The sequence below is a fragment of the Arachis hypogaea genome, chromosome 12 (genome assembly GCF_003086295.3).
Source record: "Arachis hypogaea cultivar Tifrunner chromosome 12, arahy.Tifrunner.gnm2.J5K5, whole genome shotgun sequence".
NCBI classification, from domain to species: domain Eukaryota; kingdom Viridiplantae; phylum Streptophyta; class Magnoliopsida; order Fabales; family Fabaceae; genus Arachis; species Arachis hypogaea.
In genome coordinates, this window is record NC_092047.1 from 104,698,796 (window position 1) to 104,802,341 (window position 103,546).

Below are 103,546 nucleotides of genomic sequence, written 5' to 3' on the forward strand. Positions count from 1 at the left end.
GTTTAGTTGTTAGGATATTTATGGTTGTTAGGAGTTGATCTGAAGAACATATATATAAATTAGTGTATAGATTTATTGATAGAAATTTAAAAATAATTTTTTAAATAAATAAGGTGTAAGTGTAGTAGTTTATGATTGTTAGGAGTTGAGCTAAAGAACATATGTATGAATTAGTATATAGATTTATTGATAGAAATTTAAAAATAATTTTTTAAATAAATAAGGTGTAAGTGTAGTAGTTTATGATTGTTAGGAGTTGAGCTGAAGAACATATGTATGAATTAGTATATAGATTTATTGATAGAAATTTAAAAATAAATATTTAAATAAATAAGGTGTGTAGTGGTTATAATTTGGTCAGAGTAGTTTGTAATATAATAAAGTATAAAAAAAATAGTTTTTAAAAAATTTTGGAATAATTTTAAAAGTTATGGTTATTTGTAGAAATTTAGGAATATATGTTTAAATAATACTTAGAATATATATATGTTCAAATGTGGTTAGTTGTTGTTTAGATCCCTTTTTAATCACAGATTAGAAACCAAAAAAATTAATATTAGAAATTTTTGTAAAAAAAAGTGTTAGAAATTATAGTTGTTAACTGTTGCAATTAAATTCAGAAATTTAGAAATATGTATTTAAATAATAGTTAGATAAGTGGGTTTAAATATAATTAATTCTTCTTTATAAATTTTTGTAATAATTTTTGTAATTAGAGTTAAGAAGTTAACTGTAATGTTTAACTTTAAAATTTATGGTTATATGTTTAAATAACGGTTAGCAACATGTGTGTTTAAAAATAAGTAATTGTTCTTTAGACGTTTATCCAATATAATAGAGTAGTATTAAGAATGATATGTTAATAATTTTTTATAATAGTTTTAGATTTAATAATTAATTAGGTAACTGTTATAGTTAATTAGGTAACTGTTATATTTAATTATAGTTTTAGTTGAGTTTTTACTATTATTACATTAGAACATTATTAGAAACATAGAAAATGAAACTATGTATTAGTAATTATTATCTGTAGCAGCTTAGATATAGGCTCTATGTACATTAATTAAAATTTGAGATGAAAATGTTATTACTTAGTAATTCGGATTCAATATAGTTATATTCTTTAATTAGCTTTTTTAAATTATGTATGATAGTTGTGTAATTTGATTCGTGTTTTTGCTATGCTTTTGTAGGCCTCACGGATGATGACATGTGATCATCCTGTCCCTTCGGATTGGTACGATGAGAGAGTGGAGGAGCATCTACGATCAACTGGGTTTTACCACGTTAGTCAGATTAGAGTAGTTCAATGCCAGAAAGCACTAGTAAATGCTTTAGTGGAAAGGTGGCACCCAGAAACGCATACCTTCCATCTTCCAGTTGGTGAATGTGCCGTGTCATTGGAAGACGTGGCTATGATCTTTGGTCTTCCGACTGAAGGCCTTCCAGTGACTGGCATGACTTTGAGTAATTTTGAGGCATTAGAGGCAGAGTGTCTACATCAATTTGGGGTGGCGCCGAGAAAGTCGGATTGTCGAGGAAGTGGCATAAAGCTGACGTGGCTATGGGATTTAAAAGAACGGTCACAGTTGACCGATGAGAACAGCATACAGGTGTACGTTAAGTGCCACATCAGGTTGTTGATCGGTACGATCTTGTTTGGAGACAAGTCTGGGGCATCTGTCCACTGGAAGTATCTGCCTCTGCTGAGTGACTTCGCTAGTATTGGACAGTATAGCTGGGGATCAGCCTACCTAGCACACCTGTACAGGAGTTTATGCAGGGCCTCACATTTTGACTGTAAGGAAATAGATGGTCTGCTGACACTTCTACTATGTTGGGCATGGATGCGCCTACCATATCTAGCACCAGTTCCTAGGGAACCTCGCAGTTTTCCGCTTGCCAACAGGTTAGACTATCTTTCGTTTACCTTGTATCTTCATGTTTAGAAACCAATTGTGTTAATGAGATGCGTTATATTAGGTGGCGAAACTGGGAGCGTGGAGATCGAGTCTATAGATATCATAAGCTTGCTCATTTTCGGAAAGCCTTGGATGAACTCCAGGAAGGCCAGGTGTGTTTGATATTTACATTGCATGTGGTTCCGGTCTAGTGATTTACTTTTTTGGATTTTAATTATTTGCGTGCTTTACTGTTACCAGTTTTGTTGGGTTGCATATTCTGATGAACGTGTTGATCCGGATATAATTCCTGCTGAGATCTACATGCACTCAGTGATTTGGAGTGCAACGGTGCCACTAGTATCTTTTGAGTGTATTGAATGACATGCTACCGACAGGTTTAGACGTCAGTTCGGTTTCATTCAGGGAGTTCCTCATCAGGAACAGAGTCTAGACCGCGCACACGGAGAAGTGTTAACTGGTCCTAAGAATCTGAACTGGGCCACAGCCACGACTCATTCATTTTGGGTGATGCAGTGGACAAACAGGTATAATCACGTTCTTACTGATGAACCCATGATGCCGCAGCAGCCATTAGATACTTATATGTACTGGTACCGTTCAAAGTATGGTGATCACTTGAACTTGTCGGATCTTGTGGTCCAAGAGGATGTTAAGGGTGACCAGGTTATAGATGATGATAATGAAGAGCAGGAGCCACAGTCACCACCGCCTCCAACTCCACCTCCACCTCCACCTCTAGCGGCAGAGGAACAACCTCATTCCACAAACCAGTATGTACCTCAAATACAATTTCTTACGTCGTTCCCGATACATCCACCACATTTTGACTCAGGAGAGGGAGGTTCTTTTAGCAAGTTCCTTGGGTTCATGGCCTCAGATGCCGGCCAAGCACAATATAGCCACCATGCCGACTTCATGGCGGGTAGGTATTCGTTTGACGCGAGGTATCCATTTTATACCTACTCGGGTGCTTCTGGAGGGTTTGTATCTGGTGATTCTAGTAGGAGTGACGGTGGTCGAGGGGTTCTTAATAGTCAAAATCCGAACCATGTTTCAATGACTATGATTGAAGAAAATGCTAAGACTTTTGAGCATGAGACTGCTGAGTACTTAGTGGATGAGCCAGATGATGAGGAAGACGACGAGGATGGGGATGAGGACATGAATGAGGAAGATGATGAGGACATGGACCAGGATGAAGAATCCTGTAATGATGCAGGTACAATTATCATATAAGCTTTTCCCGTCAATTGATATTATCATATTATCGTATGGGGTGTTGTGTAGGGTTGATTAAACTATATAAGTATATAGCCAATTGATTATATTATGGTCATGTATGGTACACTAGTTAAGGTTAATGTTACTATATAACTGGTTGGTCAATAGATGATAGTATGTCTATGTTTGGTATCTCTTTGTTAGGTTGATTAAACTATATACCTGCCTGGCCAATTGATGATAGTATGTTTATGTTTGGTATGTTTTTGTTAGGTTGATTATACGATATGCCTGATGTCTCAATTGATGATATTATGTTCAAATATGGTGTGTTGGTTTATGTTGATTATACTATACAGTTGCTTGGTTTGATGGTTGTTTATACAGGTGACACCTGCACTCCAGGTGAGAGAGGAAAATGCTACAATCTCAGGATTGATCCACCACGTCGTAGCGCTAGTCGATACACTCCATCCGTGATAAAAAAGGCCGCAAAGAAATGCAAGAACATTGTGAACTTTGGAAAGTGGACAATGAGAAAGTAGTTGTGGTGTAGTTAGTTTAGGCTATATATCATGTATGGTACTTAATATTTACTTTAACTATTTATGTATGACTAAAGTATGATAAGTACCAACTAAGTATTGTATTTAAATGTTTCAGTATGATGTTCCTTATGTTCATTAGAATACAATGAAGCAGGTTACGATGGCAGTGTTATGAGAACTGAACCGGACCGAACTGGTTCGATCGGAAAACCTGCAAACCGGACCCTATATCGGTCCGGTCCGACATTTGGACCATGTAAAGATGAAAACCGGTTCGAACCGGTATAACTACTGATAATAAAGTACATTGACATAGGTTACAATGACTCGATCACCATAAAGTACATTCACAAATGTTAAACCGGTTCATACATCATAAAGTTCACTGACACAGGTTACGATGGTTCAATTACCATAAAGTACAATGACACAGGTAACAATGATTCATTAATCATACAAGGCATTGACATAGGATACAATGCTTCAAATATCATATAAACCTAGTGGGCATTATTGTCGGTACCTGGAGGACCTCCCTGACGGCATCTACTACGACTGTGTCCCTCAACTCCACATTGCCTACACCGCCTCGGACGGCGTAGCATACGTGTGTCTATCTCATTCAAAAAGCGCGTCAACCTGGGCTGACCTTTGGAAACGCGTCTCAGGTACGGGTTTGGTACGAATCGGGGACCATTGTAAGAAGGCCACGTAGTAGGATTCCCTAATGGCCTAAACCTAGCCCGATACATGCGCCTGACCTAGTCCATCTTATAAATGTCATGCACATATACCTGCCAATCTAGTCGTTGATTTGCACAACATGCAAACACATGCCGACAAGGAATCCGGTCCACCTGAAACTCACCACAGTCACATCTCTGACCACGGAGATCAACAGCATACTCCACTCCACTCGGCATCTCACACACTTCAAATACCTCATTCTGCCTGTCAAAGCAATTAACCTATATGTTTCCTGATGCAAGTTGATTTGCATGAATTTTGGAGGTCGCATGCTCCGTAAAAACATGGCCTACATTAATCCTCGCCTCTGCTTCTGCTCTTTTCTGTGTGAACAACTCATTAAGTCTGTAGAACGTTGCTTTCACAAGTGCAGTGATGGGGAGATTGCGTGCACCTTTCAAGACTGAGTTGATGCACTCCACTAGATTAGTCGTCATGTGACCCCATCGGTAGCCACCGTCGAATGCCAACGCATACTGTTCACGGGGAATACGGTTTAACCAGTTAGTATATGCCTCGCTCCGCTCTCGTAAACGCTGGTAACATAGTTCATACTCACGAACCGTCTGCGAATACCCTAAAGAATATCAAGTACCAAACAACAAATAAGTTTCAGGACGTATAGATTGTTCACAGTTTCATCAATAACAAGATTTTAAGTCAACAATGTTACCTATATTGACGACAAGCTTTTGCAGATAGGGTGCCTTGAATTTTCTCAGAAAGTTCGATTCTATATGCCTGATGCAAAACATGTGGAAAGCTCTAGGAGGTGACCAAGCTCTGTGACTACGTTCCACAGCTGCATTTATGGACTCATGTCGGTCCGATATCAGCCCCACACCATCCCGAGTCACAACATGTTGACGTAGGTTACTGAAGAAAAAGTGCCAAGCATCAGAGGTCTCTCCCTCGACAATGGCAAATGCAATCGGGACGATATTGTTGTTACCATCCTGCGAAACGGCCACTAACAAGCAACCCTTGTACTTTCCGTACAAGTGAGTCCCGTCCACCTGGACAATTGACTTACAGGGTCTGAATGCTCTAATGCATGGGTAATAGCTCCAAAAGACTCGATGCAATACCCGGATATCAGTTACCAAATCATCCCCTTGATATGTAGGCATAGTCTCAAAATGTACGACAGTTGATGGTTCCTTATGACACATGGCCTCGAACCATATGGGCAACGCTTCGTACGATTCTTCCCAACCTCCAAATATCTTCTCAATGGACTTCTGCTTTGCCAACCATGCTTTTCGATAGCTGACCGTGTAGTTGAACTTCGATTGCACTTCTGAAATAACTGATTTTACCTTTAAAGAGAGGTTAGCCTCAACCAACGGCTTTATGGCTTCGGCAATCGTATTTGAATCCAGCTTGGAATGATCCTGAGAGATGGTTGCTCTGGTACAAGTGTGACTGCCGTTGTACCTCCTAATAACCCAACAGTGCTTTCTGCTGATCATGCTAACTCTGATAAGCCAATCACACCCTGACCCGTACTGTGTACACTTCGCATAAAATGTCAACGGCTCCAACTCATACACACGGTAGTCTACAGATCTTCGGAGGGTATACTCCTTCATCGCCTTAATAACAGCTTCCCTAGAACTGAATTCCATCCTAACGGCGAACTCACCATCTGCGACAAAAGAAACTTCTGCCAAGAAGGCAGCCACATCGTAAGTATTTAATACATGATTGTTTAATGACCAAAATTAAATATTAAATCATCACTCACATCATCAATTATGATATAGCTAATGTTTACATTAAGATATTATCTAAATCTCCATTACATAAAAATACAAACACATTAAAACAAATTATCCTCAATAACTAAATATAAATACCTATACTTCCAGATAACTTCATAAATACTATTATAAACAATCAGTTATAATACCCTAATTAACTAAATAACTACATAAATACAAATTAAACAAATAACTAAAAATAATTATTAAACACCTAAGTAAATACAAAGTAACTAAATAACTAAAATTAAATACTAACTGCCTTCATAACTTCATCAAGACTATAATAAATACTCATTAATAAATAAACTAATAAATAATCCCTAATTAACTAACTAACTAAATAAATATAAATTAAGTAAATAATCTCTAATTATCTTCGTAAATACTCTAAGAAATATTTATTAACGAATCTTAATTAACATATTAACTAAATGAATACTGAACCCTAAATAATAATTCACTTAAAGTATTTTTATTTTGAACTTGTCTAAATAACCTCTTTTGCAAATGCTAAACGAGTACCTGCACTCATATAGTCTAGAAACTCCGGAGGTGCATGGCTTCCAAATCCAAAACTCGCATGAAAGATGGCTCCTCAAATGGCTCTTCATTCGCGAGTGCATTTGCAACGTCTGCCACATTCGGAGCCACACCGTCGTCGGCTGGATCTACATCTCCATCTTCACCGACAACTTCGTAATTGCTTTCGAACTCTTCCTTACTGTTACTATTGTAGTCTTCTCGTAAAATATTTCGGTCGGCCTCAGATTGTTCGAATTCAACGTACAACTCGATGAATAAAATTTGAGCACAACTTTCAATGTACATTGAAAACATCTCTTGTATGCTTGCTTCGTCGGTTACATACTTGGTCTGAAATTGGACGAATCCACCAAATACTGGTACAGGATATCTGTATAAAATACATGATATTTTTCTTGACATCTCTGAATCTATCTTCTCACAAATCACTCCTTTAAGCTCTTCAAATGAAATTGTGAAGGGAATAACAACATCTAATGGATCTTCACAAACAAATTTTACTCCTTCAGGTGTCTGCAACAAAATCTGACCAAAATAATACACCTTCAAAAGAACTCTATCATCCATTCTTCCCACTCACTTAAACAAAAATAGAATTTTTACCATCAACTTTTTTTCCCCAAACCAAGTTACCCCATTATATTGCAGACCAGAGAAAGAAGAAGAGAACTCGTTCAACAAGAAGAAAGTTGGATCTGGTCGGCTGTCTTTGGTTCGCACACTTGAGCACCTATATATATACACACACAATTCAGACGGTCCGAGTGGTGTATACCCTAATTCAAAAAAAATTATAAAATATGAAAAACCCACGGTCCGATTTTTATTAGTGTAAATTAAAAAAAAAATTCTCAACCACAAAACGGAACCAACGATTACTTTAACGAACCAAAAACAAATCACACAAAGAAATCGGACCCACCGTTTTGCTGAGGTCATATCGCACGGTCCGATTTCTCCTTTGTGCTGGTGCAAAAGGACCCTCCGATTTGTTTATAAAATTTCCACAACATAGAAATCGGAAGGTCCAATTACTTCCTTTCCAAATCTGACTAAAACCTGTCCTACATTCCAGTGTAGCACCCCTCAATCCATATCCCAGCACAACACCAACCCCTCCTCCATAACCAAAAAAATGACCCACAGAATACATATGATTTTTTTATATATGTTTACATAAATTTATAAAGAAAACGGACATTATTAAAATAGGAGCAATAATATTCATTTTCTAATTTTTTTTGTATAAAGTGATTAAATATCTATTTATAAAATTTGTTTTTGTCCAAAAGAAATACTTATTTAAAAAATTAGACAATATCAATTAAATTTGTATATTAATAGTCCTATTTAATAAATGACAGACAATAAATAAGAAAAAAAAAGAAGTATAGAATAAGAAAAATTGAAGACGTTCATTTCATATACAATCAATCTAATTTATTTAAAATCAAAATATTTTTAAATCATTTTTATAATTTAATCAGTGTCTCTAAATTTACTGAAAATAACTATGCGTATTTTAAGTTTTATGTTTATCATTATACTGTCAAATATCAGTTCACTCAGAAATTGCTTCTTCAAGGTTTTAAAAAAGATGACATTTATCATTTTATTAATGTTATTGTGTCACAGAACTCTAAATTTGATCCTCTTCCTTAAGCTCTACTTATATCTACTGTTTCTTTTAATTTGTGGCACAAAAAATTTGGCCACACTGTCTTCAACTGTAAAATCTATTCTACACAAATGTAATATTACAGTGCATAATAATAAAGATTATGATTCTGCTTCTTTTGTGTGTGAAAATTGTGCAAGTGTAAAAATACATACTTTACCGTATTCTGATTCTAATACTTAGTATAACAATTAGTATACTCAGATATTTGGGATTAGCACCTTTTATTTCTCACTTAAGCTATAGATATTATGTAGTTTTTCTTGATGTATATTCGAGGTATACATGTATTTTTTTAGTAAATAAATCTCAGCTCTTTACTGCATTTAAGCAATATAAATCATATATGGAGAGATTAACAAATTGCAAATTAAAAGAATTTCAATCTGATAATAGGGGTGAATACATTTTTAAGATTTTTTAAAAATATATGAGATAGGAAGGTATTTAACATAGATTCTTTTTGCCATACATCCCCCAACAAAATGGAATGACAGAAAAGAAGTATAAGCACCTCATTGAAATGAATTTATCTATTCTTTCCACTGCTGTCATGTCAGTCACACATTGAAATGAAGCTGTGATTACAGCCACTTACTTGGTAAACAGATTGCCAATCCTAATTTTAAAGAATAAATCTATTTTTGAATTAATTTTTTATAAAATTTCTCATTATACACTCCCAAGGGTGGTTGGCAGTACATGTTATCCATTACTAAAACTTTAACAGCAAGGGTAAACTAGATTTTACATTCTCTGAGTGTGTGTTTTTTGGTTATAACACGCAACATAAAAGTTATAAGTGTTTAGCATCAAATGGCAAAATTTATGTTTCCCGAAATATTGTGTTTGATGAGAATACTTTCGATATTTTGAAATATTCTCTTCTAATTCAGGAAAATCAAATTCACATACTGAATTACTGATATCACCATCTCTTTTTTAGGATGTTCAAATCTAAACCGATCTAAATTAAACCGTTCATTCAATTCAATCTAAAATGAAAACCGATTAAAACTGTACTAATTCGGATTTGATTGGATTATATTTTTTACAAACCGCCGGATCGGATCGGATTTCAAATCTATTTTTCATAACGGATCCAATCCAATCCAAACCGCATAATGTGCTATAATATTATTATTTTATTATTATATTTACAATTATATTTATAACATGTTCAATTTGTTATATATTTTTATATTATTCATATATTATTATTATTTAATAAATATTTTATGTTCAAAATGTTATTTATTTATTTATTTTAACTAACCTATAATTTTATTTCTATTGTTATGTTACCGTTGGCTTTTTAAGATATTGTTGAGACTTGTTATGTTATTGTTGATTATTTAAAATTTAATGTTGAGACTTATTATATGTGTTTAATTTTTTTAATTTACAAAACCGCGCACAAATTCAATCCAACACAAACTGTTTGAAATTGAATCGGATATCGGATCGGATTTTTTTTAAAAGAATCATCCAATCCAAACCGCACTACAAGTAAAATTAGTATTCGAATCGAATGAATTTTTTACTCAAAATCGATCCAAACTGCACCGCGAACACCCTTAATCTCTTATATTGAATCTCAGCTCCCTATAATCACTCTATTTCTAGCACTGTCGCTAAACTAAATCAAAATGAACACATTAATCCACTGACACTAATACTGACTCTCTAGTTCATCATACTAATGATTTAATTATATGCTTCTGAAACAAGGAATACTACTCATTGATTCAATTGATAAAACTACTGGTGCGACTAATCTTCAAAGTTCATCTCAGTTACAGGAACATGTAGGTGCACAATAATTGATACCAATTTCAAGTATTAAAATTCACCTACCTATACACACAGCATCACAGTCACAGACTGAGGCTATGCAATCTGGTAATATTGTGCCTAAAAACACTCGCAACGTGCGCACTCGTTTCAAAATAGGTGCTGTTACTCCTAAAATCTTGCATACTAGTGTTCAGAAAGAATTTACAGATGAGCAATCCCCTAAAACAACTAGACTAGCTATTCAAGTACTGCATTGGAAAAAGGCTATGTTTGATGAGTATCATGCCTTAATGAAAAACTATACCTGGACTTTGGTTCTTAAACCCCATGATGCTAAGATAATAGGTTGTAAATGGGTTCATATAATAAAAAGACATCCTGATGGTAGTATACAAAAATATAAAGCTAGGCTAGTCACTCAAGGGTTTTATCAAGAAGAGGAGTTTAGCCCCATTATTATTCGACCTACAATAATTAGAGTTGTATTGAGCCTTGCTCTCTTTAGAAACTAGCCTATAAGGCATTTTGATTTTAACAATGCCTTCTTAAATGGTGATTTTTAGCAAATCATTTACATGTCTCAGCCAGTTGGCTTTGAGCAACAACCAGCAACTCATGTTTGTAAATTAAACAAATCTTTTTATGGATTGAAACAAGCCTTAAGAGAGTGGTTTATAAAATTAAGTACAACATTGCATTCTTTTGATTTTTGAAATGCAAAATCAGACACATCTTTATTTATTAGTCATCGTGATAATTCAGTTATATATATACTATGTTATGTGGATGATATTATAATTACTGGTAATAACATGCTAGAAGTAAAGACAGTGATTAAAAGGCTAGAGAGAGTGTTTTCATTCAAGACCAAATTAGGCATGGCTAATGCTAGCCCCATGCCAACACCAATGATTAGTTTACTGCAACTATTATTTACAGGGTCTAAAAGATTCAAAGATCCTAAATTATTTAGGACAGTGGTAGGATCACTGTAATATTTAACGATTTCTAGGTCTGATATCTCTTTTGTAGTGGTTAAAATAAGTCAATTTATGCACTCGCCTTTGCTATTACATTAGAAGACTGTTAAGAGAGTGCTTATGTACTTGAAAGGCACGAAGGATCATGGTTTAATACTATACAAGTGTGATGATCTTAGGCTTTATGGTTTTTCGGATAGTGATTGGGCAGCAGGCTTTGAAGACAGAAAGTCTATTTCAGGTTTTTGTATTTTTCTTGGTACTAATCTTTTTTCTTGGTCTTGCAAAAATAAGCTAAGCCACCATTAGTAGATCTTCGACTGAGGCAGAATTTAAGAGCTTGGCTTCATGTGAAAGTGAACTGGTTTGGCTGTAGAATCTATTTCGTGAGTTAGGAGTGCAGCTGGCAAGACCACCAACAATTTACTATGATAATCTCAGTACGGTTTTATTATCTACAAATCCAGTCATGCATAATAGGATCAAAGAATCAAACATTTTCAATTAGAAGTTTAGCTGATTAGAGAGAAGCTTCAGCAGGGATCCTTGCACATTGTTTATGTTCCTGGGATAGACTAAGTTGCTGATATGTTGACCAAGTCCCTACAGCTTCAACCTCTGAGCGGTTTAAGAGCAAACTTCGAGTGGTTTGGAGACCTCACTGAAGCTTGAGGGGGGTGTGAAGGAAAAAGAAGTAGATGAGACTAAGTCATAGTTTGGTTAATTAGTCCAAAAGACTAATTCATAGTTTGGTTAATTGGGCCAAAACATATTTTTATTTTGTTATATTCTTGGTTTTTAGTTTTCTCTTCTAGTAACTTCTGTGTGCTGCTAGTATAAAAGGGACTGTGTAATTCCCTTCTTGGTACGTTAAAAAGAAAAAAGGGTTAACATTCTATTATTTTTTCGATACATTGCCTCAATCCAAAGCCACACAAGTTCGAATCCTAGCAGTGGTTGGTGGCTAGGTTAGTATGTGTGAGTGTGTAACCTAGGATTGGGGGTTGTCCAATCCATCGACCAAAAAAAAAAAAGCAACTGTTCCACAATCTCTTCAATAAATATATGTTTTATATTATTGTTATTATTGTAATTTTAATCAAAAGATGATTATATCAATAATTTATATATAATTATAATTGAAAATATATTGGTTAAACGAATAAATGGTCAAATTTACCTTTAAAGATCACTCATTTTTTAAATTAATTTTTGAAATATTTTTTTAATCAAGTTCATACTTAAAAAAATTTTAAGTTAGTCATATTATTAGTTATTCTGTTATTTCTGTTGCTGATAACGTCAGAATTTGTTGATATAAAATATTAAATGACATCACAGTGCATACCTGTCAATTCTAATTGGCTGCTAACATGATAAGTTTATGAAATTAGATCAAATTAATCTTAAATTGAGAGATTTTAATGCCTCAAGATCCCTTCAATTTGAGATTGATTTGATCTAATTTTATAAACTTATCGTATTAATAGTTAATTAGGACTATTGGATGTGTGCTGTTGTTAGTATGGTGTCACTTAACGTGTCACATCGGTAAATTTTGATACAAATAGTAATGGAAATAGCAGAAGAATTAATATGACTATTTAAAAATTTTTAAAGTACAAATTTGTTTAAAAAAATATTTTGAGGATCAATTTGGAGAATGAGTAATTTTTGAGGAGTGAATTTGACCATTTATTCTTTATTTTACTATTGTAAAAGAGAGAAGGAGAAGTTTTTGCGTGTTTTGAAAGAAAATGAATACTTTTATTTTAAAATGTATACTTTAATAAAGAAAAATTAGTGTCATTTAATAGTCAGCCTATTTATTATTTGAGTTTGTATAAAATGCCGGCTACGGTGGCAAAAAAAATTAATTTCATTGTAAAAAAGATTCTTTTGGGGGAAGGATGAAGGACGCCCTGGGCTGGCTCTTGTAAAGTGGGAGTTGATACAGATACCAAAAAAACTAGGAAAATTGGGTGTGGGAGATGCGACGATTCGGAATACCGCTTTATTATTTAAGTGGTGGTGGAGAGTTTTTAAGGAAGATTGTCCTTTGTAGAAGAAGGTTGTGTGCTCCTGTAATAATATGAATCCTGGGCAGTTATTATCTAGTCAAACTATACCAGCAAAAGGAGGTCCGTGGAGAGATATTTGTCACTTGCAAATTAAAGAAGAACATGTCAGACAAAAGATGATTGACGGTCTGGCTATGGAAGTAGGTGATGGCAGAGCAACCAGATTTTGGGAAGAGACATGGCTACAGTCGAAAAAGCTGAAAGACTCCTTTCCGAGACTCTACTTAATCTCAAATAACAAAGGATCCGTGATTGGGGACTGTGGGTTTTGGGATGGGATAGAGTGGGTTTGGAACTTTCAGTGGAGGAGGGAACTTCGCCAATGGGAGACTAACTGTTTGAACCAAGTTCTAGATATCTTGCAAGCTGTGAGATTGATAGAAGGCGCACAAGATAGAGTGGTGTGGAAATTTGATAAGGAAAGTGTTTATACCACTAACTCATTTGTGCAGGTGTTACAGGTACAGACTGTGATGGAAGATATTTTCAGATACAAGTTCACAAATAGAATCTGAAAAGGACTTGTGCCCCCTCGAGTAGAATTATTTACTTGGTTTGTGCTGATAGGCCGAGTTAATACAAATGATTGATTGAGTAGATTGGGTATCATTGAACGAACTGATAACATTTGTGTAATGTGTAAAAAGGAAATCGAAAATGTACAACATTTGTTTGTTACGTGCGTGTGAGTATGCATGGCAGGCGTGGTGCGCGTGAATTAGTTATGTGGGTCGTGCATGGAGTATCCCAGGGTCCATAAAAGAGCACTTTGAGAGTTGGAGGTCATTGCCCATGAGGAAAGACACGCGAAAAACATGATTAGTGGGGTTCTTCTCAGTTATATGAAATATCTGGTTGTGTAGGAACGAATTCATTTTTCAGAACAAGTCAATAGATATAATAGATTGTATTACTAGGTCGTTTTATTATTTTAGGAATTGGTACAAAATAATATATGTTGTTGATGGCTATGTTGGAGATGACATAGAAATTGCTTAAGTTTATGTTTTGGCTCTTGTCTCTTTATGTGTTGAGCCTGTTTACTCTTCAAAAAAAAATTTTATCTCTAAAAAAATTTATTTTTTTCGCATCATTTATTTCAATACTAGAATATTACACTTAACTTAATTAGCTTGCACCGTTATCAGGTAATACGTATAATTTGATTACCTGGAATAAGTCTTGACCATGATATCGAAAATCTATAGGCATCTAATCCCATTTTGGTCATGAGCTGCACATCTTCCTGCATGAATATTTGGATCAACAAGTATTGATAATGAATACACTACAAAAAAAAAGGTCTATGGTCACGGTGAAAAACCGTGACCATAGCTAGTGAAAAGGGTGACCATAGGTCTATGGTCACGGTTTTTGACCTATGGTCACGGTTTTTCTGCCGTGGCCTATTCTCTCGTGGCCATAGACCTATGGTCACGGTTTTTTTATCTATGGTCACGGTTTCTATGGCCACGGTTGTAATGTTCAAATTCTGGCACTTTAGGCCACGTTTTTTTACCGTGACCATAGGTTAATCTATGGTCACGCGATAAAACCGTGACCATAGCCCATCTATGGTCACGGTTTTGGCCGTGACCATAGCCTCTATGGTCACCCCTTCCCAAAACCGTGACCATAGATAAGGCTATGGTCACGGTTTTGGCTGTGACCATAGCCTCTATGGTCACTCCACCCAAAACCGTGACCATAGCCATATCTATGGTCACGGTTTTGACCGTGACCATAGCCTCTATGGTCACCCCTTCCCAAAACCGTGACCATAGCCCTATCTATGGTCACGGTTTTGGCCGTGACCATAGCCTCTATGGTCACTCTACCTAAAACCGTGACCATAGCCATATCTATGGTCACGGTTTTGACCGTGACCATAGCCTCTATGGTCACCCCTTCCCAAAACCGTGACCATAGCCCTATCTATGGTCACGGTTTTGGCCGTGACCATAGCCTCTATGGTCACTCTACCTAAAACCGTGACCATAGCCATATCTATGGTCACGGTTTTGACCGTGACCATAGCCTCTATGGTCACCCCTTCCCAAAACCGTGACCATAGCCTTATTTATGGTCACAGTTTTGGCCGTGACCATAGCCTCTATGGTCACCCCACATGAAAACCGTGACCATAGCCTTATCTATGGTCACGGTTTTTTACCGTGACCATAGCGTCTATGGTCACCCCGCATTAAAATAGTGACCATAACCTTATCTATAGTCACTGTTTTCACCGTGGCCATAGCTTATCTATGGTCACCCCTCCTTAAAACGGTGGCCATAACTTATCTATGGTAACCTGTTTTATTTTATAAATTTTTTTAAAGCATAATCACATTCCAAAATGATGATAATCACAAAATAAATCTAAGAATGAGAAATTCAATAAATGTAAATCATAAAAGTTTCATTAAAAAGTAGATATCCATTACAACACTAATCAAAATAGAGTGTAATTTATCCATTACATGTATTATCGAATAAAATCTCTTATCAAAATGTAAAGAAGACATCAAAATAATACATTTAGATAACCAAAATCATTATAAGACCCATCCCATCTTATATTTGTATTGAACATATTTTCTTCACATCATATCCTCCTGCTAGCAAAAGAAATAAAGAAGTTAGAACAGAACAAAAATATTTTTGATGATGCATGCAGTGCAGTTGAGTAATGAATATGGAGCACAAGTTAAGTAAGTCAATCAATATGAAAATTTCAACCACTAAATAACAAGGAGCATTTGCATGTGGTTTTGAGCCATTTGGTAATGTTTATATGTTTTTAATCTATCTTTGAGTGGAACTTCAACTCCCCTGTTGAAGTCGCTTAAAACTGAAAAAAATCCAGCACAAAGAAACAACCGCAACCAAAATAGAAGCTTAAAAAACAAGGTAATACCGAAATACTATTATTAGCTTCCAACTCATCAAACAAATCAAGTAATCAACACCAGCGAAACAGAAAAACCAGATTGAGTGTGAAATCAATAGACAAAGTAAATTTTAAAATAATAATAATACTGATTGCTATATATTACTGAGTACTAATTCAATGCTGATTGCTACCCCTTCACCTTCATGTATTATTATTGCTTTATCTAATTTTCTATACCTTCTGAAGAGAAACAATGGTAGGTTATGCATCTTAGTTCGTAATTAGTTTCTTACCCTTCTATTCAACACGTGCTCATGGAGCCAATTAGCCAATAAAATCAACAATAAAATTAACATCAACAACAATCAGGTACTATTAAGCAATCAGCCACTATTAATTTAACTACTCATTTTGACAGTACTTACTTCCATATCTTTTGACACATGGTTCGATCCCAGTGAAGGAGGAATGCTTCGCCTCGCATCATTTGGTGCACTACTTGCATCAGGCGGAGATTGTTGGGCAGCTTCTATCATTACTTGCACTTGTTCCGCACTCATACCAGGATTAACTTGTTGCAACACCGTTTTGATCAAGCTTGTTAAACCATCCAACTTGGAAGTCAAGTTATTTTGATTTTTTTCCATAGTTGAAACCACTTCAGCATGTTGTTGTTGCATTTGTCGGATTTGCTTATCCTTTTTAAGAGAGGATTTTGTGACTGATCGACCATAGAAACGAACCCTACCATGTCTCTCCTTTCCAAACACCGTTTGAAGCGCTTCATCATCACTGTATCCAGCTTGCTTCAAATTTTGAAGATGTTCCTATTACACAGAAGGAAAATTGTAATAAGTTCATGTGCGCATATGCTGAAAATAAAAAAAAATGATTTACACATTTCTTTTAGTGTACATTTCTACGAAACTAAACAACTCACAATCGTCTCTTGTGTTCCCGAGTCAGTTTCTCCTTTCTTGTTAGTACGAGTTACAACAAACATCTCAGACTGTGATGGATCTTCATTGCCCTCTTTTTTTGCACGCTACAAAGAAACCATCAAGGTTACTCGAAGTCAACACAGATGAAGTCAACATAGACGACATGAAAGATGTAAAGATACTTAAATGCGAAGTACAAATATGATACCAATTCAGCGCGTACTAATTCAAAACTAACTGGTCCCATTCGATGATTCCATTTTTGTTTGGATCTATTTTCACGATTTTTCTCAGAAATAACCTACATATTGTTGTAATACAAAAATACATAAAGTTAGTTAAATACACAATATTGTTGTGACAGCCAAAGAGTTTGCAGAGAAATTTCGGTCATTTCACACTGGTAGAAGGCTTGGTGAAGAACTTGCTACTGAATTTGACAAGTCTAAAAGCCACCCTGCTGCTTTGGCAAAACACAAGTATGGAGTGGCAAAATGGGAACTCTCAAAAGCTTGCTTATCAAGAGAATATTTACTCATGAAACGCAATTCCTTTACCTATATCTTCAAATTTTGCCAAGTATGTCTTAACATTATTATTCGAGTTTTATAATTAAGTTTCAAATCCATTACTAATTAATGAACTGAAATGCACCGAGATTCATGAAATCAGTAGCTCAAGGTGCCAAGAACCATGTGAAATCAGCACAACAGAAGGCTAATAACAACAAGAAGAAGATGCCTCAGCAACAATTTTATTTCATATATGGCTCGTACCTAATGAGATTCGTGGAAGTGATTCGGGGAGCCTTGATTGCAGCACGTAATTCCCCCTTCGCAATCCAAAAAGAAGATTATCAGGAAAATAAATTAACAAAATCTAAAACGGAAAAGGAAAACGGCGTACCAAGCAGCAATGAGAACTGAGACACCGATGGAGACGCCGATGGTGACGGCGGAGAAGGTGTAAGGAGAGATCTTAACGAGCGCAGTACCCCAAGAGCGGGCGCCACGCCACTAACCTTCGACGAACGGAGAAGCCAAGGAAGATAAAGACGATGTCCTTAGAGCTTGGGACGGCGGCGGCGCCAACAAGCTTCCGACTGCGGCGACAATGGGGGCTAGGGTTATGAATTGGGGAAAGAAAGAAGGGGGGGTTTGTTTCAATTTCCTAAAGTTCACGCGGTTCAATTTCCTTCAGTTTCCCACTATAGCATAGGTTAAGAAAATGAGTTTATTTTAATTTTTTAAAATTAAGATAATAAAATTGATATATTATATATAATGAGCCTTATATTTTTATTTTTTACAAATTTATTTTATCTAACATACCAAGAATTAATTTATCATACGCATTTAAATAAACAAATAAAATTAACCACTCAAATAATTTAAATTAATTACGATATGATGAATCTTTTATTTTAATATTCTACAATCATTTTAAAAAGTTTTAAATTATTTTTTAATTTAAAATTATTAATAGTATTCAACCTAATTTTATATTTATAAAATTAGATATAAAATTTTAATATTTAAAGTAAATTATATAAAATTATTATTAGTTTTTAATTATTAAAACTTTTTAATTTTAAAAAGAAAAAATATTTAAAATAATAAAAAAAACTTAAAAATTTTAATTAATTAAAACTCAAATGATTAAAACTATGACTATAGACTCCTTTAAATCACTCCCAAAACCGTGACCATAAACCCTTTTAGGCCACCCTTCCGAAAAACTGTGACTATAGATCCTTTTTGGTCACTGTAAAAAACCGTGACCATAGACACCTTTAGGCTACCCCCCAAAACCGTGACCATAGACCCTTTTAGGCCACCCTTCCGAAAAACCGTGACCATAGACCCTTTTTGGTCACTGTAAATAACCGTGACCATAGACACCTTTAGGCCACCCTCCAAAACTGTGACCATAGACCCTTTTAGGCCACCCTTAAAACCGTGACCATAGACCGTTTTAGGTCACCCCCCAAAACCGTGACCATAGACCCTTTTAGGTCACCCTTTTTGAAAAACCGTGACCATAGACTCTTTTAGGCCACCCCCAAAAACCGTGACCATAGACACTTTTAGGCCACCCACCAAAATCGTGACCATAGACCCTTTTAGGCCACCCTCAAAACCGTGACCATAGACCCCTTTAGGTCACCCCCCAAAACCGTGACCATAGACCCTTTTAGGTCACCCCTTTTTAAAAAACCGTGACCATAGCCCCTTTTTGGTCACTGTAAAAAACCGTGACTATGGACCCCTTTAGGTCACTTCAAAAACCGTGACCATAGACCCTTTTAGGCCACCCCCCAAAACCGTGACCATAGACCCCTTTAGGCCACCCCCGAAAACCGTGACCATAGACCCTTTTAGGTTACCCTTTTTTGAAAAACCGTGACCATAGTCTCTTTTTGGTCACTGTAAAAAACCGTGACCATAGACTCCTTTAGGTCACCCCTCAAAACCGTGACCATAGACCCTTTTAGGCCACCATTTTTTAAAAAACCGTGACCATAGGTACTCTATGGTCACCCTTTCCAAAAAAACCGTGACCATAGCTTTTTTTTTTGGTCACCCTAAAAAACCGTGACCATAGAGGGTCTATGGTCACGGTTTTTTACTGTGACCAAAAAAACCGTGGCCATAGACCCAAAATGTTGTAGTGATAATTAATTATTAAAGATGAAAGATTTCCTTGGGCCGGGTCATGGTTATAAATAATTAAATATATACTAACCTTATATTTGTGATATTGATCGCATCCAGTGTCTCCATTACCCTTGTACGTATTTGCTGTAAAGTTAAATTGAAAAGGGGTTAATTCATATTGGAAAGTAACTAAGGATTTTGTAACATGGGTTCTAGCAACTTTTCTGTTACTTATTAGATTTTAGGATTTGAATTTTTTAAATTTTAAATTTTATTTTAGAAGGTAATAGGTAGAACCAAGAAAAAATATAAAAAAAAAAAGCATTCAATAATAAGAGATTTCATTTTATCTTCTAAAGTAAAAATTTAAAATTTAGAGAATCCAAATTCTAGATTTTACACTAGTCATCACTTATAAATGTACTGAAACTCCCTATAACTTATTTAATTTGTTTGTTCCTGCCATTTCTCTTGAGAGAAGCCTGAGTCATAATTTGGTGAATTGAACACCCAAAAGGATTTGAAATTCAGTTAGCAAACAAAAGAGTATGATAATGCTAAACAATCATACTAAACGTACATAAAAAATCAGCTGAAATTATTGCGAATGACCGGAGAAAGATCTTAGATCAATCCAACCATGAGAGAGCCATGAGTAGATAGAAATAAACTTGATGGTATTATCAAGAGATATGTAATAGAAAAGAAACAAATTTTTTGTTCAACATGAAGCCACACTATAAGAAAAATAATCTATTGTCATGTTTTTAAAATCTGTCGAAAAATAAGGAAAAGCGTAATAACAATTTTTCATAATATTTTTTTGAGCTATTGATATGCTTTTGAAAGCGTGTCAATTATTCTATCACTGTACTTTTATTGATCTATTAGCACGTTAATTTTTTTGTTATGTTTTTTTCTATTACCATATTTAAAAGCGTGATCGTATGTATAATCCTGTAGCCATGTTTTTAAAGCGTGTCAAAAAGTAGACATACTGTCAAATTTTTAGAAACTTGTTTACTGGTTTGGTTTTTGTTACACTTTGAAAGTGTGATCAAATCTCTAATAATCGCTACCTTTATAAAAGTGTAGCCATTGACTCTTTTTAGTCACGTTTTTAAAGCATAAAAGAAAGTGTGGTAACAGAATTTTTTTTTTGTAGTGCCATGACCGAATCATTATTGTTTTGGTATTTTATGATAGTATATTTTTTTTACAACTACTTAAATGAAGATGACAAAAATATCTTATAAAGATATTTTGTTTAAAAGCATGACTTATTTATTTAGTCACACTTTAAACAAAAATAATACTTTTATAAATATTAAAATCTATCTATATAATCCATTGTCGAAAGATAAAAAAAAAATATTTTCATATGAAGACAATTATAAAATTTTTATTGTAATATTTACTATATTTTTTAATTTCTAAATTTATGTTTGTCATGGTGTGTGAACTACTACTCTTCGTTTGAGGTCGAATATTTTGTTACCAACTATTAAATTAAAACAATGTGCGTGCATCAGATAGATTCGGAAAAAAACAAATGTCAAACTCCAAATTAAGCGTAATAACTTTTTCATAGAATAATTTATTTTTAACGGAAAAAATTAATTACATAATCTTTTAGAAAATAAGATAAATTATGCGTAAAATAAATAGATAAATTAGTTTTTTATTTTTAAAAAATTTAAATAATTTAATCTCTCAATCATTTTACTTTTTAAAAATTAAATTAAAGAATAATTTGTCTTGAAAAATATTAGCGATTAACTTATTAATTTTATTAAAAACTAATTTATCTAATCTTCTAAATAAAAACCAAAGACTTTTTTTTATACTTTATTACACTCACAACCCCAAAAAGGGAAGAATCACTAGCTACTACAGAATTTTCAGAAACAACTCAAAACTCTGGATGGACATTTTTGTTTTGCTATCAAAGACTAATTTACCATTTTTTGAAAACACTAATAAATTGTTAATAACGAATCTAATTAAGATATCACTAGAAAAAAATCGGGCTTTTTTATTGAAATAAATAAAAAAAAATATTATTTCTCTAAATATGCACGACTGCAAATAATCTCCAAAATGTGCAGCTCCATCTCAAATTCATTACTCACGAAATAGATATATACAACTCAATTTTAGTATCCACGAAATGGACAAAATTTTTATTTCTTGGATAGCGCCCACAAAATGGGCATTTCATGGCCAGCGACCACGAATTGACCATGACAATGGTGATACACGCAAAATAGAAACAGAAGAATAGTAGCACCTAATTTTTATTTTATAATAATAAAAATGTATGTGCGCATTAATTCCAATGATAATACAAAATTAAACAATATAATATAAGATATTACAATAATGATTAATTAAGATTAATAATTAATTTAATTAATTAAGTTGTTTGAGCAGTAATTTTGACCAATTGATTAAGGTTAATAATAAACATAAGATTATTAAGAGTATTTAAAAATAGTACTCAAAATAAGAGTATTAAATTATATTATTTTATATATTATTTTTAATTTAATAAATAAATGTTAATTTTTACTACAAAAAAATACTTAAAAAATTGTTAATTTTTTTATGTTATTTTTAATTTCATAAATAAATATTAATTTTTATTATAATAGTAAAAAATTATAATATACTAAAATAAAATATTATAAAAAATACTAAAAAATATGAAAAAAATAGATATACTTAAAAAAATAATATTATAATTTAATATGATATTTTTTTAGTAATTAATTAATTATTTATCTATAAGTGATTTTAACTAATATTATTCAAACAATATTTATTTTATCAAAATTAATTTTAATGAAAATTACTAAAATTATCTTGCCTTTTTTTATCTTTGTTCTTATGATGTTATAATTTAGTTATTTTCTGAAAGCACAAAAACACAAACTTTGACCTTAAATATTGACTGTATGAGTATATAGAAATAAAAATTGTATAATATATTTTTTTATTATTAAAATAAATAAATAAAATGCATCCTGTTACGATGGGTAACCGGAGATTAGTGGGCTGGAATTGTTGGGTTGGCCCAATCGTCTAAGGAGGGAAGCCTTCGAGCGGGTTCGCGTCTTTGAGGCCTCCGCCGACTTGTGAGTATAAGTGAATGGGGGTGGTACCTGCAAAGACACTCCGATGCCTAAGTCAGCAAGGTGTAAGCCGGTTTAGAGAATATTGAGACTTAGAGATACCTGAGGGGTGTCAGTGTATTTATAATGGTGAACCAATAACCACCGTTGAAGTAGTTCCACCTTTTAAGGTGGATAACCGTCTCTTTATCCTAGGGAAGTTGCGATATGGCTCCTGGAAGTGGGTTGAGAGATTTTAGGGGCAGTTACTCGTTTGAATGAGTGTTTATCTGCCAACTAATTTTTGTCCCCGACTTCTTTTAGAGCAAGTCGTGGCGGAAACCGACTTCTTCAGGAGAAGGTCGGTGTAAGGTGAGGCTCAATCCTTTGGATTGAGCCTTTCGCTTGGACCTGGGCCTTAGCGTTGGGCCAGGGTATGAACAGTTCCCCTACTCGAGCCCAATTTCTTTCAAGAATTGGGTTCGAGTATTCTACTCGGGGTTGTAGCCGACCTGTAGAGGGACCGACGTGATTTTTCGGAACCGACGTGACTTTCCGTAACCGACGTGACCTTTTGAATTTCCATAGTCGCGTCTAATCAAGCGTCGCGTCCGTTAGGAGTTCGTGTATCCACACGTAGGGATTAATTGCATTGGTAATGGTGCACCCATTAATGACTGCTTCCGTTTTTACCATTATGCCCCTAGCGTGTTTATAAATACTTTCCCTCTCTTTCGTTGTTTCGTTTCTGAAAACTTCATATTTGTTCACTCTTGTTTTGGAGAAAGCTTCGTTCTTGCCTTCGCTCGACTGTTGCTATTCCCGTTGCTTCAGAAGTAAAGGTCAGTCCTTCTCTTTTTACCACAAAAATGCTTTTTACTTGCATGTTTCTGTTTCGAAGGAGTGTTTGACCGTAGTTTTAGCCGTTCTGTTGGTTTTGAAAACTTCTACCTCAGACCCTTAGAGACTTTATTTTGATTTCTTTCCTTTTTTTCTTCGTAGGATTCGTTGCCCCCTTTAGAAAGATGTCTACCTTAGAGTCTCTTTCATTATGGGTTGACGGTATAGTTCTTGGGGAGGAACCTTGGGTGGATACTGACTACATCACCAATCTCCGCATACGTCATAGGCTCTGTACTTCTGATGAGGATGAGCCGAAATATGAACTGATTGTCCCGGGTCTGGAAGATCGGGTCTGTTTTGGGAGGGCTTCTGAGGCAGCCCCTCATTTTTTCTATATGTATGAGAGCATGATTACCCGTTTAGGTATTTTTTTTCCTTTTTCTGACTTTGAGATAGATGTTTTATGTCACTGTCGTGTTGCTCCTACCCAACTTCACCCTAATTCTTGGGGTTTCTTGAAAATTTACCAATTTATCAGCCATGCGTTAGACTTTCCGACTTCTTTGAAGATTTTCTTTTTTCTCTTCCACATGACTAAGCCCTTCAGTGGGCAAAACAACAAACAAAAATGGGTGTCTTTCCGGGCCATACAAGGCCGGAGAGTTTTTACCCTTTTTGATGAATCCTTCCACGACTTCAAAAATTTTTTTTTCAAAGTTTAAGCTGTAAAGGCTCACCATCCCTTTTTCCTGGATGAAAATTCTTCTCCTCGTTTTCTCCTTTACTGGCTAGAGGCCTCTCCTTGTGAAAAATATAGTTTGGAGGACTTGGATGAGGTAGAGGCGGCCATTGTGGGATTCCTCCGAGAAGTATGGGGGAGAGCCCCTTACCTGGATACGAAAAAGTTTCTCTAGGGGTCTGCGATCTTTGTTCAGACTCAACTAGGTAGCTTTTTGTTTATTCATCATATTTTTCGACCTGATGGTCGCCCGACTTGTTTTCTCCGACTTGTTTTACTGATTTTAGCTTCCTAATTGCTTTTTGCAGAGATGGCGAAGAAGAATTCTAGGGAGTCTTACCAGAGAGTTCAGGAGGCCAAGGCGAGGTCCCGCGCCAGAGTCAGCGGCGCCAGGGTAGCTGGTTCTTCCCTTCCTTCCCCTCTCCCCTCTTCTCGTAGTTTGGGGACCCCCACCCAACCTATTGTCATTTCTTCCTCAGCCTCTTCTCTGCCGTCCCCTCCTCCCCGATCTTCCCCTGAGCCAGAAAAGAAGAAGCGCAAGACTTTAGAGTCTAGCTCTTCTTTTGAAGATGACGCCAAGGTGGATGCGCCTCAGTTCGTTCGGAAGCATATCTATCCTCATACTCGTATAGGTATGGATGATGCTTCTGTTCGAAACCACCTTACCATTCTAGCTCAGGAGAGTATCAGGGCGGCAATGGTGTGCACAAAGTTCCTTGATATCTTTGAGAATACTTCCCTTCTCTCTTTGGGTTCATCCTCGAGGGTTGAAGAGTTGGAGGGGAGGCTTCGCTTATATTAAGGGCAGGAGAAGGTGCTGAGGAAGGAGGTCGCCAAATTGAAGGAGGAGAGGAATGGCCTCCAGGAGAGGGAGAGGAAGTTGCAGGCCCAGTGTTCCATGGCGGAAGGCCTGAGAGAGAAGGCGCAGGAGAGTTATTCAAGCTTGTTTGAGGAACTTGTGGAGGTGAAGAAGGATTTGAGGAGAGCTCGGGAGGCCTATACAAAGTTGGAGGACTCCATTGCTGACGGGGCTGAAGAAGCATGGAGAATCTTTAAAGAACAGGTCGGGGTTCTCGCTCCCGACCTGGACCTCTCTCCTTTGGATCCGGATAAAGTAGTGATCGATGGAGCTATCGTTTCTCCTCCCTCTCCCCGATATGTCACCGAGTCTGATCTAAAGACTCGGGGGCAGAGGATAATGGAGTCCCCTCCCCGACCAAAAGATGCCCCAAGTTCTTCAAAGGCTCCTGGAACTTTCACTCCATCTCCTATGGATATTGGCCTTGACAGCGCTCCGACTACTCTCCCTGACTCTGGTGGTGACGTCCTTCCTAACTGAAAAATTTATTGTGGCTATATGGGGCCCGACCTGTGGGCCCTCTTTTTTAAACTATTTATTTTAATGTTTGTGGTGGTATTTTGCTGACATTCTCTTGGCCTTTTATGGCCGTTAACGAAAAATATCCTTTTTTTTTTTGGATAAGGGTTTAAGTTACATTTTCTCTGTTTGTTGTGCGCATACTTTTCTGTTTTAAGTTTCGAAAAAACCTTTTTTATCTTTGTTTTGAAAAACCTTTTTCTTGGCTAATTGTCTCTTCTTCGAAGTTTTTCTTAAAATTTTCTTTGGGACGGCCTTTGCTTTAGTGCTTTCGACAGGTTTTCTGATCTCTTTTCTGGTATTCCTTATACTCAATTTTTTGGATTTATTGAGTTCTTATGACTTAGGTTATTTTTGCGATGCATTTCTTTGTTTCTCGGTTTTTCCGACTTGTAAGTCAGATAATTTCCGAGTTTATCACAATCGACTTTTATAACCTCTTTACGCCGACTTGTACCTCGTCGTTTTATCCTGACGACCATCTAGGTCGGTTCATGGGATTTTCATGCTTTGTCGAGCTTAAGTCGGCGCGTTTCGTAGGAAGAAAAAAAAAGTGGAAAGGAATTTATAAGAGATATTGTAAAAGATCTTTATTTATTTGCGAAGGTACTTTATATGCTGACCCACGTCGATGATTATAAAGTCTATGCTCAGAGTTTTGGATTTTTCCCCCTTTCCGAAGGTCGTGTGGAGGGGTAGAAATCTTAATGGTTTTATTGGCATGTCGCCTAGTCCGTACAAGGTATCGGGGTAGGCTCTTAACTCCTTTTCATCCAACCCTAGTTTGTCGAACGCAAGCTTGAAAAGGATGTCTGCTGAACTCCCTTGGTCTACTAGAGTTCTGTGGAGGTGGGCATTGGCTAGGATCATGGTTATCACCACTGGATCATCGTGTCCTGGGATTACTCCTTGCCCATCCTCCTTTGTAAATGAGATAGTAGGGAGGTCGGGTGATTCGCTCCCGACCTGGTAGACTCGCTTGAGGTTTCTCTTGAGAGATGACTTGGTGAGTCCTCCTTCCGCAAATCCTCCCGAGATCATATGTATGTGTCTCTCGGGGGTTTGTGGTGGTGGGTCTCTTCTGTTCCCGTCATCTCGCTTTCTTTTTCCATGATTGTCCGACCTTTCCATAAGATATCTATCAAGTCGGCCTTCTCTGGCCAGCTTTTCTATCACATTTTTGAGGTCGTAGCAATCATTTGTTGAGTGACCATACATATTATGGTACTCACAGTAATCGCTGTGACTTCCTCCCTTTTTATTTTTAATGGGTCTGGGAGGCGGCAGTCTTTCAGTATTGCAGATTTCTCTGTATACATCCACTATGGAAACTTTTAGAGGAGTATAAGAGTGATATTTCCTCGGTCTGTCGAGACCGAGCTCTTCTTTTTTCTTGGGCTCTCTTTCTTTCTCTTTTATCGAGTGGGGGTGTCCAGGTCGCCAACTCGGCTCTCGTAGTCTGGCATTTTTCTCCATATTGATGTACTTTTCTGCTCTTTCTTGTACATCACTCAAGGAGGTGGGGTGCCTTTTTTATATGGACTGCGAGAAGGGACCTTCTCTAAGTCCATTTACTATCCCGATGATGACTGCCTCAGTGGGCAAGTCTTGAATCTCCAAGCACGCTTTGTTGAACATTTCCATATAGTCCCGTAAAGGTTCTCCGACCTCCTGCTTTATTCCCAGGAGGCTCGGTGCGTGCTTTACTTTATCCTTCTGGATGGAGAACCTCATTAAGAACTTTCTCGAGAGGTCCTCAAAGCTGGTAACCGACCTTGGAGGGAGGTTATCGAACCACTTCATCGCCGCTTTTGATAGGGTGGTCGGGAAAGCTTTGCAGCGAGTTACATCAGAAGCATCAGCCAGATACATTCGACTTTTGAAATTGGTTAAATGATGCTTCGGGTCTGTGGTTCCGTCATAGAGGTTCATATCAGGGCTTTTGAAGTTTCTTGGAACTTTTGCCCTCATTATGTCCTCACTGAATGGATCCTCTCCTCCCAGGGGCGACTCTTCTCGGTCGCCACGGGAGTTTCGACTTCTAAGGGAAGATTCTAGCTTTAAGATTTTTTCTTCTAACTCCTTTCGTCGCTCTATCTCTTCCCTGAGATTTCGCTCTGCCTCTCGTTATTGCTCTAATTCCTGTTCCAGCTGTTCCAAACGACCTTGGTGGCCATGGACCAAACCCATTAGCTTGGCTGCATGGGGTGGCCCTTCCTTTCCTGATTCTCGTCCCTCTGAGAAGTTTACCTTTGGGATTTTTAACCCAGAGGTGCCTTCTCTATGTTGGTCGTTGGCTCCCTGGTGAAGGGTTAGGTCCGCGTCGTTGTTTCCGGTATCTAGGTTTTCTTGTTCGGAATCAGACGCTGTATGACCATCTTCTGGTGAATTGTCCACCATCACTGATTGATCCCTCGGGCCCCCGGCAACGGCGCCAATGTTACGATGGGTAACCGGAGATTAGTGGGCTGGAATTGTTGGGTTGACCCAATTGTCTAAGGAGGGAAGCCTTCGAGCGGGTTCGCGTCTTTGAGACCTCCGCCGACTTGTGAGTATAAGTGAACGGGGGTGGTACCTGCAAAGACACTCCGATGCCTAAGTCAGCAAAGTGTAAGCAGGTTTAGAGAGTATTGGGACTTAGAGATACCTGAGGGGTGTCAGTGTATTTATAATGGTGAACCAATAACCACCGTTGAAGTAGTTCCACCTTTTAAGGTGGATAACCGTCCCTTTATCCTAGGGAAGTTGAGATATGGCTCCTGGAAGTGAGTTGAAATATTTTAGGGACAGTTACTCGTTTGAATGAGTGTTTATTTGCCAGCTAATCTTTGTCCCCGACTTCTTTTAGAGCAAGTCATGGCGGGAACCGACTTCTTCAGGAGAAGGTCGGTGTAAGGTGAGGCTCAATCCTTTGGGTTGAGTCTTTCGCTTAGACCTGGACCTTAGCGTTGGGTCAGGGTATGAACACATCCTTTTTTGCTGATGCTATTACTGAGACATTGCAAGACCTGTCCCATTTATTGAGTTTAGGAAAAATATTAGTATTTAATAATATTTCATTTAAATTGGATTTTTACTTAAATCCGAATAGTAATTATTGAAAATAAATTAGTATGTGTTAAATTTAAAATGCCAACAATGAAGTAGCGCTCATCAAATGATATTATATGCTTTTTTTTTAACAAATAAAAAATGTGTTTTCTTTGTTAGATCCAACTTTACATGTCTTAAACTTTATAATATATATATATATTCCAAAGCTTCGTAGTTTATATATAATTTATATGTATAATTAGATTTTGTCATAAAATAAAAATTATGTGCCAATATTTCTCTAGTTTCATTTCGCATGTACCACTATGGTTATGGTCTAATTCGTGGACGCCGGCCATGAAATGTCTATTTTGTAAACGCTATCCAAAAAATGGAAACTTGGCCTATTTCGTGGGCACTAAAACTGAGTTGGAGTGTATATTCACTTCGTGGATGATGAACCTGAGATAGAGTTGCACATTTTAAAAATTATTTACAGCCATGCTTATTTAAAGAAATAATCTTTATTCTTTATTTATTTCAATAAAAAAGCCAAAAAAATTGTGAGTGCATAGACCAAACTAATTCAGACCAAAAAAGAAAGAAAAAAAAAAGAATACAGTAAGTATTTGAAGAGAGAGTAGTACCATTGCCGGCATGTGCAAAAGTATCCCATATGCTTGGCTTCCTTCCATCTTCATCTGCTGCACCTTCTACCTTTTCTCATCCCATATATCTTATTTATTAATTATCACTCCATTTATCAAAACTATATCATTCATTTGAGAGCAGAAATTAAAGAACCTGATAAGCAGATGTTGAAGCACCAAACACAAATTGAGGCGGGTATTCATCTCTTCTCAATCCATCAACCGCTAACAAAACTGATGAACATACCAACAATAATAATAATAATAATTCAACCACAACAAATCCCTTCTTCCACATCCTTCTCCTTCTTCTTATGCTTTGAGATTGTTAGTTCTTTTGCAATAAAGATAACATGAACTTGAACCATGTATGTATATAATATAATAAATAGTACATATAATGCACGGGTAATGTCAAAAGAAGCATATGATATAATATTAAAATAAACTATTATTTTTATCAGTATAAATATTAGAGAATGAATTTATTTATTACGAATGAACAAAAAAATTTGTATTTATAAAAAATAATTATATCTAATAAAAGTATCAAATATTAAATTTATTTATAAATAAATTTATTAATATTTTAAATTTTTATAACTAAAAATAATAATTTATTTATCTTTTATAAATACAAAATTAATATTATAAAACGTATATTTATACATTTCATGCTAATTAATTTAACGGTTAATTTTTAGAGTTTAAGTCAAAATTATTTGATTCTAATTACAACGATTTAGTTATATTATATTTTAAGAATATATTTTAAGAGAATAATAATAAAATTTTTTATATATTTATTATAATAAAAAAATAAAAAAATATATTTTTAATAAATTTTTATAAAATATTTTTTTATGATAATTTTAAAATACGTGTTAGAAAACCCTAATTACAATTAGTTAGGAAGGTAGAGCACCACCTACCTGCTGGGTGATCATTGATATATACAGAAAGCCCCATTAAAGAGGCACTCTGGTCAACCATTTTTTGAGACCGTTAGATCTTCACACTTTTCAAGATGATGCCATCTTTTGCCAGGCTCACTGAAACTCACTGTTTTTCTTTTCTTTCTTGGTTTTCCGCATGTTTTTCAGGCGGTGTATGAAGAACAAATTCAAAAGAGATTTATGGGCTTTATTGTTTTTTGTCATGGTCACAGTTGGCCCAAATCATGCGTTTATTGCCTTATTGGGTAAGTTATTCAAGTTGGAAAATAAAAATTCCCTTCTCGGTAGAGGAGCCCCAATATTTTCTCAAATGAAATTGTATCATATGTTAGTGAGTTAAGGGTCACTTTGGTATCGGAGATCGGCGAGTTACACTGATTTAGTCTCTGACTTATTAATGGCTACAATTTAATTTTCTAAATTAAAAAAAATATATTAATATAGTCTCTCATATATTTTTCGTCACCAAAATTCAACGCCCGTTAGTTCGAACCCTTTTAAGAGAGGCTAACATGCAAAATACAATTAAATAGAGAACAAAAAATAAAATTAGGGAGGGGCCAAAATTATAAAATTAGAGGACTTTATAAATAAAATTTATTTATTTGGGAGGGGCCATTGCCCCCCTTCGTATATACTAAGCTTCGCCCCTGACACTAGATATATTAAAACGACGTCGTACGTATTTTGACACTAAAAAGGCATTAAATTATGTCGTTTGAGGATTTGAACAATTTTGTCATAACCAAGTTCTTTGTCATAACTCTCAAATGACATTGTTTAATGTCTTTTTTAGCGTTAAAACGCGTAAAACGTCGTTTTAATATGTCCACCATGGTAAGACTTAAGTTACATCACTAATAACGTTAAATTCCAGTGATAAAAATTAAAATATAGGAAGGACTGCATTGTATACTTTTTTAAATCTAAATGACTCCAAATTATAAAAAGTTAAGGACTAAATCAATACAATTCGCTAATTTCAAAAATGTAAGTGAGGCTTAACTCTATGTTAGTGTGCTTCTATTGACATGGACTAATCATGTCCCACTTCATTCTGGTACTAAAACTAGTTTTGTTCCCAAAAAAAGAAAAAGCTAGTTTTATTCCATAAAGTTATTCAAATGAAAATAAGATATATTTTTTATATTTGAAAATAAGATATTTTTATAATAATAATACAAAATTTTAATAAAATTTAAAAGCATTTAAATAATTTTAGTGCTTAATTAATACCAAGTGTTAAAACTACAAATTATTAGGTGTAGACGGATGTATGTCAATATATGTTTTTATATGTTCTCCAACTGTTATAATATCACTTGTTACAAAGTTTAAATTGATAGAAAAAATCACAAAAATTATTATTATATCTCTTCACACAATATTCTCTTTTTAAAGTTGCATAAATTTTTGCACAAATTTTATTTTGAAAAAAACCACACAATATATATATATATATATATATATAAGAGATTCATAGAACTATTATTTTTGTTAGGTATGTATAGACCAGAAAACTTTTAAATTTATACTGGTGGAGTTAAAGTTTGAAGAGAGAAAAGGATGGTGTTAAAGGGTAAAGCTGCCTTGGGACACATCTTAATGCATAAAAGCTGAAATCTTGGTACTAAATTAAACCAAACCAAACCAATCTTGACTGTGGTATATCATGCACATATAAATGTACAAGCTTCAAAACATTCATGATCAATTATTTGCACCATGAATCATGTCACTTTATTATTCTTTGGCATACCATAATACAAACTCATATCACTTAGATTTTAGCTAGTCCTTATTACATTAAATAGCATTGTGTAATAAGGTATTCTTCTCAATTTGCATGGCCACCATTGGGTCCATAGTTCTATTGTTGAGGAAATTAGAGTACCATTGAGAAGAGAGCTTAGGTTGTCTCCTCAAAGTGGGGTCATTCAAATCAATGTAATAAAGCCCATAAGTTGATTCATATCCACCCAATAATTCAAACACATCCATGAAAGACCATACAAAATAGCCTCTTATATCATGCCCATTCCTTACAACATCACAAAAACAATATGATTAGGAATTATCATTGTTGATGAAAAATTGAATTAGCAAAGGTTATATAATTTTTTATGGAAAATGAAAAATGCATGCTAAAAATGAAAATGGAAGTACCTTAGCATATCAAGTATACTACCAATGTATTCTTGTAAGTACTTTATCCTTGGCCAGTCCTCCAGTGATGAATTTCTATCTGTTTGTAGACCTGTAAAGTCCAAAGTTTTATTATAAATTATATCACTCAAGGATATATAGAAAATTATTGCTTTGGTTTTGTTGACGAAAGAATTGGAAGCTTTTGAGATGTTGATGTCATGAAGACACAATAAATAATAGAAATAAGGGCAAATTACTCTTATTGATCTATTAACGTTTGGTGAAATTCAATTTGACTTGTCTTCATTATTTTTAAAAACATAAACTAATCTCATCTTAGATAATAATAATAATAATAATAATAATAATAATAATAATAATAATAATAATAATAATAATAATAATAATAATAATAATATACCTATATCCTTAGGTAGCGTTTGTTTTGAGGTACTGAAACAGTGACTGGGAGACTGAGACTCAATATCATGTTTGTTAATTCAGTGACTGGTACTAAAATTTCTGTCTCTATCTCTAAAATTTCAGTATTTCAGTACTTCCAAAAAGTGAGGACACAGAGGAATAAAATTTTTAGAGAGAGACTGAAACTTTAATAATATTTTATATCTAAAATACCTTCATTTCAATTAATTAATTCTAATTTTACCCTTTGTACAAATTAAATTAGAATTTTATTCTTATTTCAATTTTTGTCTCCCACTTTGCACCAAACAGAATACTAACATTTATTTTAATTTCTATCTCTCAGTCCCAGTCTTTTCATATTTGTTTCTCCACCAAACGCTACCTTATAATTTATAAATTATATACTAAAGATTCTGATAAACATAACACAATATTTTCTTAAGATTAGAGAAGCCAACGTGATTTGATAAATAGAAGAGTGTCACGGTAAATTTCATAAAATGTCAAAATTAAAGAGGTAATGTAAATTGTCCTTAAAAATTAAACATATTAGATAAGAGTAGAAGAGAAAGAGAGATGAACCATTTTCGTGAATATAAATTGGAAAATCTCCATAAATATTCTTCAGTGAGTCAAGCAATCCTTCCAAAGTCCATGGAATAATCAGAGCCTGAACCAAACAACTAGCTAGTTAGTGTACAAGTGTAAAACATTGGTGCCCATGCATAAAACATATATAAGAATCATTGTACTAAGTTCCAACGCTACTATTACCTCATCCTTAGATGTTTCTTCTGAGGTATAAACTACATTCAAAAATAACATAATTAGATGTTGAGTAAATAAATATTTTGTCACCTGAAAAGATTCTTAAAACTTAACTGTTGGTTTTGATGACAAATTAAACTTCTAAATGTCAGTTCTGTTCGACAAAATAGTTTAAATGTCTAAAATGATCGGTTAACTATTAATCCATTTTGTTAAAAATAAGGGTTAAAATCCATTTTGTCAAAATTAAAATCTTTCGAGTGTCAAAATAATTATTTACTCTTAGATGTTTTTTTTTTAATTAAATAAATAGATAATAACTTAAGAATCAAGTAAATAGAATATAGTAGAAACATACCTGTAAGTTCTACAGCCATATCTGCTATATAATCTCTATCATTTATATATAGGCTTTTAGGATTGTCCTTAACAAAATATGAAAAGTAAAAATTCATTCCTAGGAAGTCAATTGAGCCTTTCACCAAATTTGATTCACTTTCTGTGAATATTGGAAGCCTTGAACCAACATTCTTTTTCATGGTTTCAGGGTAATCTCCAAAAATAAATGGACTCAAAAACCTACAATCATAAAATACGGACAAAACAAATTAAATTAGGAAATCTAAAGAGAAAATGCTATGTTTTAGTCTTGGAGGCTTATATGTTTTATCTTTCATGAAAAAATGACAATTGACACATTAGAAACAAATATAATTATAATCAAAAAAAAGTTTAAGAGCCAGTAATTTTAATTTATACAGCCAACACTTTTAGCCAATAGTCCAACACTTTTAGTTCAGCAATCCAGAACTATATTTTTGTCGATACTTTTAAATTTTACTGATTAACTGCGGCTAAAAACAATAAATTATACTAATCCTAAAGGATTTCTCTTATAATTAATATCTTACTTACCACCCAAGAAAGAAGTCTTGAGCCCTCTGAGCAGCAATTATATCTTCAGTAGTATTTGTTAAAGGAATAAAACCATAAGTAAGGAGATTAAACCCAATAAATCCATGTTGCTTGTCCTGCATTAATCATAGGATGTTTGATAGTTAATTTATGTGATGTGAGACTTTCTTGCACATGTATGGAGCTGATTTATTAGCTAGTTTAGTTGTATTTAAGAGTTTATCGCTAACCAATGAGTAGCTATATGCACAAGGCAGGATTTGAACCATCACACTTGCTTAAGCGGACTAGTGAATTAAATAATAAACCAACCTAACTTGGTTTATAGAATAGTAGGACCTAAAAGTAAGGCCTTACTTTTAAAATCTTATAACTTTTTTATATAATGTCTAATTTATTACGTGGTGTCACAAAATCAAATTGAACCGATATAATTCAATCACTAATTAAATTGTTCTTCGACGAGGTTTTCGAATTTGATCTAACCATTGTCACCAAATTTAGAAGGAAGGCCAAGATGAATGAAATAGTAGACATTAATTACCTGGTACTTGTTCCTATACAATGTTGCAGCTGATGCATGAGCTAACAACATATTATGTGTTACCAAATATGGCTCCGTTGAAGAATTTCCCTTAGAGCAATTAAATATAGAGGAAGGTGAACAATGTTGAGGTGGTAAGAATCCTATATCATAGCCACCTTGTGAAAAAACATTTCCTTCATTAATTGTCGTCCAATGTTTGACCCTGTCTCCAAACTCTCTAAAGCACACATTTGCATATGCTGTGAAGTCTCTTCTACAAGAATATGCAAGTGTACAGAACAATGTGTTAGTAATGTACAAATTAATCATGTATTAAATTACACAAAACATAAATAATTTAAGATTTAAATTTTGGTTCTTTCATAAATTAAGATGATCATGCAATTATGAAAATTAATTGGATATTTGAAGTTAGGGAACCATACACAATTTTTTTATCAACCCATCCACCATATTCATCCTCAAGAGTTTGTGGTAAGTCCCAATGATATAATGTAACATGTGCTTGAATTCCTACAAGAACAGAAAAGACAAGAATAAGGCCTAGTATGGGTAAACAGTTAAATTAAGTTCATTTTAAAAAAATAATTTAAACAATAAATGATTATATTAAGAGTAGCTTATAAATAAGTTATTTTGTGTTTGCGTTTTTAGTTCTAAAAGTACTTATTTTATAGAAATGTGATAAAAAGTAGTAGTATTACGAGAGAAGTCATTTTTTTTAACTTCTCTATAAGCTCCTAAATAGTTTCTTAGAAAGCTGCAATTTGATTTTAAAAATTGTACTAGACATTAATACTACTACTTTTCATAAGTCAAAAATAAAAAAAAAAAAGTTACTTTTGAAGCATTGGATCCTAAATAAATAATGGAAGGACTTGCCTTAGTTATTAATTACTAACGTATGTTTAAAAGTCCATGTTATTAACATAATTAATTATAAAACTTTTATAGAAAATATATAAAATATTAAAATTTAAATCTTAAATATAAATATTTAACTATCTTGTGTCATAAAAGAATATTTTAATAGTCTAATAATAATTTTTTTTTAATTTTTTATGTATTTAATGTATTGAAAATATAAAAATCTTTTTAATGTATAATTTTTAATAAAATATATTTTGTTAGGGTGTTTCTAAAGTATATTCTTATGACATATATTAACAAGATCCTTAATATATTTGTTAAAATAAAAAATTTTAAATATATTTTAAATATTAATCATAGCACCTACTTTTAACTAAATATTTGAAATATTAGTATAAACTATAAACTAAAGATAAAGTTTTCCCACTAACCTTGACTTATCAGTTCATTGATAAGATTGTTGTAATATTGTAATCCCTTTTGATTGATCCGGCCTTTCCCATCTGGTGGTAATTGAAATTTAGAACTCAGAGCAAAAATAGCCAATAAATAAACAATAATATGATCTTCATTTTGGTATAAAGTAATTAAGTTCTATTTATAAAATATGTTTTTGTCCAAAATAAATATTTATTTAAAAAATTAGACAATATTAATCAAATTTGTATACTAATAATCTTATTAAATGAATGAGAAACAATAAATAGGAGAAAAGAAAGTAGATATAAAAAAGATAGTAATTTTTATATCATGAATCTAATTTATTTAAAATCAAAATATTTCTAAATCAATTCCATATTTTTGTGCGTGATTAATTTTGCATTTGTTCTAAGCCGGAGGGGAAGTAACATCTTTTTTATGAAGTAGAAAGATTCATTATCCATGACACACCATAAATCAAAACCAAAATATTCGGTAAAAAAAAAAATTAATCGAAATTTATCTTATTTAGTATTTATTAATTATTATAATAATTAATAAATATTATATAAAATAAATTCTGATTTTTTTTTTGTCTTCCTACTAATATTATATAAAATAAGTGAATATCTAATACAAAGAGCACTTAACATAAATCATTTTAGGCATTATATTATTGATTTTTGTTATAAAATTATTTATCTTGAAAATTTAAATCAATAAAAGGGATAATTTGATAACCTGGAATAAGTCTTGACCAAGATATCGAAAATCTGTAGGCATCTAATCCCATTTTGGCCATGAGTTTGACATCTTCCTGTTTAATTTTTATGAGATATACAAGTATTATTGGTCATTAATAATTTATCAATCTAAACCATATTATATATCAAAGATATAATTAATGTTGCCATGGTATAATAATAATAATAATAATAATAATAATAATAACAACAACGTACTCACCTTATATTTGTGATATTGATCACATGCAATGTCTCCATCACCCTTGTACATATTTGCTGTAAATTTAATTTGAAAAGTGGTAATTTATTATTGTAAGGGTACTAAGACTTTTGCAACATGTTGAGTTCTAGCAAAATTATAAAAGCTTATAAGATTTTACATCGATCTATCTCATATGAATGTATATTCAACCATGTATTCTTTCTCAGGCTACATAAACTCCCATAATTTTTTCAAAACGATAACAAGAGACTCTTAACTTGTTTAATTTGTTGGGCTATTTTTATTTTTATTTTATTTTTAAGTATTAATATAAATTACTATATTCAAATATTAAAATTATCATGGATATATATAATATATAATTATGTTGGTTTGTTAGTTGCATTATTTAGTGAAAGAGAGACACATATATATGACACAATAAACGAAAATAATTAATTATAGTTCAATAATATTAAAAAATATTAAAAAATAATATAATCTAAAACTATTAAATATATATCACATTCAATATTTTTTTTAATCGGTTTGTCAAATATAGTCTCTTTATTCAATGTTTTTTTTTAATATTTTTTTTTAATTTATTTAAAAAATATATAATAAAACATTATACTTTACAAAATAATTGAAAAAAAAATGATAATGAGTATACTCTTTTTATACAGTATATTTTTTCTTTTAAAGTCTGAACTGGAATCCTCCATAAATCTCACAATTGAGTGACACCAAAAAAAAGTTCTCACATTTGAATTATTGAATCTGTGGTCCCAAGGTATTAATAGTTTGTAATCAGAAGTGAACTGAAGTGTGTGTTTGATTGTTGACCACAAAGAAAACTAGAAGTATAGATATGTGCGTCACTGAGTACATCACGACATCACGTCAAGAAAACTAGAAGTATATAGCATAGGTTGGATCGAATAAATTAATTTTTGATTAAAAAAACTTGATTAATAATTTTTTTAGAGTATTAGATAAATTGGATTTTAAATTTTTTTGAATTTTAAATATTTTAATCTCTCAATTATATTATTCTTTAAACAAAAATAAAGATAAAATTATCTTTTAAAAAATTTATTAAGAATTAATTTATCATTATATTTTATTAAAATTTAATATGTCTAATATTCTAAAAAGGTAATAACTAAATTTGTTATCTTTTTAAAATAATCTATTTAATACAAAAGAAAAAGAAAAAGAAAAAGAATAATACAGTAAGTAATGAAGAGAGAGTAGTACCATTGCCGGCATGTGCAAAAGTATCCCATATGCTTGGCTTCCTTCCATCTTCATCTGCTGCACCTTCTACCTTCTCTCATACCATATATCTTATTTATTAATTAGCACTCCTTTTATCAAAACTATATCATTAATTTGAGAGGATAAATTAAAGAACCTGATAAGCAGATGTTGAAGCACCAAATACAAACTGAGGCGGGTATTCATCTCTTCTCAAACCATCAGCTACTAGTATAACTGATGAACCTACCAACACTAATAATAATAATTCAACCACAACAAACCCCTTCTTCCACATCCTCCTTCTTCTTCTTATGCTTTGAGATTGTTAGTTCTTTTGGAATAGAATACCTATAACATGTTGAAGCTAAGGTAGCATGTATATAGTAATAAATATATAATGCATGGTTAATGTCAAAAGAAGCATATAGTATATTATTATTATTCTTGTGGACACAGTGTTATTGTGGACACTTGCTAGGAACATAAAGAAACACCTATGCTTTTATTGGTCATCAGCCGGCCCTATGTTGGAATATTTGAATAGCACTTCATTCTCTTTTGATTTTCTTTTTTAGTTTTCTCCAGTTCTTTCTATACGACAATTACATTATTAAAGGAGTCGAGAGGTATCATTCATTTATTTTATTACTATTTTAAGGGCTCCAGAAATGGACGTGTATTAAAGTCTTTGGTAGTTTTTTCCTATTCAAAGAGACAATAATTTTAAAAAAAGTAACTATAGTTCTAGAATTGATTTGAATAAAACTTGTTTTTCTAGGATGATGATGTAAGCATGTTTAGTGAACCTATATAATATTGCTTTATTTCATTTAAAATTATTATGTGTGCATGCATGTATATGAAGTGTATAATATTTTATGAATTCTCTATTTTTTATTGAATAAAATATAAATTTTATTGAAGATTTCAAATTATAGAAAAATTTTCGCATATACCAGCCACTTTATTGGTACAGCAATATAACATGTATGGATCGATGGTCAGTAAAATTTTTGTCCTCTTGCATGGTGTGTATTGACAAAAAAATTCATAAAAGGACAAGAAAAAGACAGCTAAAGATAATAAATCTGTGACTAAATGATGATTTGTATTGGTAATTAAGCCAACCACATTAGAGTAAATTTTAGATGACTTAGAGCTGATGGACTCTGTAAATCAAGTGTGTATGTACATGGAATTATTTATTGCTTTGTAAATGAAAAAATAATTAAATAATAAAATAGGCTGAATTATTTTTTATTAACATTAATGCATGTCCAAAAAAAATAGATAATTTTTTAATTAGTGTTCTAATAATACGTTATAATGACCCAAAAAAAATACATATGTTATATAATTATTTATTTACCTATTATGCAGGAAACAATAAAAAATTCGTTTTCTAAATTTTTTGGTCGAAAAGTTTAATTTTTAATAAATTTTAATTATTAAATCAGTTATTAAATTTATTACACAAATTAATTTTCATGTTAAATTTTGTAAAAAATATACCAATTAACTTTTATTATTATTTAAAAAATATTAGAAAGTCATTAAAATTTATTATTTTTTATTATCATTTAATTATAAGTTCAATTTTTTAGTTTATTTTTTTAGTCTAATAATCTAATAACATAATTTTAGACATTAATAATTAAATGATGATAAAAAATAATAAATTCTGATAATTTTTTAGTATTTTTTATTATTTAATAAAAATATGAATATCTATATAGACAAATAATTTAATATTAAAACTAATTTTTCTAATAAAATAGAACTTTAAAGAATGATTTGATAATTAAAATTTATTAGAAAACTAAAATAATATTTTATAAAAATTTTCTTAAATATCGATCTAGTCATAAATTAATTAATACTAACTTACGATGACTAAGACTAGTAACTTTGTTCAATCTAAGGCATGATGACCAATAATTTTGCATCCCAAATAAAACTAATTTAATAAAAGTTTGTTGAATCAAAAGTTATGTTTCATGTAAGGTAAACTTGCTCTATCTATAATCATGAATATGAACAATGTTTACTTGTTTTTGTCAAAGACAGGTTTTTAATTTTTTGTTATTAGGATCTCTTCCACCACTAAATAAAATAGATATATTGGTAATGAATTAGTCATGATATTAATGATAATAAAAATTTCATGATAGTAATTACTAACATTATAATAACTAAATTAAAATTTTTCTGATTTTTTTTGTAGTGTCTTGATTAATATACGATTTTTGTCAAAAAATATTAGTATTTGTGTTAGTTTTTATACTTTTTTAAAGAAATAGAAACTTTATTTAAATAAACACTATAAATAATATTTTTTTCTTTCATTTAAATTAACACTAGCCACGTACTCCGTACTCAAGGAAAATGAGAGAAGGAGAGAGCGGGGGCGAGCGGTTGAGGGTGAAACACGGTGAGGAAGATGGCCATGCCATCGGAAGAAATAAGGGGGAGAGCGTGGGTGGGTGTGTATCCGGTGGTAAGGAGGGTTCTTCTCGAGAGGGGTTAGAAAAGTCATTCAAGGCCTCTTTTAGAGATAAAGTCATTGGTGCACAAAAGTCTAAGGCCTTTGCATTAGTATGGTCTTTATCTGGGGATGGTATTGCGACGGTGACAGGTAAGCAGGGTGATTCTCGCCCACCAAGTGTCAGTTTTACCAAGGAGGCAAAGAGCTGTCTAGCTAAACCTTATGAGGAAGCCATCATGATCAAGGTGCTGGATAAGCATTATGGCTACACGGCTCTCATGCATAAGTTTCGGATAGTATGGCGCATCAAAGGAGGGTTTGATTTGTTAGATGTGGGGTTTGGGTATTTTTTTGTTAAATTTGATATTGCTGCGGATTGTGAGAAAGTCATTCTTGGTGGCCCGTGGTTGATAGACGGTCACTATGTTGCAGTAAAGCCATGGGACGTGGATTTTAGGCCATGCGAAGAATCCTTTGGATCAACGCTGGTATGGATTCGAGTCTCGGGACTTCCAATTTGGTGCTACCAGGAACAAGCAATGCTGTGAACTGCTTCTGCAATAGGGGTTCCGGTGAAAGTAGATTTGGCCACTAAGCTTGCTGAAAGAGGAAAATATGCCCGAGCTTGTGTTCAAATTAATCTTGGGTTGCCTGTAATCAAACATATTATAGTGGAGGGTGTGACTCATGAAATAGAGTACGAGAGTTTACAGTTGATTTGTGCTACTTGTGCACGATATGGGCATGATAAATCGTTGTGCATGGAGAAGGAGTCCTTGGAAGGAAACAGAAATTTCTTTGGTGATGGAAAAAATAATGAAGCTCCGACACTAGTGCCACACAACAATCATGAGCGTCATAAAGAGGCTGAATCAGAAGCTCGTGATTTGGATGAGGATTCTCGTAATTTGGGTGAGAAATTAGGAGTTGTTAAAGGGAAGGATGTGGTTACGGAATCATTGGCTCCTCACGTGCCTGATGGTCATCTTAATGAGGCATGCATAGATGATGGAGAGGGCTGGCAACAAGTGCTGCGTAAGGAAAAATTCACAATGAGCCAGTCATCAGGTTTGAAGGACTAAGATGGAAAGCAACACAAGTATGGTTCAAGAAAGGTTCCAAGGCCCAATTTGCATGGTGATGGAGGCAAATCAATTGGCATTAGGATGGGGAAGCGAGAAAAACATAAAATTGCGCCATCTTCATCGCGCAGAACTCCTGCACGTCGTGGAATTTCTCTACGGAAGCGTCCTCGGCCTTCCTCCCTGCAGAACTCGCCAGTTGATAAAAATGGTGGCACAAGGGAGGAAACCTTAGTAGATGGAAGCATGACAGGTGCAGTGTTAGGGGGTCCAAAGGTGGCAATTATTGAGGATCAGAGTGTGCCAGTACCGCAGGACAAACCACCTATTGAGGTTGGTGATTCTGTTTAGAGTTTATGTTCTTATTTATTCTGTCCCTATTATTTATGGATAGTTTAAATATGATTGTTTGGAATACAGGGGTGCTTCTAATAAGTTAGCCCGGGTGCATTGTAAGGAACTTGTTAGAAAATTTAGACATATTTTCTTTATTGTGGTTGAAACTCACTCCCCTTTTCAGCATTTAAAATTATTTTGGGAAAGGTTGGGGTATCACTCTGTTGGTATAGTAGAAACAGAGGGGCATAAGGGAGGTATTTGGTTTCTATCCTCTATGCAGGGTGTTTGTTGTAAGTTCATTGATGCTTTTGATCAGGGTTTTACTGTTGAGGTTCAATTTGATAATTTAATTTGGAGGTGTAGTGGTATTTATGGCAGTCCTCAATTCAATAAAAGGGTTCTCCTTTGGGATTATCTTGTTGCACAATCCATGGTTTTTCAAGGACCTTGGATTGTTTTTGGTGATTTTAATGAAGTCAAATTTTCTCATGAATCTAAGGGCTGTCAATTTTCTCATCAAAGAGCAGACATGTTTGCTACTTCATTAGGGGATAGTGGTTTGTTTGATCTGAAGACTATTGGGAGGCAGTTTTCTTGGTACAGAAGGGTGAAAAATTCTGTTGACGTGGCAAAAAAGCTTGATCGAGTCTGTATAAATAGTAGTTGGTTATTTATCTTTCCAGAGGCTTATGCAGAAGTTTTAAATAGGCTTCAATATGATCATTGCCCTATTCTGGTGCGTTGTAAAGGTCGTCCTCAGCCTAAGGAAATCGACCTTTTCGATTTGTTGCTGCTTGGGCTACTCATCCTGGGTATAGGGATATTGTGAATCAGTCATGGTGGTCTGGTAATAGAGGGATTCATGGCAAGCTTTCGGAAGTACAGAAGAATTCACTAGAGTTTAACTCAAAGGTATTTGGTAACATTTTTGTTAAGAAATGTGAATTAGAGCAGCAGATTAATTATTTACAAAAGCGTTTGGAAGTGGTGGATAGTATTTATTTGCGTCAGAAAGAACAACAGTTACTTGATGATTATAATAATACTCTAGTGCAAGAAGAGCTCCTATGGTTCCAAAAGTCTAGAGAGCAGTGGGTAAGGTTCGGAGATAGGAATACAAGATTCTTTCATATTCAAACTCTTGCGCGAAGGAAGCATAATAAGATTCATGGCCTTTTTCTCAAGGATGGAGTGTGGAAAACTGATCCAGAGGTTCTGAGTCAAGAAGCAGAGTCTTTCTATAAAAGCTTATTCTGTCATTTGGATGATGTTAATTTGGGTTGCCTTAGTGATGTGCCTCTTCCTTCTCTGAATGAGGAAGCTTGCAATAATCTTACGGCACCAGTTACTATAGAGGAAGTCAGAACAGCTGTTTTTTACATGAACTCTTTTAAAGCTCCGGGTCCTGATGGGTTTCAAGCTTTCTTCTTCAAAGAATATTGGGAGATCATTGGTCTTGATGTTTGGAAGATGGTTAAGCAGGTATTCTCCGGTGTTACTCTTGATCCGAGAATGTTGGAGACTTTACTGGTTCTTATTCCAAAGGTTGAATCACCGGTATCTATGAAAGATTTTAGGCCGATTAGTCTCTGCAATGTAGTTTACAAGATCATAACGAAGGTCCTTGTTAATAGGCTTCGTCCTCATCTTGCGGAGATTGTTGGCCCGCTTCAAGGAGGATTTATTCCGGGACGAGGAACTCCTGACAACATCATTATTTCTCAAGAAGTTCTCCACTTTATGAAGAAGACTAAATCAAAGAAAGGCACACTGGCCTTTAAGATTGATTTGCAGAAAGCTTATGACAGAGTTGACTAGAGGTTTTTAGCTCATACCCTTAAGGGCTTTGGTTTTCCTATTCCTACAATTAATTTAATTATGAATTGTGTCATTGCTTCTTCCTTATTTATTCTTTGGAATGGGAATCGTCTGAATGGCTTCACTCCTAGCCGAGGTCTTAGACAAGGAGACCCTATGTCACCCTATCATTTTGTGTTGTGTATGGAGCGATTGGCATGCTTTATAAGTCATCAGGTTGATTTGGGCTTGTGGAAGGCGGTTGCTATTTCTAGAGGGGGACCAAGAATATCCCACTTAATGTTTGCAGATGACTTGCTTCTATTCTGTAAAGCTACAAAGAGACAAGTGCAAAATGTGATGTTGGTTTTAGAGACTTTTTGCAAAGCATCTGGGATGAAGATTAATGTGGAGAAGTCTAAAGCGCTTTGCTCCAAGAATGTCTTTGCAACAAGGAAAGAAGTTTTCACTGGGGTATCCTCTATCAGATTTGTCCAGGACTTGGGCAGGTATCTTGGAGTTACCCTTAGCCATTCTAGGGTGACTCGTTCAACTTTCAATGGTGTCCTGGATAAGATTCGGAGTAGGCTAGCAGGCTGGAAAGGGAATTTACTCAATCGGGCTGGTAGACTCTGCTTGGTTAATTCTGTTGCAGCCGCTATTCCCACGTACCAGATGCAGGTCTCTATTTTTTCCAAAGAAATCATTAGTAAATCGGAGTCTATGATGAGAAATTTTCTTTGGAAAGGACAAGTTGATGGAAGAGAATTGAATCTTGTTAGTTGGAAGGTACTGGTTACTCCAAAAAAATATGGAGGTTTGGGGATTAAAGATCCTTATTGTGTAAATATTGCTCTTCTTGGGAAGCTAGTTTGGACTTTTTTCCAGCAGCCAAACAAGCTATGGGTCCAATTGTTGGATGCCAAATACCGATCATCTCTATATGACTGTTTTAGTTATCCTAAGAACAAGGACTCTCCCATTTGGAGGTATCTTTGCAAGGCTTGGGAAGTGTTGAAGGATGGGTTTGCTTGGTGTATTGGAGATTTGAACAAGAATTTTTGGTTTTCTAGCTGGAGGAGAGAAGGACGGTTATCTAATGAGATGGATTATGTTCACATTTCTGATTCGAATCTCTGGATACAGGATATTTGGTCGGTTGGTAGGTGGCATTTGGATACTTTTTATTCTCTTTTATCTCAAAATTTAAAAGGTAATATTCTCTCTTACAATCCAGATGAACAAGCAGGTCCGGAAGTGGATTGGTATTGGTGTGGGTCTGCTGCCAAAGTCTATGACTCACGCGATGGTTACTTGTGGTTGTGTAAACAGCTATTTGGTTGGGAGGAGCGGGAGAATTGGCTTTGGCTTTGGCGTCAGCTTGTTCCGGAAAAGCATAAGTTTTTGGCTTGGTTGTGTCTTAAGGAGGCTCTTCCTACTGCAAGTTTTCACTTTAGAAGAGGAATGTCGTCATCGGATAGGTGTCCAAGAAGTCTTTCTAGCCAGGAATCGGTTTTACATTGTATTCGGGATTGTCCAAAAGATCAGCTTGTCTGGCATAGGTTGGATATTTCTTGTCATTCTTTGGATTTGAAGATCTGGTTCTTGTATCATAGCAGAGAGCATCCGTTCAAGTTCTTTTCGGGACTTTGGTGGATATGGCGAGCAAGAAATAATGACATCTTTAATCTTCATGAAACTTGGCCTTCGGAAAAAGTGATTTGTCTGGCATTAACTTCAGAAAAGGAGCTTAGGAATATTTTTGAATCACAACGTATGTCTCTTCTCTCTACTCTAAATGGTTTTTGGAATCCCCCATCTATTGATACTTTTAAGATTAATTGTGATGCTAGTTATTTTGGTTCGGGGTGATAGTGTTGGTTTTGCTTGTGTTATTAGAGATTGTAATGGGAGTTGGCAAATGGGGTGTTTGGGAATGATTGAGAGTAATAGTATTCTTCAAGGAGAATTGTTTGTCATTTGGAGAGGATATCTCTTAGCTTGGGATGTGGATCAACGAGATGTTATTTGTGAGACGGATTGTGTGGAAGCATTTAATCTTGTTACTCAAGATGGTTTTGGGTTTATTGATCCATTGGCGCTCAAAATAAGAGATATCATGCATTGGAATTGGCGTATTGACTTTCATTTGATTATGAGATATGCCAACACGGTGGCAGATACTATGGCAAAGATGGCGATGAAGTTACAACTTTCACATGTGGAGCTTTTTTCACATTGGGAGGAGTTTAAGAGTAGTCTTAAAAGGGACTATCCCTCTATTTAAACAATTTCTTATTTTGTTTGTTTTGTTTTTCTTTGTTTAGTTTATTTCAGTCACCAAAAAAAAATTAATACTAGCCAATAATTCATCATATATATATATATTACATAATTAAAGAATTATGCATAAAGTTTATTTTAAATATAAGTAATTTTAATTTTTATATATTAAAATATAAAATTATATAGCAAAAATAAGAGAATTGAAATCATAGACTAGTTAATTTTATATAGTTACTAATAAAAATATATATGATGCTACTTAGCAATGATGTCAAAATAAAACTCATTTTTTTATTAATGAAAATATTTTATTTATACTAATTATTTATCTTCTTTGATTTAATTTGTGTATATATAAGAAATCAAATAATGTTAAATAGGATGTCATCTTTAAAAAATCTTTTGCACTTAATTTTTTATTCTAAATAAATAAGATGATAAAAAATAACTTATTATTATTATTATTATTATTATTATTATTATTATTATTATTATTATTATTATTATTATTATTTAATAAACAATACTTGTTAATGAAATTGAAATATTGTAACATTAGTTTTTTTTGGTCTATGCATATATATAATTGATAGTTATTTTAAAAATATTTATACTTGATAATTATTTTGAGACTTACAGTATATTTTTAATATAACTAAAAATGAATAAATAATTTGTCAAAATTGAATATTAATTAATTATTCAAATTATCAAATATATACTAGTTATATATTTATTTTTATTTGATTCTAACTTCTAACATATATGAAAAGGTTATTAAAAAAAAGTGACTTTAAACTTAGTAGTTAGTATGACTTAGTTAATTCTGTAACATATGGTTTGAGAAAAAAAAGGCTAAAAATTTTGCAATGCACATACAAGCTGCACAAACATGGAATTTTGAACCAATATAAACTGAAAAAAGAAAAGACCAGTTGTAAGTGTTTTATGAACTTTTTAAATTGCATGCTCACAATAATGTTACCAACTCAATCTGAATCTTATAAATTATTTAATATAAATTTTAATGGTTATGAGATTTGAAATATCAATATGTCAGAAAAGGACAATGGCATATTTGAAAACCTTTCCAAACTCGAAAATTATTTAAAGAATAGAAGATAAAATGGTGTTGTTCTGATATATTGTTTCATGGAGTATAATCCACAAATATGGATCTGCAAGTCTCAGTAACCTGCAAAACTCAGGTTACGTTTTGAGTACACCTGAAAATGGCAGAGCCTCCAAAACGCAACATGCGTTTGGCAGATGAGGAAGTTCAAGCCTCGAAACGTGTTCGTCCTGCTCCTTGCATGCAGGTAATACTAAACATGTTGACCACTTGAAACTCCCAAAACGTAAGATGCATTTGGCAGTAGTTAGGAGCAAAACGCAAGTTGCGTTTGGCAGGCTCCCATGTTGTATGAACGCCACGTGTTTGAAGAGGGTGGTGATGGAGTCTATAAAACCGAAACTGAAAGCAAAACACAGGAAGCAAAGACAAGGGTTGCTGGTGTTCTAAGTTGCAAAGTTCTGCTGAAATTTTGTGAGGAAGAAGAAGAATAGAAAATTTTGGTTAAATATTATAAAATCAAAAATGGTTCGTAATTTTACTAAATCGGAAGAACACATTATTGAGTACTTGGATCATCCTCAATGGGTAAGTAAATTTTTTTAATGTTTAATGATATATATATGTATATATTCAATAATAATAATAATAATAATAATAATAATAATAATAATAATAATAATAATAATAATAATAATAATGTTGTTATTGTTATTATTATAACTAGTATTATTAGGATTAGTAACCGTGTTATTATTATTATCTGTTTTAGGAGAAGTATTGGATTAGTTATGATTAGTATATTGTTCAAGGGTCTGAAAATTGGACCGGACCGGCCGGTTTGACCGGTTTAACCACGAACCGACAATGCATGCGGTCCGGTCCTCCTGTATTAACCGGTGGAAAAAACCGCAAAGAAACCGCTGAACCGGTTAAAAACCGGCCGGTTGGACCGAATCGGTGACCGGCCGGTTCTTCTAAAAAACTTAAACGGCGCCGTTTTTAATGGTATTTAAAAAAAAAAATGAAACCCGACCCGCCCGACTCGCCCGACCCGTTACCACTCAGAACCCCCCTTGGCCCCTTCTTCCCCATTCCCAAATCGCAGTCTCACTCTCACTGTCTCTTGCTCAGTTACTCTCACACCCTACCTTAGCCCTCTGAAGCATTCGAAAACCCCAGCCCAGACACCACCGCCGTCGCCGGGGTTTGCAGGTCATGACCGCCACCACCGTCGCGTGGTCTCTTCTTCCGTTCATTCATCTCAGTCTCACTCCAGATTCTAGGCGTGAACGGTGAACCCTAGCCCCTTCTGAAGCATTCGAAAACCCCAGCCCAGTCGCCACCGCCGTCGCCGGGATTTGCTGGTCGTGACTGCCACCACCGTCGCGTGGTCTCTTCCCCAGTTCGCCCGTTCATTCATCTCAGCCTATCCCCTTCTGAAGCAATCCCAGGCTCCCAGCGTCCCCGTGGTCCTCAGGCTGCCACCGCCATCGCCTGCTCCTCAGCACCGCCGCTTCGTCTTCGCTGGCCTCTCCCTTCGTCGTCGCTGGTCTTCGCTTCGTCAGCACCCAGGTGAGTGAATCCTCTGTTTCATCTTCTCTGTTTCATACTTTCATTTTCTATGTTAGAATGTATGGTTCTGATTCCAGAACGCCTAATGTTGATGTTGTATTGTTTTGGTGTTTTGCTGCTTTAGAACGCCTAATGTGTCTTGCTGTTTTGGTATTTTCCAGCCAATTGATGTTTTTGTGTTGTGTTGAATGGCTAAATCCTATAGGCACTAGGCAGAATTGTGTTGTGTTGAATGGCTGCCAATGCAATGAAAATTTGGGATCAACAGCCAATTCTGGGAACTTTGATTTCTGTTCAATTTCTTCGGTCTTCAATTTAGTGTTTTGCACTTTTGTTGTTCTGTAACTGTTAATTTGTTACCTTGTTTAATTTGTTACTTTGTAATTGTTAATTTGTTACTCTGTTTTGTTAATGCTGATGTGGATATTGAAGCAGCACAGGATGAGGTGATTGTTAGGGTGAGTGGCCCTCTTGATTCTCATCCAGTTTCAAGAGTGATCCAAACATTCCAAGAGGCACAAATCAATGTTATTGAAAAACTCGCAGCTGCAAATGACACCATATTTCACACCTTTGTAATTAAATCCCAACAAGGATGTGAACAGCTCACAAAGATAATTTTGTTATACTGTTGGGGATCTAAAAAGAGAAGCATTTGGAACTAGGGTAGTAGAATAATAGTTCCTATTAACTGTGTAGGACAACCAATTTATTAATGTTTGTTTATAGTATACACAGTTTATCATAAGTATTATTCCTGCAATTGTCAAATTATTTTTGGTTTTTGGTTGTTTAGTTTAATGATCATAGGGTTTATTTGTTCTGTCTTCTTTTTTCTGATATCCCATATGCCTTCTCAAATCTCAAGTTCCTATTCTTTCTTTCTTGTATTCTATCAACTTCTGTGCATAAGACATAAGAGGAAAGTAGTGATTAGTTATGTTTTTGTCACCTATAGAGAGAATCCTGTCTATATAAATTTTTATATTGTAATTAAAAGTTGTAGCATTATTATTATTACCTTGGTTTTAATGTTTAGGCCTTATGAAACATTGCAGTATATATAGTTCTTAGCCAATCATCTGCTTCTTCTGGTTTTAATATTTAGATATGCTTTTATTACTATTTAACTTTTGAGTTTGGATTTTGATAAGATCATATGTATTTGGTTGATGATATTTTATGTTGTGTTTTAAATTTTGAAGATATTTTAAGATTTATATTAGACTATAATTATATTTTAGGATGTGTATTTATAATTTATTTATTATTCTATTCCAAAACGGTTTTTCTGGTTAAACCACCGGTTGGACCGATTAGACCAGTGAACCAGTAAACCAGTGACTAGAGCGGTTTGATGACCGGTCCGATTTTCTGAACCTTGATATTGTTACATGTTTATAATAATGTATTTGTTAAAAATAAACCGTTTTTTTATCATAACGTTATTTATTATTATTATTATTATTATTATTATTATTATTATTATTATTATTATTATTATTATTATTATTATTTATCGTTAATTTTTTTTGTAGGCTATTAGGAATTTGTTGCCCAGAAAATTAGATTTGCCAGAGACCTTTAACGAGGTAGCTGCAGTTTCACTAGCACTGACTGGTTTCAACACGTTTCACGAGTAGGCGAACTGAGAGGTCATTCTGCACTACTGAGTGCTTTGGTCGAAAGATGGAGGCTGGAGACCCATACATTTCATCTTTCGGTCGGTGAGGTGACAGTGACGTTGGAAGATGTTTCATATATTCTTGGCCTCCCGATTAATGGGGAGCCCGTTACTGGTAAATCAGACAGCAGTCACCAGTTTTTGGTGGAGAACTGTATCACGTGTTTTGGTCGGGAGCCCGGTCCGCAGGATCACGTATTGGGTAAGGTTAGTATACCCTGGGTCCGGCGGTGCAGAGATACCGAGACGTGTGACACTCAGGAGTCTATTGAGTGTTACGTTCGGTCGCACATTTTCTGCGTGCTCGGAACGGTTGTGTTTCCGAATAAGTCGACCACTTCGTTGAACTCGAAGTTTCTACCGCTACTTCGGGATTTCCACCGGATTTCAGCATATAGTTGGGGGCAGCCAGTCTGGCACACCTATACAGATCGTTGTGTCGTGCTTCACGATACAACTGCAAAGAGATGGATGGCCCACTGATACTGCTTTTTGTTTGGGTATGGGAGCGTATGCCGTTCCTGGCACCTATACCCCGCGATCAGCTCGTCGATGTTGGTATTCTACTCGCGCAAAGGTATAGCCTTTTATTGTTATTGTTATTGTTATTGTTATTGTTATTGTTATTGTTATTGTTACTGTTATTGTTATCGGTTTTGTTAGGTGGAGTCATTGGCGCCGACATACAAGATATACACGGCGGCCTACAGAGCATTTTAGGCGAGTACTCGACGACATGGGATTTGACGATGTAAGTTGTAACCATTAATTTTCAATGTTTTTATTCAGACGAATAATTTTTCTAATAGGCCTCTTGGTAACTAATGTGCAGTTTATATGGCGGTCGTATATGGGAGTGGGAGTTCCGGATGTCCTCGCTCCCCACTTGGCTATCTGCTCCACCCAGTCGCCGCTAGTGTCATTCGAGTGCATAGAATGGCACCCGACAGGCCGAGTTAGACGACAGTTCGGGATGCAACAGCTTCCACCAGGCCCGGCGTTCGACCTTGGTCGTGATCATTGCAAGCGATTGACAGGAGCACAGAATCATGACTGGAGAGAGATTTACAGTGAATGGGTTAACAGGTGGAGATTTGACCGCTATAATACATTGCAGCTAGAATAGCCTGTTGAATAAACCATTTAATCATAAGCAGATGCCACAAATTTACTATGAATAGAACCATAACAGCAATTTGAAATACCTGTATTCACTACGAGTTTATGCAAATATGGAGCCTTGAACCTCCTTAAGAAGTTGGACCCGATGTGCCTGATGCAATACATGTGTCACGCCCTTGGTGGTGACCATGCACCGTTACTGCGAGCTATTGCAGCGTCGATGGAGGTATGGCGGTCAGAAATAATACCCACACCATCAATGATAACAACATATCTCCGCAAATTGGTTAGGAAAAACTCCCACACGTCTGCTGTCTCGCCCTCAACAATCGCAAATGCAATAGGCACAATGTTTTGATTCCCATCTTGTGCAACCGCTACCAGAAATGCTCCTTTATATTTTCCGTACAGGTGCGTGCCATCAACCTGCACCAGTGGCTTGCAGTGTCTGAATGCTACAATACACGAATAGAAGCTCCAAAAAACGCGGTGCAGAACTCTTACACCTTGAACCTCCTCACTCTCATGGTAAACGGTGAGCGTTTTAATTTGAACACGAGACCTTGGCATCTTCACTGTCATTGCTTTCAACCATACTGGCAAAGTCTGGTAAGAAACTTCCCAATCACCAAAAATTTTTGCGACAGCTTTCTGCTTTGCCAACCAAGCCTTGCGGTAACTCACAGTATAGTTGAACCTGCCTTGAACTTCTGCAATAGCAGACTTCACCTTTATCGAGGGGTTTGCTTCGACCAATGGAATAATGGCATCTGTAATTGTGTCTGAGTCCAACTTGGCATGATCTTGTGAAATCATGCCCATGGTGCACGTGTGCTTGCCATTGTATCTCCTAATCTCCCAACAAGCTTTTTTTCGAATCAAGCTAGCTCGGATAAGTCAGTCGCACCCTGCACCATACCCCTTGCATTTTGCATAGAATGTCTGCGGCTCAGACTCATACACAGTGTAATCAACTCCTCTAGAGATGGTGTAGCTTTTGATTGCAGATATCACCGACTCTCTCGAACCAAATTTCATTCCGACACTAAAATCGCCATCTTCCGCCGCAACGTTGCCTTCACCTACGACATGCGCACCGCCATCAGTCAGACAAGGCAAATAAAATAAGCACTATAGAAAACTTCAGTTAATAATTATGACATACCTATATTCGCATACTCAGGAAATTCCGGAGCATGCATGGCTTCGAGATCTAGAGTCCGCATAAAAGGCGGAACACCAAACGGGTGCTGGTTTACAATCGCATTTGTTTCATCTTGCACCGCCGGATTGTCTGCCAAGTCTCCGTCATCGTTTTCGTCATCGACTTCATAGTTAGCTTCAAATTCGTCTTCACTGTCATTATTATCTTCTGCCCAATCTATATCCCCGAACTCATCAACATTGATCTCATCGCCGACCATACTCATCCCCGACTGCTGTTCAAACTCAACGTACAGCTCTATCATCGGCACGTGAGATCGGGTTTGTTGATAAATATACAACATCTGCTGCATACTGGCATCGTCAGTGATGGGCATTATTTGAAACTGTATTAACCCACCAAATACTTGCACATGACTTCTGTATAAAAGATTGCTCACCCTTTTCAAAATGTGGCTTTGAATGTTATTACAAAGACCATTTTGCAACTCGACAAAACCCATGGTACATGGAATGGCAAATAACAACGGACATTCACAAACAAAAGTCACTCCTTCATGTGTATTTGTTATAACCTCACCGTTATAATATACTCGCGAGTTTGCAACACCTTCCATAGCTTCAGCCTTAACTAATTCTATTTTTTTGACACAGTTATTTGCCAAAAAAATACCCCACTAAAGACTTTATGCAAGAAAGAACAAGAGGAGAAGTGAAGCTTCCATTACAACTTTCACATGTGGAGCTTCTTTCACCTTGGGAGGAGTTTAAGAGTAGTCTTAAAAGGGACTGTCCCTCTATTTAAGCAGTTCCTTGTTTTGTTTGTTTTGTTTTTCTTTGTTTTTATTTCAGTCATCAAAAAAAAAAAAATTAACACTAGCCAATAATTCATCATGTATATATTACATAATTAAAGAATTATGCATAAAGTTTATTTTAAATATAAGTAATTTTAATTTTTATATATTAAAATATAAAATTATATAGCAAAAATAAGAGAATTGAAATCATAGACTAGTTAATTTTATGTAGTTACTAATAAAAATATATATGATGCTACTTAGCAATGATGTCAAAATAAAACTCATTTTTTTATTAATGAAAATATTTTCATTATACTAATTATTTATCTTCTTTGATTTAATTTGTGTATATATAAGAAATCAAATAATGTTAAATAGGATGTCATCTTTAAAAAATCTTTTGCACTTAATTTTTTATTCTAAATAAATAAGATGATAAAAAATAACTTATTATTATTATTATTATTATTATTATTATTATTATTATTTAATAAACAATACTTGTTAATTAAATTGAAATATTGTAACATTAGTTTTCTTTGGTCTATACATATATATAATTGATAATTATTTTAAAAATATTTATACTTGATAATTATTTTGAGACTTACAGTATATTTTTAATATAATTAAAAATGAATAAATAATTTGTCAAAATTGAATATTAATTAATTATTCAAATTATCAAATATATATTAGTTATATATTTATTTTTATTTGGTTCTAACTTCTAACATATATGAAAGGGTTATTAAAAAAAAGTGACTTTAAACTTAGTAGTTAGTATGACTTAGTTAATTCTGTAACATATGGTTTAGGAAAAAAAGGCTAAAAATTTTGCAATGCACATACAAGCTACACAAACATGAAATTTTGAACCAATATAAACTGGAAAAAAAAGACCAGTTGTAAGTGTTTTATGAACTTTTTAAATTGCATGCTCACAATAATGTTACCAACTCAATCTGAATCTTATAAATTATTTAATATAAAGGGTTAAGTATGATTTTGGTCCCCAACGTAGGGTCTGAAAATTTATTTCGCCCCTCGCATTTTTTTCGCTCAAAAATGGTCCCCAAATTTTTAGTTTGTTTTAAAATCGTCCTTTTTACCAATTATATTTTTTTTATTACCAAATTATCCTTTATTAAAAAAATTATAAAATAAAATAAATATAAAATAAATAAAAAAAAGAAAGGGGGATACAGAAGCGGGGTTCGGGGGAGGGGGGCGAGAGAGAAAGAAAGAAAATGGGGGAGGGCCGAGAAAGAAAGAAAGGGGGAGGGGGGGAGGGGGGGAGGGGGGAGGGGGGGAGAAAGGTGGGGGGGGGCAGGGGGAGAGACGCCATGCCGCCGTACCGCCACCGCACCGTCGCTTCTTCTTCTTCTTCCCGCCACCGTACCGCCGCCCGTTTCTTCTTCTTTTTCCCGCCAACACCACCGCCGAGCCGTTGCCCGCCGCCCGCCGCTTCTTCCCCGTCGACACCATCGCCGAGCCGTTGCCCGCCGCCCGCCGCTTCTTCCCCGTCGACACCACCGCCGAGCCGTTGCCTGCCGCCCGCCGCTTCTTCTTCTTCTTCTTCTTCTTCTTCCACCGCCGAGCCGTTGCCCGCCGCCCGCCGCTTATTCTTCTTCTTCTTCTTGCTGATTTTGGGTTCTTGATGATGATGATGATTTTCTGATCCTGAGTATTATTGTTTGATTTTTCTGAATTTTTTGAGTTCTGGCTTTTGATGAGGATGACGATGATGATGTTGATTTTCTAATGTTTTGGTTGGTGTGATGGATGCTGGTGATGGAGTGGCAGGGGATGGGGGGGTGATGGTGGTGGTGGTGGTAGGTAGTGGGTGGTGGGTGGTGGGTGGTGGGTGGTGGGTGGTAGTGGTGGTGGTGGTGGTGGTGCTTTGCATAAATTTAGGGAAGAAGAAATAGGGACATTTTGGTCCGAAGGATGATTTTAAAACAAATTGAAACTTTAGGGACCATTTTGAAACAAAAAAAAAGACAAAAAACGAAAAAAATTTTTAATCCCTACGTTAGGGACCAAAATCATACTTAACCATAATATTTAATGGTTATGAGATTTGAAATATCAATATGTCATAAAAGGACGATGGCATATTTAAAAGGTGGATACTACTATGAAGATGGCAAAAATATCTTCTTATGAAGATGCTTTGGTTAAAAGTGTGGTTTATTTATTTAGCCACACTTTAAACAAAAACAACACTTTTATAAATATCAAAATCTAACCATACAATCCATCATCCAAAGGTCAAAAAGAAATATACTCATATGAAAATAATTATGCCATCTTCATTGTAGTATCCACCTATTTAAAAACCTTCCCAAACTATATATATACGCACCACACAACTATTTAATTCAAAATCGGCTCTTGGAAATTGGAAGCATGACACGGTTTTTGTCAGAGTGTGACGGACTTGTTGAGCAGTTCAACTGCAACTTTAACTCTCCATTTTTCCTTTTCACGGATCTTATATTAATAACTTCACAAAATATATACGAACAATGTATCACTATTTCACTACAGTACCAAGGACTGAGATAAAATCTATCTATCTTTTGTATATAAAACGAAGAGTTATGCAATTCAGTCCACGATGCAACAATTATATTCCCTCCAAAAACAGCATAATTACTGGCTTGACACGTGGCCAGACTTGGAAATACTGTATCTTGTCATGACTTCCAGTGCGCCAAAGCAAGATTTTTTCCTCACAAATCACTCTCAAAATCAAATTTTCTCTCTTTCTTTTTATTTTTGGTCACTGAAAATTAAAAAATAACAAAAAAAAATTTACCCAGATCAGTTTTTGTCAGTGTCTACGTGTGCATGATAAACAACAAATCAATATCTAAAATAAAGTACAAAATTGTCGCTAAAAATTTTAAAAATTTTAAATTTTTTTTAAAATTCAAAATAATTTCTTTAAATATTTTTTTTAAAAGTTAATATCTTATAATATTTTAAATAATTAAAATAATAAAATATTATTAAAAATATATAATAAATAAAAAATATAAAAATAACAATATATAATAAAAATAATTTGATTTTAACGCTAAAATATCATAAAAATATTATTATTTAATTATTAATTTATGATACATATCAATGTGATGTAAAAATTATAATAACTAAATTTAAGAGATCTTTACACTATAAAAATTATTATATATATCTAAAGTCTTAAGATATTGACACCAAATAAACATAAAAAAATTTTATAAGTGAAAAAATATATTTTTTCTTGCATAATTATTAAATGTACGTGGTAGCACAAATAAATTTAACTACACAGTTATTTTAGTTACCAAAAAAAAAACTACACAGCTATTTTGTACAACATTCAACTAGTAATTTCTAAAATTTTGTAAAAAAATATGAATAAAATACTTGAATTTTTTAAAATATTTTTTTTTCAAATGTTGTAAAATATTAAGAATTTTACATTAGAATTTTTTAAATCATCCATATTGATCTTGTCTTTAACGAAAATTTACAAATTTAATTTTGTAGATGACTTCATTCGCATTACATACAAGTTTTAAAGTGTTATTTTCATAAACATTTTACATAAATATTCTCAATTATTTATGTAAATTTTTTTATGTTAAATTAACACTAGCACATTTTATTCTTTATTATTAAAAAATTATCATAGAATAACTTGTAAAGACTCGTGAAAAGTAAATTATTTTAAGTATGTGTATTATACAAGATTGTGTATAAATAACTTTTAGATTTTTAAAATTATTTTTGTAAAATATATTATATTTGTGGTCAATAATCAAATGTGTTGTATTTGATAATGATTATATTTGTGTAATTATGATCAACTATATATCTCATTGTAAGTTTATACAATGAGTTTTTGACTTTCTATTTTAAAAAAGAGTGTTATAAAAATACTAACAAAAGAGAGAATGTTATTTATCTAAAAGTATTTAAATGTATGACAAAGCCTTCTACATTAGCTATTTCTTCATTATTATCTCACACATATATATATATATCCATTTTGGCTTAACATCAAGTATTTCTTAATTATTACTCATATATATATAGATACATTCATTTTGGCTTATAAAAAACTTATGTTTTCTCCGTTCACATTGGTTTGACTTTATTATCAATCACTGTGTCACGTTTTACTAACATTCTTTCTTTACTCTAAATTTGTATTATAATGTATAATTTTCTTATATTTTGCACAATGTTACATATCCGACGGTAACATCCAGATCTTTAACGTTAAATGTTTCGTATATTACCACATAAGATATTTTACTATCACAAAGAATTAATAATTATATTGCTCATTTCAGTAATTCCACTCCAACTATTTATTTATATCCGTATTAGATCAACTTATGTCATTTTTATATGTATTTCACGGTGAAAACTCTATTTCAATTGTTAGTATATACTAGTGTTAAATCCATACGATATACGAGCTTATATTTTAATTTGATATGTTAAATAAAAAATAATATTTTATAATTTTAAATTTTTTGAATTTAGTATAATACTATTATTATTATTATTATTATTATATAATAAAATATTGAATATATTATTTTATTTTTATTTAAAGTAAAATAAGAATAAAATTATTTAAAGTCTATAATATTCTCAAACCATAAGAAAAGAGACTTGAAAAAATAAGAATATATAACTGTAATAGTACTATGTTAGTTTTACACTAAATTTTATATCAAAAAACTAATAAAAATTTATCAACAATTTAATATTTTACTAACCTCATTAGATGTTATGCTCTCTATTACACATTTCATTTCAAGTCTGAAAGTAAAATTATAGATAAATTAGTTATATTTACTGTAAATATTTGTACAAAAGTGTAATCACATGTTATTAAAATAAAAATACTATTTTTCTTACTTAAATATTATTAAAAACTTCTTTGAACTAACATTTATTGTTGATGACTTTGGATTGTCATCTTCGCCTAGAATTAAAACCTTAAGGCCCTGCGACTCTTAACTCTTGACAAAACAATGTAAAGTTGTTCATGGGTGAACATTGATTTTGGCAAGGAAAATCCTACATATGATAATGATTGACCCTGACTTTTGTTGATGGTCATTGCAAAGCACATTGTTAATGAAAATTGTCTCCGTTGAAACTTAAATGGCAATCTTAAATTTGAAGGGATCAAGTTCATTCTTGGAATGTATACTTTGTCGCCAATATTTCTACTGGTCAATACCGTTGCTACAATTACGTTGTTGCCAAGTTCATTAACTATTAACCTTGTCCCGTTGCATAAACCTAAAGTCTGGTCTATGTTTTGCAGTAGCATTACAACGACTCCTGGCTTCAAAGTCAACTTGTGGTTGGATAGTTCCGAACATTTGATGCCATTTAGAACTCTGGTGTGAACCACTCTTGTTGCACATCTTCATTCTCATCAATTTGACATGTTGTGTCAGAACTTAGATACTCCTTTTTCATCCCTAGAAAGATTGTCAAGACAAAGTCGTTTACCTTCTTAACACTCTCAAGCGTGGGTGCAAGAATTGCCTTACTCTGAAAATACCTGTAATCTGACATGTTTTGCAACAAATTTAAATATGCAAAGCCTACCAAATAATATTTAAAAAACTAAATATATTTAACAACCTAAAAAAGCATAATTTAAAATTTAAAAAGTAACAATCTAACCAAATAATAATTTATAATTTATAAATAAAATTTTAAAATTTATAATCACGACATCTAAGCAAATAAATTCACAAACTCAACATATGAGCGCCACATTAGTATAAGAGCTCCCTATTTATATCATTATAAAGATAAAGATAAAAATTAGTTATTACTTCACAACTATTATTCCAATGCTTTAAACCATCATTTCTTATTATTATTATTCTTCATTGTTCATATTTAATACAAATCAAATCTTATTATTATTATTCTTCATTGTTCATATTTAATACAAATCAAATCTTAGTGAATCTCAATGACAAAATAAATGGCAAATATTCCAAACTATAATTTATATCTTACCAGTATCACTCATAAAGAACAAAATAACAAAGTACTCCCTGCCTATTCTTTTTTCTTAATAAAAATTCTTTCTACTTATTTAAAAATTTACATATAATTTTTCAGATTCTCCTTTATTTTCTACACCAAGCAATATCACAAATACACCTTATATTCACACCACTATGATCTTCATTTATCTTGCCCGTGCAAATATCTTGCTAGTTTTATATAAAGACTAACAAAGTCGCATTTTTTAGATAGAAGATTTAGCTAATCATTTTTAAAAAATTCATAACCAAAATGCAATAATGTCCATTTAAATCCGTAAAATTAAACGAATAAACCAATTTAATCTCTTATTTTAGCACCCAGCACTCCAGCAGTCATCATTTTTTTGAGAGCAACACCTGATAAACTTTTTGCAGAGGCTGTAAAGTGTAAATAAAAGACCAAGATACAACAACATATTCAGAAAGCAAACACTTTCTACTTACTACAATGATCAAAATCAAATATACATAACTAATTCTCTCTCTTTTCTTCCTTTTATCTAAAGGAGTTATACAACAAAACGTTACATGATGTGTATTGATGTTCCAATCTCCACTCCCAGTTCCCTCATTTCAAAAGAATATCTAAATAATGCAGAGTAGTTTGCACATTTATTTTTTGAACAAAGTAGCAAGTTCACCTTTCTCATACATAGAGGTCAATATATCACACCCTCCAACTAGTTCACCATTCACAAAGATCTGAGGAAATGTTGGCCAATTGCTGTACTGCTTCAGTGTCTCCCTCAGTCCATAGTTATAGTTTTCATCCAGCACATCTACACTCTCATAATCTACTCCTACATTCTCGAGAATGCCTATCACCCTCTGTGAGAATCCGCACATTGGTGCGCTTCTAGATCCTTTAATGAAAGCAACTACCTTGTTCTCTTTTACTAGCTTGTCGATGAGCTCCTCAAGTGGGACAGTTAATTGCATGTGGCGACCAGGTGTTAATCGAAGATCAGCCTTCTTCTTTGGTTGCTGCCTGACCCAAGTGGCGTTTCCTGACTCGTTACCAGGTGGAACTTTTCCACTGACTTTTATGTGTTCTTCCATCCAAGACTTCCATGCTTCAGTTAAAGTTGATCTATCAGGCTCATCCACAACCCCAAACTAAAACATACAATTTCAAAAAAATTCTGTTAATTGGATCATATTATTATGGCATACAAAACAAAACAAGACAACAAATCATGAGACTCTGTCACTTCCAATATTGTTGGTTTGCACTTTGCACCTGTTATCATGCCAACTTTGTTGAACTAAATTAAATCAAAAGCAGGATAAAGACAGATTTCAAGTCAGATAATTCATATTGATTATCTACTTAATCCATGTAAATGAAATGAGTGAGCAAATCTCTTTTCCCAAATCTTCTAACTTTCGGGGAAAACAGTACAATATTATTTTGGGATGGTCTGGTAAGCAATACAGCTCTTGCAACTCTAGGCATCAAATATGTGTGTGGAGTTGACTGACTCAAATATAGTGGGTTGAAATCAATGCCCATTGCACCATGTTGCTCTCCCCTTTTTAAAAGGAGCCTTAAATATTCTTTACAGCATAGTTGCACAGAGCATCTTTTGGCTGATGACTGCTGTCAGGGGAGTCAATGAACTTCATCCCAGAATAAGCCTCAATCAGACACTAGTATTCTATCGTGCAAAACACAACCTTGTATTCACTTCCAAGTCCCACCTATTTTCTTTTACTTCACTCAAATAAACTCTGATAGGTTGATTTCAAAGATCATATGTACATGGATTATGTATGCATTTCTTTAACATTGAAATGTAAATGTCGCATGGTTCCTTCCTCATCAAAGTCAGATACTCAAAATTAAACCATTTCCTAGTCATGGTAAGATTTCATTCAACAACAAGAAAAGACAACACAAACAACAAACAAATGTTCCCTTAATTACCTATAATAACCAATTAACCATGTCCACAAGTCAGAGCCTCAAATCTAAACCTTCCATAATGTTTCAACTACTCCCTTCCTCTATCTATCATACTACCCTCTTACTCTCTTCACTTAAACCGGATTTTAATTTTACGCACATAACCTGATAAAGAAAACATCTACCACCTTTCTCACAATATATGTTACTCCAACTTCATCTCCAACACTTCAATTACTAGCCATATCGAGTCTAAGTCCAATTCTTCAAAATCTAAAGCCACTTTTTTTTTTTTTTTTTTTCTAAACAAGCAAACTAAAACAATAGAAGGAAACAGAATAAACAATTTCAAAAATGGAACCAGACACATTACTCAGCATCTTTCTCACACTTCATTTCCGAAACCACAAAATCACCATAGCAAGAAGAAAGCTTCTTTACCTTGACGGAGCCACATAGCTCCGGCACCGATTTCCAATGACTAGAAACGCTCGCCGCAATGTTCCGTGACAAACCGATGAACTGAAGCTCACCGTCCTTGCCGTAAACGGCGTAAACTCCGGCGGCAGATGGCAAATCTCCGGCAATTTCTCCGTTCTCGGGAGACACCGTGACCCGGTCCGTGTCACCGAGGTTCTTAACGGCGAGGGCCACCGGCAGCCATGGACGAGACCTCTTGGATGAGTTGTAGGGCTTGGGAGAAATAGCGCGGAGGTTGAGAGAGGGCTTAGGGTGGGAATTGAAGAAAAGAGTAGGGGCATTTTGGGGAATAGAAGAAAATAAGCGAATGAAAGAGAGGAGTTGGATAGAAGAGAGGTTTGTAGAAGCCATTGATGAGGGGAAAGAAATGGTGAATCGAGTGATAAACCTCTGCTCTCTCACCTTCTCTTTCTCTCTTTTTATTTTTATTGGAGAACACTGAATTGTCTGATTTTGTTTTCGGTTGGGCTCTCTAATTTGCTTATTTTTAACTTTTTGTCGAAGTTTGTACTTATTCAGGCCCATTAAAGAGGGTAATTCAAAGCCCACTAATAATGAAGGCTAGACAAAAAAAGGTTACAGTTCACCTAAAACAGTTACATTTCTACCAAAAAAACGAATTTAAGGGAAAAAAATCAAATCAAGGAGAAATTTTTATATTGAACAAACAAATTAGTCTAATATTTTTCTTTTACGAATTGACTTCTGGTCTTTTAGAATAGTAGAAAAACTAGTATTTAATAAAATAAAAGAACAAATTAATTCTTAACATTATTCAAAAAGTGACAAATTTTCTTAAATTTTCTAAAAAAAGTATAGTTAATAATATATTAAATTATGTAAATTTTTGAAAGATAAGATCTTAATTTATCTATTTATTTTGTGAGTAAATAATTTTTATAATATTATAAATGATCAAAAACCAATGTGTCAAGTTTTTTAATTAAAAACTAATTTGTCTGATAAAAAAAGTGATTAACAACCAATTTAGAGGTGTTTTTTTTTTTTTCAAGTTGTCAACAGTAGTATTACTACTAAGATGATTTGATGTTGGTGGTGGGCTATATAGAAGGTTTTGTTTTGAATAATAATGACAATGTTTGCTTGTGATTGGTCTAAGCTTTCAAGTTTGGTTTAATTAAGAATTTTATTGCTACTTTGATTGTTGTAAATTGTAATCGCAACCACTTCAAATGATTAAGTTGTTATCTCCAAATCTAAAGTTGTAAAACTCTAATAAACCTTTGAACTGTGGATGGTTTTCACCGATGAAGTTACAACTGTTAAAATTAAATAACAATGCATTAGGCTTAATTATTCATTGCTACTAGCTAGGTTAGAAGATATAGTTTTTTGTTTTTTTGTTTTTTTTTACAATCATGTTATTTCCCAAATAAACAGCTCAACTTCCCATCCCACTTTTTATTTTCACTTTCTTCATGATAATTATCAGCTGCCGGAAATGAACAAGTTAACAAATTTAAACATGATTAAACCCCTATTACAGAATTGTCCAAGTTACTAGTTAACTAGTAATTACTACCATAATTATAATTTGATCATTTCTTTTATTTTAGGTGGAGGTGAAGTTGTGAATCATCTTGCAAAATGAAAATACTTCGCTTTAGATTACTATATCAGCACTAGGAAAATATTCGTTATGCGAATAATTATAAAAAATAATTATTCTTTGTATTAAAGCAATTTTAACATCTAACTTCATTCAAGTGATTAAAAGTTACGCGCGTTCTTTTTCTTGCTTTCACCAACAATACTATCACCTTATCTTCATTCTTTTCTCATTTGAATTTCTTCTTTTCCTTCTTTTTTCTTCTCATTTTCCATCGTCGTCATCATCATGATTATCATCGTTATCGTTATCATTATTTTTTTCTTATACATATCGTCGTTATCATTATTGTTATTGTTGAATTTTTGCCATGTTGATAATGTTGTCTGATCCAAAATTGATTTTCGATGTGTTTTTGTTTATAATTTAGTCTTGTTTTTGTGATTGCTTTCAAACTGAGTTAATTGTGTCGTAATTATTATGTAATTTCGGTTCATTTTTGAGTTAATTGTGTCGCAATCATTATATAATTTCGGTTCATTTCTGAGTAAATTAAGGTGCATTTGGACTCATTGTCTTGTACAATTCAAAACTCTTTCTCCTCATCTTTTACTGCTTCTCCTTCTTCCTTTTCATCTTTTAATGCTTCTTCTTCTTTTTCATCTTTTTCTTCTTCATCTTCACCTTCTTATTTCATTTTCTCAAAATTCTTTTTGATTTACTCTTTTGAGAGGAATAAAACCAAGAAAAAGAGAAGAAAATATCAAACAAAAAAAAAGAAGAAACATATTAATGACATTGTCTGATCCAAATTTGATTTTATATGTGTTTTTGTTCATGATTTAGTCTTGTTAGTGTGCTTGTTTTCGAACTGAGTTTATATGTCGCAATCATTATGGTAAATTTCAGTTCATTTATGAGTTAATTATGTCGTAATTGTAATGTAATTTTAGTTCATTTTTGAGTTAATTGTATTGCAATCCATGATGTAATTTCGGTTCATTTCTGAGTTAATTGTGTCGCAATCATTATATAATTTCGGTTCATTTCTGAGTGAATTAAGATACATTTGGACTCGTTGTCCTGCACAATTCAAAACTCTTTCTCCTCTTCCTCTTTATCTTCTACTACTTCTTCTTCGTCTTCTCTTTCTTATTTCATTTTCTCAAAATTCTTCTTGATTTACTTAAATTTAACACAATTTCTGAGTTCTGCAGATTCTTTACTATTGTTCTAATTGTGTTGCAATCATTATATAATTTCAGTTCATTTCTGAGTTAATTGTGTTGCAATTATTATGTGATTTCGGTTCATTTCTGAGTTAATTTTGTCGCAATTAACTATGTAATTTCGGTTCATTTTTGAGTTAATTGTGTCGCAATTATTATATAATTTCGGTTTATTTCTGAGTGAATTAAGCTGCATTTGGACTCGTTGTCCTGCACAATTCAAAACTCTTTCTCTTCTTCCTCCTCATCTTGTACGGTTTCTTCTTCTTTTTCATCTTTTTCTTCTTCTTCTTCTCTTTTTTATTTTATTTTTTCAAAATTTTTCTTGATTTACTCAAATTTAATACGATTTTTGAGTTCTACAGATCCTTTACCATTGTTCTCTTCTTCTCTTTCTTTCTGAGTTACTTGTGTCGCTATCATTATGTGATTTCGGTTCATTTCTGTGTTAATTGTGTCGCAATCATTATATAATTTTGGTTCATTTCTGAGTGAATTAAGATGCATTTGGACTTGTTGTCCTGCTCAATTCAAAACTCTTTCTCCTCACATTCTACTACAATAACAGCAGCAACAAAATAATGACGATGAGGAAAAAACACGCGAAGAAGAAGGAGGAGGAGGAGGAGGAGGAGGAAGAGGAAGAGGAAGAAGAGGAGGAAGAGGAGAAGTAGAAGGAGAAGGAAAAGGAGAAAGAGGAGGAGAATCGCGAAGAAGAAGACAACGACGATAACGTAAAGCCCCACTACAACACAACCAGCATTTTGCGGCGGTTCTGGGGTCATATTGCGGCGGTTAAATACCTGCTGGACGATAGGCCGTACAGTTAGCGGCGACTTTAGCCAACCACTGGAATAACCGCCGCATAATAAAAATAGTTTTGTGGCGATTTTTACTCGCTGTCGTTGGTGATTTGAAATTTGGTCTATTAATTTTGCGGCAGTTACAAACCGCCGCTAAATTCATTATTCCCATTAAAATTTTAGCTTTTTTTATTATTGTGCCTCTTTTTAAATAGTCTGTGTATTCAACTTTAATTTATTAGTTACTAATTAATTTAAAGAACTTCCATCCAAATAAAACAACTAAATAACATAACAAAACAACTTATATATATGCAAACATAACATATATAATGAGAGTGTCATAAGTGCATCATTCAATATGAACTAAAATTCGATAATTTGAAAAAAATAAACATAAAGCACTAAACTAACTTAAATTCAATAGTATCTAATAACATTGATTGAAAGTAACTATTTTTGTTGCGGATCATGGTTGCCAGGTGAAGATGGCCTTGCGCGCGACGAGGTCGGTGTACTGCCCAAATAATCTAGCTCTGCAGCAACGTCAGCTAGCAAATTGCCTCCTTCCTGTTAGATTAGATATCCCAAAACCTTTTCTATCGACTGTCTCTTCGCCTGCTCTTCTTTTATCTTAGCCGTTAATTCTGCAACCCTCCTCTCATACTTTTTATTTGGCTGACCAGTAGGGGTGGGCCGGCCCTCCCGCCAAACTAATATAGGTTCAACTTGCTACCCCGCCCCGCCAAAGGGCAGACTGGTGGGTTGGTGGGCCGGCCCGCCTCTTTTTTTTTTTAAATATTTTTTAACCAATTTTTTTCTTTTATAATAAAATTCAATTTAACATACTAAATACTAACAATTATTTTATTTTATAATAAAATTATTTCATTGAATTAGTTTTTTAATATATAGAGTAATATCTTAAATTAATTATTAATCCATAAAAAATTTATAATTAACCATAATAACTTTTTTTATTGAAATTAACAATAATAAAAATAACATAACAAATAATAAGTCTCAAAGTCTCAAACATAAGTGCATAACAATAATAAAACAAACACATAATTCACACATAAATCCTACTATAATTAAAACAAAACACATAACATAATCCATAAATCAATAAGACACCAAAAAAACCCCCTTAAATCAACACACATAAATCAATTATCAACATCAAAATCAATAAAATTTGAATCTGATCTGGAAGTTGAAACACCGCCTTTTCTAACACTTTGATGATTCACATCTTCACCTTCACGTTCATCTATAATTAGAAGAATACCCAAATTTAGAACAAGATATAAATGCTTAAATATTGTATAAATATTAAATTAGTAACTAAATCTAATTACCATCAACAAAGCCTTTATTCCAATTACGAGTACAAATCACAGCCTCAACATTTTTTGGCAACATTCGACTTCTATATTTGTTAATGACATGAGCTCCAATACTAAAGGCAGATTCCGATGCAACCGTAGTAATTGGAATACTCAATAAGTCACGTGCCATGATTGATAACTTCGGATAACGACTCTCATATAATTTTCACCATTCCAAAACATCTAAATCTTCAAAGCAATCCTTTGACAAAAGTGGCTCTTCCAAGTATGTATCAAGTGGATTCTTTCCACTAGAGACCTCAGCTTGATGGTTACGTTTCATCAATTTCTAGCAAAATAGAAATAATCACATCTTGTTAGGATAGAATAATGACAATTAATAATATAAGAGAATTAAAATATGTTAAACATTACTTACGGCAACAATCGCAAGTCACTTCTTGCTTGCACTTTCAGGGGTATGGGCCACGGATGAAGATTGAATACTAGGTCCTTGTGCTTCAACAGTTGGAAGAGAATTCTTGTCATATTTTTCAAAAATCTTGTATAATTTCTTTTTCACATGTTCCACCTTCTCTTTTGCAGTCTCAGCATCAATCTCTTCATACATAAGCTCTAAAGTAGAAATCTTAAGCCTAGGATCAAGAATAGCACCAAATGCAAGAATGACACTATACTTTTCCCAATACTTCTTAAATTTGTTCATTATCTTTTCTCCCATGCTCCTTAGAAGATCATCTTCACTTCTCAAACTTCCCATCAAAACACATTGAATATGATAGACTTGTAGAAAATACAAATTTGAAGTAGGATAAGATGTGCTAGAAATCAAATTAGTAGTTTCATAAAAGGGGTATAAAAATTCACATATCCTTTCAGCTCTCCCCCATTCATCAACCGAAGGACAATACTTATAAGCATGATCGGTTGCCTTCAAATACTCAAAGGCCTTCCGATACTTGATAGCACTTTCAAGCATAATGTACGTAGAATTTCATCGAGTAGTAACATCTAGATGCAACCCACTTGTAAAATTCAAACCATGAATCACATAAACACATTCTTTAAACTTCATCATTCTACTTTCCGATCCCCTTACATATTTCACAATTTCCCTAATCTTATCCAATGCATCATGAGCAATTTTTAATCCATCTTGCATAATAAGATTCAAGATATGAGCAGAACAACGAATATGAAAGAACTCCCCATCACACAACAACCAATTATGCATATTTAATGTACTTTTCAAATGATCTTGGCATGTATCATTAGCAGATGCATTATCTAGTGTAAGAGTCATAATCTTCTTTTCAATTTTCTACTCATTTAAAAGCTCAAAAATCTTGGAAGACAATTCAAATCCCGTGTGAGGAGGAGGCATATGACAAAAACTCAAAATTTTACTTTGCAATTTCCAATTTAAATCAACAAAGTGAGTAGTTAAGCATAAATAACCCTCTGTACTGATGGATGTCCACAAATCAGAAGTCAAACAAACTCTATTAGGAATGACTACTAAAGTACTTTTAAGCTTTTCTTTTTCCCTTGAGTAAATTTTTAGCACATCCTCCTTAAGAGTATTTCTAGTAATCAGGCCTAGAGTTGGACTGATGTATTTTACCAAATTCCTAAATTTCTTATTATCAATAATAGAAAAGGCAACATCAAAATCAATCACAAAGGCAACAAACATCTCACGTGATACATGATTATCTATCTTGAGAGCTCCCATTTTATTTTGCATTTCTATCAAAGTTTGACCAATATCCTCAAAGTCTATTTTCACGCACCTGTCTAAATGACGCTTAAGTGACGATGTCCTATATTGTTTACCACCAGCCTTAAACTTCTGTTTGCATCCATCACATTGAGCATGATCTATACCATCATCACCAGGTCAAAGCTTTGTAAAATATCTCCACACATCAGATGTTGTTGTCTTCGTCTTTTTCTTTTTAATATCTTCTGCCATTTCAAATCTTTTCATATTTTTAGGATTTTGTGTTACATTCCTACCATAAACTTTCATAGAGATAGAGTTATCAATAGCAAAATCAACCACTCAACCTAAATAATACAAATACATAACAATATCTAAATAAGTAATAAATCAATAAGAAACTATTGAAACTGCAAAATTTCAAAAGTATGAAACAAGCTAAGCATCAGAACTGAACTATCAAAGAATGCATATCAACATAAATTAGAAGTTAAGAATAGACAGTCAATAGTATATTCAATCAAGCTACCAAGCCACCAAACTAGTTTCGATGTTTGACTTCATTCATAAATTAGAACTTAGAAGTTAGTTGTCAATTTGCTAGCTTTTGAAATATAGCTACCTATAGCTATACCTATATTAGTTAGCATTTTAAAAATAGGAAAAAGAAAGTTGTCTATGTCTTGAAACAAACAGTGATATAGAAGAATGCTTAATCTCTGAACTCGTTCGCATATTAAGAATGCTTAGAAGAATGCTTAATCTCTGCTTAATTCATAAATTAGAACTTAGAATGATTCATCCAGGATAATTTATTGTTCCTCCCTAAGTAAAATAAATTGGAGAAAATGCAGAGAACTCAAACCAGAGGAACCGATTGGTTTTCCTATTTTCACTTTCATCTGTTATGTTTGATTAGGAAAGCACCTGCACCTGCCCTATCCTATTCTAATAACCTATTTGGAGCATGAATTCTTTTATTAAAATCTTCATTATATTAGTAATTGAAGAATTTACTTAATTTGTTTCAATTTTTTCTACTAATTTTGCAGAACTAATATAGCTGTCCACAACTACAAACACATGAATATATGATAGAGCCATAACAAAAACAAAGAATAGCAATCACAATTCCTTATTTTAACCAAAAAAAAGGAAAATAAACATCTTTACTTACTGAATAACAGCCGTCGAGAAGCAGAGGAGGAGAGAGGAGCACGCTGGAAATCCGCCGGACACAAAATCGCTGAGGCCCGAGAGGCAAAGGAGGAGAGATGAGCAGAGGGCAGAGTAGAGGCAAGACCAAACAGCACTGCCGGGACTTCGATTTGGTGAGGACTGATGAGAATCGAGATGAGACAGGGACCGGCGACGGGGAGACCGACGGGGGGGGGGGGTTCCCATATAATGCTGTACCGTGATTTCCTAGGCATTCTTACAAACTTTGACAAAAAACAATATTACTAGACAAATATGAAGATTAACAACAATTTAAAAAAACCATTAAAACAATGATTAATAGACAAACAATAATGTTACAAAGCAAAGCAAGCATAACGTATTTGTTATAGATAGATATATAAGGTGCCAACTTAGGTCAGTGAATACTTCATAACAAGGAAAATTCAGCTGGCTTTGGAAATAGACCTCTCAAAATCAAAATGAGCAATTAGATATAAGAGAGCAATATTCTTCAATTCAGAAAATGATGCTCTATGTTCACAAAATAATCCTTACTCTTGGAAAGACCTCTCTGATCTCCTTCTTAAACTTGCTCTTTGCTTTTATTAGCTTATTATATTAGTGTCTGTCACTTCTCTTGGTTTTTCTTTACGTCTGTTACTGTTGTTATTATGTTCACAGAAATTCCAAAGATTCATTAGGAGTCAAATTAATATAACTTAAAAGATGGGTTTTATGTTAATGAACCCAAATACAGACTAGACCGGAATATATTTGATGGGCAGGTCGAAGGTAGAGATCCACCGAAGAAGTTATCCAGAATAGATGTATTGAGGCAATATTGTTGTTATTCTCTAATGTGCATGTTTCATTTGGGAAGATTTCAACTGTGACATCCAAAAAAAGACGCAATGGTAATGATGCGGATGAAGATGATTCGCATTGGAAAAAGAAGAGTGTTTTTTTTGACCTCCCATACTGGGAGGATCAGATGTTGCCTCATAACCTTGATGTGATGCATATAGAAAAAAATATCTGTGACAATGTGGTCTTCACAATCTTAAACGATAGCGGTAAATCAAAAGACAATCTTAAAACTCGCAGAGATTTTTATAATGCATGTGCATAAGGCCTGAATTGTGGCCGGGCGAAGGTGGTATATATCCTTCTGCAATATTTGCGATGTCAAATTCACAGAGGGATGTATTCCTAAAGACTTTGCAGAATGTGGTCTTTCCAGATGGTTACTCTAGCAATGTTGCTCGTTGTGTTGATTTCCGACAGCGCAAGTTGTATGGGTTGAAAAGTCATGACTGCCATATTCTGATGGAATAATTACTTCTGATTTTGGTGAATAATGCACTTCCGAATCCAGTGTCCAATGTGATTGCAACTTTGTCATAATTTTTTCGAGAATTTTGTGGGAAAGCCATAAACCCTATGCAGCTTGCTGACCTTCAGAATCATGTTATGCAAACCCTGTGTCAGATGGAAATGATTTTCCCTCCATCCTTCTTCACCGTCATGGTTCACCTCACGGTGCATCTCGTTGATGAGGTAACTCATGGTGGACCAGTACATTATCGATGGATGTATCCAATAGAAAGGTTAGCTTGCTGATAAACCCTTTAATACAATCAGTTGAATTAATTGTGTATATACTGAGCGTTATGTTGTATTAATATAAAAGGTTTCTAGGAAGTTTGAAGCAATATGTTTGTAATAGGGCACAACTAGAAGGCTCAATTGCAGAAGGCTATTTATCTGAGGAAATCCTAACTTTATGTTCTAGATATTTAGATAATATTGAGACTGGAATCAACCGATCAGGGCGAGTTGATGATCAACGCGTTGATGTTACACATAATTTAGGAGAAACTATGTTCCCAGCTATTGGAAAGACATTAGGGGTTGTTTCGCATTTTGAACTCACTCCAATGGAAAAACATCAAGCACATCGTCATGTGCTAGTCAACTACGATGCTGTGGTTCCGTTTGTTAAGTTAGTATACACATGTATTTTTAAAACACCAATATAACTCTTTTCTCCCAGTGATTAGTTGGACTAATTTTCTTTTCTCTCATAAAGTACATTTAGGAAAAAGATAAAGCGAAGCTTACGAGCTCAAACAAGGTCGCAATCTAAGATAGACAGTGTTGTACATGCGGAATTTTCTCAGTGGTTCAAGCATGGGGTTGATAGAATATTAACTTGACCAATGTGTTTTCAGCCTAGAATTAGTACTTTATGAAATCCGATTTTAATATAAAGCAAGAATGTTATGTGGTTCCAGGTTCCAATAGAAAGTATGCTTCATTCAAAAGAAATGAAGTTGCTTGCGTGCGGTCCCATGATTCAGGCAAGATGTTTTGAGGCGTACAACGTTAACAGGTACAAGTTTAGAGCTATCACAAAGGAAGACGGGCTAAAAATTCAAAATAGTGGAGTATATGTATCATCTGATACAAGAAGTTATGCAAGCATGCGTGATAATAGAGTGATTGTTGGTAGTATTCCGTATTATAAAAAAATTGTGGACATAATTGAATTGAATTATAGCTGTTATTTCACAATGGTATTATTCAAATGTGTTTGGGCTGATACCACTATCAGTAGAGGCATCAAACAAGACCATTTGGGGCTTACTAGCGTTAATTTCTGTCGTTCGATACATGCTGGTGATCGAGAAGAAGATGAACCGTACATATTGGCATCAGAAGCTCAGCTTGTATACTATGTGGATGATGAAGTAGCTAAGGAATGGAGTGTTGTTGTTCATGTGAAACCATGAGATTTGTATGACATAGGAGAAGAGAATGAAGAAGCTGAAGTTGGTTTTTCTCCACAGCCAAGGTTGAACATGTCAGCGCAAGGTGACATTGGAGATTTACAATTGACAAGGGAGGAAGATATAGAAGACCCCATAGAAAATGCTTTAGAGAATTTCGATGATGTCGCGTAATTACTTATATAAAGAATTTTAATGTAATTTAAAAAAGATCTTTGTGTCATGAACTAAGCTAAATAAATTCAACGTTGTACGTTGTTTTCCTTGGTTACAAAAAACTTGTGTATTTTTTATTTACAGTTAAGTATTTATTGTATTGTAAATTTTCATGAGTAAAAAGCAGATTTTTCGTTTTTTTCAACGATTTTTTTCGTTAAAAGTTAGTTTATGTTAAATCTTTAATGTTGTTTTAGTTGTTGTTTTTCTTAATGTTGCAGTTTTGATAATCTTGATATCTAATATTCAATATCAATTCCAATAGTGTTACGTTTTTTAAACATTAGTGAATATAACATGACGGTGGAACAGGACAAATAAAAACTGAGGACTTTTCATCATCCTCTGCAAGCACAACATTCGCTACAGAGCTTCTGTCTAAGAAATTTACCTAAACTACCAACAAGGGAGATGGTAATTGTTGAAATTTTGCGTTTAATTTTAAAATTGTCTTAGCATATTGTCGTTCATTTTTTTTCCAAGTCAGTATCTAATGATTTGGGAGTTCTCAGTTTCTTCTGGGTATACTTATTTTGTTGTATGCATGTTGATATTTTCAATATTACCTGAATATTCTGGAGAAATAATTCTTGACAGTCTAGATGGAAAATAGTTTGATTCAGAAGACAATTTAGATGATATCTTCTCTGTTGAAATTGACAGATCCATGCAGTTTGATCTCAATAAGGTTCCGAAAGAAGATAATCAAACTTTAGAAGACCAACAAAGAGAAGATGATATACATGTTAAGAAAATGTGCTTTAATCTGAATAAAAAGCCATGGTATGGAGATAAAATATCAGATCCTGTAAAATGTGAAGCCCATAGATTCTTGACAGAGTATTTTTCGCCAGGTCAATACGATGTTGAAGAGAAATTTTGATCTTTTATTACAAAAGTTACGTTGATTCTCTTAATTTAATGATTTGGGTCGCAATTTTACATGTTTATCTACTTTTAGTGTTTCTTGATTTAGGTTTAGTAAGGCATAACTTCAAAGAGGAGTAACTTTAATTTATACTCGTTAGAACTTTATTTTAACTTTATAAATTTAGACTATAACTTTATTTTCTTCTTTTACATTTATATTTGAATGCAAATTTAAATGACAATAAAGTAAACGAGGAAATCTTATTGGTAAATTTGTTCACCTAAGTTAACATATATAGCTTATGTAACTTGTGAACTTTTTTACGTAAAACGAATCTAGAAAAAGTGTTACGAGTTTAAGTAACAATGATTTAAACATATGTAGTTTAAAATAGTAGTGTTAACTTAACTAGATTATACCCAGATGGTTATTACTAAAGAAAACATTAGAATATGTGGTTATACGCATTTTGCGGCGGTTGGAAGAAAACCACCACAAAATGTAAAATGATAATTCACCCGACGTTACATATAGCGGCGGTTCTAGGAAAACCGCCACTAAATACAAGGCTGATTGCAGCCCCACTCCTAACCGCCGCTATCTGTCGGAATTGTTGTAGTGCCCTGTGAGTGTAACACCCTACCACACTGAGCTTTACGCTTAAGCCGTAAAACAAAGGTGGTGTGGTATTACGATCTCTAAAATAAAATGTGTACATATAATAGCAGAAAGATTATAATATACTAGGAGCCTTGAAGAACAGATGAAATAAAAATCGCGAAATAGAAGCGCAACGCTCAAAAAACGAGTTATCTTGCGTACTAAGAAAGCTATGGCTGTTAAGTATAAGGTAACAAAAACAGGAACAGAGGGCCAAAGATACAAAATAACAAGCTCCTAACTCAGCCCGCGAAGTCAAGGCTGGCCGGAGAATATATACACATATATATACATATCCAAAACCCAAATTTACATAAACAAAATCCTGTCTCTCCATAAGCCTCTAAGAGGGTCAAAAGGATCAAGTCATGCAGATAGAAAACTAAGTACATATATATACATAACCATACAACAAAATAACCCGATAACCACTTCGCTTCAGAAGTCTAGACACCTAACGAGGTGCCTCTCGACCTGCATCTGAAAAACTACAACATAGTATGGGGTGAGAACTAGAGGTTCTCAGTATAGTAAAGGTGCCACACATATAAGATATAAGGTCCTGGGAATGCCAGAGGCAATCCTAGAACGCCGACACTCAGATTATAAAGCTTAAAGTATTAAACAGAAGCCATCAAAAATGGTTTTCAAAGAGTATCTAAGCCTAACTTAACTTAATCTTGAATCTAGTCTTACCGGCTTTCCTCCATACCTCCATCTCTGACAACATATCACAGACAAATAAGAAGATAAAGGTAAGTACAGGAAAGTTACAAGTACTGCAGGTAACAAATATACATTTAATATAATAAGTACACTTAGGCACACCCAGTTAAAGCACAAACAAGTAATTCAAGTAATATGCACATGATGCATGCCTGTCCTATGGCTGATGAAACTCGTCTGTCGGTTATCAAGCCAACCCGACAAGTTCGGTTTGCTAAACCCTTGGACTGTCCCTCGACGTGCATCCCCAAGAGTCTATGCATAGCTTTTTCTCAAATAAATAATATTGCTCAATGGGGGTAAAAATTCCTGGAAATTTATAAGTGCCCGGTCACCCTTACGTCGTAGGGTCAATAGAGTATCGAGTTTTCGACCTGGTACATGTGGTGGCAAGCCACGGTACTTTACCCAGGGAATCTTGTATCTCAGATCGTTTGATTATTCAAGCCAAGTATCATACTTGATCATCCATAATATTTCATAATCAATTCATCATTTTTTCAGCTTTACTTTACCTCTAAGTTATCCCCATTTCCTAACTTCATCTGATTATAAGGTTTAATACTATTATTTATGACTAAAGGAATGAAAATAGAGGTTTAGAAGTCTGAAATAGGGTTTAAAACTCACAAAACCATGTTTGCTGAAATAGAGGCCACGCGTACACGTGGCTCAAGCGTATGCATGGGAGTGTAAAAAGGCAGCTCGCGCGCGCATCCCCTTATCATGCGTACGCGTAGGTAAATACTTCATGTCACGCGTATGTGCAGGCCATGCGTACGCGTGGACATGCATGCTGGCTCACTATGCGTACGCATAGGACCGTACCACTTGCGTAATCACAGTAAAAAATTCCATGCCATGCGTACGCGTGGACGTATGTTTTTCCAAAAAAAAAAAAATCAGATCAACCAGAAAGCTGCATAATTACATATTTCACACCAAAACTTCTGACGTGCATAACTTAATCGTTTTAAATCGTTTTTCTTCCGTTCTTCGAATGGCATAAACTTCACGAACCTAATTTTCATTTAAAACAAGTTGAAAACAAATTGAGGGTCCGAAAGCCAAATTTTAGCTCGCCGAAATTCGGTCCAAAACTAAATTTTGCAAAATTCCCAAACCTCATTTTCATCCAAAAACTCCATTCTTTTCATCACCAAACCTGCATTTTTCAATACAATTTACCCTTTCTCATCATCACAACCATCACCACAATAAACCTACTTCAAATCAACATTAATACACATATATTATTCAAATCCATCAACCAAAGCCAACTAAAAACCATAGTTTACAAATCCTAGGCTTATAACACAATATGCCCTTCCTCCTCATCACAACAACCACCACAATTATCATACCTCAAATTAACAATTCACCAAATCATCAATTAATCAACAAGCACCAAATCAAACATGTTTCTCAACAAGAATACTAAACAATAAATATACACATGCATTCCAACTTATCCTATGGTCATCTAGCTTGAATTTTCACAGAACATTATATATTAAATGCAAGAAACCTAAACCATGCCTTAGCCAATTTTCCACGTATTATCCAAGGCAACTTACTAAAATAAACACAGCCCCCAAAAGTCCAATAAAACAACTTCCTCCAAGTTTTGATATTCACAATTTCAAGCTCCAATTATTTATTCACAACCTAATACACATTCATAACACATATATACCCAATTTAATACCCAAGGCATAAATTCAGTAAATTAAATAGGATTTATGGTATCCTCACCTTACCCAAACTTTGTATAAGGAAGAGTGAACGTTTTTCTCAAGCTAATGGATCCTGAAACATAAAAAAGTAAAGAAATTCAATACCTCTACGTAATTTTCAAAAATTGGGGGAAGAAGAGGCTGAGAGCAATAAAGTGAGTTACCTATGAAATTGTTCCGGTAGAAACATAGAGCTCGACGCGCTGGTCGCGTGGCTGCAAACGGTGCGGCGATCGGAGCTCGGAGGGAAAAGATACAGTGATTTAAATTTACTGTAAGGGTTGGGGATTCTTTTCTTCTTCTCCCCTGTTTATGGCTTTCAGCGTATTCTTGCTGAAATGGGGAAGAAGAAACCGTGTCTCATTTAAGTGTGTTGGGCCGGTTGGGCTCATGGGCCCGATTCGACCGATCTAGTCCGTTCGGTCCAATCTTGAACCGAATTCTTTGAAATTAGTGTCAAAATTCTCATTTTGACGAGCTCTATCCTAATTTAATATAATATTTACATTTCTACTTCTTTTATTAAAAATTAATTTATTGACTAATTATTTACTAATTTAACGGGGTTTACAATGAGCGTAAATGACTTGGTCAGAAGTGCGCGTATAATCACTCTCTTTTTAATGAGAGTAGTTTTTTTTAGTATTAAGTCTACTTAGCTAAACTTGGATGACAATATTATTTAGATGTGTAGTAGATTTGTATGAAAAAATAGTTTAAAATAGAAGATTATTATATAATATATACAAATCTTTTCTTTGAAGTGATATTAAATTGGGAATTATATATTGATATATTTAATTAGGAAAAAAATTTGAAGTCAAATCCCAAACATCTCAAGTTCAAATAAGACACACAAGAGTAATTATTAAACTATGAATTAATTAATAACTGCCTTACATACACATTATCTGGGACATATCCCCTTTTATGTTAATACACAAATAAATTAAACTAAATGTTAAAATATATTATTGACTATGCCTCTCTCTTTTTTTTTTCATGATATTCTTTATTATGATAAGTTAATAATTAATCTGTTATAAATCAAAACTTTATTTAAGAATTTATCATTATTTAATGAATTAACGAAATTTAAATTCTCTATACTTACTTAAACACACAACTAAACAAACGACTAAACTAATTTAAATTAGTTACTATGTTCTTCTATTATATATTAGGATTTTAAGCAATCCTATTATATCAAATATATTGATTATTAACATTTTCAGATGGCATAGTATTTATTTATAAAAGTAATTCTCATTCATTGCTGATAAATATATATTTTTTTCTATTGTCTTTATGACTATTTTTCTTCATATATTCACCTATTTTGAGTCAAATAAGAACTCAACCATTAAGTAAAAAAAAAGAGACATAATAAGTAAATAAAAGGAAAATTCACCTAATTTATTTCCCTCTTTGCTTCTCTGCCTGATTTCTCTTAGTCTTTCTCTTGGATCGTTACTCAATCCATGTCAATCACCATCTACTTATGTAATTTGTTATAGTTTGTTTTGTCATTAGACACAGTTGAAGTGCACATTAAGTCATAGAACATCTCTTTCGCCACTCTCATTTCATAATAAACTTTAGAAAGTATATAATAATGTGAGAAAAAAAAAAGTAGTGTGACAAACAACTTACTATTGTTATTTATTTTTCATTTTTTGTTTAAAAAAAAAGACTATATAAGCTAGTTCTATAGTTTTTATATTGACTTAGCTTCGAAAATCTAGCATAGAAAGGAAGCCACACTAAACAAGTCGAAAAATGGTGGGAAATAGGAACAACTCTAAGCTCCTTAAAAAACAAAAGACAATGACCTAAGTGCACTAAATAAATAAATAAATTGGATTTTGAAATAATAAACAAGCTGAATTACCATGAGCCACTAATTCTCACCATCCAAAAATTCAAATTTAACATTGTGCAAAAGTAGTTGTAGAAATATCTATGTCATAAAAATAAAAAAGTTATACATTTAAAATACTTAGCTTATAATCTTATATACGATTTTTTTAAATAAATTAATTAAATTCAATATTTATACATATATGTATATACAAATCTTGCACCAAATGTAAATGAAATAAGTATTAGAGTGCAACAATATAAATAATTTAACAAATATATATTTGTAAATGTTGAATTTAATTTAATTATTTTTAGAAAAAATTCTTCTTATTAAGGATATCAATTATAACGTAGATGAATTTTTTAGAGGAAAAAACTATAAAATGAAATTTTAAAAAAATGAAAAGTTGAATTTTAATGCAAAGTGGATATTACTATATCATCCATACGTAAATTTAAAAGAAATTCGCATAAAATCATTTATTTATCTTTACCAAGCTTTTTAAAGTTAAAAATAAATAAATAAAAGAAAAGGAAAGGAAAACATCTTTTCGCTATACTTGCATTATTCAAATTATCTGCAAGAAATGTGTCAATGGTACAGCCGTACAAGAGACCATGTACATCAAAACTAAGGACAATTAAATAAAAGGTGATGAGATTAAAGATTGTGTAGAAAGAAATGAAGTACAAGAACAATGTCTCCTATGCTATCACAAACATCTACCGCCATGACCACATTTTTCATGCAATCTTGGACAGATCGAGGGGAGGGGGGTACGGTGGGGGTTGTTAGAGAGATTCAACACTTCACGAACCTTATAATAAAATATAGAAAATCAGCAACTTTTGTGTTTTCTGACCAGCACTTAACCATCAAAATAAAAGTGAGTGATCTCTCACTATTAGTTGTAATCTCACACTATTAAAAACACTATTGATAGCCAATTAATAGTTACAAAATACCAAAATTACTGACCCCTAGCATTCCTTTAAAATATATATATTTTTGAGAAATGCTAGGGGCCAGCAACTTTGTGATTTGTAGCCATCAAATAGTTATCAATGATGGTTTTAATGGTGTGAGATGGGTGTGAAATTTCATCTAATGGCTCACTTTTCTTTGCCGATCATATGCTGGCCAGAATTTAACAAAATTGCTAGTCCCCTAGACTTTTCCTATGATCAATACCTAGTCAACAAAAAATATTTTTATATGTAATATCTAAAAAATAAGATGTTGGTCGTCCAAAATATTGACTAATATTAATATATATAAAGTATTAGGTTTCTAATATATATATATATTTCTTCCATATATTCGTTATATGATCTACGATACACAATAATAATATATATATATATAATAGAAAAAACAGTGGTGGTTAGATCAAATGTTTCCATAACCTCCATTAGTTAGCATTATTATTTAGCATATTTATTTATTATGCTAAGCATAGTATGCTTTAACTTAACTCCTACTCAAAAAAAGCCAATAATAAAATTCTTCTTCAATTCTCTCTGAAAAAGAATGTCCCAATCATTCTGTTGTTGTGGTGTGCATTATTAATTTATACTCTTCCTTTTCTTTTGCAAATTGGCTATTACATACCGCTTTCTAAGCTTTTTGTCACTCCCTTCAATTCATCCAGTACTTCTTCTCCCTTCATCAATAATAATGAAGCACCACATGAGAGGAAAGCTTCCTCGCCCAATCATTATCACCACAATTTGTGTTCTTTTCTTTGTAGCTGCTTTGTATGCTGAGAGGCTCAGTCTCATTTCCTCAAGAACATCCATCTTCAACTTCAAACCATGTTCTAGGAAGTACAACAAAGCAAAATCTAGTAAGTTCATGAAAAGCTTTCCCAAATGCCAATATTAATTTCTCCACAATCATATTCATACATACATATATTTGAAACTAAAAGTTTGCATGTGAAAAAATGAAAATGATGAAAAAAGCCTCATTATATATATGTATGTGCATAAAAAAAAATCAAATACCATATATAATAATATTAGAGATGGAAAGATTAAGTATTATATGTATAGTAGTAATTAGAATGATAAAATAAAGTTTTATAGTAATAATAATAGGAAAATTATAATACATGTCAAGCACATAATAAAACAAAAACATAGGACTCCTATTTTTTTAAGTTCCTTTATTAATTTATAGTGTTGGCTCTTCCATGTATTTGTATACGATTTTTTTTAAAGAAGGAGATAGAAAAATAAGATTAAGAGAGATGCATTTTTACTTATTGGTCTATCTCTATTTATTTGCATGTGTGGCTAGGATATTTAAATTTAAAAAAAAAATAAGGTGACGGTTAGATTTTTATTCAAATTTTAAAATTTGAGATTTCCAGTTTCTTACTCACTGATTTTTCCCTTTGAACTTGAAATTTTAAGTTGAAGTTTGAAGAGAATGAAAACGATAGTTACATCATGAATGTATATATATTTTCAAAAACAGAAATAAACTATAAAAAAAATCAGCAATATATTTATCAAAAGCTATAATATAAAAATGAAGTTTTATTACTTGGTTTGATAAAAATTAATTATTTGAAAGTTAGCATTTGCAATATCTCAAATGATTTTTTATTATTGGAATACAATAACAGATGAGAGAAAATCAGAGGAGGTGTTAGGAAATACATCATGGATTGATGATAGGTTTGATTTTGATGGTGAGGAGTGCAATGTTGCAAATGGGAAATGGGTGTTTAACAAATCAATAGAGGCTTTGTACAATGACACAAGTTGTCCCTACATAGATAGACAATATTCTTGTTTCAAAAATGGAAGGCCAGATTCTGATTTCCTCCGTTGGGAGTGGCAGCCAGAGGATTGCACCTTGCCAAGGTAATCTCTTATAACCTTCATCAAATTCATCTCTTCTAAAAGGTTAAATTTTCACATTAATTAATTTTGTGACAGAATATCAATGTTTCTATGGAAAAAAAAAGTTTAGTGTTTGATTTCATCTTATTCTCCTTATCTTCATTCTATACAAAGAAAGAGTTTTTGTATAAATTATTAGATTTAAGAATATAACGTACAAACAAAATAATTTTTAAAAAATTGACTGGTATTAACTGAAAAAATGTTAATTCTCTAACATTATTACATGTATATATTTGAATGTTAGAAAATAAACTTTTATATAAGGAGATATATTAGTATATAATTATTTATGTACTTTTATTTAATAAATAGTTAAACTTTTAAAATAAGTAATTTCAAGACAATTACTAATAATTTGTACACTTACTTGCAACATATTTTTATTCAAATTAAGCAATATTATATATGAGAGATTTGATAAATTTTGATTGGTCGAATAGTTAGCTTATTCGTCCGCTTAAACAAGTGTTGTGAATTTAAATCTTGCTTTGTGCATATATACATACCGTAATGAAAAACTAAACAAAAAAAAAATCTTTTTAATAGTCAAAAACTCATAAACCAGTAATGACAAACTACATTTAACCTTTATTTATAAAGACAAAATGTGATGAAGTTACATATTTAGAATCCAACTCGAGAACAAGGGGGTCTAAAGTGGTCATCGTTCCCTAAATTTCTAAAAAAAAATTAGCTAGTAGTATTATTTATTTAATTATATGTTTATATCTACATGTGTATGTGTATTGGTGTATAATGTGTCAAAAAAATCTTTTATCAATGATTATAAAATTTTACATCGATTGATATTTGGCATAATAATTTCTATTTATTTAAAAGTAGTATATAATTTAAAAATAATATCAACTAAAAACTTATTGAGACTTAAATAATAAAAATATTGGTCTAATATTGTACATGAGACTCAACATGAATTTTTTTTAAGTGTTTGTATTTGTTGTTCCTTGTATAATTGATATTCTACTTTTTGTATTTTAATTTTTAATTTTATAATTGTCTTTTAGAGGTTTATATATATTTTTGTTAGGCTAGGATTAAAAAATGTCAAAACTAAAAACGACTGACTCATTTTTCAGGAGAGTAAAGAGAACATATGATGGATTAGATTCTAATTTTTTTATTTCAAATTCGGTGAGTAATATCTAAAATTATTGAGCAACCTATTAATTAATTAGCCTACTGAATAGTATTCTATGAAAAATTAAATTATTCTAAAATTCACTTCAACTGTAATTATCGATGATTTTAGTTCTATGAAATATTATTGTTGAACAAATCTTAAGATACCAAAATTTTTAAAATATATTTTTGGGTAATAACTTTTATATAAGATAAAATGTAATTACTAACTTAAAATATAATTGTTTAATGGACTATATATTATTTTTGTTTGGTCCCCTGTTACAAAATTTCTAATTCCGCCACTGTTAGAATCCTACTTATTTGACAAGAAGATTTTGGTAGATTTAATCCAGAGGTGGCTCTGAAAAAGATTCAAGGCAAGAGGCTACTTTTCGTAGGAGATTCACTGCAGAGAAACCAATGGGAATCATTTGTGTGTTTGGTCCAAGCTATCATCCCTCGCAAGCAAAAATCTATGAAACGAGGTCGTGTTCATTCAGTTTTTAAAGCCAAGGTATTGCTTCATACACTCACTGAAACATGAAATAGTGACGGATCTAAAAAATTTTAATAGGAAGGCAAAATATATATAATATAAAATAAAATAAGAGAAATAGTGAGGTCAATTTTAATAATATATCGAGAGTAATTATACATAATTCTTATGTACTACTTCAAATATTTTTAAATTTTAGTAGAGACACTTGTCCCCGTAATTGTATAAGTGTATTCGTCCCTGAATTTCATATGAATTTTCATAAATGTGGTTGACATGCATAGGAATATAATGCTACAATTGAATTCTATTGGGCACCATTCCTTGTTGAGTCCAACAGTGATATCCACATAATTGGAGATCCAAAGAAGAGAATAATAAAAGTTGATGCTATTCAAGAGAGAGCTAAAAACTGGACAGGGGTTGATATTCTTGTATTCAACACCTATGTTTGGTGGATGAGTGGCCTAAGAGTTAATGCATTGTAAGTACTCCTCTTTACTTAATTTCAACTTAACCCTTTACATTATTCATAAAGACAATATCTAAACGTACCTTATATAATATAATATTTATAATTTTATACGTATAATATTCATAATTAGTAATTACATATTTATTATATTTAAAATTATATAATTATTTTAATAATAACTAATTTGAATTAGTTGAAACAAGTGTCGGAGGTTCATTTGAAACTATTTAAAATACTAAATAAGATAATTTTAAACTATTTGAACTAATTTTTTATTGTTTCCAAACATTATTCATAGATTATTTTACACCTTAAAGGCTGAAGTTAACGAGAAACAATACACAGTGTGTAAGATCTTAGCTTAATTAAATTTGCAGATGGGGTTCATTTGCTAATGGAGAAGAAGGGTATGAAGAATTGGAGACACCAATTGCTTACAAATTAGGGTTGAAGACATGGGCCAATTGGGTGGACTCAACTATTGATCCTAACAAAACTCGAGTCTTCTTCACAACTATGTCCCCTGCACACACTAAGTAATCTCTTCTATCTAACAATATAAACTCTACTTTTCATGTTACTAGTCATTAAAAAGTATATATTTTATTTTGTTTTCAGAAGCGAAGAATGGGGGCACAAGGATGGTGTGAAATGCTTCAATGAGACAAAGCCAGTGAGGAAAAAGAACCATTGGGGAAGTGGTTCCAACAAGGGAATGATGAGTGTGGTGGCAAGTGTTGTGAAGAAAATGAAGGTTCCAGTGACAGTGATCAACATAACACAAATATCAGAATATAGAATTGATGGCCATTCCTCAGTTTACACGGAAACAGGTGGCAAATTGTTAGATGAAGAGGAAAAAGCTAACCCTAAAAATGCAGATTGTATACATTGGTGTTTGCCTGGAGTTCCAGATACTTGGAATCAAATCTTTTTGGCTATGCTATAACACATACATGTAATATTAGTGGACTAAAATTAAGAAGATCCATGCCTTTTTTCTTTATTTTGTTTTTTCTTTTCTTTGACATGAAGATGTCTTTCATGTAAAGCGCATACAATTATCTTTGTTGGTGTCTATGTCATATAAATATATATTCATCACAAATGCCTAATTTGCAAAAAAAATTGATTTGTTACCAAAGAAAGGTTATGATAATGACTTTTGAATTACTTTTGTCATATATGATATATCCTGTCATATATATGAGCCAATCCGACTTATAGTTTAATTTTATTGCTAATTTGCCATGTTAAAAAATAATATAAATAAAGGGATAGTATATTTTTTATGGATCCTGCTAGGGAGACAATGGACTATTTGTACCAAGGATCAAACTCTTGACCTTTTGGATCTAACGTTGTAATACCATGTCATGATACCACTCATTCCAAAAAGTTCAGCTGACGGGAAAAGGTAACACTAATAATTATATCTCTAATATTCTCTAAACCTCCATTGTACACATTGTATAAATATTCCATTGGCTCCTCATACTTTCCCATTTTTTTATTCTTATTCATAATTTTATATTTAATTTTAATTTTATCTCTTATATGTTTCAAGTATACTTCAATTTTTTTTAAGATAGGTAAATAGTAAATGAATAATATATGCTATATATTTATACACACTAGCACTACAAGAAAAATATTGAGTACTGTCAGATTTAGCATCGACAAGTAATGGCGAATTTACTGTCGAATTTACCGACGATAACAGCATCGAATTTGTAAGGTTAAGTAATTACTGACAGATTTACGTTTCCGATAGTAAATTCGCTGATAACATTCGGAGGGAAACAAATAAATTGGTACGTCCTTTAGGATCGGATTTATCGTCGGAAAAATCCAATGGTAAACCCACTTAGTGAAACACTGCATTTTGGTGACCCGCAATGGTTTACCGTCAGATTTTTCGACAGTAAATCCAACGGTAATTGGGCCGTAAATTCAAAGCGCAAACTCTCTTCCTCCCTCATTCGAATTTCACTCTCTCTCTCTCTCACTCAATCGTCCCCTCTCCTCTCCCCAACACCACCATTTGTCGCTGCTGAAATCACCACCATCACAGCCCCTCTCCGTTGCCATCAATTCACCGCTCTTCTTCTTCTTCTTCTTCTTCTTCTTCTTCTTCTCTTTCTCTTTGGTCGCACCCAGGCCTCGCGAACAGCCACCCACTGTCACTATCACCACCTCTGTTCCATCTTTTCTATCGCCGGCGGCAACCACAGAGCTGTTGCCTCCCCTTGCAGAGACCACCGAAGCTCCAGCCCTTACCTCCCCTCGAGCTCACTGCTGCCTCCATCTACCAAGTGCCGCCTCGGGTAGCTCCCCCCTTCTCATTCTCAGCCACTCTAGTTCGAGCTCTGTCTCGCTCGTTTTGCTCACCACTCTAGGTTTTTGCTCACATTGCTAATTTATATTTTGTTTTAGTTAGAATTATTATTAGTTTAGGTTTTAGTTATTAATTAGTATTATGTTTTAGTTAGATTTAATTTTTTGTTAGTGAATTTTATGTGGTTATGATAGGTTAGATTAGGTTATTAGGGTTTTAAATTGTTAAAAAGTGTTTGGATTATTGAACTGAATTGCTGAATATTATTGTTGGAGTCTAAAATTGTCTGAATTATATTGATTCACTGTGTTACGGCTGGTTTTACTGAGATTTCATTGCCAGATTATTTGGATTATACTTGGTTGTTACTAGTTTTGAATTATTTGTTGCTGGTGTTGATTGTAGATTTGAAATTGGGAATGTCAATTGATATTCGATCTTGATTTTGCATGATTGAGTCATTTATTTAATATTACAAGATTAATTAAGCTGGTCCTTTTTAACTCAATTATGTCAATTTTGTATGTTTAATTAGTGTTTGAACTTATATTAGGAATAAATTTCAAATGTTGAACTTAATGTTGTGGTATTAGTTAAAAGAATTACATTGGTGTTATTATAATTTGGTGGTGATTTGTAATTTTGAATTTCTGTTAATCGGTATGATATTTGCAAAAATGACAACAGGTAGAAGTGTTGCGGATCAGGCTATTGGTCGTCAACGTGGTCATGGTCGAGAGGGTTTCTTCTGGTACCCCTGAGAATTCTGGATCCTCTCCCTCTACTCCGACCACCCCGGTGACGTCAGAGGTTGTCGGTTTATCGGATTAGTTGTTTATCATGGTCCCTAACCCTAACTACGTTCTCCCGGTCTACGGCGACAACGTCGCCTCCAATCGCTCAGCGTCGCTGTCCAATCGCTCAGCATCGCATTGCCACAGCGACGCCGCCTCCAGTGACGAAAGCCGCGGCCCCGGAGTTCTCTCACGGAAGTGAGGCAGCTAATACCCTTCTACCACCTCCCATGGTACCGTTGATAATTTGGCCTAACGGCGGTACGAGATAAGTATCACTTTAAGTTTTCTATATTTCCTGATTATTGAATTACCGAAAGTGTTTGATTATTGATTCTAGTTTAGTGAATTTAATTTAGGGTTGTGGGTTTGGATGATGAGAGTGTTTCATGTTTCCTGATTATTGAATTGTCGAAAGTGTCTGATTATTAATTCTAGTTTAGTGGATTTAATTTAGGGTTGTAGGTTTGAATGGTTTAAAGTGTTTCATGTTTTATGATTATTGAATTGCTGAAAGTGTCTTATTATTGATTCTAGTTTGGTGGATTTAATTTTGGGTTGTAGGTTTGAATGGTTTAAAGTGTTTCATGTTTCCTAATTATTGAATTGTTGAATGTGGCTGATTATTAATTCTAGTTTAATGGATTTAATTTAAGGTTGTAGGTTTGGTGGCAACATTATTGTCGAAAAAATTTGCCGATAAACAAATGGTTTTTCGATTAGGTAATTCGTTACGGACAAAAAAAAATTGACGGTAAATATTTACCGAGGTTTATACTGTCCGATTTCTTCTGATAATAACTTAATTACCATCAAATTTTATTCGTTTTTCCGATAATAATTAGCATCTTTCTTCTAATATAGAATGACACAAAAAATAAACTAAGAATTATTATTGATATTATATAAATAATTTGAATTTTACTGTTAACTATAACATTTGTTATGCTTCTTTTTTGTGTGCTTATTAACACCACTTTACCTAGCTCAACTTCTTTGTCAGTATTTTCTACCGCTTTTGCTTCTTTTATATACTTTTTTTTAGATGGCTGAAGTTGCCGATGATGTTGTTCTTATTGTGTTTGTGTGATATCTTCACTAGTGCTAATACCACCGCAGTTGACACGTCAAGGAATCTCTGAAATTGATCTTGAATAATTCTCCATGTGATGAGGATGATATGGATGAAGACAAAGGTGATGATAATTCAACATCAATGTTTCACGGGAGAAATATAGGGAAGAAGAAAGAAAGGAAAACAACAAAACTCGAAGAAACAGTAAGAGCATGCTACTTTCTCTAATTCCAATGCATGCGTGGATAGAACAAGAAACTTTGTGATGGTCACGGTGCCATTGATGGTGAATGAATGAATGATGATGAAGGTAATGGTCACCCTTCTTGGATTATTACTAGGAATATGTGATCATTAGAAATACTAAATTAAGAACATTGGAAGCTTTGGTAAATGTTGGCCATTTGTAGATGCTATTCTCTTTTTTCTGCCAAAGAGATTAGATGCTTGAAAGACCTTCTATATAGTTAAAAATTAAAGAAGGCATAAGAGTACATCATTGATTAAATGAGAAATTATCGGAAATGTTTGGTAATAAAGAAAATCAGCCAAAAACAGGCATAACTTGCCTTATTTAACATTTATTAATGGTTGCGACAATTAATTAATACTAAATAAGACAAGTTTTGACTATTTTTTTTGTTTACCTAACATTACCCAAAAATTATATAGAGCCAAAGATATTTGGAGGCTTAGAGTTTGGGTAACACATCATAAAAAAAGAATAATTTATTCTAATTATGAACTAGATTCTATTCTATTAATAGGTGACTAAGAGATGTTACTAAAGAAAGACAATGAAAAGATACCAAAATTTCAGATAAGAATGAAATTATGAAATAGAATGAAACGAGGTGGGTGTGGAACATTGAGTGGAGAAAAAATATTTTCAAACATGAGGAAGAACCTGAGAAAAGGAAAATGTTTAATGTTCTAAATTATGTGGAACTAATACCACTTTTGAGGGAGGATTCCTTCAATTGGGTTTTTGACCAAGTTAAAGTAAGGTATGGTTTTTGAGTGAACTCGTTCTCTTTGGATATACAAAGGAGCCTACATGAGAATCCTGTCTCGAAACTGAAAAGTTATGAGAGAAGTTGCACCTCCAAGAGCAAGCTTATATATATAGTGTCGCTAATGTAGAAATTAAACTTAACACGAGAAATGTTATGCGCGAGAAAAAGTTGCTAACTCAAATAAAAGTGGTGTGACCCCTTTGCCTCCAGAAAGTTTAACTGATTAATAATCTTTTTCTCATGAGTAGTTGTCATGGAAAATGTGGTGTGAAATGATTAAGCGGTGGGAATTTAGTACTTTTTTTTTCACTAGGTGCCACATGAGTTGGTTTCCATGCACTTATGTTTTTGGTTAGTGGCCAAGATTTTCATTTGCACCTTATTAAGTAAACATGATATTGATGAATGTAGACAATGACTAAAATACCATAAATGTAAAAGGCAACTAGCTAGCAACAATATAGTTATGGGTCTAGTGATATTATGTTTTATTCCTTCCTGATATTATGTTTGTACGAGATGCCTCTGGTACGGGTTGAAGGGTGGATCGGAAACCTGCGGATCAAGGCTGAAGCCGGATCGCTTGACTGGAGCAATGGGGGGAGGTACCTGCAAAGACACTCCGACGCTCAAGTCAGAATGGATCTAGGAGGTGTAAGGTGTGTGGAATGGATGAATACCTGGAGGGACTTGGGTCCTCATTTTATAGGTATTGGTGAGCATCTTATCTTATCTTATCTTATCTGGCTAAGATAAGGTAGATGTTTGAATTCAAAAGTCGGTTAGAAGTTCCAGAGGGCCGGTTTTAGTCCTTCCAGGATAGAGAGGCGGGTCGGACCCGAGGTGCCGGGTTCGGGCCCAACCTTGGGTCCGGGATCCATGTGTTGGATCCGTAACAGTTGCCCCCGCAGCGGGAGAGCGAGCAAGGTCGGTCTGGCGCTGGGAGGTGTGGTGTTTGACCGCGGGCTAGGTCTTTTTCCTCAGGCGTTCGTTTGTTTCTTTGGAGGGAGATCGGTGTCTCGGCCTCGGCTTGCTTTTGAAGGCTCGTCTAACCGTTTTGGTTTGACGTGACTCTTCCGAGTCCACTGCGTCCGTTGCGTTCTTCGAGGCATGCTTTATTAGCTTCTTTTTTCGAGGGGGACATTTAATGTGAGGGAGAGTTTTCCTCTTTTGCCCCTACGAGCCTAACCTTGCTTAGGGTTAATTGTGTCTTTTCGCCCCCTCCTTTTTGTAACCGTTTTGGCCTTTTACTTGAGTTCCCTTGTTCATTTTATTTTCTTTTTCGTTCTTTCTTTCTGAAAAATCTCCTTTCTTCTCTGTGAAATTATTCTCTTGGTGTTTGCTTGCTACTCCTGCTTTTGAAGCTTTTTCCCGGATCATCTTCTGCATTACCAGGTTGGCATGCTTTGCTTTTTCTTCTTTTTGTTTTATGGTGTATCTATTTGTTCTGTTTCTGTCATGCATTGCTCTGTCTGTTTCCTTTGTTGCTTTCGTTTTTGGACCGTGTTTTGTGTTTTGGGAGGTGGTTTTCGAGCCTTTGGAGGGGCTGAGTGTAGTTGTGTTTGGTTAGTAGTAGCGGTGCACCACCGTGTTGGACTAGCAGTAGTGGTAGGTTTTTGTTCTTGCTTCTGCGTAGGGTTATTAGGCTGATGGTGGTGCTCCTCCGTGTTTTAGGTATGCATCGGCGGAGAAATGAGGGTGTTGGTGCTCCCATAGCTCCCTCCAGGGGCGTCCCTGCTCGCTATACTTGGGTGACTAGCGACGTGTGGGGCGTTCCGTCACGGATGACGGAGGCCGATATTCAACGCCTCCGTGATCAGGGGGCGATTTGTGGTGGCGGTGATATGGAGCGGCAGTACGAGCTTGCCCTTCCAGATGCCGACGAGCGCGTTTGTTATTTAAATCTTCATTCGCCCACTGTTCCGGACTGGATGTGGGTTTACGAGTCGATGTTCACTCGGCTCGGCGTGCGATTTCCTTTCTCGCCGTTTGTTCAGGATTTGCTGAGTCGGTGTTCCATGGCACCGTCTCAGCTTCATCCGAATAGTTGGGCTGCCGTGCGGTCTTTCGAGTTGGTGTGCCGGTATCTCGATCTTCCGGCTTTTGTTCCTGTTTTCCTTTTTCTTTTCTTATGCACTCTCCCGACTAAGGAAGGGAAGCATAAGAAAGGATATATGTCATTTCGTGCTCAGCCTCATCGCTGAATTTTTGGGTTATTTGAGGATTCCTTTCATGGTTTCAAAAGGGAGTATTTTAAGGTGCGCCCCGTCCAGGGGCATCATCCGTTTTGGCTGTCGCCGGAGGGCGTACGCCGGTTTCCGACATACTGAAATTTCCGTGCTGGCCCGTCGGTTCTGACTAAGTTCACCTATGATGGTTTGTCTCAGGAGGATAAGGATGTTGCCAACGTTTTGTGGCATTTGTTTGGCGAGCGTCCGTTGAATCCTCGGGATGTCATGGGGGATCCCGAGGCTTGTCGGGCGTATATTGGTGTGTGCCTTGTCCCTTTCTTGATTTTTTATGTTTTGTTTTTCCGACTTTGTAACTTGATTTTTCTTTAGTTTCTTTCAGTTGAGATGGCTGGTGGGCTGACTTCTCTGGCCAGGTTGAAGGCAGCGATGGGTCGGGAGGAGGGATCTTCGTCTCCTTCTACCCCTGTCTCCAATCCTGCCGTGGATTCTCAGCCAGTTTCTCAGGAGGTGATTTCCTCGGGTGCACGGGCCGACGCTCAAGTTTCTCCTGGTCCTGCAAACTCTCCTGAAGTCGTCGTGGTGACGGCTGCTGAGGCTTCTCGGAAGAGAAAAAGGCCTGAGGATCCGAGCAGCGAGACTTTCGAGGAAGAGGGTTTGGTGCCTAGTGTGATGGACCGTCGTTTCGATGCCCCGGGTTTTATTGATCAACACTTGATGCCTGGTACAGAGCCATTTTTTGATGGCTGCGATGTTTCGTTCCAGGCCAAGTCGGTGTATCGTGCCCTCCTTCGGTCTGCTGTCGTTGTTCGGAAGGCTGAGCCCGTGATGGCTCAAGTTGGTTTGTTGGATAAGAAACTCCGTCATTCTCAGGCTGAGATGGTTAAGCTGAAGGAGAAGCTTGAGGCTGCCGAGATTGCGAGGGAGAAGGCAGTGAAGTCTTCTGAGGAAGCCGGGGCAGAGATTCTCCGGCTTTCCGAGGTTGAGACTTCACTTCTTTCTCAACTGGGCGAGGAGCGGCAAAAGGCTTCTAATGTGGGTTCCCATGCTGCCGTGCTTCTCGGTGAGTTGGAGGCTCTGAAGGCCGAGGTTGCTGCCTTGAAGAGGGAGAAAACGGAGTTGCTGGCTAATGCCAAGGATGCGATTACCGCTACTGAGGAGACGATGAAGGCACAGGCCCTGGTGTTGGCTCCGGGTGTGGATGTGTCCGTGATGGGAGCGTTCAAGACCGTTCGTGATGGCCGGATAGTCGACCTCGAGTAGCTTTATCTCTTGTAATTTTGTATTTTTGCTTTCAGACTTGGTTTGTTTTTTGGATATTTTGGTTTGGCCGTGGGCCGTGTAACCGTGACTTCGTGATTTCGGTTTTCGTTTAACGACTTTTTCGGCCGTTCGGGCCTTTTTGTATATTCCGTTTAAAGCTATTCCATTTTTTGGTTTATTTTATTCCCTGTTTGGGATGAGCGGACCGTCGTGTGGTCGGATTTTCGTGGATATCCGTGTTTTGGGCTTGGAGGGTGATCAGTCCTCCAGTCGTGGCTGTGATTTTATTTCGTATTTGGGACATTTAAAAAATAAAGAATATAGGGATAGCTTTTGATGAAATTTTTATTGATGGGTGGGCCTCGTTAAAACCCTCCGTGTGTGGCGGGAAAGAGTACCCGGGATTGATACTTAAGCGAAATTAAAAAAAGATTTTAAGATTCGTAAAAAATGGGAAGGTAAGTGAAGAGAGGATGATAACCGAAAAAAGAGGGGGGTGACCTAGGGAGGTCGGTCTAAGTGTAATATCGTCGTAAGTTGGCGGCGTTCCATGTTCTCGGGACTTCGTTGCCGTTGAGCCGTTCGAGTTTGTATGCTCCTTTTCCGATTGCAGCCTTGATTCTGTATGGTCCTTCCCAGTTGGGGGTGAGTTTTCCCTCTCCTGGGGTCGGGGGACCGATGTCGTTTCGTCGTAGGACGAGGTCGTCAGTTGCGAATTCTTGCTGGATGACTCCGCGGTTGTATCTTAGGCTGATTCTCTGTTTTAGGGCTAGCTCTCTGAGATGGGCTATGCTTCTTACCTCGTCAATGAGGTCTTGTTCTGCTTCCTCATCGTTACCTCCGACTGTTTTTCTGGGGCTTGGGTCTCCGATCTCTACCGAGATGACCGCCTCCACCCTGTATGTTAATCGGAAAGGTGTTTCTCATGTGGCCGTTTGAGGTGTGGTTCGGTATGACCATAGGACCGATCCGAGTTCGTCGGCCCATAGTCCTTTGGCTTCGTCGAGCCGCTTTTTGAGTCCTTTGACGATTAATTTGTTCGCGGATTCCACTTGTCCGTTTGTTTGGGGATGTTCTACCGAGCTGAAACGGTGAGATACACGTAACCCTTCCAAAAATTCTCTGAAATTTTTATCGGCAAATTGGGTTCCGTTGTCCGAGATAATGATCTCGGGGATCCCGAATCGGGTGATGATCTGTCGCCAGAGGAATTTTCGGCATTGGGTTGCCGTTATGGAGGCCAGGGGTTCGGCTTCGATCCATTTGGTATAGTAGTCTATGGCGACGATGAGGTATCTGAGTTGACCGGGTGCTGTAGGGAAGGGTCCGACGAGGTCGATCCCCCAGGTGCCAAATGGCCGTTCTGCCGATATGATGCTGAGTTGGTGTGGGGCGGCTTGGTGGATATTGGCGTGCCTTTGGCATTTGTCGCAGCTTTTAACTATTTGTATGGAATCCCGGATAACCGTGGGCCATAAGTAGCCTGCCCTGATGACTTTTTGGGCTAATGTTTTGCCTCCGACGTGGTGGCCGCAGCAACCTTCGTGGATTTCGCGGAGTATGTACTCCGTGTTCTCAGGTTCGACGCATTTGAGCAGGGGTTGTGAGAATCCGCGTTTGTATAGCTATCCTGTGACAACGGTATAGTTGGCGGCTTCCCTTTTTATTCGTTTTCCCTCTTTGGGATCCGGCGGCAGTGTTCCGTCAAGGAGGTACTGTAGGATAGGGTAGGTCCAAGATCCTTGGTTCGAGAGTGTCAGATGAGCGTTGGTTGCCGTTGACACGGAGGGTGACTTAACGACTTCCTGGATTAGCGATTTGTTACCGTGTCCTGGTTTGGTACTGGCTAGTTTGGAGAGTAGGTCTGCTATGGCGTTTCGTTCCCTAGGAACGTGCTGTATGGTAACTCGCTCGAATCCTTCTTTTAGTTTGTTTACCTTGGCGAGGTATTGTTGGAGTAGGGGATCTCGTGTCTGGTAGTCTCCGTTAATTTGGGAGCTGACTACTTGTGAGTCGGTATTTACCTCTAGGACCTTTGCTTCGACTTCCCGAGCTAGGGCTAGGCCTGCCAAGAGGGCCTCGTATTCTGCCTGGTTGTTTAAGACTGGAAATTCATATCGTACTGACTGTTCGATCACGACTCCGTTTTGGCTTTCGAGGATGACTCCGGCGCCTCCGGAAGTGATGTTCAAAACTCATCTAGAGTGCTTTTCTTATGTCTAAACTTGTTCTACTTATCAAAAAGTTGTATAATTTTTTGTGCTTGTTATGATATCTAGCATAAATCAGAGACAAATTATCATCATCCATCTTATCATGTATTTGTTGGTCTCTTTAGAAACTCAGAAATTATGAATTTACTCCATTATTCAAAAGCAATATTTACAAATTCTCCCCTCTTATCTTTTGCTATGTATAATACTCGTAAATATATCCTGTTTTAATTATATTTTTTTGTGAAATAGCCACCATTCTAAACACTTGAACTATATTTTTATCTAAAACATTCTATCTTGGTTAAGAAATTTTTATTTTAATTTGAAAAAAAAAATCTGTTATTTAAAAAATAGTATCTTTTTTGCAAAAAATTGTAAAAAAAAAACATAGACATTGACATTAATTTTTATTTACATAAGAGCTTATAAAAAATAGTAGGTATGAAGTTAATAAACTTGCGAAATCGGTATAATTTGGAATAATTTTCATTTAAATTTCTATTGTTTAAAATTTTTCGCACAAATAGCTATATAAAAATATGTTTGGAATGAAATCCCTAAAAAATATTTATTATTACAAAATATTTTGGTTGAATTAAATAATATAAATGTATTATGTTTAATCTTATAAAAAAATAGATAAAAGTATCCATCGTATTAGCTTATTATTCCATGGAGTAAATTGTAAAACTTTATCATAATGAGGATTTGAATAAATTTTGAAACTTTAAAAATTTAATTAAATACGGAGTCATATATTATGGGGACTTATAATATAATTAATTAAACTAAAATAGTGGAGAATGTAAAAGAGTGTACATGCATGTAGGGATTAGGGGTAGCAAAGTGGGTCGGCTCACTCCAATTTATTCCGTTCCCTCTAAGTCCACACCATAAATAGGACGGGCCGACCTACTCCATCATCTATGGATTTAAAATGTTAGTCTGTTCTGCTTTATAACAGATTGGCAGGCCAGCGGAATAGTCCGCTTAACTCTTTTTTAAAAAAAAATAAAATTTATTAAAATTAACCAAAAAATAATAATTAAAAAATTAAATACAAATAAAAAATAGTCAAATTATAATATAATTTTTTTATTATCTTTCTTCTAATTTTTAACTTCAATAAAATTGTTTAAAATAATATTTGTCAATAAAAAATAAGTCACATAATTTGAGCATATATACGAAATTGTAAAATAAAATAAATAAAGTTAATAACTAAAAAAAATTTAAAAAAATGTTTGAAAATTATATAATTATTAATTTTGTAGTAGTAATTACTCTTTTATTTAATAAAAAAAGAAAAATAAAACCTTTGACCCGGCGGACTGGCCCGTCCCGCCCCACCAAAATCCGCAAATTTAACGGTTGCACATTTGGCGGATTCCAAATCTTAAACCGACCCGTTTTGAAAATTACAGAAATCACATGAATGATAAATCACAAAATCCACAAAAATAAAAACAATGCTATAAAAATTAACAAATGCTTTAAGGTAAATGAAAAACACATAGTCTGACTTATCGGAAAGAGGAGCAGCAAATGGCGAAGAGGTTGATGATGCCGATGAAGAACGACGAAGACTGGTGACCCCTACTGCTGCGACGAAGACGACGATAGTAACCCTTACTGCTTCGACAAGACGGCGACCCTCACAGTTGTGACGAATTATATGGGTCCCCGTCCCCTGCAGGCGAAATTGCTCCTCAAATCCATCCCCGACGGGTAAACTCTTGTGGATACCGCCGCGTCAGAGAATATTGCCATGCTGGTTAATCCTTTTTTCCCCCAAAGTCAAGTGTATTTCATTTCATATATTGTAATGAAATAAATACGTAGGGAGTGGGTTTGACTTGGACAACCACAATGTCAACAGGTGGGGTACCCACAGAAACTTAAAACTCAAAAACAACACTAAATAAAAGGAAGGAGTAAAAACTATAGAAAGAAACATCCAAATGAGTTAATAGGAACGAATTCTCTTGAAATCTTGCTAAAGATCCTTTGCCGTCGCTAAAAGAAGATCTGAGAAGGAAGCTTGCTGCTCAAACATCCGGGAGTTGCGATCTTTCCATAGCTTCTAGATGATTGCGGCTGTCAGTGCTATTTGATGTTTCAATGAGGTTGTCGTTTCATTTTTTCAATCATCTTGAGCCACCATCGCCAGAACTCCAAGGAATTATCGGAAGCCATCGCCGCGGAGATATTAACTTGATTCCAAACCTCCTTAGCAAAAGGGCATCCAATTAAGCAATAGGTTACAGTTTTTTCCAAATTTCCACACCTAGGACAGTAGTCTTAAATCGCCGGAAATCTACTCTTCAGGCAGTGAGGCACCGGAAGACCATCAAGACAAGCTTTTCAAATAAACACCTTAACTTTGGGTGGGGAGTTAAGATTCCAAATAGAAGACCATAGCTTCTTCATTCTGCACTACTCAAGTGTTGGGCCAACCGTGGAGAGCTCTCGACCACCGGGGAGATTTCGAGGAGGAATCAAGTGAGATAATATAAGATGAGAAGACACCACATCCAACTCAAAACCACACTTGCAACATTAACAATCTCCCCCTCAAGTGTGAGCCTCCACATCAAGCATGAACTCCCTCTCTTTCTAACTCCTCCGCCACGAGTATTCATCCATCACACCGCCGCAAAACACCGCGGGACACGCCGCCCGAACCACCTTTTGCCGGGAAGACTTTCGATGCTTCACCTTGAATACCCCTTAAAACCAGACCGATTAAACCATCGGCTCTGATACCAGTTGTTGAGCCAACCGTGCGGAGCTCTCGACCACCGGGGAGATTTCAGAGAGGAATCTAGTGAGATAATATAAGATAAGAAGGCACCACATCCAAACTCAAAACCTTAAGGTGTCAAGTTAATGGGTCTCTCATCTTATAAACTCCTCATTCTTCCTTACTTTTTTTGATGTGGGACTAACTTCAACACTCCTCACACTTGTAACATTAACATCAAGGAGGTGCTCAATTGGGGGATGGAATAACTAAAAGGTATCCCTGTAACCAATAGAGACAGAATAGCCCTTGTTTTTCTCAAGCTTCCAAGTGATGTGGTCTTCACCTTCTTTTCTTATTTCAGTATGTAGAATTGCTGCTGTTATGTCTATCTGAAAATTATCTCTTACAAGTTCTGCTCTCCATTGTCTATTCTTTTCCATGAGCTGATTGACCCACTATAACTCTGAATCTATACTGCTTTGTTGAAGTGCTGAGATAGGGTTAAAATTTTTTAGCTAAGAATCTTGGTAAATGTGAACTTGATTACCTTTGTCGATTCTCTATATTAGCTTTTTTTTTTTCTAGGATTTTTCTTTCCTCTAGCAAACTTCTCTAGGCCCATGATGGATTTTCACTTGTTGAAGCTTTTAGAAAGTTAGAATACCTAAAATATCTGCCTTTATATATTCTGTTGAGTAGTGAATTACCCTTTGTAAGAATCCTCAAACTCTGTTTGGCTAACATAGCCATATTAAATAAAGGCATTTAGATCCTTAAAATCAATGCTTCATTGCATATTGTCTTTGTAGATTATGTTCCATCTAATCCATTGTAATTTCCACTCATGAACCCTTTATCTTCACCAGTAATTCATTAGACTCTTCAGAATCTCCTTTAGGAGAGAGTCAGGAAGTCAAAAACAACTCAACGTGTAAATTAGAACAATTGTGGTCACGACTTTAATCAATATTTCCCTTCCACTAACAGAGAATAAATCTCTTCCATGTCTATAACTTCCTTTTTATCTTATCCTTTTTGAAGCTAAAAGTCTATTTTTTGGATTTGTGGATGACAGCCAGTAGACTAAGGTGCTTATTTTGATTACCCATATGATGAATATAGAGTATTTGTGATAGAGTATCTCAGGTCTGATTTGGTGTATTTCTATTGAAAAAAGGGAGGACTTGGTGAGGTTAATGGTATGACCACTTAGCTTACCAAATGTATTCAACACATCAATCAGCTTCTGATATTCAGTAGAATTTACCTTACAAAAAAGTATGGAATTATCTGCAAAGAATAGATGATTGATAGTAGGACATATGTTATTCATCCTTAAACCCGTAAATTCACGCCTCTGTTCTCCTTTGTGGAGCATTTGGGAAGCACAAATTAAGAATAGATAAGGGAAAGAGGGTCATCTTATCTCAATCCCCTACATGGTTTAAAGAAACCATGTGGTTGACCATCCACAGTAACAGAGTAAGACATTGTAGTAACATATTCCTTCACCCAATCAATCTATTTTCTACAAAATTCCATTTTTTTTATCATCTCCCAAAAAAAATATCATTCTACTCTATCGTATGTCTTACTCGTAACTAATTTTAAGGCTAGATCTTGGTTCTATAGCGTTTGTTTTTTAGAAAATGCATTAGCTCATGAGTAATTAAAATGTTGTCACTTATTAATCTACCTTTAATAAAGGTGTTTTGATTGTCAATGATCACCTTAGAAATAACCTCTTATATATGGTGAATTAAGATCTTAGACATTACCTTATAGAATACCGAACTTGGGCTGATAAATCAGATTTGACTCAGAATTTGTTGTTGGCGCCTTAGGAATCAAGCAAATTTGGGTATAGTTCAGGGCTCAAAGCAATTTACCCCCTGAAAGAAACTACACAGAGCTTCCACTAACTCCTTCTTTATGATATCCCAGTAGTGCTAAAAAAATTTAGTTGTGAATCTGTTATCTCCCAAAGTAAAGAACGGGTTGATGAAAAAGTGGTCTTTTTAATCTCTTCTTTTGAAACTCTTAGTTAATCTTCAATTAGTCTCTTCATCTACTGTAGATTCTATATTAATAACATCATTTGTTACTAACCCTGGATTTGAAGTACTGAAAAAAATCTTCAAAATACTTAATTGTTGTCTTAGCGATGTCGTTCGGATCTGTATAACTGATGCTCGAATTATCTGTCTAACCTATGAATTTTATTTCTTTTATTTAGGCTCTAAAACTTGGCTTGAAAATATTTAGTATTCTGATCTCCCCACTTCAACCACTGAACTCAAAACTTCTCTCTCCAATAGTGCTCCTCATTTGTGTATGCCTCTTCTAATTCTTCTTCTTTGTGAAGTATCTTTAGTTTATTCGATGTTGACCTTTTCTCCTTTTCTGACTCTAGCTCTGATTTCATCTCTTTAATCAACTTTCTGGAATTACTAGGGGTGAATTTTTGCCAATTGATAATTAAATGTCTATATTTTTTGAGTTTGTTGAAGAACTTAAACATTAGAGACCCTTCTACTTGAGTTTTCCATGTCTCTTTTACTAGATTTAGAACATCCTTGCTCTCACACTATCTCTCTTGAAATTTGAACCTTCTCTTTGACTTACTACCCTCAACCTCTGACAGAAGCAGTAGGGGATGGTGATCGGACCCTATATCTTCCAAGTGTAAAGTTGCAGCATTCAAATAGGCTAATCTGAAGGAGTGAAAAGTTAGAGCTCTGTCCAGACTTTCTCTAATTAGGATTTCTTTAAATTGCCTATTAATCCAAGTGAACTTGCTACCCTGATAACCCAAATCTACCAATTTTCCATCATTAATGAAGTTGTTGAAAGTATTAACTGAAGATGATAATTTCATTCTTTCACCTTCCTTCTCATGAAAAGCTGACATAGCATTAAAATCGCCAATTACCAGATAAAAATTGTTGGAAGCCACTCTCATATTAGTGATTCTATTTATCGCTCAACTCTGCTCTGTTCTTTTGTATGCAAATGAACTGCTACCACTTTTCATATTTGTTCATTAGTCAGGTCTGTCCAACAAAAGCGAATAAAAAATTTCTCACTATTCAACACCGTGACATTTTCCGTCTCTTTTCGTGCCAAAATTAGTCCTCCTACACTCCCTCTTGGCTCTACGCAGTGAAACTGTTTGAAACCTGCTTTGCTATAATGAGCTGTAACAGTCAAGGTAATATTTTTGGTTTCACATAAAAATATTACCTTGGGAGAGAACTGATAGGAAAATTCTCAGACCCCGATATTTTCACATTAATATCTTTATTGGCCTCTGGGTTCTGAGTGCTATCTTCTCCTCCTGTGAGAGCTCTTTTTTTCATAGTTGAGACTTCAATTATCTTCCTTGCCATTTTCTTTGGATTCGATTTCTTTGTCATGGCTTGATCCCCTGCTTCTTGAAACACAAAACAGCTCAAATCCCCCACCGCATCTGCATTATCTTTTTTGTTCTTGGCTGTTTGCTTGCTGCAAATTACTCGTTCCAATGTAATTGTCAGTAGCATTGGAATTCAGCACTGGCACAATCATGTTGTTAGGATTAGTCATACTCACCACTTCCTCTTCTTCTCTCTCTTGTAACTCTCGTTGTGAATGCATTGAGAGGCTGCCTAAGCTTTTAATTAAATTAACTGGAGTGGGATTCTTTGTCTTTTGGTACGGTGCTGGTTTCCGTCTCCTTGCTGCTTGTTTATACTACTATTTTTTCCCCTGTCATTCTCCCTTCTTGCCCCTATTCAGATTTCAACCAATTCCCTCATCGTTCCTCCTTAATATCTCATTTTATCGAATCAGCGATTTGAACCATGCATCCCTTTACTTCATGTCCAACATGACCGTAATACTTGCAAAAATTGCCAATTCTTTCATACTTGAGGGAGACTTCGATTATCTTTCCATTCAGACCAGCCACTCTTATGAATTGACACAAAGGTTTAGTTGGGTCCAGATTAATCTGAACTTTAATAATATTATTTTCTTTGCCCCTAACGTGAAATATACCAGCGTCTAGGACTTCACCAATCGAGCTGCCAAATTTTCTGTCTAATTCTTTTATTTTATGATGCTTTGGTAATTCCCAGCATTGTATCCATATGGGAACATGGATAAAATTAGCATCTTTCAATATTTCATCTTCCTTCCATTTTTTGAGATTGAGAATATAGTTTTAAAGAGCCATGATGCTCTCTTCTCTATTCTGATTGCATTTGTCTCATCTTCAAAAAAGAATTGGAATGTATTACTTCCATGATGAATTGTCTTAAACCCCTCTGGCTGTCTTCATATTGTGTGCATTGTCGATTCAATTATATCTCCAGAGAATGGTCTATCAGTCATTAATCTTCCAATCAAATTCTTTGAGCACCTGTCCACACCATGCTAAATATCCTTCTGATCAAGGAAAATTATTGTTTCTTCGTCCTCCCAACTTGTATCTATCTTTTTCCCAGACGCATTTGTAGTTGCTGCCATGATTCAAAACATTTGTCACTGTGTTGATCTATTGATCGCAATTGAAAAAGAGCAAAATTAGGATTACTTTAAAAGATCTAGCAGAATACTTTTTAAAACCTTAAAAGGCGCGATAATAAGCCATTTTTAAAATCCTTGGCTCATTTTGTTACTTTAAGTAAATATTGAAAATTTAAATTGTATTTTGTATTATATATACAATAACTTATTAATTAATAATAAATTATGAAAAAGTTTAGGGTCAGCACTTTTGTTGAAATTTGGCAAGTATTTAACCATCAAAAGAAAAATGATTAATCCTACACCATTAAATGTCGTCTCACGACATTGAAAATATTGATGACGGCTAATTGATGGTTGAACATCACAAATTCTACTAGCACCCTAGCACTCCTCATAAATTATTAAATAGAGTTCTGATTTAGCAAGTTTGTTTGATAACTTTAGTTATTAATATATATAATAATTAAAGATATAGGATGAATCAATCACATTTCCCCTTTTAATCACATTCACAATCTAACAACTCTTCCTCAATTCATGCTCCTACTCAAACAACCTCCAAGAAAACCACTCGTTGCTATATCCACTCGGTTGCTCTTTCGTATCTAATCCTAATATCTAATAATTATCAATTATAATAATTCAAACCTAACAACGTAACTAATAATATTATATATATTAGTTGCAACAACCCATATATATAATCCACGCACATAATCTTTTAGTCTAGCTTCGAGTTGACTAGTAAAGGGTAATAGATGCTTCATAATTTGATTGTAACTTTGGCCGCATCATTATCTCATCAAAGCTATGAATTATAATGTATTATATATTGTCGTCTATATATCTAGCTTTCAAGAAACTACAAGGTAAGGGGTAAAAAACATTTCTGGTGTTTTTTGACGTCTACGCTTGCAACAAGGACAAAGAGTGGTTAGAACAGGACGATGAAAAGGTACACTTTTTCAA

General features: G+C 34.3%; 7 protein-coding genes across 10 annotated transcripts; 2 read left to right on the plus strand and 5 right to left on the minus strand.

Moving 5' to 3' along the window:
* Window positions 1–4,455: 4,455 nt before the first annotated feature.
* Window positions 4,456–6,739, minus strand: LOC140176836 (uncharacterized). The gene is made up of 4 exons (XM_072208390.1): window positions 6,730–6,739; window positions 5,115–6,107; window positions 4,735–5,018; window positions 4,456–4,641 (listed from the first exon to the last, which is right to left on the minus strand). The coding sequence occupies exons 1-4, from the start codon at window positions 6,737–6,739 to the stop codon at window positions 4,456–4,458; spliced, it is 1,473 nt and encodes a 490-aa protein (XP_072064491.1).
* An 8,945-nt stretch (window positions 6,740–15,684) lies between these two features.
* Window positions 15,685–29,888, minus strand: LOC112728014 (uncharacterized). Of its 4 annotated transcripts, XM_025777986.2 has the most exons (8): window positions 29,688–29,888; window positions 29,531–29,600; window positions 18,027–19,921; window positions 17,897–17,952; window positions 17,329–17,421; window positions 17,120–17,224; window positions 16,605–17,006; window positions 15,685–15,901 (listed from the first exon to the last, which is right to left on the minus strand). In XM_025777986.2, the coding sequence occupies exons 5-8, from the start codon at window positions 17,365–17,367 to the stop codon at window positions 15,887–15,889; spliced, it is 561 nt and encodes a 186-aa protein (XP_025633771.1). In that variant the 5' UTR covers window positions 17,368–17,421; window positions 17,897–17,952; window positions 18,027–19,921; window positions 29,531–29,600; window positions 29,688–29,888; the 3' UTR covers window positions 15,685–15,886. The 4 variants fall into 4 exon arrangements, with proteins under 4 accessions (XP_025633771.1, XP_025633770.1, XP_072065711.1 ...); XM_025777985.3 differs by lacking the exon at window positions 29,688–29,888 and having other exon boundaries at window positions 15,685–15,904; XM_072209610.1 differs by lacking the exons at window positions 17,329–17,421; window positions 29,531–29,600; window positions 29,688–29,888 and having other exon boundaries at window positions 18,027–18,991.
* A 2,236-nt stretch (window positions 29,889–32,124) lies between these two features.
* Window positions 32,125–39,422, minus strand: LOC112728013 (beta-glucosidase 11). Its single transcript, XM_025777983.3, has 13 exons — window positions 38,949–39,422; window positions 38,792–38,861; window positions 37,550–37,605; window positions 37,325–37,400; window positions 36,595–36,666; window positions 35,719–35,806; window positions 35,291–35,546; window positions 34,747–34,862; window positions 34,190–34,410; window positions 33,838–33,869; window positions 33,646–33,733; window positions 32,656–32,746; window positions 32,125–32,530 (listed from the first exon to the last, which is right to left on the minus strand). The coding sequence occupies exons 1-13, from the start codon at window positions 39,087–39,089 to the stop codon at window positions 32,296–32,298; spliced, it is 1,542 nt and encodes a 513-aa protein (XP_025633768.1). The 5' UTR covers window positions 39,090–39,422; the 3' UTR covers window positions 32,125–32,295.
* Window positions 39,423–41,515: 2,093 nt separating this feature from the next.
* Window positions 41,516–42,361, plus strand: LOC112730425 (uncharacterized). The gene is made up of 2 exons (XM_029291103.1): window positions 41,516–41,696; window positions 41,844–42,361. Exons 1-2 carry the CDS (start codon window positions 41,516–41,518, stop codon window positions 42,359–42,361), a joined length of 699 nt encoding a protein of 232 aa, XP_029146936.1.
* A 10,043-nt stretch (window positions 42,362–52,404) lies between these two features.
* On the minus strand, window positions 52,405–53,058 carry LOC114924925 (uncharacterized). The gene has a single exon (XM_029291104.1). It carries the CDS (start codon window positions 53,056–53,058, stop codon window positions 52,405–52,407), a length of 654 nt encoding a protein of 217 aa, XP_029146937.1.
* A 7,649-nt stretch (window positions 53,059–60,707) lies between these two features.
* LOC112728015 (bifunctional monothiol glutaredoxin-S16, chloroplastic) lies at window positions 60,708–63,138 on the minus strand. Its single transcript, XM_025777989.3, has 2 exons — window positions 62,640–63,138; window positions 60,708–61,408 (listed from the first exon to the last, which is right to left on the minus strand). Exons 1-2 carry the CDS (start codon window positions 63,027–63,029, stop codon window positions 60,905–60,907), a joined length of 894 nt encoding a protein of 297 aa, XP_025633774.1. The 5' UTR covers window positions 63,030–63,138; the 3' UTR covers window positions 60,708–60,904.
* Window positions 63,139–80,951: 17,813 nt separating this feature from the next.
* Window positions 80,952–85,415, plus strand: LOC112728016 (protein trichome birefringence-like 3). Its single transcript, XM_025777990.3, has 6 exons — window positions 80,952–81,245; window positions 82,032–82,272; window positions 83,800–83,971; window positions 84,238–84,437; window positions 84,806–84,964; window positions 85,047–85,415. Exons 1-6 carry the CDS (start codon window positions 81,077–81,079, stop codon window positions 85,375–85,377), a joined length of 1,272 nt encoding a protein of 423 aa, XP_025633775.1. The 5' UTR covers window positions 80,952–81,076; the 3' UTR covers window positions 85,378–85,415.
* The last annotated feature ends 18,131 nt before the right edge of the window (window positions 85,416–103,546 follow it).

Coding starts and splice junctions, on each gene's coding strand:
- LOC140176836 (XM_072208390.1), bottom strand. Junction 5,019..5,114: donor AAAGCTTGTCGTCAATATAG/GTAACATTGTTG, acceptor GATATTCTTTAG/GGTATTCGCAGACGGTTCGT. Junction 4,642..4,734: donor AAGCAGAGGCGAGGATTAAT/GTAGGCCATGTT, acceptor TTTGACAGGCAG/AATGAGGTATTTGAAGTGTG.
- LOC112728014 (XM_025777985.3), bottom strand. CDS start 17,367: ATGGGACCAGTTAGTTTTGAATTAGTACGCGCTGAATTG. Junction 17,225..17,328: donor AATTAGTACGCGCTGAATTG/GTATCATATTTG, acceptor GTTTCTTTGTAG/CGTGCAAAAAAAGAGGGCAA. Junction 17,007..17,119: donor CGGGAACACAAGAGACGATT/GTGAGTTGTTTA, acceptor TCTGTGTAATAG/GAACATCTTCAAAATTTGAA.
- LOC112728013 (XM_025777983.3), bottom strand. CDS start 39,089: ATGTGGAAGAAGGGGTTTGTTGTGGTTGAATTATTATTATTAGTGTTG. Junction 35,547..35,718: donor TGGGTTGATAAAAAAATTGT/GTATGGTTCCCT, acceptor ATATTCTTGTAG/AAGAGACTTCACAGCATATG. Junction 32,747..33,645: donor AATTTATATTCACGAAAATG/GTTCATCTCTCT, acceptor TGGACTTTACAG/GTCTACAAACAGATAGAAAT.
- LOC112730425 (XM_029291103.1), top strand. CDS start 41,516: ATGATCAAGGTGCTGGATAAGCATTATGGCTACACGGCTCTCATGCAT. Junction 41,697..41,843: donor TGGCCCGTGGTTGATAGACG/GTCACTATGTTG, acceptor CTTCTGCAATAG/GGGTTCCGGTGAAAGTAGAT.
- LOC114924925 (XM_029291104.1), bottom strand. CDS start 53,058: ATGGGCATGATTTCACAAGATCATGCCAAGTTGGACTCAGACACAATT.
- LOC112728015 (XM_025777989.3), bottom strand. CDS start 63,029: ATGGCTTCTACAAACCTCTCTTCTATCCAACTCCTCTCTTTCATTCGC. Junction 61,409..62,639: donor AGCTATGTGGCTCCGTCAAG/GTAAAGAAGCTT, acceptor TGTATGTTTTAG/TTTGGGGTTGTGGATGAGCC.
- LOC112728016 (XM_025777990.3), top strand. CDS start 81,077: ATGAAGCACCACATGAGAGGAAAGCTTCCTCGCCCAATCATTATCACC. Junction 83,972..84,237: donor ATTCAGTTTTTAAAGCCAAG/GTATTGCTTCAT, acceptor TGACATGCATAG/GAATATAATGCTACAATTGA. Junction 84,965..85,046: donor ATGTCCCCTGCACACACTAA/GTAATCTCTTCT, acceptor TTTTGTTTTCAG/AAGCGAAGAATGGGGGCACA.